This window comes from Daucus carota, chromosome 2 (assembly GCF_001625215.2).
Source record: "Daucus carota subsp. sativus chromosome 2, DH1 v3.0, whole genome shotgun sequence".
NCBI lineage: Eukaryota > Viridiplantae > Streptophyta > Magnoliopsida > Apiales > Apiaceae > Daucus > Daucus carota.
The window spans coordinates 37,248,683-37,376,788 of NC_030382.2; the positions used below are offsets into that span (position 1 = coordinate 37,248,683).

Below are 128,106 nucleotides of genomic sequence, written 5' to 3' on the forward strand. Positions count from 1 at the left end.
ATTAAAAAAACGATTCAGCCTTCTACAAAGTGAAAGTGTGCAAGAAGAGGGTGAAGAGATTACCTCATTTAGGGGTCGTTTGGTTCGAGAAGTGGTATCGGGTTGGAATGAGGAATCGGGTTAAGCTGGTATGGGTTTTAGGTATCATATCTGATATCATGTGTTTGGTTGAGTGCTGGAATCAATATATACAATTTTTGTAAAAAAATAAGTGATTAATACTTATTAATTTAAATTATTAATAAAATTATTATTGTCGTATATTTTTGCATCATTGATTTAATTTTGTATCAAACATTAATATTTCATTACTTAAATAGAGAAAAAAAAAACAAAAAATAAATACATCTCATACCTCCATCTCATACCCACCTCCCCACTTGGGTATCAAAAACCCATACCTTGGGGGTTTAAGGTATGGGTATCAGATTTTTTTTTTCCCAACCAAACACTAGGTATGGGTTTGGATTGGACAAACCCCATACCTGATTCCAGAAACCCATGAACCAAACGACCCCTTAAAGGGATGAAAATGAACAAAAGCGGTGATTTGAAAAGAAGTAGACTTAAAAGTGGCATATGGTTTCCCCATAATGTTTTTTTACTCAATATCAAAGACTTTGTCTAATTTTGTTAATGTCTTCGTCTAACTTTGATTAATTTTGTAAAAAAATTTATTGATTAAATTTTATTATGTTTTTCAAATACATAATATTGATCCAATCCTATAATAAAAATTATATTATTTATTGGTTAACAATTAAAAAAATATAAATGTGCATAGAATGTATATTAAATTCTTTATATTTCAAAACTAAAAAACCGAAATTCTAATCACAAGCAAAAACTTATCGGCAAAAATACAAGAAAACAGAAGAAAAATAATAGCAAAAAATAAACAAACAATTTATTAACATAGAAATTACTTATCAATTTATTAATTTTTTTTATTTTTGTAAGGACTTATCAATTTATTAATTAACTGAATACAATTATAGATTTATTGTAAAAATTTTGTTTTACAAATATAAAATTTGTTTGTCGTATTGGAGAAAGAATTTAATTGTTCCACCCGCAACGCGGGCAAACATACTAGTTTTGATATATCTCATCATTTTTATACGTTATAAAATTAGTAACTTCAAATAATATAAAATAATTATATCCACTACTTCGACTGTCATTATTTTATAATAATATAAATCACTATCACACTATTTTTATTCACAATCTCAAATTTATTATTGAATAGAAATTTTTTCCACCACTGTATTTTTTTTATTTATCTAACTTTACTTATTTTTTACGCATTTTCATGGTGTTCGTGTCCCAAACCAACGAATACAATTCTTTAGGATAAAGGGAGTACTATTTAATCTTCACCGTAAAAGTTAAATCAAAAGAAATTGAGAAGTTAACATGTAAAAAGTTTATATACTCGATCGTTCCACCAAATTTTACAGTTATCTGGTTTTATTTTTTTATATATGTCGAGGTGAATTGATCGCACAGTTTATAAAATAATTTTTAAATTTCCGTTGTGTATAAAAATTTAATTTTATACATTTATTATAAAAATTAAATTATAAAATTTTGTAAATCATTTTAACAAACACACGAAAGTTAAAGGTGTAATGTCCCTAATTCGGAACATTATGAGGACTAAAATTTTCATTTCCTTATTCTATTTGTGTATAGTGTTACTTAAAATATTAGGAATGCATGTGATCGGATTAAAATTTCATTAAAATTAAGGAAGAAACTCAGAGGGCAACTTAAGCTCATGGTCGATTATACATCAATACGCCTTTCTTGCCATATTGACGGAGATACAATGGCATAAATCTTTTTTGGCAAATGCTTTATAAGAACTTAACGTTTGAGCACGAAATGTCTAAATTTTAAGTACAAACATTCGTAAAGCATAGGTTTTGTCACATACACTCTCCATCTCAGTCAATTCTATACAATTTACTTTTTGATGTGCCATCATTTTTATACATTTCAAAAATAGTAATTTTTAATAATATAAAACACTATTACACCTACTATTTTGTTCCACTATTTTCACTATATAATAATATAAATACTATTACACCCACTGTTATCCTCAACTATCTCATATCTATCATTAGATATAAATAGGTCCCATCACTTTATTCATTTTTCCTTTTAACTTTACTCATTTTTTACATTTTTTTTGTTCTCGGTGTCTAAACCATTTGTATATAAATGATAGGGATGGAAGGAGCATCAATAATGAATCAAATTGGCAGTACAAACGCTTTATCTGAATAATTCATTCACACTAAAGATATAGACAATTCATAGGTAACTAATGGATGATGACATGGGCGTTTTGCTAGCTTACACTTCTGATTTATAATTAATTTGTAATATTTTATTATTATTAAAAAATTATATATATTAGTCTGTTATTATATTACACTTTTAATAAATTATCCAAATAATAATTAAAAATAAATAAATTTTAACATATAAACTTTCTTTAAACCAAATTAAACTGGTGGACCTCGATAACTAGTACTCATAATGTATACTGTATGCTGTTTGAAATATGGGAGTAGTAAACCTTGAAGATGAAATTACTGGGCTTCAATAATTAAGACTCCTAGCTTGTATTGGGCTGGACATATTTTTGCTTTAGCGGCCTGTGTAGATTGTGGAACACTATAAACCCACATGCATGCGCTCACTCTTTTTTAGTGAGTAGCGAGTCTAGTGACCTTGTAGAGTTGTAGGCTTGAAACGAATTTTACATTTTATTTCGATTAATTAGTGCATTGTTTCTTTTACCTGGAATTTTACAATATATTTGGATCAATTAGTGAATTATTTCTTTTTCACTTTTGGACCGGAAGACATATTTCTCTTATTACAAATAATTTCAGTGAATTTTGATGAAATCAGTCTTGATGAGATTCGAATAGGATTTAGAGCAGATTTCTAAACTTCTTCTCAAAAGTCTTGACGAGAGACCGTTATGAATTGAATAGGACCAATTATAAATTTTTGGTGGGTGATGTGGATGAATGATGTTAAAGAAGCGGTTTTTTTGGATTTAATTTGTTTATATTTGGCCATTTCCCTACATATATACGTAATGTTTATAATATCTATATCGCCATTTTATTTTGATTTTTTTTATCAGTCATATTTGGCTAATATACGTTTACGCAGCCTTGAAATATAGTTTACAAACGGGACCAATTAATCAAACTAGTGCAGATAATTGTTTAGTACTACTACAATTAAATTATTTGGTGCAATACATGGATATACATTTAATTCGGGTTAATTATCAAATTGGGCACTCACTTCACATCAATATATCATCTGGAGCACTCTCGAATTTTTGGTTTCATTTGAAACACTGTTTTCAGAAATTGTATCAGTCTTAAAAGTAAAATGTTAAATTCAAAAACAAATCGACAGTTTGAGATGTCTTACTCATGGGAATCTAACACAGTAGGCTATAAAGAATATATAGGTACCATTAATTGAATTTCCGCGTTCAAAAAATGGCTATATATCTTCCACCATCAATTTTACCCATTTTTTGGAAGCAGAAATTCAATTAATTGTACCTACATAATCTCTATAGCCTACCGTGTTAAAACCCCATGAGTAACCCTTCTTAAACTGTCGATTTGTTTTCGAATTTAACATTTTATTTTTAAGCCTGATACAATTTCTGAAAACGGTGTTTCAAATGAGACCTAAAATTCGAGAGTGCCCCGGATGATATATCGGTGTGAAGTGAGTGCCCAATTTGATAATTAACCCCATTTAATTCCCAGGAAACTTTTATTCGAAAAGGCTCGCAATAACAATCAGCAGAGTCTTACAATTATTCAATAACTAGCCCTAAGCCATGGACCAACTAATATCGACCCTCCCCAGCTCCTGGTCGAGCCCCAAAGCATCCCACACAGCCGCCGAGCCATCCACCACATTATTCTCACACGGTGGCTGACCCGCATGCTCCTTATCACACCCATTCACAGAATCACACTCATCCACCACTCTCGCCACCACGCTCCTCCCATTGCTCGTATCAATCCTTATCTCCCGCGAGCATCTCGAACCCCCACTGAACCACCCAGTCGACAACGCCACCACAAGCTCTGAGCTCTCGTGGAACTTCTCGTCGCAGCTCGACTCCGCTCCCCTGTCGCCGCCTTGGCTGAAGTCGTTCAGCGTCAGAACGGCGGCCGTGGAGGCGCTCACTGCCGGCGAGCAAGTGTAGGTGGTGTAGGATTGGTCGCCGCAAGTGAGGGAGCCGGTGGGCCCGCATGTGTCGTCGACTTGGTCTGGGGTTGACGAGGCTAATTCACATATAGGAGGAGTTTCGACGTCGGGATCGTCGGTGCATTGTTGGTTGACGCAGATGAGCGCGCCGGAGCAGTCGTCGCCGTTGTTGCATGGACCGGTGCAGTCGGAGATTGCGTTTACGAGGAGTGGAGAAGTTGTAGTGAAGAGGATAGCGATTAGGTGAAAAACGAGAGTTGCCATATTAAGATGTGAGTATCTGGTTTGTGTGAAGGGAGTGTTCTTTATATAAACCAAGTATAAAGCTTCTCATCTTATAGTAGGAGTATCTTAGAGCATCTCCAATAAGCTCTTTAAACAAGCTCTTAAATGAAAAAATAGAGAGCATTAACAAAATGGAAGCTCCAATAGACTCTTAAAGGCTCTTCAAAACCTTAAGAGTCTATTCTCTCTCCTCTCTTTTAAGAGTCTCTCACTCACTCTTAAGTTATATTTTATTATAAAGTAATACAAGCATCCACTTTCTCTTTCCACTCTAGTATTGTAGTCCTATTCATTTAATAATAAAATATTGTTTAGGAGTGGATGTAAAGAGTGTTGTTGGAGATGAATATACATTAAATTGTTAAGAGTGAATATTTTATATTATATTTGAGGAATGACTTAAGAGACTACTGGAGATGCTCTTAATTCAATAAATCCTACTCGGATGTTTGACTCATTCGCTTATAGTTAAAGTCGTTATTTATGTTTGTCAGGGAGGAAGTAGCTACCCAGTGGGTTGAGATAAATGATATTTTAACTATTTTAAATGTAAGTTTTACCCTCAAGTCTTTCCGTATTTAAATATTTTCCTGTTAAAATCTATTTATTTCATTTAATTAACTAATGTAATAATGTTTGCCATTTCTCCAAACTTATTCTTCAACAGAAGTTGGTGCTAATTTAAGTTCGTAATTATTCGGTTAGGGCTGTAAATGAACCGAGTCGAGTCGAGTTTTTGCGAGTCGAGTTCGAGTTCTTGCTAAATGAGTCGAGCTTGATCGATAAGGTAAACGATCATTTTTTGTTGTTCGAACTCGAGTTTGTTAAGAACCGAGTCGAGTTCGAGCTGGTCGCGAACAATTCGAGTCGAATCGAGTTCGAGTCGAGTCGAGCCGTTCGCAAAATTTTGATTTTTTTAAAGAAATAACTAATAATAAAAAAATTCTTAAAATATGTCTTGAAGATTCAACCACACAAATGTTGAGATATTCTTATTTTAATAATTTTACAAAAATATCACAAAACAAAAAACATATTTGATGTGAAATTTTAATAATCTAACTAGTGAAATAAATAGGACTTTAAATATGTCTGGTCCTGAATTGATTTTATATTTTTTTCTCAAAAAAATTATTGACAATTTAACCATAAGGATGTTAAGATCTATTAATTTTAATGAAAATATCAAAAATGTAAAAAATTACATTTCGTTATCCATATTCTTTTACACATTAAAAAATAAAAAATCATATATATTTTGTTTAACGAGTCGAGTCGAGTTCGAGTTTAACGTGCCGAGTCGATCTCGAGTCGATTACGAGTCGAGTTCGAGTCAAACACTAGTAAAACTCGACTCGAATTTCTTAATCAAATTTTTTTGTTCGAACTCGATAACGAATCGAACCGAGTCGAATCGAGTCGAGTTTTAAACGAGTCGAGTCGAGTTTGTTCACGAACAGCTCGACTCGTTTGCACCTCTAGAACCGGTGGTGTAAGTTGAATTCTTTCATCAAAGGTTTGGAAGTTTTCTCTGATACAAGCAAAACAAGAAACGGAAAACTTATAAAAATATGGGACGGAGCAATGGGATGAATATTTATTTTTTATGATTTATAGAATTATTTTTTTAGTTTTTTATCAGAACGATTACAAGAAATTTAGAGTGTAATCTTATCTCTCTCATGTACGATTAAATATGAGTAATTTTTGAGTTGTGGTCAAAATTTACACCAATTTTCAAAAAGTTGGTCAGAATTTCAAATTCGCAGAAAAGGTTGCTAAACTTTGGTTCCGCTTTTTAAAAGTATGGCTTCCGTTAAATGTCACTTAACGGGAGCCACACTTTTAAAAGTGGAGCCAAAATTTGGCCACCTTTCTTAGTTTTGGAACTCATTTTTGCCCATCTGTTCGTTCGTTACTCCTGTTAGGCACATTTAACGGGAGCCACACTTCTAAAAAGTGGAGCTAAAGTTTGGCCACCTTTCTAATAGTTTAGAACTCTGGCCAATTTTTTGAAAATCGGTGTAAATTTTGGCCACAACTTTTAAGTTTACTCTATTAGTAATATTTAACCATCAATTTTTAGATTCTATATTAATGGGTATAGATTTGAAATTAACTCTATGGTTTTACAAATTAAATTGCAATGGCAACATAATAGAAAGTGTACAGGGCCGTGCCTGAGATTTGAAGTGCCCCTTGCAAAATGTTAAAAATGTGCTCTAATAGTCTAAAAATATACAAGTACATGCAATAATAAATATTGACACAAAACTGTGAAAATCATATTACAACTAAAGTGCATAAAATATTTTTTTTCATATTATAAAAATTAACTGAAAATTGTGAAGAAATAAAACAAGTACATAGATAATATAAAATTATCTGAAATTGTTTTTCTAGCATTTTTTGAAGCAACCCCACTAATAATATTTTTATAGTCTACATTTTATATTTAAACTACTTGTTTCATATTTGATATATATATATATATATATATATATATATGTATGTATGTATAAATTAGAAATGAATATAATTAAAAATAAATTAGTTACTAAAGATTGAATCATTATTTTAATGATATAATTACTGCATATGGTCATCAAGAAAGAAAAAAATAGTATAAGTAGTTAAATTAATTAACTTTAATGAAGTTATTGAAGTTGGTAGTTAAATTAGAATGTTATCTAACTGTGACAATTTTCAATATAATTATTTTTCAATACAAGTATTTATTTTTATTAACATGATTATGATATAATTAATATTTTTTAGAATTTATATAACTTATTCAAGATAAGATTTAGAAGTTATTGAAGTGTATAACACTTTTCAATTTTTTTCATTTACAATTTTTTAATCTTAAAAATATAATTTACTTTTTTTTGCTATCTTTCATTTTAACTATACATACATATATATACACCTACATAAAAATTGTGCCCCTAATATTTGAGGGCTTGTTCCGTTGGCTCTGAAAGTGTAACGCGCATGAAATCATAATATAAGTATCTTACGCAGAAGATACCACCTTGGTGTAAATTCAAGACGAGTTCGTTTGAAACGTATTGATACAACACAATGAAAACTTATAATTAACTTATGTTGTTTTCCAATTTAAATTATCTATTCAGACGTGAGATGAAAAGTGAATTCGAGTCGCAGAATTTTATTCAAATCGAAGCCTCAACATAAGTCAACTGTAACTTTTTATAAGCGGCCATCTTCGTTTACCCAATCAAGTTTTTGTCACAAAAGTAGGTGAAACTTCAAGACTTATATATGGAGGTAATTGCATATCGCACCTCCTAAGTATCGTTCAATAAAGATAGAGTACCTATACTTTAAGAAACTCAACTCGCACCCATTATCTTTACTTCTCAAAACCGAGATGCACCCCCTGCCGTTAACTTCCGTTAACTCAGTGCACTCCGTTAAGTCGCTATACATATAATTGCAATTCGGACTTCCTAACTTACGTTCAAAAACGATATTATACCCGGACTTTTGGAAACCCAAATCGCACCACCTATCTTTACATTTCAAGAACGATACGCACCCCCTCCATTGAATTCCGTTACCTTCCGTTAAAATACTCTTCCGTCTCAATTTACATGTCCCTTTTGCTTTTTGAGAAGTCAGATTGACTAATTTTTGACCAACTATTAAAAAAATATGGGTACAATATCGTTTTTGAACGTAAGTTAGGGGGTCCGAATTGCAATTATATATATAGTAACTTAACGGAGTGCACTGAGTTAACGGAAGTTAACGGCAGGGGGTGCATCTCGGTTTTGAGAAATAAAGATAAGGGGTGCGAGTTGAGTTTGTTAAAGTATAGGTGCTCTATCGTTTTTGAACGATACTTAGGGGGTGCGATATGCAATTACCTCATATATATATATATATATATATATATATATATATATATATATGAGGAAATTATTTTACCTATTTGTCAAGAAAAATCTCACACAATGTCTTCCGAATTCAGTGACCCCCGACCCCACTAGAAGTTCATGGTCAGGCTGACTTGATGCAACATGCAAGTATTATTCCACGGCCCCATTTCACAAAATTTTATTATTCCAAATGCACGGTATTTTACTATTTCTATTTCGTGCACTGAAATTATATTGATCGGAGTATAATACCGCATTCTACAGCCTACAGGTGACCAAGGGCGGACCATAAGAGGGGCTGGGGTTGGCCCCAGCCCGGGTGGAATTTTTCACCGGTCCATTAATATATATATGTGTTAAAGTCTAGCCCAGTGGAAGAAAAAGAAGAGTTTTGTTGTTCAGCCCTTAAATTGCTTTTGCTTTTTAACACGATTGTATACAAAATTAAAAGAAACGATACTGCTCTGACTTGCTTGTCTTGCTTTCATTGGAAAAAAAAAAATAGGTTAGAAAATACATACCTCTTCTAAAATCTAAACTACTATCGTACGGACTTGTGTAATACTTTATACTATTTTTGATATTCAGTATAATTTTATAATATTTTTTTAATTTATTTTTTAATAAAAATTTAAACATCAAAATTTAATTTTAAAAAAATTAAAAATATCGTGGAACTATATTTTAAAGATGTCTTAAAAAACATGCCAAAAAATAATGTTAACAATACAACGGGGTGGTGTAGAACAAAATTACATATGTTTTTATCTTTTTTAGCTATTTAAAATTTTAAAATGTGCTTTGTGTATTTAATTTATGTGCTATATAAACGGGTATTATAATTATAGTGTTTTAAATGGAAAAATAATTTAACATTTTGAATTTGAGTAAAAATTTTGATTTTTGAATTTGGTTCTATTGTAAAATTACTTTGGATAAATGGTTTAACAGCAAAATCTATTAAAATATTATGACTAATTTTCAGTCCTTTTTTGTTGAAAAATGATGAAAATCTATTTTTTAAACTAATTTTCATATATTTTAGCTTGCAAATTTTTTTTTTACTCCAGCCCCGGGAGGAAAAAATTCCTGGATCCGCCCCTGCAGGTGACTCAGGCGTGTCTAATTTTCCCTCCGCATTCATCCTCTTCGGACCTTTCCAGACTTTCAGGGTTGATAGACAGGGGGGAGTGGTTACTGGTTAGAACTTGAAAGCACGCGCATCGCGTGTACGCTTTTGTAGAATGCAGGGAAGACATCAAGGTGGTAAAATTCGCTAGTCATCTCAAAATCGGCGTTACTTTACGTCATACTTGATGGTAGGGGTGCACATGAGCTGGGTTGGGCCGGTTTCGGCCATTCAAGCGACCCAACCCGTTTAGTACGGGTTACAAATTTGACCCATTAATCATAATAAGAATTAGGAACCCAACCCTACTAATTGTATGACGGGTTGGGTTGGTTAGAATAGGGTTGATCGGGTTGAAAAATTTGCAAGATAAGCATAATCTAAAATATGTTTTGCATCATTTTGTTGTGTACAATTAGCAATAACATAGGACACTGCACAAATACAAGATATTTGGTGCTTTTAGAGGTGCAGATATTCTCTACGTACTAAGGTGGACAGCTGAATCTTAATACAGTAATAACTATTAAAAATAATGTTTCCGCCATGTATCTATATATATAATCATAAGAACTAGCAATGTGAGTCGTTGATCTGCACTACAAAACTTTATTTTTAATTATTTTTGCACATTGCACTACACTCACTGCATATTCTATTATCAAATAAAGAAATATAGTTCTTTGAACAATCAAAAATATTCTATCAGAGTGTTACAGATGTATTTTGACCGGGTTGGATTGGTTTAAGGTTCTTAAAAATTATATTTCAAGACAACCTATTATAAATGGCTCAACCAAAAATCAACTCAATTAACCCACGGTTTGGAATGAGTCGGGTTAGTCGGCCCAGTTCAGGGGTTGGGTTGGTTTTAACGGGTTGGACAACCCAGCAGCCCTACTTGATGGTGACAATAGAAAGTGTTCTAGATGAAATATGATCAAAATTTTAAATTAACAGATTGATGAACAGTTTTAAATTTTATGTTCTTTCAAAATATTGTATGTATCCCTCTATCCGTCTTATCTCTTTATATTTTTTTTCATTGCTTGACAAGAATTTTAAGACGTAATATAGTTGCATAATTTTCTTTGAAATTTTTTATTTTCTATAAAAATTTAGATAATAGACTTTTATTCGGAAAGTAAAAAAGTTCAAAATAATTTATCAAACCATATTTTATGAAAACATTAGAATGCGTGCCAAGTGCTTGTCCTGATGTAAACAATTGAGGGGGACGGAGTGAGTATTTTTTTTTAAAAGGATGATCAAATTTTATTTAATTTTTTAAATAGCAGCTGATTTTCACAGATTAATCGGGGGTCGTTTTAAAAATAAAACAAAACAAAATCTGGCAATTAAATTAGGAATTTGAAAATTTAATCATTTTAAAATTTTCTATAAATTAAATACAACTATCACTCTGTAATTTATTAAATCTGACAATGGAACTGAATATTATTCATCTTTATCCATATTTCACTATAACAAACCGTTGGATGATCTAAAATGACAGTCTACTCGCCGATTCTAATCTACTGTAAAAGGAAATGCATACATGCAGTGACGGAGTCGGGAAGAATTTTTAGGGGGACCGGAATGTAAATGCATTTAAATTTAAAAAATATCATATATTAGTATTACTGTATTAGTGATAAAAGTCCATTTATTTTAGATTTTTGTGAAAAAGTTTAATCATTTTATTAAGAAACTTTAATTGTTTAACTATCAAGCCGTCTAGGACAGAGATTTGAAAGAACGAGCTGCAAACAGGGAGACTCATAGACGCGACAAAGAAAGTAAAAAGATATTGTCTAGCATGAGAGTCTATATTACTAAAATTTATAACGAATGATATAATTTTATTTTATAAATTAAATACATATAAATAATATAGTATTATATGTAATGCTACATTTGCAAAAATGATATGATAATTAAAGTGATCATTTTAATTGTTGCCATTTATACATATAAACATTTCTTACCATCAAAACTTAACACATATCACTGATTTTTTTACCTAATTTTGTAAATAAAATATTTTTCTAAAACTATATAAATAAAAAAAAATCAAAAATCTAGGAGGGGCCCGGGCACCCTCCAGCCCGCCGCCGCCGCCGCCGCGTCTCTGCATACATGTACTAGAATTTATGCTTTGAAAGACTTCACTCCAAGTCTTCTCCAACATTGCACAATAGACGTCTAGTTCTATTTAGTAAAAACATTAAAACACTTTATTCGAAAAAGATAACAACGACTTTGACTTCGAAGTGCTTACATCCGAAGTCCACATAATTAGCAAAAGAAACACAATTAAAGTTCCGAAACATAGTACAATTATTAATACTTTAAACCATGGACCAATTAATATTGACCCTGCCCAAGTCCTTGTTGAGCCCTAACGCATTCCACACCGCAGACGAACCATCCACAATGTTATTGTCACACGGTCGTTGATACGAATGCTCTTTGTCGCAACCATGCATAGAATCACACTCATCCACCACCTTCGCCTCCACGCTCCTCCCATTACTCGCCCTAATCCTGATTTTCTTGAAACATCTCGAACTATTATCGAACCATCCGGTCGATAATGCGACAATAAGTTCCCAATTTTCATGGAACTTATTGTCGCAGCTAGACTCTGCTCCCCCGTCACCGCCTTTTCTGAAGTCATTCAGCGTCAGAACAGCTGGCGTGGAGGCGGTGATTGGCGGGGAGCAGCTATAGGTGGTGTAGGTGGTGCGTTTTTTCTTCCCGCAAGTGAGTGTGCCCGCGGGTTTGCATGGGCCTGATGGCTGCGGTGGCTGTGGAGATGTTCCTGATTTACATATATGAGTTCCGACGTCGGGATCATCGTTGCATTTGCCGTTGATGCAGATGAGCTGGCCGGAGCAGTCGTTTAGGTCATTGCATGGACCATTGCAGCCAGAAATTGCGTTTCCGACAAGTGGAGAAATTGTGAAGATTAAAGCGAAGTAAACAAAAGTGAGAGCTGTCATATTTGTTAAGTGTGTTCAGTTTTGTCCAGGCAATCTTGTTTATATAGACTATCCTGACATGTATTTCCTACACTAATTTTTTGTTCGTATGCGACTTGTAAGTCACCCTTTTCAGCTCTTTTTTGGATCAGCAACATTAATTTTCAACTCTTTAACGTATGATTTTCGGCAAGACGACTCCGTCCACTACTTGTAATTGTGAGAATTTAGGACGGTAAGTGGGGAATTGACAGAATAAGTTCAAACTAGTTATGATGGCCGATATGACGAAGTATATAGCGGTGATAAAGTCTCCGGTGGTAAAGGGGTTCGAAACTTTAAAAACTAGATTACGAAAAAAATAGGTATTCAAAAATATATAAATTTTAGTTGATTATATTTGATTGATTGCTCTCATATCAATAATGATAGAATCCTTTATATATATAAACTAGTTGAGAATCCGCGAGTTGCGGCGGCCTATAAAAATTATATTAATGATCCAATATTAATATTTGTAGAATAAAATAATTTTGTGTCTGTCTATAAAAAGTATATTAATGTTTCAAGTTAATATTTGTAGGATAAAATAAATTTATATTATAAAAATCTTGATGTGATACAAATACTAATATATAAAATTGTAAAATTGGACTATAATTCATGGTGAAAAAATGAAAATAAATTTATACACGTAATTATCAATGTAAAGCATGACGAATCTTAATTTTATTTGTTTTTTTTTTTGGAAAAGTAATCATGTTCTTACATTGTCACTTTCCTCCAATTTTTTTAGATTGATTGTGCACAAAAACATTTAACTTAAATATAACTACCCTCTTAAAAGTTGCTTGAACGGAGCAAACAGATAATGTATAAATAATTTTTTCATATATACAAAGTAAATAATATAAAAATAACAACAACAAACATGTCCGATAAACAAAACAAATATTATAAAAGAATAACCAACAAACATACATCATTAATAGTTAATTTATTGACATCAACCATGAATATCATGTCAAGAGTATATTCTTTTACTATGTTTGGATTTGTCGACTCCAATATAACGGTCTATAACTACATTTGCTTGCAACAACCTTTACTGTAACAGGCTAACAGCCTTCACTTATCGTTGCAGAAGAACGACACCTCTGAATTAGAAATCGAGCAAGAGAAAGGTATTTCTAATTTTTGATAATTTTCATCCAAAAATTTCAGAAAATTAAAAAATAAAACGGAGCGATGTGAGAGGCGCCACCTACACGCCCCTCGCTTCACTTTTAAAAATCGAGTAAGAGAACTATCAGGTAGGTTTGTGGTATTGAGAGAGGAGGTTGTGTTTAGATGATCCAAAATCCTACGATCTATACGGGTATTTATAGGTGGAGAGAGACTTGTTTGCTACTCTTTCCCATAATTAAATAATATGAACAAAATCAGATTAAAATTTTCAAGCTACTATATTCCATAAATAATCTGTCTTTTCCATAATTGAATAATTTGAAACAAAATCAGATTAAAACTTTCAAGCTACTATATTCCATAAATAATCTGAAACAAAATCAGATTCTGAAACTTGCTTCTAATATACCCGAAACTAAAAAAGATACTGAAACAAAATCAGAGTAAAACTTTCAAGCTACTATATTCCATAAATAATCTGAAACAAAATCAGATTCTGAAACTTGCTTATAATATACCCGAAACTAAAAAAGGTAGTTCTGATTTTTGATATTTTTCATCTACAAATTCCAGAAAATTAGAAAAATAAAACGGAGCGATGTGAGAGGCGCCACCTACACGCCCCTCGCTTCTCCTTTATATAAGTATATTGATTTTTCATCTACAAATTCCAGAAAATTAGAAAAATAAAACGGAGCGATGTGAGAGGCGCCACCTACACGCCCCTCGCTTCTCCTTTATATAAGTATATTGATTATCCAATTAAAATCAGTAGTTTATGTCACTTCCTCTAGAAAAAAGACAAAATTTATGATATGCAATACTACTCGAAAACAAAAACAAAAAGTAAAGGCAGTACATAGCTATATATATTGAATGGTTTTCCAAGAATCCATTCCATTTATTTTTCATAGTTTCAATTTTATATGTCCTTATCAATTTACGAAAAATAACTCTCTCTCTAATCATCTCATCAAATCAATATACTTACATAAAGTAGAAGCGAGAGGCGTTGAGATGACCAAGATCAGCGCATCCTTGCAATCGAACAAGCAACTAAAACCCTAAATCCTCCTCTTACAAGAAAAACAAGGAATTTTATCCGACAAGAACATAGGTATAAGCTACAAGCTAGACTAGTAACATTGCATTATCAATTTATTGCATCACAGGTATATACTAAAAAGAAAATATACATTATCATAAAATCAACAGCCAAACTTGGGAAAAGTAAACTTCAGTACCTACACATCCATACCTACACATCCATACCTCGCCACACCATATAACAAAAACCTCCATCAGAAAAGACATAACAGTGAATTCCATATAAAATAACAGTAACGACCGGAACACCTTGCAGGAATGTTGATGAAACTAACACGCACTGGTATGAAGTGGCGACAATAGATTGATATCATAGATCTGTACAAAAACAACTCCGATACCAATACTGGAGTACAGTTGTCTCATGCCGCCTTGTCAGCAATATTAGCCTAAGATAGACAACTATGCAAAAGAGAATTTATGGTTAGAGTTAAACTCTACTTGCAGATACCACTTGGACCACATGTATCTATTAACATATTGCCTAATATCTGAACAACTGCCATCTTCCTCTATATACTATCTATACTTTAAGAGTCATGGAAAATGGCATAAATTTGTCACAGTTCTGGACAGAAACGTTAGCTGAGAAACCTACATTCTGAGAAACCTTGAAATTGCGCTCCCTGGGGTATGGATATATACATGACAGCTCCTTAACTCGATGCAGAATGTCGTCTGGTAGATATTGCGTCTCCCAATATTTTCCTTTTCCAACCTGCAAGATAGAAAGAATTTCCTTATATATTCGAGACAAAAAAATGTAGATTGTCAAACAAGGGTTTGGGGATATTTGAATCCAGAGTTGGTACATATTTCAAAAAACTAAATAATTTATCAATTCATCAATGCATGCCTTGTAATTTAATACACTTCAGCCCTCCATTTGATTAGAGGAATGGAATGCGGAAGAAATGGAACGGATAGTTAAAAACAAAATCAGAGATTACAGGAAGGATCAAAGAGGGAAGAGTGTGCATGTATCACGGCACAAATTTTTTTTAGCAAGGCAGATGAGATAACTATGCAGTCATGACATCAGATTTGGAACAAAGGTTTCGATATTTACCAAAATTACAGTAATGATATGATAGTTTAGTAAGATCAATGGCATTGGGATGACATAATAGTTCAAAAGTCTGGGATGTCGTTTAAAAAACACTACTAACAGTTTGGAATTGACTCTTTCAATAATTATATAAATTACCAATACCCGAGTAAGAATGCACACTCTTACAAAACAAAAACCTACCCTTTTCTTCCTCTCAGAAAATCTGCAGCTAGCTCTCACAAGATTTCGCCATTTGTCCTGAATAAAGCAAAACAAGAACATTTTTCAGACCCTGAACTAAGATGGCGGAACAATGAAAAACTAGAATGTGAAATACCTTGAGATCAACCGCTGAGCGGTGTGGAGATAATGGAAAAGACACCTTCTTTATATCAGTCCATTTTCCAACTCCATGTTTAGAAACGCCATTAACCAGCTGTAGCACCTCTTCATGAGACCATGGTATATGGCGCTGTCTCTTACTATTATTACTCTTGTGAGTCTTAGCTGCTGAAAGAAAGCTTCCCTCAGAACTGGTCTCCTGAGATTCTACAGAACACAGTCCTATATTGAAGTCCACATCTGAGCCCGCCGATACGCTATCTGCAGAATCTTCAAACTCATTTCCCTGAAGAGAGGTGAACAGTTATCACCAAGATAATCTAACATAGATTCATTTTGCCAACATAAAATGTCACCCCTCATCCCTATTCCCCACCCCCCACAAAGAAAAGTCTTAACACCAGATCTAGGACTATATTTAACATCCACAAAAACACACCAATCCATGATGTAAGCACGCTGCTCTAGCCCTGATGGTAATAAAATGACTACTGGTTATTTTATTAGGATCGCCTACTTAAATTCATGTATTTATTTTTTCAAATATGTACAGGTATAGAGAATCAGAGTAAGATAGGCAAATTAAGAACATATGCTACATAATGTAATAAATCACACCACAATATAATTTGTTAAGAAACATGCTACACACACACACATATCTGTCCTTGCACGGGTTTTAATATTAGCACCTTTTCCATCGACCTTTGCTCAAGCGGTACACCAGATAGCACCCCAGTCGAAGCAGCTTCAGAATTTTTCTTCCCTGAACCATGTATTAACACTCTTGGCCTTAATCCTTCTCGAGGACATTGTCTAACAGATTTTTTAGGCCGAATCATATCCTTTGAAACTGCAGAATATTCACATGTTCTACTCGAAAATCTTGAACTCTTAGCTATTGATCGACTAGTGTATCTCTGCTGCGCTGGCTTATATTTCCCTCTGACGACATTCACAATCACCTTCTCTTTCATGTCAGGTACACTAGACGAAAAACAGGTATCCTCCACAGAAAATGTTTTCAAATAGTTAGAATTAGTATGCCTGTACCTCCTCATGTGTCGACTCCTTGGCTTAGTTCTGAAATTAAACACTCCAGTTAGAGGATTGGATGCACTTGTCAAAATCATATCCTCTTCTGATGAAACTGATATCCTTTCATCAACTGTCATCTTGTTAGGCGAAAATGAGTTTTCATTAGCTTCGGACACTAACTTGCTTGATGTACACCATCCCTCATACATGACATTACAGTGGCTTAGACTTGAATCTTTACACTGCTGATCTAAATGTAAGTTTTCTGTGGAATGTCCTCTGCTCGGGACAGGGTTCATGTCAGTACCACACTCCAGGTATTCAGCATCTGAAAGACAATCATTGAATGATGTGAAAATTTTGGTGTAAGAGCTAAGATTCAAAGTAATTATAAGAAGCATAAAAAATGTTGTGCCGAATTACCCAAGAGGTAGTCTTCATATGTATCAGGAAGATCATTTGTTGTAGAAGACATGGTGTGGTGACCTTCACTGTTGCCTTCTGACTTCACAATAGAAAGCTGTGTAGTCTTTTGCTTCAGTATGTCAATTATATCCATAAAACACAATTCCAGATAAAAAGGATATGATTACAGAGTAATATCATTAAATGTGAATATTTCGAGAAGCATGGCTGCATGGTACCAACTACCAATAGACAATAATATCAGTTGAAAGATAACCAGCAGAAAGTAAAAAACCAAAAGGAACATACTTTTTGTGTCGCCTTCTCATGCAGCATATTACTGATATTCGGTTTATCTGAAACACAAGCCACAGTATAACCACATAAACACTTAAAAGAAGAATAAGACTAATATAGGCATAGTATAACCACATAAACACTTGAAAGAAGAGAAAGACTAATATAGGTGCAGCCATTGTACAAACCTTTACTTCTCAATTGTAATACCTCCTACTTAAATAGCACAACAAAACAGATCAGTATGAGCATATCAAAGATGTGACAGCAAGAAATGAAAATCAAGTTGCATCACCAAAAATGTAAATAGTGACTGCTACTGCCTACTGCAGCTGTGCACTGTGCTACAGACTAAGCCGGAGAATAAGTTGGTGGCTGTATTCAACCATACCTGCCAGCTAATGTTAACTGGTCAAGTCAGGGTAAAGTTTCATAGTTTAACTACTGAAACAGTGTCACAGGAATTAACAACTAAGAAGCAACCATGCAAGACAAATAATATACCTCAATATTAATACATAAAATGCAAAATATTTCAATTTTCATGCATACTAGGAGCTCAGAAGCCAATATAGAGGAATTTTAATAGAATATATGTCTCATTGATCTTTAAAAGTTGAGCTACTAGCACAAATTAATTGAAAACTTTCTTTCCGCCTATTTTTGAATTACCTCTGATATTAGCAATAATATATTTATTGATATATTCAGGATACGGTCAGCAGTCAAATGTTTTCATTTATGCAGCAAATTACTGTCTACACAAACTCTAAGAGAAGATAGAAATGTATTTGTAGTACAGATGATATTTGTAATATAAGGTCCATTCAAAGATGATATTACTACCTGCAGCAGATTCTGGATGCCTATTGTCAGGTAGTGGTAACGGTCCAGAACCAAAGCAATTATACAGACCAAATGCGTCAAATTGTAGGACATTCCTAACCGCATCAATGTATTCAGGTACCAGTTCGGTTAGTAGATGTTCAACTGCTTCATCTTCCGAGCCTAGATTGTAAAAGCCACCTCCACTTACCTGGACATAAAATGTCATATATAGACAATATCTTTGCATCATCACCTTCCGCTGGATCAAATAATAATGATTTATATTGTTGACAAAAAAAAATAAGAGAACACTTAATCAAGGCAACAACCTCCCTCTTCCAACATTATGAAGTTGCAAAAAAAGAGAAAGTAACCGAAGCAACTTAGCACACTTGTAAAACAATACTGGGTTTGAATATGCAGAGAACTGAGCCTTCTATACGGACGCTAATCTGTACAGGAACTATGCCAGCAGACATGTCGAATTCTATTTAATACCATTCTAAAAATTCAAATTACAGACAAGGAGAGGAAATTACTGCATAATCAAATCCCAGTTTGTTTTTAATAACCATACGAAACAATAAGCAGTATAATTGTACAAGAGGAAGGGGACACCAAATTTAGACGGGAAAAAAATAAAGATACTGAACATAACTACATTTTTATAGATGACATCAGTTAACTACCAGGAAACACACACCCAAATAACTTGTCCTTCTGTTTCATGCATAATTTTCGTTTGTACAAGGGAGGGAGAGTCATGATTCAAACACATGACATTGTCATGGGGAAGAAATTGAAAGGAGCATGAGCCTTGTCGACTAGGCTTATCCCTTATTTCACTTACTTGTCCTGTTCGACGACTGTTTGCAGATTTAGCATACATTCAGCTTTGTTAAAAAGAAACTTAAACTTGTCTGTTTATTTTTCCCAAAACCACATGCAAATCACAGTTCACAATTGTTTATAGCTACTATTATTTTCTTTTAAACAAAGGAACTGCAACAAGATCAAGACAAATGACAAGAAAAAAGAGGTACTTCTTTAGTTTTTAACATACTTGATGAAGCCCTCTGACAATTACTTCGGAGCTCTCCTTCAAAGTTCCCATTCTGTTTGGAGCAGTCACCAGAGTCCCGGAACTGCATTCTTCTTGCCTGTTCTCCAACACTTTCTTAAATGCTAAAAAGACGAAATTACCAACAAACTTATGTAATTAAGACTATATTACAAACATCTATAAAATGCCTTTACTTTCATAAGTTAAGCACGGGAAATGAACAAGAATCATGTAAAAATCTTATTTATAACACCGCAAAATTTATCGGGCATGTATTACAAAACAGGGCAATTACAGGGAGAAAATGTAAAATGGCCCACAACAAATCAATCATCACACCATCCAGTATCAAAAAAATCAGCCAACATTAGTAAAGGTATAGAGCCTCAGCTCACTTGCCTTCCATCCGACCTATGTTACCCGGATTGTAGTATCGGGCTCGACAATAATTTGGAAATTTTACATGTTTTTGGCTTAAAATAAGTGTTGGAGTGTTATGCCCATGTCCAATGTCCGAGAGTCGAGTGTCCATACCATGTTTAACACGGGTACCGGAGACAACGAAGAGTCCGGACAACATAGCATCTAATTATAAATATATAAAATGAGCCGAAATTTTTGCTTTAATTGGAGAGAAACCTCTCTCTGACTCACTAATCTCAACATAAAATCCCCTAATTAGCGTTTCTAGTTGAACCAAATTCAATCAAACAGTGAATCTCTTTGCATGTACTACTAATCCAACAACCACCAACAATAAACAAACATGCACATTCACGCATATACATAAATATTCAACATATAAACACAAAATCAGGAAGTAGTAACAAGAATAAAACACACCATAAAATCCAAGATTAGAGCTGAATAGTCCAAAAAAACACAACAAAAACGAGAAACCCACAATTACAAAACCCAAAACAATAACAAAGATATATACCTGGTCCTGACATTTGACACAGCTGAGAAAAGAGAACAAAGGGGTGTGTATCAAACAGTGGAATGTGAAGAGGTGGAGAAATCACACACTAAAAACACATAGGGAGAGAGAGAGAGTAGTGGAGGGGGGAGACAGAGATACTGTTGTAGTTGTATGTAATGACAGAGAGTGTGCAGGTTGAATTTTATGTTGGTGGTGGTGAAAGTGGGAAGCTTTTTGGATTCTTGTGGGACGGACTTGAAATGTTTTTTATGTTGTGGTGACTGTTGGAGTCCGCATGTCTGACACGTGGATCTTCGGGTGATGAAGTATTTACTCGGGCGTTACTTTTGAGGACTCTTTGTGTGTATCCCTTCGTCTTGTGATTTTTATGTAAGCCGTGTCATTTTGGATTTCTTTGCCATCATTTCTTCAGATTTTCCTTCTTCTTTCCATTAAGGAAGTAGGAGTCATTTTGATTGTTTATTATTCGGGATGGACATTGTGTGTTTAATCTTGATTGTTTTTCTTTTTTGGATAATCTAGAAATTTTTGATGGTTTCAGAATATCTTAATGAGAGAGATTAGAATGTTGAGTTTAAAATAATATTTTCTTCATCCCAATATCTTTCTAAAAGAAATTATTTCAAATTAGTTGGTCCGAAAGATTTTTATTGACGAACTTTTCGAATTATGCCTTTTTTCTGTCCAGTTCAATTAAGATGGTGTTTTTTTCTCATTTCACACGTATTAAAGAGTATTAAATGATTATTCTTTTTCTGTCTCTGCCTATATTTATCGTGTTGACTTTTAATAATATTGTCCCCTCTGTATTTTATTATTTGACGCTTTGACTTTTAACACACATTTTTAAGTGCTTTGAACGGATAGTAAAAAATAAAAAGTGTAGCTAAATAGTACATTGGAAATGATAAATAAGAAATGGTAATAATGGAAGATTGTTGATGAATGTGCATTGAAAAGCGAGAAACTCAATTATTTTGAGAGGAATTTTTTCTCAAAAAGTGTCATCTAATTTTGGAATGGAGGAAGTAGTTTGCAAAATTTCAAAAAAACATTTCGAAGTAGGTAATAATGGTACAAATTTTATTGCATGATTGATTTGTATTTTGTATGCAGTGTTCGGTCAAAATGTGGTTAATGTGACGAAAAAAAGTGAAACAAAATAAAAAATTTGGAAAGAGGGAGTATTAACCACAATAGAAAGTCAATGTAATAGATATGCACTGAGATGAGAAAAATACACCTTTGATGTATGTGAATCACCACATGGATCATCGAAATTGGGATGGATGGAAAAATACACCATATGAAATTAAAAAATGATCATCCTAATTTGAATAAGGAGAGTAAAAAATGCTCATATGTGAAATCTAGATATGAATTTTAATATCCCATGTATATTTCGGCCTAGACACGTTTCAGTGAAAATATCCATATTTTTCATTTATTCGATCATAATTTTAACTCATATATTACGGAGGAATGCTAATTTTATTGCTACATAATGTTTTCTTACGATTTTTATCACAAAAATTTTGAACTCATTCATATCTACATATTATTATCTCATACTTTTTTCTTTCTGCGTAAAACTTAATATAATTTTTTATTTCATTCTCCTATCATTCCATTCAATTCAAGTGAAAACAATCTTGGTATATAAATTTTTCGAATCCTGATATCCCGACAGAATAACAGAAAATAAACCAACTACTGTATCCAATCGTGTTCTTTGTAGACTGAGTTTTAAATATTAGATCAGGGCAGATAATACATTCCGGACCCGAATTGACCTCGCTCGAGATCGAATCCCTTTAAGGCTTTAACGTACTCTCTCCGTCCCACAATACATGTCATTTTGATTTTTTTCACGTAATTTGAGGGCAAATAAAACATATGTCTACATATTATTTTTTAAATTTTCTTTTTCTGAATATAAATATGGATGTTATATTTTTATTCAGAAAAAGAAATTTGAAAAATAATATATAGAAGTATGTTTTATTTATCCATCAAATTACGTGCAAAAAGTCAGTGACATGTATTTTGGGACTGGAGGATCATTTTTATTAAAACATCTCTCGTTGTGTTATTTGGGTTTCCCTCCATTTGCTCACTCGCATCTTCCTCTTCTCGACAGTAAATACCCTATGGCTACTTTCTCTTTATTTCGCCGCTTACCCAAATCAAAAACTCGCTCTTCTTCTCTTTTGAGCTTCACTAGAAGCTTCATCTCACCCTCCTCTCCATCCAAGACTTGCTCCCATCTCTTTCAAGGTAATATGCGAGTGTGTTTATTTTTTGGGTATTTCTTTGTACTATTTTTGGGGCAGGCCTCAAGGGCAAAGCTAGAAGTGGGGTTTTGTGGGTTCTCATTTGTGGGCTAAAATTTGAGGTTTTAATGGGTTTAAGCTCAAATATTATGGGGTTTATCATTTATGGGCTTAAGCTAAAAATGGGGTTTAACTTTAGTCTTTAGTGATGGTGATTTGTACGACTATGTAGTATGTGATGTAAGATAATCTGTTTTCTTGCTTATTCAATCTTAATGTTATGTTGTATTTGCAATTACTTTGTGCTATTGAATTGTTGATGAGGAACTACGGGCTTATAAAGTCTAATTAATACTTCATAGCACTTAAATGGTTGTATGATCTCTAGCATTGTAGTTTAACGGATACCCTTTTCGCTTTTTATCAAGATGCTAACATTTCCAGGCATTAGTTGAGGCATGTGTGTCTGAGTGTAAGGCTAAGAATCTTGTCGAGCTCTGCTTGTATTGAAGAAAAAAGTTGAGTTGTTTTATGCAATGGCAATTGGCAAATGATTTTTTACTTGAGTATTTTCAGTCGTGTTGAGAAAGTAAGGGGTATTCTCGGAAATGGAAATTTCACAAAATCTAACTAGGGACAGGAATGGTAAGCGGTGCAAGTAATGGCTGCATAATCTGAACATAAATGGAAGTGAAGGACACAAATAATAATAGTTAATGATTGCCATCGGCTCTATGGGTTTAATCAAGTGAGTAATGTCTACTTGTCTAGAGCCTGATTTGGGATTTTGTGATAACTAAGTCTTTGCCCCCATATTGTCTAATGTAGCGCAAGAGTTTATATAGAACAGCTAATGAAACCTATAAATATACTGTCTGTGACACCCAGTTTTTTTCTTGTAGTGAGATCGTATGCTAGTCCTTCAGAAGCCAGTTCGCAGTTTAATATAATGGTTGATGGTACCCCAAGAAAGTATTACATGCTGGGAGGAAAGGGTGGGGTAGGTAAAACAAGCTGTGCTGCATCCCTTGCAGTGAAGTTTGCTAGCCATGGCCATCCCACAATTGTAGTTTCTACTGATCCTGCTCACTCACTAAGTGATTCTTTTGATCAGGTAGTAAAATTTGCTTCTGAATTGAGCTACTTTTTACTATTAGTTATCAAAAAATATATTTGGCTGTTAGGAAAATGTTGACTCAAATATCTAATTCATTAGGATTTGGCTGGAGGGAAGCTTGTTGCAGTTCAAGGATTAGATTCTCCACTATATGCACTAGAGGTATATACAGAGTTGTTTTTTTTTACAATTCTGAGCTTGCTAGGTCAATGAAGCAATGTTGGATCTGGTATCATTGTTTTAGATCAATCCCGAAGTCTCTAGAGAAGAATTTCGAAGCGCCACTCAGAATCATGGTGACACTAGCATGAAAAATTTGATGGATAGCATGGGGCTTGGAAAGCTTGGTGAGCAGGTGAGAGCATGCATCAAAGCTATTTTTTGGTTTTCTCTTCTCTTTCTGATAGCATCATAGCACAACTTTTTTTTTTTTTTTTGTTCTTGAAATCTCAACTGTCAGTCTGTCAGGTAATTTTAGTGTCAAGTTTTTCAAAACTAAGTATTCAGATTCCTTCCATTTATGTGCGCAAAGAGCACTTGGCTGCTATATGCTTGATCACCCCATTCCCTTTGTAATATAGTGAATAACGTTGGTCAAGCTTCTAAAAAGCACTCTAAAGAAATACATGGCTATTTGTATGATAACATGTAACTATTTTTGAGGTAAGCCACTTGGTCCTAAGTGATACAAGTCATTTGTAGAGGATAAAGTAAAGTTTTTAATTATCCTGTGCAGATTGACCTTTCACTGGTTTGATCTCTAGCTTCACTTTCGATGCCCTCCCCTCCCCCTCCGGGGAGTGCTAAATCACTGTCTATGCTGCAGGAATGATTAATTTTTACATTTATCCATTATACATGATTACTTTTCTTTTTCGGATTTACTGTGTAGCTGGGGGACCTGAAACTAGGAGAGCTTTTGGATACACCTCCGCCAGGTCTTGATGAGGCTCTTGCAATCTTCAAGGCATGAACTTGATTGGCCTCAATAAACTTATCTGTTAGTCATTATAGATTTATGATGCCTAACCACAAACCTGAATATTTTTGTCATACTTTATTTATTAGAAATGATCTTGGAGCTGATTTGTAGGTTATGCAATTTGTTGATTCACAAGAATATAGCAAGTTCACGCGGATTGTTTTTGATACAGCTCCAACGGTCAGTACATATATCATCAAAGCTAATTGTTCCTTGACCAGTATTCACTTACCTAATTGTAAACGTTTAATAGGGACATACTCTGCGTCTTTTATCCCTGCCTGATTTTCTGGATGCTTCCATTGGGAAGATGATGAAGGTGTGTTCCTTCTTTTTGTTGTTAAATGCACTAAATTTTATTTTAGTGAGTTATATTATGCATGATATATATTTAAAATGTTACAGTTCTTACATGTGCGCACTACAAACTTTATAATTTAAAGCACACATCAAAACCTATTGTTTTTTATATATACTAACTGAAGAGAACAAAATCAAGTTAATCGATATATAATTTTATGATTTGTATATGCTGTAGAATAATGGGCAAAATCATCTTCTTGTTATGTACTTTATTTGTTTTTTCATTTTTTTTAACTTGTAAAAGGTTTTAGATTACATCTCCTTATCTCTCCTATCAAGCTTCTTCTACTTAATCAATTCAACTTTCTGAACCTGGTTTTCTTCTCTTAAACTCCTCCCATATTGCTTATGATTCTCTTGTTCCGGGAAGCTGGCTAGTTCCCCACTTTTGAGCATCTTAACTTTTACATCCAAGTTTTCTTTTCAACTCTTCCCACTTTTCATAGCACTTTGTTATTCTATTTTATCTCAATTGCCTTTTTGGCAAAGGGGCTAATCCCCCTTTTCATTGATATTTCAAGCTGTATATCCACTAGTTTTATAGTGTTATATATTTTAGGACTGAATTCTCTGATTCAACCGCATTACAAATCTTAATATTACCACATAGAGATTCATGCCTTTTTACAGCATGAAGATTGAACTTCCAAAATATCTACCTTCAAAGATCAAAATTTGTCTCTAACTCTACAGTGGTTCGGAGTTGTAATATAGTCTCCTCCGAATCATACCATTCACAGTTCAGTTGTTAAAAGCAAAGAGGTTCAATGGGTAGGTATAAAATTGAATTATATAGTAATACTTTTGATATTGAAAAAGTTTAAACTGCATATTAGTTAGTCAATAAAAATATAGGTTTCTCTGCACAAGTATGATGTGACAGGTATACTGAAGCGATCATGTTCTCGGTGGAAAAATGATAAATGAGAATGTATTATTTTTTGTTTTTTTTATTTAATTTCATAATCTGTCTACAGTCTTGTCTGACTGACTTCTTAAGTGCCATTTGATAAATATATACAGCTAAAGAAGAAAATAAATTCAGCAACTTCAGCCATCAAGTCTTTTCTGGGGAAATCAGAGCCGCAGCAGGATGCTGTAAGCATCAGGCTTTTGTAAATTGTAACATGTCACTTAAACTTTTGAAGTATTTCAATACTAAAGATTAGCATGTTTTCTTGTATAGAGTGACAAATTGGAGCAACTAAGGGAAAGGATGGTAAAAGTTAGAGAGCTTTTCCGTAACACAGAAACCACAGAATTTGTCATAGTGACAATACCAACTGTAAGCCTCTTAATTTTTTCCTTGCCATTAATAGCAAATAATGTTTAATGATTGTTTAGGATTGTCAAGGAACTCAATGAAATTATTGTTTCTAATGAGGGTTCTTCAGGCCTTTTGGCTTGGTGATTTCATTTTCCAGTTTCCACTGCTTTCAACTTCCATGTTGCTGGCATCATTTTCTTTACTCTACATTTTGATGGTTTAGGTTTCTTTTTCCTGCACTAGACTGGGTGGATATATTCTCCTTGAAACTTATACCAGCCCTTGGGATTTATCAGTGACTTCCCTAGATGGTTTATTCTTTACAGTAACTACTAACTAGCATGGATAGTTGTTTCAGTTGATCTAAGGGTCTGTGCGAGTTTGAACCCTTAATGGAGCATTATAACTTTCTTGAGTTTCCATGAGAAGAAAAACTGGGACATGAATCAGATGATTGATGCAGTTTGATGAGTTTTTACTTGCTTCTGAATTATAATACAACAAAAAAAAAGCTTTTGGTCTTTTTTACTAATCTCTGAATAAGGTTTATCGTATACTCTTCCTTATAGTCCCTATGACTCCTTGCATTAGTCCCATTTCCCACAATCTATTAGTTTCTTTTGTTCTATTATAGGGAAACCAAAGGACCTTCCTTGTTGAAAACCCAGGTTTTTGCGGAAAAGAATCATGTCTGTCGACAAAAGTTTACTTTATTTCCTGGAAATGTATGAGCAAGACTAATATATAGAAAGATGTTTCACACTCAATGCATTTAAAACCTTACTTCTTTGTCGCTACCAAAAGTGGTGATTCCCTGCAGTTGAATTATCGACTCTATTGCGCCCGCCCCTTACACTCACTTGGAATAAGGATTATACCTCTACATTTGATCTTAAATACAGATATTCAATTATAAGTAAATATTAATAAACTTATCAGGATTGCTTTTTTGCTCATACTGTACATTATTCCAATGCTCTTTGCTTGTCATTTCTAACTACGTGGTATAAATTTGTGTACAAAGGTTATGGCAGTTAGTGAGTCTTCACGATTACATTCATCTTTGAAGAAGGAAAAAGTTCCAGTTCAAAGGCTTATTGTTAATCAGATATTACCTCCATCAGCCACAGACTGCAAATTTTGTGCAACTAGAAGGAAGGTAATAGTTGATTCTTCTGCTAAAATTTTCCAGTGTGAATTGGTATTTAAATTTTTTTTTTTTTTAAATTTATTTTGTAGTATGTCGTAGTATCCAAACTGAATAAAGCAGAATATGCTATCGATCAGGTTTATTATGGCATATAGGAAATTGATATTATCTTCCTGTTTCATTTATATAAGAATCACGACATTTCATATTGCAGGACCAGATGCGTGCACTTGATATGATCAGAAAAGATCCAGAATTAGCAAGTTTAATGGTGATGCAGGCAGAGCTAACTGATGTAGAGATAAGGGGTGTTCCTGCTCTTAAATTCTTCGGGGACATGATCTGGAGATAATGATACAATCAGTGCTAATTCACACAAATGTTTTGAAGAAATATAGAAGTAGTTTCAAGTTGTAGCTTATAGCTGATTAAGATCTGGGAAATCAAACACAAACACGAAACCCATGGGTTTGAAATTTAGAGGTTTGGAAAGAACAAATACCGGGGCAGGACTGCAGGAGTATTAGGTTTTAGCTGTTATAACTATTATGTACACTGTGGCAATTGATAGTTAATGTGAAACTTAATCCCCTGTTTTTGTCTCATCGGGGACAATTTCTTTTGGTATATAATGAGCTTCCTGGATGCGTGCTAGTTGTAATTTGTTATTGGTAGGTTTGCACTGCTGTTAGTCTGTTGCTAACAAAGAGAACAAATACAAATGATCAATCATAAATCATGTGGGATACTAATGTTATAAGAACAGCAACAAGTGAGAAAACATTGAGAAACTTTTATTATTCTCATGCATCACTGCTACATAATATTTAACTTCTAAATGTAAATTGTAGTAAGTGACCTTCATACATTTCTAGCTTACTGTGTGGAGATATTTACAGTTCTTACTTAATTGTTGGTATAACTATCAGGTGTTATCCTACATCGGCTTTCGCCAACATCTGACGCCTTGATGCATTCTGCAGATATGCATTGTAATGTTGAAGCTGGAAACTACTCAGTTTAAGCTAAGCTGACAGTCCATAGTAATGTACGCCACTATGTCCGAGGTATTGTATATATCTTACGTTTGTACACGATCAAAACCACACACGATGCACTGGATCTATTTCTTCTGGAAGGTTACCAGACAAAAATAAGCAAAGACTCGAGTAAGTACGCCAGTGCAGAGCAGCTTAATTAGGCAAGGATACCAATCATCAAGTTCATAGTTTGAGTTATACAGTGCACCACATCTTGTAATTAGCCACACACCAGAATATCTGAATCACAAGAGGAGAATACAGTTGGATATGAGGTTTCCAGCATCACAAAATCTAAATAAAAAGATGAAGGGACCGTGAGCCAACCTTCGTGCATTTGCCAGAATGAATGCCTCTACTGCCCAATGAGGGTAGCAGAATTTTTTCACCTTGTTGAAAAGTCCCCCGTCTTCTTCTTGAATTGCGATCAGAGTTAAGACAACCGGAAGTAACACGGACCACTGTGCAGAACTATAATAGTCAGTCCCTGAAGCTTCTAAGATCGACACTAATGAAAAATGAAATGCAGCATTTAAGTAGAGAATAAGTACCAGTTGAGCTGAACCAGCTTCAAAGTAGATGGCAAGTGCATAAGCGATGCCGGTGACACAATACACCAGACAAACTAAAACGAAGTAGTTATCATATATAGTAGATCTTGGGTTGTTGAAGAAATAGAACATGCTGAGATAAACACCAGGCTTTACAATTGTAGCAAAATGGTCGATTGTGTCTTTTGCCAGGAAATAAGCCAAACTGCTCATGCCAGAGGCACTTTCTCTCCAGTAGTGCAATTTATCCAGAGAGAATGATCTCAGTGCAGCAATCATACCCAGGAGAGCTGATACACATTTGTTAGTAAACATTGCGCTCCTCATAAGAGACATATGACAGAAATCAGACAAGTTTACAGTTGGTACCGCAGAGAGATTCTAAACTTTTCTTTACACACACACACACACTCTTATATGACGTATGAAGGATATTTATATAGAGCATCTAGTTCAAATGTAGCATGATAGAGAAGAGAGGCAGGGCTGAAACTTACAGACTGCTATGACAGTATAAGTGTATCCAGTTGAGCCCAAGGTTTCATCACTCACTTTGGCAAGGGTTCCCAAACAGATTCCAGCAATCAATAGAAGAAGGTAATCCACTGCTTGTAATCTGGCATCTCGTAGCTGCTGTTTGCCGACTCTGAAACAATGTTGCAGCATCGTATGAGGAAATAACGAAAAACCATAGTGGGAGAAGTTTGTTTAGTGACAAGAGTGGTATACTACCTCCCAAGAAAGTATCTGTACTGGCGATATACGCCAGGAGTGATCCGGTTAGATAGGTCAGAAGATTTCAGATAGTTATGCTTGATATGGTCATTCCTGATTTCAACATTAGTCTTTATATCCTGCCATAGTTCACCAAGAAAAGATTTGCCTTCTGAATGTGCAGCAGCAGGATTTGAGCCATGAGCTGAAGACTCGTCTATTGATGGCGATGCCAGATTAGTAGAACCTAGCATGTCTGGGGGCACAGGATATCCGTTATGAAGCATCCATCGCATTGGAAGCTCTTTGTAGTTAACTGCCGGGGCTCCATTGGCTGACTCGGGCTTGACTATTCCTTCCAAAATGTCTATGAAGTAATCCGGAGGATTAACACGCTCAGGGACATTGATCCCCAGCCCAGAAAAGTATTCCTCTACGTTTTTCACTGGCCCGTGATATGCAGTGAGACCGCCTTTTGCTAAAAGTATCAAGTCGTCGAACATGCTGTACAAGGTGTAGCTGAAGCAGAGGAGATAGCAAACAGTTAAGCAAAACATTCTGTTATGGTAAGCAGATTGAAAGGCAGGCTTTTGTATCAGCATATTTTTACCTCGGCTGGTGAACAACCATGCATATATTTACTCCTTCAAGAGCTTCACGGCGAAGAGCTTTAAGTAGTAGATTAGAAGAAGCACTATCCAGGCCAGAAGTAGGCTCATCCAAGATCAACAGAGAAGGTTCCATCACCATTTCCAGCCCCACGTTCACTCGTTTTCTCTGCCCCCCAGAGATACCGCGCTTCTCCACTGTCCCAACCATGGAGCCTCTCACATTTTGCAGCCCCAAAGATACAATGACTCTTTCAACAACCAAAACCTTTTCGGCTTTTGCCAAACTATTAGGTAATCTGCAAATGCACAAGAGTAAACTACAGTATCATGATTACTGCATATAACAGAATCAGCAGCTGACAGAAACAGAAGCGTTACATACCTGCATCTTGCGCTAAACCAGAGATTTTCCTCCACTGTCAAGTTTCCATGGACTATATCATCTTGAGGAACAAATCCGATGATCCTTTTGTATGAGTTCATTGATACATTTTTTCCATTGATATGAATTGAACCAGTCATTGTGCAACCAGTTGCTTTTCCAGCCAAAGCAGAAAGAAACGTCGTTTTTCCAGCCCCGGATGGACCCATGACCGCAGAGACTCTGCCAGGCGAAAGCTTACCTGTTACGCACCTCATCAGATGCTTGTTCTTCCCTTTGAGGGTGAGAGTCAAGTCATTAAACGAAACTTCAATAGGAGGTCTATTCCTGACATCAATATCAGCAGCCAATGAGATCACACCAGATAAGCTTAAGTTTTCATTCTGCTCCTGCAAGGCCTTCTCCTTCTCTATCTGACCATATGCATACTTGAAAATCTGGCTGCGGGTATGCAATTGCTTACCCTTTGGCTTCTTATGATTTTTATCACCACCAATCTCCACGTTGAAGCCTTCATGCTTATCTGGATCATCGTCCAGATCATGAGCCATTGCTGCTAGGTTGCTGTCTTTTTTCTTGCCTTTTGGCGCGGGTGGTAGGGAACTCTTAGTAGATTTTTGCCGGGAGAATGTCCTTGATAATGAACTCAGTCCGGTTGCAGATTTCTTTGCAACATCTTTTGCAGATTTCCATTTTTCACGCACCTGTGCTGTTTCCCTTGCACTTCTTTCAGCAGCTTCTCTAGACTTGGCTTTATTCTTTGCTCTAGAATGGAGAACTTGATCAGAAAAGTTGTAGATGATGAGAAGCAAGAGTGTCAGCCCAACCTATATTCACCGATAACAGAATCTGTTAATGAAGCTTTCCTCGACTTGACTATCTTCGTTTCGTGTGGAAAAGAGTTTGATGAACTTACAGAAACTAAGATGCCATAAGCTGTAATATTTTGATTTTCAGTTTGTGTATCACAAGTGGCCAGCTTGAAACAATCTGAAAATTCACCCATAGTCAATTCTTTCTCCGATCATAATTAAGTCCAGATTTTAATTAACTGAGGAGGAAGATTCTAAAAACGTTAAGATGTTAAAGGAAGGCTTTAGATACATCATATCTTATTCAACAATTTCCGTATCAGTAGAACAGGGACTAAACTTACTTGCTTGTTTTGTAGAGCCAAGCCTGCAATAATGCCTGCATCATAATGAACACACAAAACCAAATTGTAAAGCAGATAACTTCGAAGAAAGGAAATGATCAAGTTAGGGATTATAGCGACGACTACCCCTTGGTGCAGGTCGCTTCCTTTGTAGGAGTTTGACAGTAAAATCCTGCAGAACAGAATATCTCACGCGTAGACATTACATCTCCCCACATGTCTGCTGCTCCACAACTATGGTTTGCTTGTCCCGAAGGAGTCTGATAAGTATAGCTGGAGTTTTGTTTTGTGAACTTCAGTATTTGTTCAAGCAGAAGCACATGAACTCAGACATGAAAGAAAAATGTCAGAGGGGAAATTTTCAACTTACGGATCACATACACCCGTATTCTTATTGAGGGTTGCAACAGGACAGTGAGCACCTAGAGGGCAAGCTGCGGATAGAACAAATTGAACACGCGAATATGTTAAAACTGTGTACATTATGATGACAGCATATGTAAGTTATGATGGCTTTGAAAATACTTACGCATCATGCAGGTAAGGCCATGAGGGCAAAAAAAACCTTCACAGCAAGGCAGGCAGTCAAGATTTCGATCAGGCATGTCCTTTCTGTTTTTCATGTCGATATCCTTGCCTTTTCCAGCACTACAAGCCCATCCAGGCTCACATCCAGCCACCCATGAAGTTAGATTACAATTTTTGTTAGGTTTCACATAGTTTGTAGCACCTGAGCCACCACTGCCAAATACACTGTGGGCATAGAACTCTATTTCAGCTGCTGTACATAAGCGCTGTTGAAGATCACCTGTTTATCACAACAAAACCAATTAGCTGTAAAACAATTTAAGTTTCTACCAAATTAGGCATCATTATACAGGTTTATGTTCAAATGCAAAATCATCTCGCGCTTAAAAATCCAGGGAACCGTGTGTGAATATGAGGCGAATTTGTTTTATTAAAGATTTACAGAGTTTGCAGTCAGGAAGATGGTTTGTATTTGAACACGTGCCTACATAATGGCACGAGTCTGTACCTTTGGTTTGTTTCATGCATGCACTCAGAAACTGCGTATTCTTAGAAAAATCAAACGCGAGCTTCCATTCAGCATCTCTGCAGATGAATCAAAACAATGATTCAATCAAATGCAAAAAAAAAAAAAAAATCTATATGAAACGTAAAAACACGTACATGTCCTTGATACAGAATTTCAGTCTCTTGGCGACCTCGGGGCCGAACAATGACGTGAAATTACTGAACTTTTTAAATGCAGCTTGTGCTACCACATCCTCTGCCGCAGACGAGGTCTCACCGTCACCACCACCACCACCCAATGCAGACGCATAAGCGGAATCAGAAGCGGAATGTACAGGGGAAATGAGTGTTACGATCACCGCGGTGATCGTAAATGTAAAGAAAATATGAATTTTTTTCATATTTTTTCTGGTAAGGTCATAATGGTTGAAACGTGAGTTTTTGCATTGCAGAAATGGTGTAGTCATTGTGGAGAAATGATTCAAAGATGTGTGTTTTTTTCTCAATGGCGGGGAGGTGAAATAGGGGAGAGTGGGAGACCACTGATTTCTTTTATCATTCCTGTTTCATTCACACGCCGTTTAGTTTTTTTATCAATCAAAAATATATTATAGAATGCAATTTTTCTTAAATTTTCAAGACTTACAAAAAAATAATCAAAATCATAAAATAAGATGAACACACTGCATAACTTAAAATAACAGAAGGAAATGCCTCATCTAATTCACACGAGTTTGTGCTCTCATCTTTCCTAATCCTACCTATCCATTTCATTATCTTCTGATGGCAGCACAACTCAAATGCCGGTAGCATACCCTGTAAACAGAATAGTATTTATAACATAAGGGTGACCGTCCTGACAAGTGATTGTTGTCAACAATCTATACACAATGGTAAGATGTTCGCATGTTAGCGGAAAGACAAAATTATATGAATTTTAACAAATGTTATATGGAAAAGCTCTTTAAACCAGCTCTTAATTGTGAATTCAAAGAAAATGTTCAAAATTAGTACTCAAATGGATTAATGAACGCAAAAATAATAAAGCAGCTGGTAGGTTATTGTAATTTGTGCATAACTTTTTACATTAAGTGTTCTAATTTGGATTCATATGGTTGGATGATGATGCCTATCTTGACATTACACTACTTTTTTCCTTAATATTTATGCAAAATCTTATCTATAAATCCTTGTAAATCTTGTAAAAAATCAGGAAAAAGTGGCAGTCCCTGGGTCTCCTGACTCCAGATTACAGTCTGTGGATTTTTCAGTGTGAGATTTTCATCATTTTATAAATTTTTTTCTCATATTTTCCCTTCATCTAGAATCTATACTGCAGCTTCTAGCTTCATCTAGCATCCATATTTTGATTTTTAATGTTTCGGATCCGGTTTGAAATGAAAAAATTTCATTCTTTTCTCACCTGAGTTCGTGGTCAATCAAGTCGGTTAGAGCAGTGTGAATCTTGAATAAACTAACGTTGTTATATAGTTGACTCACCAAACCAACGACCACCTTTTACTTGTACAACTTACAAGAGCACATAATTAACACCCTAAAACTCAACCCATATGATCACAGAATCTTAAACATAATCAAGCAGACACATTACCATGAATAGGTCAGTAACTACTTTTCTTTCATCCTCTTAATCATCATGTTTATCAAGATTTTACTGACAGCATTTCTTTCACTTGACATTTGTTTAACAGACTGAGCAATGGAATTCTGGACTTTGCAAATATGGCAGTGTGCTCAGGCTTGCTTGTTACTGCTTACGACGCGATCCCCGAGGTTTCGAATCATGCACAGAATGTTTGTTCAGTTAGTTACAAAGATTCGGGTGGTGAAAGTGGGAGTGGTCCGAGAATTATAGCTTTTGTGAGCTGTGATGGCAGAGGAGATGGTGATAGTGATAATGATGATGATAGTTTAGTTGATTCGGGTTATGCGAGGTTTCCGCTGTTTGTGTTGTTGAATACCGAGGTGAATCCTGTGGTTTCGATTAGTAGAGCTGCGGTTGAACTATTTGCGTCTGTTTATGATGAGCTAAGTTCACTCAAAGATCAGGTAATCTTTTTGCTCTGACATTTAAGTTGAGTATTGTGAATTTTAGTGGTTTAAGAATTAGACCTTTTTGCTGTGAGTTGTTTATATAGTATGATTCATCCGTGTCGATCTCTTTGGGGGATTTTGTGCTTTTTCTTGAGTGCTTTGTTTGTACAAGAAGTGTTCGTTGATTAGTCTTGTCTCATCTAATTACAGCATTCAGTTACAAGTACTTAAACTAGGTATTAGTTGAATGCATAGTGTCTGTAAACAACAGAACTGTTACTGATGGTCATTCATACCTTTCGTTGTATTGCAGATTGATATCAACCGTCCACTAATTATCACTGGACGAGCTCTAGGAGGATCTGTAGCCTCTCTTTTCACCTTATGGCTACTTGACACAATTTATTTGAAGACAGCGAGAACTCCCCTCTGTTTGACCTTTGGGTCACCCCTCCTTGGTGACAACGCCCTCCAACAAGCTATATCTGAGCGTCCAACTTGGATTTCATGTTTTCTGCATGTAATTTCTAATCAGGATCCAGTTCCGAGATACTTGGCAAAGGGACACATGCCATTTGGTGCAGCTCTCTTCATCTCTGAGTCTGGATGTGCCTGTTTTGAGGATCCCCAGTCAATACTGGAATTAATCAAGGCAAGAAGCTTAGGAGGGCTCGAGGACTCACAGATCATTGATTACGGAAGTATGCTAAAAAAACTCAAGTATAATGGCATCCGTCATGGAAGAAAAGAAGAGGTGGATACATGTGATATCAGTGATCCAGTACAATGTGGAATCACTTTGCAACTCCTAGCAATTGGAGCTATTAAGGTAATTATAGTCGTGTTAATTCTGATACCATATTAGCTTCACATGTTCAATTACAATAGGAGAAATATGATATGCAAACAGATTATTTCACAGCTAATCTCATCTACATTTCATGATATTTTAGTCTTTAATATAGTATGATCAGTATTTTTTAAAGTTGACGTTTAATAATATGCACAACTCAGTTTTTATAATTGTGGCAGCCTGAGAACAGTGAGACGAGCCCTCTCATCCCAAGAATCAGAAGGAATCTTGAGAGTTTTCAGAGGGGAAAGAAAAATAATTTGGATCAAACAAAGAAGTTAAATGAGGTCAAGATATACATGGCTTACATGGGATGGTACAAGAAAATTTCAAGAAATCAAGGAGGATACTATGACTGTTACAAAACTGCAGAATCCAAAAGTATCAAGGAAGGGAAAACAAAAGAAGAAGTTGTCAGACACCAGAGAATCTTGAACCAATATTGGAAACACATGGTTAAAGAAATAGACCGAATGCCAAAAAGAGAAGGAGCAACAAACATTCGTCCTCGTGTGTTGTATGCTGGGACACACTATAGATGGATGGTTGAACCACTTGACATAGCGGTGTACTGTAGGCAAGGAAAAAATGATTACATAAATAAGGGAAGATCTCAGCACTACAAGTTATTGGAGGAATGGGAGAAAGGTAGTAGCAAACCCGCGGAGAGACACAAGGTTTCTAGGGTAACAGAGGATTCTTGCTTCTGGGCACATGTTGAGGAGGCTCTTATTGCCTGCAGGTACTTAACTGAAGAAATTGACAGTAGTTCAGAGGAGAAGGAATCTCGGTATCAGAGTTTACTAGAGTTTGAGGCTTATGTGATGGATTTAATACGAATGCATACACTATCTCCCGAGACATTTCAGGAAGGAAGCAGCTTCATGCAATGGTGGAGAGATTATAAGAAATTGAAAGGAGTTGGTTATAAATCTGAGCTCACAAACTTCATGAACAATCAGAAGGTAGGAAATGACTTGTTAGTGTTTGATGAGTACAAAGGGTTGTCTTAGTTCAAATTGTAAATTAATAACAAATTATAGAATGCAATTTTTCTTAAATTTTCTTAAATTAATAACAAATTATAGAATGCAAGTTTTCTTAAATTTTCAAAAAGTACAAAAAAAAAAAAGAAGAAGAAGAAGAAATAATATTTGACTTCAGATGATCAAATCAACATATCTGTAAAGACTTTACCTATCAATCCAGGGAGATAAAGTGATTCCATACTCTTAAATGCATTGTCACCTTGCTCAGTTGCTTTAACTGTAATTCAAATACCCTTTGTCCGTCTTCATAGCTACTTCCAAATGCAACATGTGACAAAAGGCACTTGTTAATGTCAGAAGGAAATGCCTAATTCACACGAGTTTGTGCTCTCACCTTTTCTACCTCCATTTCATCAGTGGCGGAACCAGGAATAAAATTCAGGAGGGGCTCGAATTTGGAAGTGAGATTCTAAATGACTGACTGAAATTTGAATATCGAACATCGATATCACATTCATCAAAGAGAGACGGCCATCTCACTAAGGGTCCGGTTTGTCCTTCTTCCCGCAAGAATCCCATTGCCGAAAATATTAAGTCTACTAAAGGCAGGGAGAGTCGGAGAGCGCAGCTGAGCATGTTGTCGCGGATTCGCGGCTAAATGAACACAGTGAGAAGCTGAGTTAGGATAGTGTCAAGTGTGTGCGTATGACTTATGAGTGTATGTGTTTGAATATATTTGTTAATTAAACTATCTTTAGACTAAGAGCAAGTGATCTGAAGCTGAGAGAAAAAGAGAGTATGTATAAGAATTTATTACAATATATAGGATAGAGTAAGGAGAGAGAGGTGCCTTTTAAATAAGACTTCAAAAGGTTGTCCGAATGATACAAGGCATCACTAGAACATTGTTGGATCAACATTTTTTTATTAAATGTCCTAAATTATGATTTAGAACATGTTATAAGGCATCTCTTGAACTCGCTCTAAGTACTCTAAATTATATTGACATGAATAATTCAGCGGGGCTGAAAAAAAATATACATTGGTTTTTAAAGGTTAGGGGGGGGGCTCTAGCATCCCCTAGCCCCCCTCTGGTTCCGCCACTGCATTTCATCATCATCTGATGGTAGCACAACTCAAATGCTGGTAGCATACCCTGTAAACAGAGTAATATATATAACAGAAGGAGGACGGTCTCTCATAAGTGATTGTGGTCAACAATATATATGTGATACTAAGATATTTGCATGCTAACGGAAAGACAAAATTATAAGATTTTAAACATATACTACATGGGACTGACAGTTAATAAAGCCTGATACACTTGAGATTACTGTAAATTGTTGTATTTTAGTAGTTGGTATTTAGTTGTAAGAGCATTCACATTGGAGTCCTCATTCATACCCCCATCCCTATATTTTGGGAAAAAAATGAATTTTAACTAGAAAGTAACACTCCATCCGATTCCCTATTTTGAGGAAATTTTTAGGGACTAGAAAATGAGTCCCCAAATTTGGGGGCTTACTATTCATCCCCTATTTACTATTCTAATAATATTTTTATATGAATCAGGAGTGAGAAATGATAAAATAATATTAGTAGTTATAGTTATGAAAGGAAGTGAGAGAAACAAGTAATAAAATATAGTATAGAGATGGAGATGGGGATTGGGATGTTGGAAATTTTAGAAGATAAATAAATTTCTAAAATAATTTTGCAAAATTACTATTTTTAGTATGATTTTGGGGATGGGAATAGGTAGCCCAATGTGAATGCTCTAAGTACTTGGAACATATCTGATAAACTTTTTAAGCACGCTCTTAATTTTAAATTTTTAAAAATAAAGAAAATGTCCAAAATTAGTATTCTGACGGATTAATGAACACAAAAATAATAAAGCAGCAGGTAGGCTGGCCGTGGCCAAGTCCGCACGGATTTGTTTTCGGACTCCTCCCAAAAGGCCTCATACTAATGGAGTTCTTTTGACTGCTTATATTCAAGATAAATTTTCTTTTATCTTTCTGATGTGGGACTTGGGTTGACACCCGCTCAACAATCTCCCCTCAATCCAAGAAGTCCAAGACCTTCGATCGTAGTCCTGGAGAGCCCACATCACACAACTACAACCCGCAACCCTAGGATCGACTTTTTAACCATCGGCTCTGATACCACTTGTTTGCCGCGCAACACCTGTTAACTCCGCATTAATATGATATTGTCCGCTCTGGTCGTGGCCAAGCCCGCACGGATTTGTTTTCGGGCTCCTCCCAAAAAGCCTTATATTGATGGAGTTATTTTGACTGCTTATATTCAAGATAAATCTTCTTTATGACGTGGGACTTGGGTTTCGGCTACATATGTTTGAATGATGTGCCTACCTTGACATTTACACTACTTTTTTTCTTAACATTTATGCAAAATCTTATCTGTAAATCCTTGTAAATCTTGCTGAGAATCAGGAAAAATTGGTAGTCTTTGAGTCTCCTGACTCCAGATTACAGTCAGTGGATTTTTTGGTGTGAGATTATCATCATTTTATAATTTTTTTCTCATATTTTCCCTTCATCAAGATTTTACACTGCAGCTTTTAGCTATACACACCCAGAACATAACAAAGTTACTGAGAGTTCAGTATCTCCAATAACATCAATAACATTGGCTCTTGTCTTTTAGATTGAAATTTGAAAATGATGGTAATCTTTCTTGCTCCAGGAGGCTTCTCACCCTTGAATTCTCTAAATTATATTCTCTCTCCTCAATAGCTACTAGCCTACTAGTCACTCTTAACTACTCCCTCCGTCCCTATTTATCTGTCCACTTTGGAAGTAAAAATTTGTCCCTATTTATTTGTCCATTTATACTTTCAAAACTAATTTAATGATAATTTTTCAAATATATCTCCATAATTTCAATTTTCAAGGCTTGACTTATTTAAAACTTGGTTGAATTCATGTTTTCAAAACATAAATTAGGGGTATTCCACCATTTTCAAGATATTAATTAGAGGTATTTAATAAAAAAGTTCATACAATCAATTATTCCTTGGTATACGTTCTTTTTTCCAAAATGGACAAATAAAAAGGGACGGAGGGAGTAATATTTTATAATAAATTTGTAAACAAACATTTACTCTCCATCCACATTCTTTTGTACTTTATGCACATGACTTACTTTTAATAATATGAAATAAAACAAGGAGTAAGGGTTGTTTGGTTGGGAGATTTTAGGTATCAGATATATGCTTTGTTCATTCGAAACTCATACCTAGTGTTTAGTGGAGTTTATTCTTCCTCTAAACCCATACGGGCCATACCTCAAACTGCGAAAATATGGGTTTTTGATACCCTAGGGGAGAGGTGAGTATGAGAAGGGGCACGAGCAATGAAATAATATTTTGACTTTTTTTTCTTATTTACACAATTACATGATAATATTTAATTAAAATTATATAAAAGGTAATTATTTAATTTTTCTTAATTATTTATGATATTTATTTCAGAATTATATTACACTTGTTTTACCACTCAACCAAATAGATTGTATCAAGGATAATATCCCAACCTCATACCAGCCTAATCCGATTTCTCATTCCAACATGATACCACTTCATAAACCAAACGGCTCAAAAAAGTGTTGAACCCATGTTAAATTACTAAGAGTCAATATTTTATAAATAATTTATAAAATAATTTATTTTTTACTTGTTTCAACCATGTGTTTGTTTCTTTTTCTCAATTCAATTTGAACCTAAAATCGGAACCATAACAACCAAAACAATGAGATTCGGATTTTCCGACCTTTACTGGTTTGGATTCATCATTCTTTTCTCACGGGTCTTCGCTGTCGATCAAGTTCGGTAGAGCAGTGTGAATCCTAAATAAACTAACATTATATAGTTGACTGACCAAACCAACGACCACTACATCTCTGTATACTGTAATAAGAATCTGTATCCACAGTTGAACTAAACCCAACTCATCACACAATCTTAAACATAATCAAGCAGACACATTACCATGAACAGGTCAGTAAATACTTTCATGTTTACCAAGATCTTACTAACAACATTTCTAATCACTTGACATTTCTTTAACAGATTGAGCAATGGCATTCTGGACTTTGCAAACATGGCAGTGTGCTCAGGTTTGCTTGTTACAGCTTACGACGCGATCCCCGAGGTTTCGAGTCGTACACAGAATGTTAGTTCAGTTAGTTACAAAGATTATGGTGGTGAAAGTGGAAGTGGTCCGAGAATTATAGCTTTTGTGAGTTGTGAGGGCAGAGGAGACAGTGATTGTAATAATGATGATCATGCTTTAGTTGATTCGGGTTATGAGAGGTTTCCGCTGTTTGTGTTGTTGAATACCAAGGTGAATCCTGTGGTTTCGATTAGTAGAGCTGCGGTTCAACTGTTTGCGTCTGTTTTTGATGAGCTGAGTTTACTCAAAGACCAGGTACTCTTTTTGCTCTGTGACATTTGAGTTGAGGATTGTCAATTTTTGTGGTTTAAGAATTAGGCCTTTTTGTTTTGAATTGTTTATATTGTATGTATGATTCATTCTTTAGGGAATTTCGTGCTTTTTCTCTGATGCTTTGTTTGTACATGAAATGTTGGTTGATCTTAGCTTAAAATTCTGATTTTGACTTATTAATAATTTATGAATTATTAAAAATGTAATAATCAAAATAAAAGTGATTTATGTGTAACTCATGACTTATGAGAATTTTTATCAAAAATATTAAGTCACTAAAAAAATTACCTCAATTTAACTTATAGATTAGTTTCTTGCTTAGCTTAACTTATAACTTAAGTCAGTTTCTAGTGTATTACACAAACAAACATTTTTCAGCTTAAATTCAAAAATAGTTTTAAGCCCTTGACTTGCCTAGACAAATAGGCTCGTGGCTTGTCTGATCTGACAGCATTCAGTTACATGAACTTAAACTAGGTATTACTTGAATTGCAACTGCTTAGTCCTGGTCACCAAGCAATTGGAATGAGTATTCAGAATTCAGATAACCGACTTGTTAAAATCCAAAGTTTGTATGTGCAGTGTCGAAAATGATGTTATCAAGTGGTCAATACGCCGTCCGTCTCTTATTTTGTGAACACATTAGAGCAAACAACTTGATGAGCTTAATTGTCAAAAAACAAAAAACAAAGAAGACTAGATAAGCTATTTAAGATCTTGGTCATAGTCACAAAGTAGTATATTATCAGCGATATCTTCATTAGATGATTGAAGACACTAATTCCAGCATCATTACATTAGGCATGATAGCTTGTTGCATCAGGTATTCAGACAACAGGGTAATGAGAACAGGCTAGTTAACAATTTATCTGAAGAGAATACATACATGGCAGTGGTGTAGGGCATAGTATCTGTAATCAACAGAACTGTCATCGATGGTCACTAATACTTCTTGTTGTATTGCAGATTGATATTAACCGTCCACTAATTATCACTGGACGCGCTCTAGGAGGATCTGTAGCCTCTCTTTTCACCTTATGGCTACTTGACACAATTTATTTGAAGACAGCGAAAACTCCCCTTTGTTTAACCTTTGGGTCACCCCTCCTTGGTGACAATGCCCTCCAACAAGCGATATCTGAGCGTCCAACATGGATTTCATGTTTTCTGCATGTAATTTCTAATCAGGATCCAGTTCTGAGATACTTGGCAAAGGGACACATGCCATTTGGTGCAGCTCTCTTCATCTCTGAGTCTGGATGTGCCTGTTTTGAGGATCCCCAGTCAATACTGGAATTAATCAAGGCAACAAGCTTAGGAGAGCTCGAGGACTCACAAATAATTGATTACGGAAGTATGCTAAAAAAACTCAGGTATAATGCCATTTGTCAAGGAAGAAAAGAAGAGGTGGATACATGTGATATCAGTGATCCAGTACAATGTGGAATCACTTTGCAACTCCTAGCAATTGGAGCTATAGAGGTAATTATGGTCGTATTAATTCTGATACCTTAAGATAGCTTCACATGTTTAGTTACAGTAGGAGAACCATGATATGCAAACAGATTGTTTCACAGCTAATCTCATCTACATGTCATGATATATTAGTCTTGATCAGTATTTTTTAAAGTTGACGTTTAATAATATGCACAACTCAGTTTTTATAATTGTGGCAGCCTGAGAACAGTGAGACGAGCCCTCTTATCCCAAGAATCAGAAGAAATCTTGAGATTTTTCAAAGGGGAAAGAAAAATAATTTTGATCAAACAAAGAAGTTAAATGAGGTCAAGATATACATGGCTTACATGGGATGGTACAAGAAACTTTCAAAAAATCAAGGAGGTTACTATGATTGTTACAAAACTGCAGAATCCAAAAGTATCAAGGAAGGGAAAACAAAAGAAGAAATTGTCAGACACCAGAGAATCCTGAACCAATATTGGAAACATATGGTTAAAGAAATAGACCGAATGCCAAAAAGAGAAGGAGCAATAAACATTCGTCCTCGCTTGTTGTATGCTGGGACAAACTACAGACGGATGGTTGAACCACTTGACATAGCGGTGTACTATAGACAAGGAAAAAAAGATTACATAAACAAGGGAAGATCTCAGCACTACAAGTTATTGGAGGAATGGGAGAAAGGTAGTAGCAAACCAGCCGAGAGACACAAGGTTTCTAGTACAACAGAGGATTCTTGCTTCTGGGCACATGTTGAGGAGGCTCTTATTGCCTGCAGGTACTTAACTGAAGAAAATGACAGTAGTTCAGAAGTGAAGGAATCATGGCATCAGAACTTACTAGAGTTTGAGGCTTATGTGATGGATTTAATAAGAATGCATACACTCTCTCCCGAGACATTTCAGGAAGGAAGCAGCTTCTTGCAATGGTGGAAAGATTATAAGAAATTGAAAGGAATTGGTTATGAATCTGAGCTCACAAACTTCATGAACAATCAGAAGGTAGGAAATGACTTGTTAGTGTTTGATGAGTACAAAGAGTTATCTTAGTTCATGGAGTTGTGTCTGCTGATTATGATGCTTTCTTTCCATGGATTATGGATATTAATTATCTTATTCTGTATTAGTAATTGATGATCCTTTCATGTGAGCTCTTTTTTGCTAATCTCTGGAGTTTTATTTGCATCATGTAAGTTAATTGTTTACAGATTCACTACGTTATCAGCTTTAGACTTCAGAGTAGTGAACATATACATTTCTTCTGGACATTTGAGGAAGCATAAAAAATGAAACTAGAGTGGAGCATCATGGCCATATTATGTACAATAATAAGAGCAATACTACAGGTACTCGATTCTATACAAAATTTGATAATTTGTGTAAATCGATACGGACTATCCGGTGTCTCGGCTCATATCCGGCTCAAAAATATGATACATGTGTTATATCCGTTTTAAAAAGATTTAAATCTGGTGGAAAAATTAAGCCCGTATAATATATGATCCCGGATACGAGCACGCCTATACCCGCTTAGATTCGGTCCTCCGAATACCCGAATATGATCCACGGCTCATATTCGATACAAACTCATATACATATTATAATTTAAATCTATCATATTTGCAAGTAAATAGTCATCATTTTATAAAATTTTAATATCTTATTTAAGTTTGTATCTTCATAAAATATGATTTATTTAATGTGATCATACTTATTATCTTCATATATATTTAATAAATGATATATACTAACATATAAATATAAGTTTTAATTTAAAATTATTATATTTTATAATATTGTGTTTACTTAGACTAAATGATAATTATTTGAATAACTGAAATAAAAATGATATTTAATGTTAATGGATCATATCCGGCTCATATTCGATGGATCATAAACTGCCCGGTTAAAAAATAGAAAATACGATACTTGATCATATTCGGTTCAGATCTGAATCTCAAATATCCGGGATTGGTTTATATTTGAATAAAACGATCCCAAACCCAAATCTGGACAAACTATAATATGTTACGGTACTTGAGCAGAGGGTATCCGGATCATCCGAATCATTTTATAGCCCTAATCTCCAGCTTTTCTCCGGTAATAATTATATGCCGGGTTGTATGGTCTATGGATACTAAATGTTTAACATTTAGTTTTTGACCAGTAAACCATATTATAGTTCTTAATTAATTAAGTTGTTTACAAAACCAATTCTGCATCATGAATTGTAGCGAAATTTTACATACAATATCCGAAAAATAAGGGAATTTTTCTCCAAAAAATTATTAATTATTTAACCTAGACATGTAGAGATGCGCTCAAAGGTTCAGACAATAAAATCTTATATATTTATATATTTTTAAGATGATATTATTTCCATACTAGTTATATTTTAGTTTTACACCTAATTGGATATATATTAATTAAATTTATTATTTAATTTTAGAAAGAAAGCCATTCTAAATCGTCTTCAAAGTCTACATGATTTCGAACAACCGGTAACAATAAATCACGTTTTTCTTCGAAAAACACCAATTCTTAATTTATAAAAAATGTAAAAAATTGTAATCCTCTGGGTTTTTCATTTATCCTTGATACAAGATCCTCTGTAGAATAATATATATTAAATATATGATATCTGCAAAACAATTATTTACATTTTTTAAATTTTTTTTACGTTTTTTAAAAATTGCAGATAACTTTTCAAGGACGGTCATTATTGGTTTAGGAAAATCAATAAATTATGGCCCTAGTTTGAAAGTTAGAGTTTTGAGGCAAAATTATAAGTTTGAGGTGTTTTAGAAGTTTGACCAGTAAAATCAATATACTTATATAAAGGAGAAGCGAGGGGCGTGTAGGTGGCGCCTCTCACATCGCTACGTTCTATTTTTCTAATTTTCTGGAATTTTTGAATGAAAAATATCAAAAATTAAAACTACCTTTTTTAGTTTCGGGTATATTAGAAGCAAGTTTCAGAATCTAATTTTGTTTCAGATTATTTATGGAATATAGTAGTTTGAAAGTTCTAATTTGATTTTGTTTCAGATTATTTAATTATGAGAAAGAGTAGCACAAACTACCTTTTTTAGTTTAAAGCAAGTTTCAGAATCTGATTTTGTTTCAGATTATTTATGGAATACAGTAGTTTGAAAGTTTTAATATGATTTTGTTTCAAATTATTTAATTATGGGAAAGAGTACCACACAAGTATCTCTGCACCTATAAATACCCTTATAGATTGTAGGATTTTGGATCATCTAGACACAACCTTCTCTCCGTCAATTCCACAACTCTACCTCTCTCTGGCGATAGTTCTATTGCTTGATTTCTAACTTGGTGGTGCCGTTCTTCTGCAACGATAAGTGAAGGCTATTTATGCAAGAAAAGTTAGTTATAGATCGTTATGTGGGAGTCGACAAATTGAAACAGGGGAAAAGAATATGTATATTTGTTGGTTATTCTTTTATAACATTTGTTTTGTTCATTGTAATTCGTACATGTTTGTTGTTGTTAATTTTTATATGATTTATTTTGTATATAGGAAAATATGGTGGAGAAGCGAGGAGCGTGTAGGTGGCGCCTCTCACATCGCTCCGTTCTATTTTTCTAATTTTCTAGAATTTTTGTATGAAAAATATCAAAAATTAGAATTACCTTTTTAGTTTCTGGTATATTAGAAACATAATTTTTATAGGCCGCCGCAACGCGAGGATTCTCAGCTAGTAAGTTAATATTAGAGCAAGTCCAACAGCTGTCATATCTAGTGTCCTAAGTCATAATATAGGGCATTTGATGAAAAAATTTGATCCAACAATGTCCTAGTGATGCCCTATATCACTAGGACAACCTATTGAAGCCCTATTTTTGAGACTCTCTCTATTTGCCCTATCCCATATTATATAATAAATTTTTACCAACACTTTCTTTCTCTCTATTTTATATAATATTTTTTTATTTTTTATTTTTCAAAACGGGATCAACTTGATCTCGCATTATTATATTCTGCAATAATGTGATCAAATATATAGTGCAAACCTTATCTTGGATTTGTTGGCATACATGTGATTGTTGAATTGCTTCAAAGGAAGAACATCAACTTGAGTGAAGCTTTACAACTTGTGCTATTTTTGAATTCGTTGTGCAGGTGGCTCGTTTAACTGCTAATTTGGATGTCGAGGAATTGTGGTAAACTAGTATGGATGTGGATAAAATCGTGTACATCTCAAAATGATTCGGCACCACCATAACTATAATCTGAATTGCGATGGAATTTATGGTGTAACAAATTAAAAAAAAGGCGGATAAAAAACCTTTGTCCATGAAGAAAAAGAAAAATGATAGGTATTGGAAAAATTATTTCTACAATTTTATTGTGAATTCTCATTAATAGTAATGGATCTTTTTATGCGTATATAAATTGTCCTATAAAATCAATAACTTGTCTGTCATTTGAGAAAAATTGGATTTTTTCATTTCCATCGGTTTGAATTGTTATTTGTGTGTTTGAGTATATCACTTTATGCAATGTGTCTCGTTTTATGCGATATGTTGTTTGGGTTAAAAATGAAATTTAAGATGTGTTTAGAGATTTGGAAATCTCGCATCAACAACATTTTTGGGAATTTTATAGCAGATGTTCAGTTGATATATAGCTGGAGTGCGTTTGGAACGGTAAGTAAAAATCGTATGTTCTTACCTCTCGCAAAAAATATTTGTTCATAATATGAAACCCCTAAAATCAGTTTTTTCAAACTGAGTCCTTTGTACATTGTGCTATACATGAAATTAGTGGCGATGGTCAACTGTGAAACCGCTGTTTTCAGGGGATGTTGTTTTCAAGGGAGATGGAGGCTGAATTGCTTGAGAAATTATTATCTTTATTTTTAATTTTTAAAATATTTGTATTCAGTTAGTTAAGCAATCTAGAAATGAAACAGCTAATTTATTTAGCTCGTTAAATTATTTTTTAATTTGTTAGGGAATTTGTCCGCGTATTAATAAAATCCGTTCTAAATTTGACGGAAAAAAAAGAAGATTATTTCTAAAAAAATATACTACTTCCAAGTTAATTTGTCTTCAGCTTTCTAAAACTCTCCACGGCGCACCAAGAGCAAGTCCAATGGTGGTGCTAAAGTAGATGCTATTGCTATAATATAGCATCCAAGTAAAAAACTCAATTCCAATGGGATGCTAAACTTAAATGTAAAATTGAAAAATGCTATACTTGGTGCTAAATATAGAACCAAGTATAGATGGTGCTATAATTGCCACATAAGTATGCAAGTGCAAAATGCATTAATAAAGTAATAGTGACAAATATAATTATGTACTTTAAGATTATGTAATTAGAATATAGCTTTATTTGGATATGTTTGGTGCTATTTTGCATATACCATTGGACCATAAGTTCTATTTTAACACCAAAAACCATTTTTTAGTTTCAAATTATAGGGCATCACTAGGACAACCTATTGAAGCCCTATTTTTGAGACTCTCTCTATTTGCCCTATCCCATATTATATAATAAATTTTTACCAACACTTTCTTTCTCTCTATTTTATATTATGTTTTAATGATGAAATTGAATTTTTAATAACAAAATATTAAACCTATAGTGAAAATAAGGCACATTGTTGGAGTTAAAGTTAGTAGAATATGTTCTAAACTACTTGGACATAATTTTTTATATTATATTTAAGATTTCAACTAGGACACTGTTGGACTTGCTCTTAGTGTTTGGTAGTTAGCGGATTGAAACAGAGGTTTGGATTCAAAAAGCTAATTTTCAAAAAACTACTTTGAGAAGCTTTTTAGATTAGCGGTTTTAGTTTGTGTCAGAAAAAGCTAATCAATCAGCTATTTACCAAACACTTTTATAAGAAACAGCTAATTGAATCCGCTAATCAAAACATCTAATTCAATCAGCTAGTGAATACAGCTAATTCGATCCGCTAACAGCTCTCAAACATGGCCTATATATTAATCATTTTAGGAGGCATTCCAAGACTGCAAGAAACTAGAAACCTTTTTCGTTTTTACCGCAGAATAAAAATATCAAATCTTCCGCTACGTTTTGTTTATTGACCGGCACTTCATTGTTGACTTGACCTCCATCTCTCATTTGTAAACTACCACCTACCGGTATCGTCCTCGCTTAAAAAAAAGAAAACAAAGAAAAGGATATCATCCTTTATTTTTCTAGTTAAATGAAATTTAATCTCGATTAAAAACACAATTCCTCAAAGGAACAAAGTTTTCATTATTCTACATGTTAATATTTCTAATATTAAATTTATTTTATTATTCAATTTAGCAGTAAACAAAATTATGCAAAATTTTGATGTAATTATTAAATACTTTATAGTTGCGTTGAGAAGCTACTTATTTTAGTCTTTGTGTTTATAAATACAACTCGTCGCAGTAGTGGTTAGATTTGAACTGACCAAGTCTTTGTCTTTAGATTCTCAAAACCCCAATGACACGATCAATACAGTAGCATCCCACGACTTGGAATCTACTCCTCCTCCAATGGATTTGATTTTATTTATCTTTTGGTCAGACAACGACAATTCATATTTCACACGGAAGAACAATGAATTGAGGATAGTTTTTTTTGGAACAATATTATAATTATATAGTAGATCACTATCTAATCTAATTTGTACGAGGATGAAACTAAAAATAAGTGAATAACACAAAAAATGACGAGTAAACGTATCAAAAACAAAATAGCTTGTACAAGAATTTAATATATTAAGTAATCAGAGCCGGGCCTGAGGGTGTGCAGAGTGTTCGACGGAACAGGGCCCTAAAATATCAGGGGCACATTTTTTTTGTGTAGGTTTATATATATGTATAGTCAAAATGAAAAAAAATAGCTAAAAAAGTAAATTTTATTTTTAAGATTAAAAAATTGTAAATGAAAAAAAAATTAAAAAATGTTATACACTTCAATAATTTTTAAATGTTATCTTAAATAAGTTATATAAATTCTAAAAAAATACTAATATCATAATCATGTTAATAGAAATAAATACTTGCATTGAAAATAATGGCATTGAAAATTGTAAAAGTTACCCTGCTCTCGAGGTAAAATTCTAATTTAACTACTAACTTCAATGACTTCATTAAAATTCTACTTATACTATTTTTTTTCTTTCTTAATGACCATATACAATATTATATCATTAATATAATGATTCAATCTTTAGTAACTAATTTATTTTAAATTATATTTATTTTTAATTTATACATGCATATATATATATATATATATATATATATATATATATATTAAATATGAAACAAGTAATTTAAATATAAAATGCATTGAATAATGGGTTTATAAACAAGTATACCTCTAATATAAATTAAAATTGTTAAAGTTGCTGAAATCATACTTGAGCTCAACAATGTCGCAGGAGAGATTGAATGGATTAGCACCGTTATCCATAGAAAATAGTTTGCTAGAGAATGTAGATTATAAAAATATTATTAGTGATTTTGCTTCAAAAAATGCTAGAAGAACAATTTTCAGATAATTTTATATTATCTATGTACTCTTTTTATTTCTCAACAATTTTCAGTTAATTTTTGTAATATGAAAAAAATATTTTATGCACTTTAATTGTGATATGATTTTTACAGTTTTGTGTCAATTTTTATTCTTTCATGTACTTATATTTTTAGACTATTAGAGCAGTATTAGGGCACACTTTTTACATTTTGCACAGGGCACAATAAATCTCAGGCACGGCCCTGTAAGTAATCCACTTAATTACATACGTCATCTTGCCTAACACTGACCTTGGAAGAAAAATCTATAAATATCAAGTATTAGCAAATTTCGTTTTTCAAAATTTAACCAGAATTTCCAACTGTTTAGATAGAAATTATGGTTAAAACCTTACAGAAACAACGTAACTAAGCCCCCACCATTTCCTTAATCCTATGATTAGAGTACCGGGTCGCTAGGTTTACGTTTACCTCTATTAATTGGCTCCCAGCCCCCCAGGTCGCACCCAATTGTGATTCGAGACTGGTAGAATATGTCAATCAATTTTAACCGACTGCTCTTAATAATAATGATATTATGTATGTATAAAATTTTTTACCAAAAAATCTTCGTCTTATTTGAATTATATAGAGCATGGTTGTAAATGAAAACTAACGGGTGAGTTACTATTAGGGATTAATGGAAAAATCGGAAAAAGAAAAATTAGTTTAAAAAATTGGATATCATAATAATATTTGACATTTTTTTAATTTATTGTATAGTTTATTATTTAAGAAAATTTTATAATGATTAATTATATTAAAAAATTGAATGGGAAAGATCTTAATCGATCGGGCTTGTAGAATCATGATACAAAATGGTACCATTAATTTTTTTAATTTTTGTTTATTTCAAATATTTTATTATTAATACTGATTTCTGCATATATATAAAAATAAAATTAAAAATTAATATATAATTCGAGTGAGCAGAAAGTTGAAGGGGGAAGAAGGAAGAAATGGGGCACTCGTATATCCCGATGCAAACATTTTGAGATCACGCTCACAAATCATCACCATTTCTCTCTCTCTCTCTCTCTCTCTCTCTCTCTCTCTCCAACCCTAAAAAGATCAGCTGTCAGCTTTGTTTATCCGTTTCTCCTTCAAGGTACCAACTTCGTCATCCCTCTCTCATTTCTTTCTTAAAATCTGTTTCTTGCTTTATAACTCACTGCATTGCTTTCTTACTTTGTTATCTTTTACAAGCTTTGCCCCTCTCTTCGTGATTCTGTTATGTGATTGTTTCATATTTTCACTTTTTTTCAACTGTTTCGTGTCACAAATGAGCTCTTCTCCTGTTCTTCAATTTACCAGGTTTGGAGCTCTGATACCATGTTAAGTTATCGACTTTAATTGGATCATCTGTGTTGAACAATGTGTTTGCTTGATTTGGTCGGCCTTTTCGAGTTTCCGAAACAAATGAGTGTTTTTTTTATGTTAATGAATTTATAAGGATTCGAACTTGTGAACTCTGTTAACTTGTGTTGATATCATATTAGGTTACCAACTATTGTAACAGTTTAATTGGATTGTGATTATATGTGAAACTTGATTTTTTGTTGTCATTTTGCTATTGACTTTTGTGTGAAAGATGAGTTTTTGTTGAAATTTGAAGGAGTCCAATTTGAGATTACCCAGGTTACCAACTTTTCTTGGGTCAATAAGTCAATTACAAAAAATTTTGAATACTCACGCACACATCTAAATGCAAAAGTTACCAACTTTTGTAACACGTTAATTGGATCATATATGATCCAAATATGACAATGTGGTTTGTTTTTTTTCAGCTTTGTATAGAGAAATGGATAAGGAGGTAATGACCAAGGTGCTGTATGTAGTTGTGGTGGATGATGTCAAGAAGAGCGAGGGAATCGATGAATCTTTTAGGTACACGCGAGCTGTTCTTCAGAGTACTTTACAACTTATGGGTTGTAAAGCTCGACATGCTTTTAAGGTAAGGAATTGATGGGGAAGTTTTTTTTTTTTTTACATTTTGTGAGTCCTGTATTTACAGTTGAGCAAATTACACATTTTTGATCTTTTTGCTGCGAATCAGTGACAAGTAGGGTTGTAATTGCTATTTTCAGTCGGGATCTTAATTTTGAAAAACTATTGTGTTTTTTGCTGCTTTCATAGATTTCTTAAAAATTGTTTAGGAGACCTGAAATTAAAAAGAGAAAGTGTGAATAGTGAGTAAGTTAAATCTTTTGTTCTCCCTGTTTCCTAGTCTTGTGACATTGGTAATTAATACGAAATGTTGAGCTTAGGCGAAGCGTTATTATGAAGAAAATGATATCTAAACCTCAGACTTAACTACATAATCGCTTTGCGTTGTTGCAAATGAAATCATCTCTATTCTAGAATCTCTTGCTACTTATTTACTCGTTTTTGTTTTGCACTGAAATGCTATTTTGGGTTTAAACAGATTAGCCAAAGGGTTTTTGAACTGATGAAAAGTGAATGTGTTGGAGATGCTTCTGTGTCAGCTGGTCTACTGATATCAGAGTCAGATGCTTTAAAGATGTGTCCTCCGAGAGAAAACAGTTGTAGTACCAATCAATTCTCAGACAAAACAAGTAAAGGAAATCATTTGGTGTTAGAGGTTGATAATAAACGCAAGAGCCAACCTTTTGAATCGTACAAAAAGCGCACTACAATAGTTGTGAAAAGAAAAACTTTTCTAGATGTTGTCTGTGAGGCTCTAGCGGAGTACAAGTATTTGGGTCCCAACCAGAGGGCAGATTTGGTTCTAGCTTGCAGGTAGAGTATACATCTCTTAAATCATTAATTATAGATACATTTACCCTCTTTAATCTCTTAGAATGCAGTATATTAATATAAGTTCTTTTATCGGGACTTGAGATTCTCATTACTTGTACCCTCTACAAGTTTTCCATTTAATGATTTTGTTCATGTTGGAACTCTCTAGGTAGTACATTCAAAAATTTAAAACTGTTAATCTATTAGCCCTTATTGCTTTTATAAGTAAATTTTTAGTCACAAGTCATAGAGCTTACTCTATTTTTCTAGTTCCTGTGTTTCTCCCAAGTAATCTGCAATATGCACTAAATCTGCTTCCTTGAGGGAGAAATATTGGTACTCGTACATGTTAGAGACAATTTTTTCTTTATCTGATCTGTTACTTTGTCGGGAATTACATCTACTTATACAGTTCAAATGTGATGTTTCTTTTTCACCTATTGTTTAAATTTACTACTTTACATCCATGCTTGTGCAACTGATATCTAGCTGGCTCAATTATATTTTTTATTTAATGTTATGGTGCCTAATCACTTGCATATATCTGTTTAAAAAAAAAAAAATATTCTGATTCTCTTCCTTTAGTGGATTATATTTTTAGTATCTTGCGAGGTACGTCTGATAATGTAGATTATTATGTAACCTAGTAAACAATTACTTTTCAGAATTCGGGAGAGGAAGGAATCCATAACTGTGTTATTGTGCGGCACTAGTGGCTGTGGCAAATCTACTTTGTCTGCTCTCTTGGTATTATTCATTCTATATCTAAAATATCTTTTTTGTGCTATGAAAGCTTCTAGAAATTATAGTGTTAGTATCATTCGTCTTGTCATAATATTCCCAGACTTGTTGTTTTGCGTGTGTGTATCTGTACATCTAGCCTTTTCTTCAACAATAATTTCTAGTAAGTAAGATGCTCATTTGTGACCTGATGCTGCTGCATGAGGTCTATTTGGCAAAAACCTCGCAAGCTATACTTGATTTTTTGCTTTAAGCTTTTAAAATAATTATATAAGCATGATATCGGAAAACAATCTTTAAATTTTAAGACAGCTGGTCTTGGTTCCGCATCAGCCTTACTATTTACATATAATATTTAGCAGTCCAAGAACACAAAATCAATGCTTTAAACGCATAATCTCTACTTGGCCTTCTCATATAAACACAAAGGGTAGAATAATAACCAAAAATGGCATGGATGTGCCTTATCACAAAACTTGTCGGAAGAGCATCACCATATGGATGCCATATCCACCATTTGGCATCATGGTGGCCAATGGTCTCGTGGTGTCAGGATCACGGAAGCATTTACTTAAGCGCGTAACTCACATGCAGACTTTGAATCCTTTTGCAGGGTAGTAGATTGGGCATTACCACTGTGATATCTACCGACTCAATTCGCCATATGATGAGGAGTTTTGTTGATGAGAAAGAAAATCCCTTGCTCTGGGCCTCTACTTATCATGCTGGAGAGCATCTAGATCAAGTGGCTGTTGCAGAAGCTAAGGCCAAAAAGAAAGAAAAGAAATCAGCTTTACCTCTCTCACATTCAAGTAATGATATTGTATATGGTTCCATGAGTGAAAAAGCACCTCCAAAAGGTCCTAGCACTACTGAATTAATCAGTTCCAAGCAGATGGCTGTCGAAGGATTTAAGGCACAAAGTGAGATGGTCATTGATAGTCTTGATAGATTGATCACTGGTTGGGAAGAGAGGAAAGAATCAGTAGTTGTTGAGGGTGTTCACTTGAGCCTTAACTTTGTGGTAATAGCCTATATGCATATTCCACATTTTGCAAGAATAGTTTCCCTTCTTTGGTGGTAAGTAATTCCAGTTATATTGTTTATGCAGATGGGACTTATGAAAAAACATCCTTCAATCATACCGTTCATGATATATATTACTAATGAGGGAAAACACTTGGAACGGTTCGCAGTCCGTGCAAAGTACATGACACTTGATCCTGAAAAGAATAAGTACGTAAAATATATTCGAAACATCAGAACAATCCAAGAATATCTCTGCAAAAGGGCTGACAAGCATCTAGTACCAAAGATAAATAATACCAATGTTGACAAAAGTGTGGCAGCCATCCATGCAACTGTTTTCAGCTGCTTACGAAGGCGTGAAACAGGCGAGCAGCTTTATGACGCCACCACAAACACTGTCACCGTTATTGATGAAGAGTACAGAAATCAGTGCGTTGCAAATTCTGTTAGTTCCAAGGGAATGTTCCAACTAATTCAAAGGCAAGGTTCCAATCGACATATGATGGCTCTTCTAAACACTGATGGTTCTGTTGCGAAAGCTTGGCCTGTTGAATCAGTAGATGGTAACGGGATGCCAATCACGGGTCATTCAGCTGAGAATGGAGCTGGGAATCCTATGTATGGACCACTGCAGATTGGTAAGGCAGAACCTATAAATCTGCAGTTTGGTCATTTCGGAATCAGTGCCTGGCCAAGTGATATTGGTGGTACAAGTTATGCCAGCAGCATTGATGAGTCAAGGGGTGAGGGAACTGAAAATGGGAGTAAATATTACTCCTCATGCTGTAGCTCACCAAGGTTCTCTGATGGACCTACCAAGGAGGTAACCTTTTATTTACGCTTCTTCTGAGATATAACTTGCATCTGCTTAAGATTTTACTAGGAAATATGAAAGAAACATTAACCAAGATGACTAGAAGTGAAATGCTAGAATACCTGTTAATGCTTTGTTAAATGGAAAGTACTTCATCTGCACTTATAGTGCAATTTCCTTCTCATCAAACCTTTTCGTTTACAGTATACGGTGTATACTAGTTTTCACTTGCATTCTCTTTTTAATCTGCTTTCAGCTGATGGAAGAACAATCGGTGCATGGTAGCGATGAAGAGATTGATGACCCACCTGACGTGGATAGTGATGAGGATCTTACAGACGAGGAACATAAAGAGAATCAGGATGAGGTAAGTCCCCTTGATGTCTGAGAAATATACTGCGGTCATTTCTTTTTGTTTACAATGTTCTTGACTCCAAAATGGATGGAAATAAAAGGACAAGAGAGAGTGAAAGCTTCACTAGCAAAGAAAGATAGGAAGCTTAGAACAAGCAAAATAAATGATTACAATCGCTATTATATCCCCTTCCTGAAGTAAAGGTATTTGCTGTGAGGGTCTTGTATCTGTGGAAGTTCACCGAAAATTATATTAACTACACTGGTGGATCGTTAACTTAGTATAAAGTGGTGCTTAATTAAGAGTTATTAGTGCTCTCCCTGAAAGAGATAATTCTGTGCCATTTCTAGCATCTAATAGAGGGTGTCTGCTTCTTCTTCACTCACAACATTTTGTAGTTGTTGCTGACAAATGAAGCATCTTTTGTTACACAAACCAGTATTTAATTTCCAATTATTTTATCTATGATTGACCGTTTTTTTGACATGAATGGATTTCCCTGTTTGTATCTACAACAGTCTGCTATGAACATGAGACAGTATTACTGTTCACATATTTCGATCAAATGTGATGGTCAATCAGTCTTATCAGTCTCTGATCATTCCTCAACTCCATCATTGTTTTAGACGGTCCTCTATTTTGTTCCTTTTATTCTGACATGTATTAGGAGTTAATTTGTGCATTTAATTTCCTTGTTGACCTAGTTCACTCTTTGATGCCATTTCTCTGTCTCATAGATTGAAGGATCAGTGGATGAGGAATCTACAAAATCGGATGAGGAGTATGACGATCTTGCTTTGCAGGATATCGACGGAAACACCTATTGGTCTGGCAATGATGAATCACATGAAAATACCTCTGCGCTTTCCTTGGCCAACCAGCCAGGCCGTGGGCATAGTAACATCCGTAGAGATAGATACATTAAAAATCTTGATACTTTCTTGAGAACAAAGAGTGATACAATGTCTGTGTCATCACGGAAGAATGTAGCAGCAATTGGAAATGTCAAATCCAAAAGACGAACTCGTAGTATCTCCTCAACCGATAAGGATGGGGGGAGTATTTCAGAATGGTCTGCGTCCTACAGCAATGCCATTTAACAGTAAGCCGAAGCAGCTTTAGTGTTTTGCAATCTGTACGAAATTTAAAATTTTCATCCTTATGCAACTTTTTTCTGACAAACTTCCTAGTTAGTTTTCCTGTTCAGCTGCCATTACCAAATTTCGAAACACTTATAAGTGGTTTTAAACAAATAGTGTTTAGTTTTACTTTTAAAAAGAAAAAACGACCTGCAGATGCAAAATCGATTTACTTAATAGCATTACCTATCTATTAGGTATATCAGAATTAGCTATCCTCCTAATTTTTTTTCATGTTGCAAGGAGTTTACAATTTGTTTTGTGCAAGTTTTTGTGGGTAATTCAGATCAACGGATCAATCTTGTCGTCATGCCAGGAAATATACTTCTTGACTTGTAAGAAATGATTAAATGAAGAATACGCTTGTAAAATATCTTTAGGTCAAATATATATATATATATATATAGGGTCTTACTATGGTACAAACCACCTTAGCGTACAAACTACAAACTAAAATTAAAAAGTCTCTAAATCAAATCGAAATATAGCACATATGGTATGGAAATTGATCGTTGCGAGATGAACAAAAATACAGTGAAGTCGGATTTCAAAAAAAGTTCACCGATTAACGGGAAAATTTAAATTAAAAACGGAGGGGAATCTGCAGATCATGTGTGACAGGATGTATATTAACTGGTGTGTGGTTGCCCCTGCGGGGCCATTGGATTAGATTCATCCAAGGGCTTATATTGAGTTTGTAGTTTTTACACTAACTTAGTTTGTAAAAGCTCTCTGGTATAGACAGCCTAAAGTACAAATTTAGGGCGTCTCGACTAACCTTATCTTCCATATAAGAGTTTATTTCTGAAAAAAATATATGAAATTCTACTTTTTTTCCTGTTCTTTTATGAAATAATGTAATGAAACATGTCTTTAACATTTATATCTATTTTTTTTTATGAAAAGATGCATTTTTAAATAAATAGGAATTTATTTTTATAATAAGTTGGTTGCCAAACATCCCCATATTTTCAGGTAAAATTGGAACATACTTATTTTATTTTTAAAAAAAATTTACTTATTTCTGAAAATAACTTATTCATTTCTGAAAAGTACATAAATGTGTATGATATATGCACAAGTCTTTAATTAAAAAAAGAAAAGCAAGCCAACCGGATTTATTTTAGGCATGAACTGGAAGTCTGGACAAATGATAAATTTCAGAGTCGAAAGTAACCATTCCGAGCCGCATAATTAAGAATCCCAAATCTGTCTAGTTAGACTTCTGAAATCTGAATAAGTATTCTAAGGCTGCTGTTCTTAGAGCAAGTCCAACAATGTCCCAACAAATGCTTTATAAATATAATAAAAAATAATGTCCTAGTAATTTAGGACATCCTTTTGACACATGAACTCCAACAACATGTCTTATAATTATGTTTTATTATTAAACTAATAATTTATTTGAATTAGAAATGGAGGAAAGTGAAAAAGTAAGAGGAGATAGATGCATTGAAGTGGTGTGAAGTTAATATTTTAATGTGAAAATTAATTTAGGACATGTTTAGAAGTGCCTAAAAAATGAGGCATTTGTTGGATGTCCTACTGGTTTAAGGCACCACTAGGATATTGTTGAAACACACATTTCATTCAATTGCCTTAGAGCAAGTCCAATAGGTGTGCTAAATCAAGTCTTAGATCCAAAAATAGGGAATATGGGATAAAATTGCACTCCAACACTATGCTAGTGATGTGCTAAATCACTAGCACAAGCCTCCCCTTCCCTATTTTTAGAATTTGCTAGCCACTTCTAAACTATTTTTGTCATTAAAATATTCATTTCCCTCTCTCTTCCACATCATTTCCCTCTCTTTTTTCCCCTCTCTCCTCCACTATTTAATATTATAATAATAATAGGGAATGGATACAGGGAGTACTATTAGAGCTCATGTGCTAAATCTTGTGCTAAATCACTAAGACATATTATTTTATAATATTTTTAGGGACAACACTTGCTCTTATATTTTAACTTAGGATATCAATTTTGGATATTGTTGGACTTGCTCTTAGGCTTCAATTTTTTCTTCCTACTTTTGAAGTACATTAACTAAAGCATCTTTCCAAATTCATTGAAATTACGAAGAAATTGAAATAAGAAACTCGGTCTCTTTCCTTTTTCTTAGACGCAAAAAATTCTACTTGGTCTCTTCCTTTTTCTTAGCCGTTGTGAGGGGCTTTCATCGATTTTCACTGGTGAAAGCCCCAAATCAAAATAATAATAATATGAATATCAAGAAATTTATGATATCCTAAATTATAATTTAAGGTATTTGATAAGAAAAAGTTTGATCAAACAATGCCTGGTGATCACTTTTGCCTCGTGGAAATTTCGCCCAGGACAGCAGTTGCATACATATTGTGGTCCCTGGTTCATATGTCTCGGTCTCACAACCCTACCAGTGTCATGCATGACTCTATATAATTCGTGATCAGAGCAGATAAAGGGTTAAAACTTAAATGCATCAATGGTTTCTTCTGTGGATGATGATCAGCAGTAACTGTAGTATTCCCTGAGAATCATGGAGTGCCTAAACTCTAGCAAACTTCTATGGCGTTATTAGATGTCTATAATTTATTTTTATTACTAAAATAGACAACTTGGCCGCGAAAAAGAAAAAGACAAACAAGCCATTCTGGAAACTGATAAGCAATGAGGGAGTGTATATGATGATTCTTGGCACACTGTAGGATCAGATTATAATTTTTCAGGATCCGTGACTGTGTGAAAACTGAGAATAGCTGCCCCCTGCATGTGCTGTAATATTGTTCAAAACATACAGAAACAATAAACTAGGAAAAATCTTTTAATCATTTGTCAAATAAGAAAATAGATTTCTTCCCAGACCGACACAAAGGCAGAACCACCGGCCAAATCCAACAGGATTATCTTGTGAATATTGGTCGAAAACTGATAAATTGTGAGAGTCATGCAATACTAACTAGCAAGTAATAGTCAACTACTCCCTCAGTCCCTCTGTCTCTCTCATTTCTTTACGGTGTTTTTCATTGTTTGACACATATTTTAAGGTGCAACAATACTGTATACTAAGAAATTACATAACAATTGTTCTGCCACAGGGCCTTATAACAAGTGGCATCATGACACAGTTGTCCAGCATATCAGAAAAGCTGAAGCTGTCTTACAAAGAAATGGAAAAAATTGAAAACTCCAAGACTCCAGTGATGGAAAAAACATTTTATTTCCGGGCAAAAACTAATGAACAGCTTATAAACCAAATAATCTATAGGTAACTGTAATGAAGTTTTCCGTCGTAAATGGCCTATATTAGTCTAATTCTTAATGAACTACAGCAACAATTAATTCTATTGTTAGCGGAGATACATCAGTGCATAAATCAGTACCATTAATTCGTAAATCAGAGATATAGATAGAGAAGGAGATCTATGGTTGTAAATTACTAGTAGTGATACATGTGAAGAGAGATATGATCATCTGAGGCAGGGCAGTTGCTAATTTGGGGGTGGAAACCTGCATTATTGGATAGGTGAAATCCTGGTTCATGCATCCAACCATCAAAATGTAACCTGTTTACATATACAGAAAGTATCATTCAATTCGTACGCTGTACCCCTCAAGGGGACCAGGAAGTAACAAGTTGTCTAACACTGGAGGACCACAGTATCTGCAGTAAGAGAAAGTGCTGGTAGTATACATCTTTATGTATCAGCTAGCCCTCATTGAACTATATGTGTATAACTTTACGTGTTAAAATACAATGTGATCTTGGTGAACCCTCCTGCTAACATCTTTAGGTTTTATGAGAAATGTTCACTTAACATAATATCAGAGCTCAGACTCGCGGGACACTCAAGTACTTCAACTCCTGTGACCCCCCTAATATTCTCATAATTTAAAATGGACATGAAAGACAAATTCATGTCCCAAAGATGGTCGCCGTGATCTACTCTTGACCAAAAAACGGGCTTTCAAAATTTTAGGAGAACTGATCACTTAACAATACGTGTACTCCTACCTTATGATCATGTCAATGTTCAGGAACAATTTGTTTACTGCTCGTGATTAGGTAAGTCTGTACAGTAGCTCGTTTGGTCACAATATTCAGCCTCGAGTAAAAGTTTTTCTTAAAATTCATATCATGTAATATTTCGATTCATCAAGAAGAGTTTGTAACCAAATCTGTTGTTCTAATTCAAGATTTTGTTGTACTAGTCCACTGATTTGAGAACCAAAGTTTAAAATCATGCTATAATTCAGATCTTTAGAAATGAATCCCACTCGAACCTTTATAGAGGTGGGAAAATGAAAATAGCAGTACCCGTTCCGGGGAAAATAAAATGAACAATTAAAGGAAAATAGCAGTACCATTTCCAGGTAAACGCGTTGAACTCTGCAGAAAGTAGATCTCTAAGAAAGCAGACCACATTATTAGAAATTGTGGGAACTCCAATTGTGAAACTTCCTTCCTCCTTGCCACAAATTTTCAATCATGAATGTACTATTATCAATTTTCAGATCTGTGGCATCTGCATAGTCAGTACTCACCTGCACCAGAACCAAATAAACAACTTTTATCATTGCAGAATCTATTGCAACCGAGATTAAACAAGACGCGTTTAATTTAATCTCCAATATTACATAGGGACTCAGCAATAACACACGCTTAATTAGCATGCCATAAAAAATAAGTTTAGCGGTTGGATTGCCAATGCAGCATCATCAAGATTCTCACTACTTAATTGCATCTTGCATCTTGCATCTTGCATGTGAATCTTGATGATGCTACTCCGGCAAACCACCGCTCTTGTTCAAACTTTCCAAGCAAACTAAAACATATCGACAGAGTCTTTATAGATCAGTGACGCCTAGCGCTCCAACAACATATTGAAGGGTTCGTGAAATACGACTGTTTACTTTTCGGCGCCGAAACCCTAGAACAAAATACGTTTTCCGAGGCAAAAAACATATCAGAATGCAAGATAAAATCGGATTATAACTGTAAAAGATCAGATCGATGTCGGCTGACAAATTATACCATCGTTATTTAACCAGAAAAAAGAGCCATGGAAACAAAAGATAAGGGATTTACAAACAAACGGAGTGAAGGTGGGTTACGCGAAGATAGATAATAATTACATAGAAGGCCTAATTAAGCTGAAACACATATACATGTAAACGATACGGAGTCTGTATATGAATATAAATAGAGCGAAAGGCCGGGTAGATGAAGAAATATAGGTCAGACGAATGTGAAACAGTACAGAGATGTGCGATGCAAGCAGCATGATGATATTGGTCATATTTATATACCAGTTCTTTACATTTTTCTACACGTAATTCAAGAAGAATAAAAGAGTTTTTTTTAAATTTTTTTTAGTTATATAAAGTATTAATTTTTTGGGAGTTTGACGTATGAAAAAAATCTATATGTACGTATGTTTTATTTTTCTTTTAGCATCTCCAATAATGATATTGTTTAAAATTTATTGAACTTGTAAAATATTTTCTTCGATAATACTGATTATATTGATTGATTATATCGTATCAGAGTTGAATTTTTTATATATAATTTCTATAATATTTATTTATAATATTATTAGAAAAATCATAATATATAAGGTACTATTAATTGATTATATTGATTAGAGATTTATTAAAATATTTTATTTCGGTGATACGGGCTATATCGCTTGATATATATTAAAATTAATATGTTATTATTTTAAATTAAATATATTTTTTTAATATGATAATAAATTGATGTTGAATCTTACTACAGGTCTGTACAAATTGGTTAAATATATATAACAAATATCAAGAAGTTAATTATAATTACATATAAAATTTAATATTATTAAAATGATGAAATTTATGTATATTATTTATAAATTTTATTTTTATCATATTAAGTAAATTTCTAATTAAATATTTTGAAGGCCCAGCTAGTTCCGTCCCCACTATTTGCATGTATATTAAAACTCTCTTAAGAATATAGTTTCATAATAACTTTTTGATGAAAGAACGTTTAATTTGTATTCGGAACATTCTTTTGTAAAATATTTTATAAAAATTTTAAAATCATAAAAAAATAACCTAAATAACTGGTTGGGCCGCTGGGGATAGTTTATCCTCACGTTTTTCTTTAGGTGTAAAATGATCAACTAGATCAAGGCCAGCTCAGACGAAAATAAAGGCATATATTTCAAATAACAGCCGACCGATCTAATTTATTATAAAATCAATCAATCATCAATATATCAATATATACTTATATAAAGTAGAAGCGAGGGGCGTGTAGGTGGCGCCTCTCAGACAGCTCTGTTCTATTTTTCTAATTTTTCGGAATTTTTGGATGAAAGATATCAAAAAAAAATTGTTTCTTCATTGATATGGTATATATCTTGGCATAAATTAATCTGATTCTGTTTCAGATTATTTATGGAATATAATAAATTGTAAGTATTAATCTGATTTTATTTCAGATTATTTATAGAATATATACTTATATAAAGTAGAAGCGAGGGGCGTGTAGGTGGCGCCTCTCAGATAACTCTGTTCTATTTTTCTAATTTTCCGGAATTTTTGGATAAAAGATATCAAAAAAAAATTGTTTCTTCATTGATATGGTATATATCTTGGCATAAATTAATCTGATTCTATTTCAGATTATTTATGGAATATAATAAATTGTAAGTATTAATCTGATTTTATTTCAGATTATTTATAGAATATAGTAGCTTGTAAGTTTTTTAATCTGATTCTATTTCAGATTATTTAATTATGGAAAAGAGTAGCGCACAAGTTTTTCGGCACCTATAAATACCCTTATACCCTTATAGGTTGTGGGGTTTTGGATCATCTAAACACAACCTACACTGTCTCTCAATATCACAGTTAAGGGTGTGCATTCGGTTCGGTTAACCGAAAACCGAACCGAATAACCAAAATAATTTCGGTTCGGTTAATCGAAATTTATATTTCGGTTCGGTTTTCGGTAGCCAAATTTTCATTTTTCGGTTATCCGGTTTTTAAACCGCGGTTTCATAGAATTTCAGTTTCAGTTAACCGAAATAAATTTCGGTTTCGATTAACCGAATGCACACCCCTAATTACAATGATATATGTTTGTTGGTGATTCTTTTATAATATTTGTTTTGGTCGTCGGACGTATTTGTTGTTGTTTGCAAGCTTACTGTCTGTTTTATTGATGTCATCAATCACTAGAGTCGTATGCTTTTTATATGCACGTAGTGGTGTATGTGTCTAAGAAGTAGTGTTTGGAAAAGTTAATGACAATGTTAGTCAAGAACATGATTACTTTTCAAAAAGAAAAACATAATTAAAATTAAGATTCGTCGTTTTTTAAATCGTTAATTACATGTAGAAACTTATTATCATTTTTTCACATATGAATTATAATCCAATTTTGCAATTTTAAAAATTAATATTGGTATTGTATCGAGATGTTTGTAATATAAAATTTATTTTATTCTATAAATATTAATTTTGAATCATTAATATAATTTTTATAAGTCGTCGCAAATTGATTTTATTCTATAAATATTAATTTTGAATCATTAATGTAATTTTTATATGCCGCCGCAACGCGCGGATTCTCAACTAGTATAATTTAAAGTTGAGATCTTTCTTTAACATTTATTATTTTAAATATATAATTTATTTAATAATTTATAAATAATAAAATCAGCTTTTTAAATATTTTCATCAGACGGAAATAAAATCACGTGCCTTTCTAGCTGGGAGATGATCAAAATTAATGACCGAGTTAATTTATAAGAAGCTATTTTATATAAAACAACTAACCAAGCTAATTTATAATGAGCTAAAATAATCTTTTCTAATATTTTTTTTTAATACCGAGTGACACGGTTTGAGCAATCTTCCACAACAACGAAGATTCTCAGAAATACTTGCGAGATTACAAAGAACATCTAACACTCTCGTGACATCATTATTGTCAAGAGAGAATGCAATCCACAACCCTCTTGAGTCTTGAGTCTCTTGACCACATGAAGAAGGTTACAACCTTTGGGACAGTCGGGTAATTAAGACTCCGGTTGCATCCTGCACATATCAATTCTTACAGTTTGAATTTATTTGTTTATTTTTAATAGCGGTGTATTCGATTCAGATTTTAAAAGATATTTTTTAAATCTGAGAATATTCAATTCGGATTTTAAAAATTATTAGAATCTTGAGGTAAATAATTAGGATTTCAAATTATGCTACAAAATCTTTTGATATTCAATCGGAATTTTAAATTATACTTAAAAAATCACAGATATTCAATTGAGGGTGTGTATTCAATTGAGATCTTAATGGATTGTTTTTGATGTATGGATTTTAATGGATTGTATCCGATATCAATTTTACACGAATTCTTGATAAAATGTCGCATAGTTGATACAGATTCTCTTGAATTTAAGCACAATGTTTTAAAATTTTATAAATTCTGGTGGTATTTCAAAAAACTTAGAATACACTAAACAATTCCACAAAATCCATCATATACTCCCTCCGTTTCAATTTATATGTCCATTTTGAAAAAAAAAATTATGTTTCAAATTGCTTGTCCACTTCAACTTTCAATTCAAAATCATATTTCTAAAGTCAATTCTACTCCACATATCTCATATTTATATTTCTTAGATCAATCTCACTCCACATGTTATGATCATTTAATACAATTAATTTGTGAACAACCACTTTTCTTAAACTGTGTAATTTTTTGAAAGTGGACATCTATTTCAAAACAGAGGGAGTAATAAAATCCAAAAAAATCAGCAACATTTAAATATCAACGGATTTTAATGGATTTCAGGATCCCAATTATTTATCATAGGATTTTTAAGTAATATTTAAAATTTTGATCGAATTCCACCAGACTTTGTAGCATAATTTAAAATCCCAATTGAATATATCAAGATTCTGATAATTTTTAAAATCTGAGTTGAATATCTTCAGATTTCATAATGTAAAGAATTTTTTAAAATCCTAATTCAATACACCCCCTAAGATTGTTTAATATTTACTAAAATCTGATGGTATATAGATGATGATGGATTTTTGTGAATTTTATAAAATGAAGGAATTTTATTAGATTGTTGAGTTATTTTAATTTTTTTTTTGAGGAAAAGTTATTTTAAATTTTTTAAAATTCTATCAAAATTCATGAGATTTCGAAGTATTGTGCTAAAATCCTAAAGCACTCGTATCAACTTCGCAACTAGCTAATATTAATTTATGTATTTATTAAATTTTGCTACAAGAAAGTAAACCGAAAGCGATACAAATAATTGAACAAAGTAGCCACCAGAAAACAAAATTCTAAGAAATCTAACAGTTTAGAATACAGTTTGATGGCCACGTGAATGTCACCTGGGCTTGTCTGTTATGTTTGTGATTTGTCATGAACAATTTTGTGGACTTTCGATCCGCTGTCAATTGGGCCCACAAGCCCACGTGCTAAACTCCGGTGTGGAGTTTAAGAGGTACTCCCTCCGTCCGAGTCAATAGTATACATTGGGGGACGGGGCGCGGCACGGACTTTAATGCTTCAATATAGTATAGTTCTATAAATTATTTTTAAAATTTTCTTTTTCTGTATAAAAGTATAACATTTATACTTTTATACAAAAAAAGAAAATCTTAAAAATAAGTTGTAGAACTATGTTTTATAAGTGCCTTAAAAAGCGTGTCGAGCAGTGAAAAAGAAACGTATACAATTGACCGGGACAGAGGGAGTAGGAAACAGGAATACTCCCTCCGTCCCGGTCACGGTCAATAGTATACATTGGGGGACGGAGGCGCGGCACAGACTTTAATGCTTCAATATAGTATAGTTCTGTAAATTATTTTTAAGATTTTCTTTTTTTGTATAAAAGTATAACATTTATATTTTTATACAAAAAAAAAATCTTAAAAATAAGTTGTGGAACTATATTTTATAAGAGCCTTAAAAAGCGTGTCGAGCAGTGAAAAAGAAACGTATACAATTGACTGGGACAGAGGGAGTACGTCTTACGGCTAAGAGCATCTCCAACGGCGTTAGCTATAATCGTTGGCTAAATTGGACCTGTAAGACATTATGTAAAATTACCTGTAAGACATTTTGCTTCAATGGTACTGGATATATTGGTTGGCTATAATTTAAAAGTAATATGTTATTAATATTTTAAATTGTTAAAATAGAATATATCAGTTCAATATGGTAATAAATGATGTACAATCTTCCTACAGATTTTCTTACAGACCTGTAGAGGTTCGACAAATTTAGCCATCCATAGGAGGTTGGCTAAATTTATAGACAACAGGTGAGCATGGTTGGAGTTGAGTTTTTGGAGCTGTTGGCTAAATTTTTTTATTTTAAGTATGACAACTCATCTTTTAGCCAAGGGTTTTGGATGGTTGGAGATGCTCTAAAGTCTAAAATAAAATTTATGTGATAACATTAGTATAAAATTAATAATCGTCTAAAATTTATTAAAATTTTAAGATATGTTCTCATGAGAATGACATATTCTAAAGTAGTGAGTTATTATTATTTTTATTTTGCCACAGTGAGTTATTATTATTATTCTAAACTAATTTAAATAAAATATATTATTTTAACATGATAATCGATAAAATTTTGATACATGTTATTAGTGTATACAATATGAAAAGTTGTCTATAATTTTTATACCCGCTGGAATTATGAAATTTTCACACATTTTATCAATTTCTATTTTTAATATTTCGTTTATACTTTTATAGTCGAAAGTTTTTAGGCGATGCTGTAACCAGACTAGAATGTATAATAATTAACCTTACCGATATATTTTGCATGGAATGGAGTTCAATTATTCCGTGATACAGAAGTTTGTTTTAACTATGATTACAGCTTCAAGAAAGCCAGTCTCACAATAATAAAGTCTTCACAGACGAGTCCCTTCAAAACATAATGCATAGCTCGAAAGCTAGTGGAAGGTTGATCAAGTAAGCAATAGAGCTCAAAGAATTTGACATTCGAAACAAGCCACAAGTGACGATCAAAGTTCAAGCTCTGGCTGACTCCTTGTTGAATGCACCATTGACAATCAGGAAGTCGGGGGCAGGCGAACACAGTAGAGGAACCCAAATAAGATGTGAAGTCTATGGAATATTGGTTGTTGTTTTTTGACGGACCTTCAAAAACAAAAAATGTTGGTGCAAGGCTAGTGCTTCAAAACCCTGATATGTTCATGGTCGAATATGCAAGCAAGTTGGATTTTTCAACCACCAACAACGAGACTGAGTATGAAACTTTAATATCACGATTAAGATTGGCCAGAACTCTAAGTGTCAAGAATCTGAAATTCTGTGGACACTCAAGACTTGTGGTTTCTCATGTTAATAGTGAATTTGAAACACGCGAAGAGATCATGCTAAAATACTTGAGGATTATGAAAACTCAGATGACACAGTTCCAAGAATGTGAGGTGGAGCATAAATAAATGCAAGTAAATTTTCTTGATATTACAAATTAATGATAAATAATCAAAGATAATATGTTTAACTTATACATTACTCCCTATGTCCCATTTAATTGTATACGTTTCTTTTCAACTGTTTGATACGCATTTCAATGCTCTTACAAAATATAGTTCTGTAACTTATTTTTGAGATTTTCTTTTTCTGAATAAAAATATAACATCCAAACTTTAATTCAGAAAAAGAAAATTTTAAAAATAAATTACACAACTACACTTTACAGGAGCATTAAAGTCCGTGCCGCGTCCCCGTCCCCCAATATATACAATTCAGGGGGACGGAGGGAGTATATGATATGTTTATTATATAACCAAATAAATTTACATTATTTAAATATTTCTAAATTTTATCATTGAAAATTTATAATTACATGAATAATTAATTTGAATTATTATACAATTTATAAAATAATTTTTTGAAGCCACCACAAACTCAAATATGAATAACTGTGTGTTAGTTAGGATAGCACAACTTTGAATTTATGGAGCAAAGCCCATGGCCTCAATATTGGTCTAATTTTTTGAATCTTGTGTTAGTGTCGGCCCAACAGTGTTAGGCCTAATGAGCAAAACATATTCCTAGTTCATATTCATAAAAGATATTTGAACGAAATCTTTTTGTATTTCATAAAAAATATCAGATACCATCTTTTTGGATAGTTACTTTTTTGTGATTATCAGATACTTAAAAAATGTATACTTTCTAATATTTTGTATTTTTATTCATAAAAGTACTTTTATACTAAAGGAATAATTGACCGGCCGGAACATGTGTTATAAGTAGGATGCGTTGACACCATCTTAATCAACAAGCACAAAAAAAAAATACAGACAACTTGAGAGACAGAGAAAAAAGATGTATTCAGGAATACTCATGACAACTTCAGGCATGTATAAGATTCATCAAGAGCAACAACATCAACAACAACAAATGCGTGACAAGAACACAGTTGTTCCTCCAGGATTTGCACCGATTCTACCGAGATTTGGTGAAAATCCATATGAATATTTTTACGGTCAGCCTCAGAGTTCCATCCACCCGGCATATCTTGAACATGTATCAGTGAACCACACTCTGAACGACATGTATAAGAACTATCAACAACAGCAACCGCGTGACAAGAACACAATTGTTCCACCAGGATTTGCACCGATTCTATTTGGTGAAAATCCGTATGAAAATTTTCATGGCCAGCTTCAGAGTTCCATCCACCCGACATATCTTGAACATGTATCGGTGAACCACACTCTGAATCAAGGTTTTGGTGTTGAGAATCATCAAATGATGAATAATACACCACTTTATCCTCAAGGTTTCCTGTATGAATATTCTATGCAACAACACGCCATGAATAATTCTTCGGCGACTCAACAAACAAATGCTCCACAAGTAGAGAGATCTAGTCATGAGAATGATTTGGAAGTGGAAGTAGAAAGTCCGAATGCTTTGGAAGTGGAGGTAGAAAGTCCGAATTCGCCAAAGAGTAAGCCAAGACTCCGGTGGACGCCGGAGCTACATGAGCGCTTCACTCGTGCTGCAGAGGAGCTTGGTGGCTATTTTGGTAAGTAACATATATTGTTTCATTCGTTAATGCATATTAATTCCTTTTTAAATTTTTGTTTTGTTATTATATCCATATATTACATATACATACACTGTCTTTGTAATTTATTAATTGGTGGAATTGGATTTAAAAATTGTTGTGCCTTAAATTCTTCGATTAGTTTGTTACTTGGACGATATTTTCCGTTGATTTTTAACCAAAAATGATAAATTGAAAATAATGTTTATTGACTATAGAATGACAGCTTCGGGGTTGCCCCCTCACACTATAGTTTAGCTATTGATACGTATCAATGATTGGTTATTTCTTAAAATAACTTTTTTAAATTGAGTCCATGGTATATATGCAAAAGTTTATCGTATGAAGTATGTTCTTTTCCATATTACATATTTCAATATATTTACGCTTTTGTGTGTCTAGGGACCTAGACCCATCAGATAATCATATTATAGAAAGTAAGAAAAAGAGTGTTGATGTTTTTATGTAGTGTTTGGTTGTCATAATATTTTGTCATGTATTTATAATCTATGGACATTAATATATTATATACTTTATGATATCTATGATATGATTATATATATATATATATATTTATTTTATTTTTTTAAGAAGTTACTTTCTACCGATACAATTTTATTATGAAATTTACATGTTTGATTTGGAAAATATTTGCAGAAGCCAGACCGAAGGCCATATTACAAAAGATGAACGTGAGGGGAATAACTAGGGAACAACTAAAGAGTCATCTCCAGGTAAAGTAATCATAGAATGTTAGATGATTTACCAAAATAGATAGTCTTAATAACCTCTAGTTGGCATTTTTTTATGAGTTGATCTAATGTGGTTAGTTTGTGATGCAGAAGGTTCGTAAAAGCATTATTCACACTTCATCGTCTTCCGGTGGAAATTTGAGTGAGTAATTGTCCTAATTTTATTTATGTTTAATAATTTACAGCATTCAAAATAACACAACTATTTGAGCTTCACAATTTTCAGATGGTCAGGCTCGTGGTAGGCTTGATTTTGAATCTGACGTTGGAGGGCATGGAAGATTGCAGATGAGTTGTAAGGTATATTTATAATGAAAATTGTGCCTTTTGATGTTCTATAATAGTATGTGCAGAGTTTATAGTAATTTTTAAACTGTTTTTTTAATGAATTGGTAGTGTCTGAATAACTATTGTGAATACAGGATTGCATCGGTCAATGAGCACCTTGCTAACAATGTGAAGTTCGACTCGAAAGACTTCTGTTCTTGGAAAAGTTCACGGACATCGACTTATCATCAAATCTTTAGGAATGCTACGTACGATAGCGATGCTCATGATATGAAGTTCAAAGATGTTGTTTTTGGTTGGATAATTTATATATTTTGATATGGTTATGGATTTTATATCTCTACAAAAGTTTCTTTTCACATACTTGCAAAACTGTTCTCCTATTATATTTTACGAGGACTTGGTGAGTTTCTCATTCATTTTTACATCCAACTTTCGTTAATTGGTTATATGGCTCACATCCCATTTATAGATGAAGAATTTAGTGTACATGATATCTCAATTAGGCCCACAGTTCATTTTCATCATCAATTCAATTTTATGTTTTTGAGATAACCCTTTGCTTAGAATAATCTCTATAATCATCTCAGTGATTCTTAAAGATATATCAAAATGATTAACTCTTCTCCACCTATTGAAATACCATTATCTATAGTGGGTACCCATTACTAATTACACTTAATATCACAACCATCAATCCCCAGCAAATTGTTCTCCACAATGGATTTTCTTAATTACATACTCTTTAACCTTTTAATCTCATAATTTATTAAGTTCAACGAAAATAGAAAATCAATCAATAAACATTAATTATTACATATGATAAAAATTAGAGTCTATTGATTTTTATAATCAGAAAACTACACACACACACACATGTGTGTGTGTTTTTCTATGTAATCTACATTCTCTTCAATCTTATATTAGTTATTTTTGCCATGTGGTTTGCATCATGTCCACCATTCACTATACAATATAAATTTCTAATATATTCAACCAGCTAAATCAACATGTCCATACATGAGTGAAGTTTGTAATCACGAATTTTAAATTCTTGATCATCATGATCGCAAATTAAATAAAATTTTACCTTCAAAAAATTTATCATGAACCTTATGATCACATGTGGCTGCATCTGTTTCATTCTTCCCACTGATTTATCGAAGTCAAGATATATATCTAAGATGAAACTATCTTTTAAACCCGATGTAGAAGATAACATTGTTATTTAATAAATTCCATCCACTTAATTTTTTACATAAATTTCACCAATTCCGGTGTATCCAACTGGATCCTTGACATACCCAATGTGAAATTTTTTATTATCATGGTAATCTTCCTACATTCACCAAAACGTATCTAATTTTTAGGAATTGGTACCTACTGAGGAACTTGAGAGAAAAGTAAATGTTTATAAATAGAAATTGGAAAAAAATAGTCAGCACACTTTAAGTGTATCAATTTTTTCATCCTCCTTAACTCCTCATGTTTCTTAATAACATAATATAAATTATTCCATATACAATCTTCAACATAGAAGATCTATTGTGCTTGTCAACTGAAATAAATGGATTGTCATTTTTATATTCTTTATCGACATGATTCTTGTCAGCCCAAGACACTCGTTATTCTTTTGCTACGAACAAAACCTGAATAAAAATACATAAGTGCTCCCCAATAAATCAATTAAAATAATTCAATCAATTGCAATATCATAATAACTAAGATCCCCTAACTTTTAGTTTATGGTCTTTTGAACTCACACAACTAGTGATAAAGGATGTCAAATGGACACCACTATTTTGTGTTATACACTTTTCATCACTTTGCTTAGTATGAATTCCTCGCAGTTGGTATAAGAGAAGTGGTAGAAGGTATTGGATAGCTCTCAAAAGATATTGCCCTCATCGGTGGGGCATGAACGAGTGGATGTAAAAGTGCAAGTAGTGGTTTAGCTACATGAGGTGATATGATCTCACAGACTCTATGCGGGATGGTGATTCCCCCATCTCTATGAACCTATGCAATTTCAACACAATGATAGCCTATACATACAAGGTTAGAAATCCCACTCTAGAAAATCTGAAATCCAATATCTATTTTACTAGTCAAGATCACATCCGATAATCTTACATTAACTCTCTGTCAGTTAGAACATTATTCTTCTATCTTAAGCCATTTCATCTGACACCTTTCTAGAACCTGTTACTTATCTTATGAAAGTACCAAACTCACTCCTCGTTTTGATCCTTAAATTAAACAAATAATATTGTATATTTAACACGTACCACTATTAAATAAAATCATTGCATTGATTTCAGATAATATTGTAAATAATGTCATTCTTCACAAAATTATATAATCAATAAAATTCTCAATTATTTGAAAACTCCTTTACTTTGAAAATAAGAAAATGATCAGATATAAAATTTTGTACATTGTAAATAATTCAAAAACATAAAAATATCATCAATTGGATATTTTTATAAGTAAAATCCAAATAAAATAATTGGTACAATCAAATACCAATTAAAAATTGGAACTTAAAATATAATTTTGAATTATCTCAAAATAACAAAATAATGACTTCAATAACGGTCATCAATAATTGCTCAAATGAATTTAAACCAAAACTACACATAAATATATAATATATTTAACAATTAATCACATAATTGTAATAATCTATAAAATTTTCAAATAATACAATTATTCACATAATTGCATAAATTTTGAAATAAACTGCACATGATATTATTATCCACATAATATTTAAAATAATATAATTCCTGATATCCCACTAGACTGGGTATTAATTAAAAATAATAATAGTTATTTGTAAATTCATCAAAATGGAATAAAAAAAAATATTCCTCCTCATTTAGAAAACCATCATTGAACAAAAAAACAATTCAGAAAATTTAGGTCCTTATAATAACAACCTCTTTGCCAAAAGGTCTAACTGATGCTCAAAATATTAAATATGGATATATTTATACCACTTCACATGTAACCTATTAACTATAACTTACATGCTCAAAAAACCCCAGTTCTCTCTTTTTCTCTCTTCTCTCTAACCGCCTCCCTCTTTTCATCCCCGGCGGGGCTTCCATTGGTTTTTGGTGGAAAGCCCCAAATCTTTCCGTTTGATTGCTAGTTCTTTTATTGTTTTTTCTTTTTCATTGATTTTCTTAATAAATCTCCCTCTTCGGGGAAAGTTTTCTTAGATCTATATCATCGAAACTTTCGATTTACATTCTAATTCGCTTCTAGCGGGCCTTTTTGGATTTGTGAGTGGATCGATTATCTCCTACGCGTCGTGGTGCAGTTCTAATTGTTTTAGTTTGTAGTTGGATTTTCTCTAGTTTGTTTTGATTATAGTTTGATTTCTCTCCCTGGTGCGAGTGTGTGATTTTTCTCTCCATCTTTTGTGAGAGGGGGTTTGGATACATCGATAAAAGCCTTCCGGGAATTGCAATTGTGGCTGATAGCTCAAACAGAGTTTTTGAAAAAGATGGTGAACAGAGAGTAAGGATCTACACATGTACCATCGTCAATTTCAACATCGCTTATTTGTCTCATTTTGGGTATGAAGACAGGCATGTTAATTTTTTCAATGTTTGTTCGACTCGATCATTCTTGTAGATGCCGTATGGCTATTATTTATTGAATTATCTTCTTTTCTTAAAAAAAAACTATAACTTTACATGTTGTAATTATACCTATCCAAGTTTGATCATCTATATTTATTGATGGCAAACCATCTTCTAAACATTCCATCTCGCTCAAATTTTCATGTCCCAATATATATGGAATCTTAAAATAATAATAACATACTATTCTTGACATATAGATAACCATTATAACTAATTTTATTAGAGTATTCCAATAGTCTTGACTAAAATAATTAGTTATGATAATATACAATATTGAATATGTAAAATTTGTCGAATCTTTAAGATGTTGTACTCGGATGATACTTGTTATAATGGCCGACTATATTTTGAAAATACTTTGTTATTATTATTTCAAGTTGTTATAATTTAAATTTTTTTATTTTATTATTGTAACAGATAATGTCAAATCTTTTTACAGGTCTCTAGAATTTCGACAAATATAACCAACATTACGAGATTGTCTAAATTTTTAAATAAGGGGGATATGTGGTTGGAGAGAATTTTGTTTTACATTTCCTCCCGAATGTTTATTTATGATATCATTATCCAATTTAATTAGCTAGGGCTTTTTTCATAAGTAACCAAGTTTAAAAGATTTTTTTTCAAAAATACAGTCTAACTTTTAAAATAAATTGCAAAATTGCCATGTTCATGAAAATATTTGCAAAAATACGGTGGTTGCATATACAACAATGTGTGCAACTGCTAGCAATCATATATGCAATCAGAAATGCAACTTTGTAAAACAATCGGTTAAAAATACATTTATTTGCATACTAAATTGCAATTGATTGCAGATGGCTCAAATAAGTAACTCCGCGGGGCCAATACTAATATCAAAAAACAAACACAAAATCAACTAAAAGCAACCACAAAATCAATTAAAATCAAACCAACTTATTTCTACGTTGAGAGTTTTCTCTTCATGCGATACACTTGATTCACTGTTTGAAATGCCTATACCACGATCAAAATCAAACAAAGCAATCCCTCCATACTCATACTCAGCCTCCACTTCTGTTCATACTCCTACTTTCGCCTCGCACTACTACATGAAGTTGCACAAAAGGGGTGAGGAGGAATTGATGGAGGTGATCGGTGGAGGGCCGAACCACCTCGTCAGCGACGATGGTTGGTGGCATACTGACTGGATCGATGAAAGGCGATGGACTGACGAAGTAGAGAAGAGAGGGGAGGAAACACGAGGATTAATGAAAGATATGTGTGTACTACCTTTGTGTGGGGATGCACCGTTTGTGGTTGAAACCCCACCGCTCAGCGGCGACGACGACATTCGGAGGTAGAATACGGAGGAAACAAAGAAAGGAGTTGAGTTGATGAGGAGATCGGTTGAGAGAAAGTGTGAGGAGAGAGAAGAAATGAAAATGCGAAGGTAGTATTTTGACAATTTAATTGATTATATGTTATATTTCCAAGATTAAAGTTAGTATACTTGGTAATGGTGTTTTAGCTAAGGGGTTTAATTATGTAAATAACTGACTACTTGGTTATATATTCAAATTTACAATCCTACCAAAAACAACATATTTTATTTTATTCTTTTGGCTTTTATACTTTGAAAAATATTTGTCTTGTAAGTGATTGCATTCCGCAATATACACTCCAAATTTGTAAGAAAAAAGATGACATTTTTCGAGTTCTTCAAAAATTTCAAAATTGCATTGCAGATCAACTCACGTGACACTCGTCTTATTCATTTGAGTAGTTTTTACCAATAGCTAAGTTTCAAGACAATCGTTAATAAGTATTAAAATCGCCTTTATAGTTTATTAGGTTAGACGTTAATGAATAGTAGTTGATAGCTTCACTTTCACAAGTCATTGATTGATCTTGATAATAATTGATGAACTATTGTTTTTTATCAGTTGTTTGCTTGTAATTAGCCGTTAATCTTCATTTCACATGAATAATTTATATAATTTAAAATATGTATAATTAATCATCCTAATTACACATTCATTTGATAAAATAATGCCTATATCCATTGACCAATTATTTTATAAACTACTAATATGAAAGTGCTAATTTGTTATTGAAGATCAGTTGATAAATTTCCTAATCAACTAATGTTATCAAAATCATGCTATCCGTTGATCAATCACAAACATTTATACAAAATTATGCTAAGTGTTTTAATATTTTTTCTCAAAAAAAGTGAGATAAAAGATTAATATTCAAGAATATGATCATAAATAATCAAAATGTACATTAAAAAACGGAATTTCCTGTATTAGATATCAAAATTGGAATTTGAATGAATAATAAATTTAATAAAGGATTAAAGGCGAGTCTGTTTTTCTCAGTGTTTGGTTTATATTCACTCCTTTAATTTGAATCCGACTGGTTGAGATGAATATACATAATTTTTGTTCTTTATTTTTGTTTTAGTTTTGCCTTTCTTTCTTGCATGCTTTTATTCTTGCATTGATTGATATTAAATTGCAGTCTTTTTATACTTTAAAGTTAATAATTATTAACTAAAATTTTGAATATTGAAAATAAGAAAGAAGAAAAAAAATTAAAAGTAGTAAATTTGAACTCGAGGAGTAACTCAAACTCAAGTTTAAATAATATTAAATATTCAATATATAAAATAACCCAACTCGACTGGATACATAAAACTCAAACTCGATAAATAAAACTCGAGCCATAGTTTGAGTCGAAGGTAGAACTTGAATCTTGTCATGTATATTAAGAGCTGGCCTCGTTCAAATTTTTAGCCGAAATTCAACTATGTTTTATATCTTTTTCTTGAAATAAGCCCGTAGTCCAAACTCAACCCATTTTATCTTTTTTTTTTCTGACTTTTAACTTTTTTTTTTTGTAAGATATACCCACACATAGCACTATTTAACAAAAAAAAACATACAATTCAAAGAAGTTTTGGTGAGGGGAGGACACAAGGTAGACTGTTCTCTGTTTCTCTTTCTAACCTTAAACGTGTGTTTGTGTGCTTCGTTTTCACCTAAAAATTATATCAAGAATTCTATTGTGGGTTCGTTTAGATGATTTTATTTTATTTTATCTTTTTCTTCTCTTAGCAAATTTTATTTACTCAATGGCTTAAGCCCACTTTAATTTCGGTTTCCATTATTTTTGCAGCTGTTCAATAAAAAATCGGTGACAATAATTTTGTTGAAGAGCTAGAGCTGCAGTAAACCAGGTTTGGTTCTTCTGTTACTCATGATGCTGTTGTTTTTTGGTTTATGTTGGTTCATTATATGATCATTTTTTGGAATATACTCTTGCATGTTGAATTTGAAGGTATATATGTCCTGTTAATAATATATTTATCATTTAAGGACATGGAAGTTTATATGAAGTGAGAAGATGAAGTTCTATCCATTAGTATGTCAATTTCTAATGTTTTATTGCAGATGTTTATTGATTCAGTTATGATTTTAGTGTTAATTTTTAGATATAAAATTCCTTCTATGGTAACCTGTTTTTTGCATTTAGCATTATTGTTATGCACAAATGAGAGATCGATTTGACCAAATCTGTATAACTGGTTACTGGATTCATGTAATTGTTTTTTGAGTTCATGTTATTGATACACTAAAGCATAACTTTTGAAACTCCAAGTTAACCAATGCGGTTATGTGGCATTAGCTCTACGTGTAAGCAGTTTGGGAGAACACGTATTTGTTAGTTCTGCATGTTCGCTACGTGTAAGCATTAGCATGAGCTGCTTATTTGTCATTTGACGTTTTTTTCTACCAATGACGTCTCTGAAATTTAATACTCTATAGATGCAAAGAAATCCGTAGAACTTTGGATTTGGTTTTTTATTTGAATGTAACGCTGAGGGGTTGTATTTAGGCAGTTTCGTCACAGGGTAGTTGGTATTTTGGGGTTTCCTTAAATGCATTGATTGTAGTTGATAATTTCTTGTAATTTGTAGATATAGAACTAACCATCTGAAATGACTAAGCATTATCGCATTTTGTCATAAAATGCAGGCTGATAGGATGAAGAATTTGTTATCAATGCCAATAGATAATAAATTGTTTGCGGCATTGATATGAATCAATTTTGGAAAATAAATTTCGAAGCGAAGCAACAGGAATCATCAGAGTTATTATAAAATTTAGTGAAATGTGTAAAAGGTCACCTTCATCGTAAATTAGAACTGACAATGGAACACATTAATATCATAGACATAATTATGAAAAATCATCCTCTTTCAGAAATCCACATGTTTTAACGTGGATAGTGAGGATATATTGATCATTACTAGTTTACTTACAGAAAATAAATAGAAGCTCAGGGTCTTCTTGAAGATTAACTAGACTATAAATGAACAAGATGAGGTAGCCCAGTGGTAAGGGCGTAAGGGATTATCCTTCGTCGTCCCAATTCTGGGTTTGATTCTCGCTCACAGTATCTGACATAGAGAGTCAAGGTTCTGAAAGATATATTCTAGGATTAAGCATGGAATATGAGAGGGACGTCAAGGAGTGACTTCATTTCATAATTGTTCTTCAGAAAATTAAATGACTGCATTCCTATTTAGAGGCACTCATACAATTGTTTTGATCCTCTAACTTTAAAGTACTTCAATTAATTTACATACTTTCAGTGTTATTCTAAGTATTGTTGTTTATGCAAGACACTAGATTATTAATTTTCTAATTCTTATCTTATGGTTGAATTCTGATGCAAAGCAAAATGATACTTATCTTGAGGAAGGATATTTAGTACTCTGAAATCTGATCCTTTCAGAAGTTTTTGCAACATTTCCTATTCTTCTTGACACAAGCCCTGCTTTTCAACCAGCAATAATTTACATGGCAATTTATTTACGTGCCACAATTGGAGGCTGGGATCATTCTACTATATACTCCCAAAGCCTCTGTTGAGACATGTAGCTGTCAAGCGAACTTGTGGAAACCTAAATTTTATTTTCTATTTGAGCTCCCATTTATGTAATTTTCTTGGTCAACGATCTTGCTTGTCCATGCCCCCTGCTGAAATCCTTTTGCCAGTGCCCCCTTCAAATCTATTGTTTTCCACGCCATAAGTCTTAACAACTCCTGGACAACAATGACCAACACCCTCAACTCAGGGACACATCTCCATCTGTGGCAAGTGAATGCAATCTAATTGTATTCAGCATTGTGTTTCAGTTACTGTAGTTTGTGCCAAAATCTTTCCTTATCCTTATGATTGGCCTAATGGTGCCACAGTCTTCATCGTTTAGTGTTGGCCCATACTATGAGTGTGTTCTTGCGTGATGATGCCATAATCTACCATCTGTCATCCCATAGTGAAGCTACTTTGTGCATCTGTCGCAAATGATTAGCTAAAGTCACAGTTAAAGCTAAAATATTTTATTTCAGATGTGGTATAAGGGCATATCGAGTAAATTTTACATTCGAGGCACCAAGCTCAACAGCAGGCTCGACCATACTTACTACCTGTTACATCTATATTTCTTTAGTACTAGAAAAATAAAAAATTTCTTCATACCGGCCCAAAGCCTTTCTGGCTTCCTCTAGTCTTATCAAGTCAATCATCTTAATTCAACGACTCAGGTAAAATCCATGAATATATCTAATATCAGCACTCTTTGACTTCCCCAAGTCATGCAACACTCCTGCATCACAATCAGCAACGAACCCTTCTTCACTTTATAGATGAAAGCTTGAAGTTCCTGCAATTTAGCCTCCTTCTCAAGATATTGGCAATGACATCATGCTTGTGCCTTCTCAATACCATCAATGAGAGCAAATTGTCGAATACCAGCTTATCTAACTTCTTATATGTTTGCATAAATGCAGCCAAAGACGAAATATAGCCTGTGCACAGGGTATTATATGTTCTTACTTGCACAGTTGTAAACAATAAATTTCTGCCACATGCTTTCATGCATAGAAGTAATTAAGAAAAAATTAATAAACTCTTCATTGTGTAAATTAGTTTAATAACTTATGAACTAGAAAGTACATTCAAAAAAGTACATTTAATTGTAAAAGCTCTTGTTACAAACAACAATGCTCGTCACACCAGTCAATAAAATTTTTCTCTCAGTACTGGAATTTGTCTTCTCAATTTTGTTTGTTATGATGTAGTAATAAATTCCTGAGAAGTGGGTGGTATATTAGTACATATTGGGCATTTCTGTTTTTCATGTATGTGTTTATCTGGGATGCGTATATCAATGAGAATGTGAAAAATTAATGACAGACTGACTCCAAAATAATTCCTTTTGTGGTCTATGTAGTTGTTTACTATCATTCATAAACATGCATATATGTTATATCTATGCACCTTCACCATAATTACTAACGACTTTTTCTTTTTCACAGTTTATTTGACTGAAAAATCCCTACTTTCCAGAGTGGATATACCACAAAAGAACATTCTGCATGGTCAAAATCAGGTAAGCTGCATACCCTCACTGATTGGAATTTATGATCAAACTTAAGTAGATGCTAAACTTGAAACTTTTACACAGAATGAGGCAATTGTAGTAGGATTCGAAGCTCCAAAATCTCCTGATGCTAGTTACAATAATGTCTATCCAGAAGACAACTATGCAAAAGGACCTCCTACAGTCCCAAATCACCTGGATGACACATTGCTAAACTCCTCAGCTAGTAGTGACTTTCCTGGATCACTTCCCCTGCCACATAATGCGGTCCTCAACCATGTTTACTGTGAGAACAGAGAAACTGAAGGACCAGTAGTGGCACTTGGACTCACGCATCGCTTTCGTGAAAAGTATGTTACTGTTGTGCTCTACAAACCAGCCCCTCGCTGTGGAAGTACAAATAATTAAACAGTGTATGGTATAAGTTGTTGTGTACTAATGTATCTGCTAGCTTGTTTGTCCCCATAATTATCATTATGAGAGGACTTGTATGTTTGTCTATCGACAATTCACATACTTATCGTGTACTTCGTATTAAGTTATAAAAATAACTTTAAACTATGTACTTGCTAACGATCCGTGCTGTGCAATTCAATAATTTTATCATCTCGGTGTTTTGTAACTGTATTCTGAATTATTCTGGCCGCTGAAAGTTTTTGTCGAATTATGTTTGAGATAGTGGCTTATAAAAGATGCTAAACTCTTTGCTGCATCTCAGATGCCTCACGTCTAAATGTTTTCTTGCATGAAGTAATTAGAAAATATTGTGTACTTTGGGTTTTCTCTTAACGTACATAATTCCGAGTTGTGTTTATCATAGGCTTTAGGAAAATTTTGGAACCGCAAAGGGGCTGCCCCTCTAAAATGGGGGATGGGCGGCAGTGTCAGACTGTCAGGAATCAAAATTGACAAAAGTTTAGGACATATGTCATATGTGCGCGTAAATTTATGATTTTGCAAACTATAATCATTTTTTTGGTGAATAAGAAGAGGGCTATGATATTCATAAATAAAACTCTTCATTTCATGTACATTACCATAAACCAGATCATTGACAATAATCATTTCTTGCAAGTTGCAGACTCAACTAAACTCCCAGACGTTGTGAAAGGTTAAGTTTGACCTGTATCTGTCTTCATCATAGATACAAAAACTTTTTACATATAATATTTGTGACATTTAGCCATTTTATTCTTTTAAGTACTAGTATAAATGCTGCAAAAGTTGACTCTAAACAAATAATTATTTATCCCAGTTGTGTTGGAAATAGGCTCACAGTTGTAATAAGCTAATGAAAAACAACACATACTGTTGATAATGATACGAAGAATGTATATACTGATAATTCTTATCCTTTCAGATGCATGATCAGGCTAATACTTTTCATAATTTGACTTAATGAAATGGATTATTATTATTAGTTATCACTTGGCCTCACGTTTCATTATGCAACCACTGGTTATCTCCAGAGGCTTTCATAAGAGGGTTATCAGATATTTAAAATGTCAACTCTAAAGCCTATATAAGAAACAAGATCAGAGTATATGTTTAAAGCATCTTCATAAACTATTACAAGCCTTATCTTGTAACAAACATTCATATCGAGAAAATGGGTGGTATTGAGGGATCACCAGGAAGCTCGATGCATGGAGTCACTGGCAGGGAGCCTGTTCTGGCTTTCTCAGTGGCTTCACCGATTGTACCAACTGATCCAACAGCGAAATTTGATTTGCCTGTTGATTCAGAACACAAGGCCAAAGTGTTCAAGCTGTTTTCCTTTGCCAATCCTCACATGAGGACTTTTCATCTTTCTTGGATTTCCTTTTTTACCTGTTTTGTTTCCACATTTGCGGCTGCTCCACTAGTCCCAATCATTCGCGACAATCTTAATTTGACAAAAGGGGATGTTGGCAATGCTGGAGTGGCTTCAGTGTCTGGGAGCATATTCTCCAGGCTTGTAATGGGAGCAGTTTGTGATCTGTTGGGGCCGCGATATGGCTGTGCATTTGTCATCATGCTTACAGCCCCAACTGTGTTCTGCATGTCATTTGTGGCAGACGCCAGTGGCTACATAGCGGTCAGGTTTATGATTGGGTTCTCCCTCGCGACATTTGTGACATGTCAGTATTGGATGAGCACCATGTTCAATGGTAAGATTATAGGAACTGTAAATGGCACTGCAGCCGGATGGGGGAACATGGGAGGAGGAGCCACTCAGCTGATCATGCCTCTTCTTTACGACCTAATCCAACGTTTTGGAGCTACTCCATTCACTGCCTGGAGGATTGCCTTTTTTATCCCTGGTTGGCTTCACGTGATCATGGGGATCTTGGTGTTAACACTTGGTCAAGACTTGCCTGATGGCAACCTTGGCGCTTTACAGAAGAAGGGTGATGTATCCAAAGATAAATTCTCCAAGGTTTGTTCAGTAAAACACCTTATATCCTTTGGTAATACTACTTTCAGTTATAGAGTACTTGACATATATACTCATGTTCCTTTGTCCATCCAGGTGTTCTGGTATGCTGTCACCAACTACAGAACATGGATATTTGTTCTTTTGTATGGATACTCTATGGGTGTGGAATTGTCTACTGACAATGTCATCGCTGAATACTTCTTCGACAGGTAGTGTTTTATTTCTTTCCTCGCTTTCTTTCCTAATTTTTTTTTACATAATAAATAGGAAACAACATAACTGCTCAAGCAGAAACAATGCTGAACAACTCTATTTAGTCAATTTATAAGCTAATATATAGTTTGACATGAAGTTACCTTGTGGATGTTGAATATTGTGACAGATTTGATCTGAAGCTCCAAACAGCTGGGATAATCGCGGCTACATTTGGCATGGCTAATCTCCTGGCTCGCCCATTTGGTGGATATGCTTCGGATGTTGCTGCTCGAAGGTTTGGCATGAGGGGTAGGCTTTGGACTCTTTGGATCCTACAAACACTAGGAGGCGTATTCTGCATTCTCCTTGGCCGCTCTAATTCACTTCCAATTGCTGTAACAATGATGATTATCTTTTCTGTGGGAGCACAAGCTGCATGTGGAGCCACTTTTGGCATCATTCCTTTCATTTCACGTCGATCATTAGGTATTATATCCGGCATGACTGGTGCGGGAGGGAACTTTGGTTCTGGATTGACACAGCTTCTGTTCTTTACAAGCTCACAGATATCGACAGCAATGGGCTTAACATACATGGGAATTATGATTGTAGCATGCACCATGCCTGTGACATTGGTTCACTTTCCTCAATGGGGTAGCATGTTTCTACCACCTTCAAGAGACGTTGTTAAAGGTAGTGAAGAACATTACTACGTTTCTGAGTGGACTGAAGATGAGAAGCAGCAGGGTATGCATCAGGGGAGTGTTAAATTTGCAGAGAACAGCAGGTCAGAGCGCGGCCGTCGTGTGGCCTCTGCACCAACACCTCCCTATGCTACCCCCAACCATGCTTGATGGCACATGGGCAAAGCAACAACACGAAATTTTAGTGAGCTGGAAGTAAAAAAATTTGATTTATAGTTCAATTTAGCAATCATGACCCTGTAACAGTAGAGGTCGGACTTGTTGGAAAAAAGGATCTCACTCAAATTCACACAACTCAGATATTCAAATATTCACAGGAGAAGAGGATTTTATATAAAAAGTATTGCTTGAAATTTACTTTATTACAAATGATTTTATGCAAGACCATATAGGACTCAATAAAAAGATGTAAATACTTACTTAAATGCTAGAAACCAAAAGACTCACTCGAACTTTATATGGATAGTTCCATAGATTAGAGGTATCTACACTAATACATTGAACATTAAAAAACAAATACATGTACCAAGAATAATCTAGAATCACCCACAGACTTCTATTATTTTATAGTCAAAATTATATTTTATTTTAACATGATTCTTGGCAATCTTCTATTATTTTATAGTCAAAATTATATTTTATTTTAACATGATTCTTGGCAATCTTTTCCACCTGCTCAAAATGGATACAAGGACTTGTAATTAACTCATGCGCAAGCCAAACCAACCAAAATCATCCCAAACAACTTACTTATAGTGAATAAACATTACATTTCATAGACAAAATTGCATTTTGGTGGCTTGGACTAAAATTATTTTGCACTTTGATGAACAATTTTGTTGCGTATAATACAGATGTGTAAGTATACACATTCGCAAGCAAGTAATATATCAGTGAATACCAGATATTGTTCCTTAAGGACTGTCTGTTTGTATAGATTGCAAATTAATATCAAACAATTCATCTATAGAACACAAGAATTGGGTCTTGGTTTTTCCAATTAAACTAATTAATTAACAAGTAAATTAACTAACTAATAATATAATTAAGTTTAGATACTAAAAGTTAAGTCAGGTTGATTACTTCCCCTAATATGTTCATGCTGGCAACAAAGCAGTGTAATATTATAACAAATAATAGTTTACTAATTAACCTGAAATTTAATGGTCATAGATTTCTCTCGAAATCATTATGGTTTAGATTCTGTAATTAAACTAACACATGTCTATACCAAATTTAACTTTTATAATACAAATTAAGCACCAATTTCACACGGCTATGTAGGGGTGATCAAAAAACCGCCCAAACCGCACCACACCACAAAACGTGGTTTTTAATTTTTGTGGTGCGGTTGCGGTTTGAATATTTCACAAACCGCCACTACACCATAGATGCACATCGACAACCCTAATAAAATGTTGCCGCAAGTCAAAAAAATGATGCTGTAACCCTGAAAATGGAAACCGCAACACTTTTTCGGTGTTGCCTTCAGCACCGCTGCCGTAGTACTCTGTAGCAACACTTTTGCAACACTGCGTTTGAGGTTGCAATATTCACTCAAGGCATCATTTTATTTTACCTATGCCAACATTCAGTAAGTGTTGCAATAAACTCTGAATTCTTGAGAAATATGGCCCCACCAATGGGGCTCACAATTGGGGTTTACAAAACCATTTATTTATATACATTTCTCAGATATAAAAACATATTTTATTTATTTCACTCCGAAATATTCATTCATTAATACACATGGAACATATACATATTTAACCCAACGGAAAAACAAGCACACCGCAAAGTGATGTACTATTTATTACAAAAATAATACATCAAATAGCTCTTGTAGTTCATACTTGCACTATACATGACAGTTGCATCTACTCTGTCTATGGTTTCACTTGACAAAGTTACACCATGAAGATCATCTATCAGCCAAGCAACATCATAAATTCCACCAATTCTTGTATTCTGTTGCCAAACCTAGAAAGATTGAACAGAAAAAGTATGAATACAGAAGTATTAAAAGAATCATAAAAGTGCTTTAATTTCTATAAATAGACAGAGTTCAATCTTAATAAAATGATACTTTGAATTATAACATGGGATCGAGACGAAATTAATAATTTCTTGAATCACTTCTAAAGGCATATCAAAATAAGAGATCACAGGAACACACATTTTTTTTTTTAAAACATGTTCTAGTAATAACTATTCCTTATATGGTCTTTAAAACACTCAGATCTTACAAAAGAAGTTGTATAGTTTGTCTATGCAATGTGTGTGGCACACCATCTGTCAAACTTTAAATACAAAATTATATAATAAAGACTTGAACCAAAACATAAGCTTCTACATAAAACAAGTGAGGCTTTAACACTAAAACTCTTTTAACGTGATATCTTAGAGTGATATCGTTGGGATTGGAAAAAATTATCAATTTAAATAAGTTTTCACACACGATTTTATATATCAATATCGATTATAACATGGGATCGAGACTTTTTTATTTTTATCTGTATAGACAGAGAGGTTAGCATTAAAATAAGTTTTCACACACGATTTTATAAATCAATATCGATTATAACACAGGATTGAGACTATTTTATTTTTATTCGTATAGAAAGAGAGGTTAGCATTAATTTAAAAGGGAAGTAGTGTACAAAAGTATAATTGATATCTAATTAAAACATGTACCTCAAGAACACCATGCCCTATAAACTGTGCAGTCTATCAAATTATTTGAGCCGCTAGGACTAGCTGAAATAAACAAGGGAAAATTGTCAGAATTGCTAGTCTGCTAATAGTACAAACCTCATTTAATTTAAATGATTTATATTTCAAGTACCTTCCATGCCAAAGAGAAGCCCAAAATACTTACAAAAACACAAAAAAACACCCAACAACCAAAACAGATAATAGTTCCATTTTTGAAGAAATGCTATTGTGATGATGCTTAAGGAAAAGATGCACTAGAGATATAAAGTAAAAGTAGTTACCTTGCTAGAATGGCTCCCCTGTTCTTGAACTCATTGCGATCCGCTAGTAGTGGTTAAACTCTGTTATTTCTCTTTCACTCTGTACTCATCTTGTAATAAAAATGATCAGAAATTGACCTCAAGAAATCAACATTAAACATAGACCTTCTTGTAAAGTGTAAATTCTATGTTCAAACCAGAAAAAATTAAAAAAAAACATGGATTGCATACACGCGTACACATTCGACAAATACAAAACCCACACAAATAAAAATTCGACAAATACGAAATATAAGAAATCAACAAATCGAAACATGAGCATGAAACCCGTATAAAATTATATGAAACCCTAATTGCAAAAAAATCAAAATCGAACCCACAAAACTTACAAAAGCATGAAAATCGACCAATCGAAGCCCAAAAATTAAATTCATACCAGAGAAAAGCAGAGTAAAACCCTAATCTGAAAACACCCCAATTCAAACCCCTAATTCTCTGAGACAAAACATCGAATAGGTTGCGTGCGCACCATTTCCGCCTAAAAATTCCTCTTTGAAAACGATCTGCGGCTACACCCATCTCAATCTCTAACTCTAGAAGCTAGAATCTCAGTCGCGGAGGATTCTTTGAAAACAGTACAGTCGATCTTGGAGATGTCGATGTCGTTTTGGTGAGTGCTAAGGGCAGAGGACGAGTAGAGGGAGAGAGAGAAGAGTTCGGATTGGGAGAGGAGGTGGAAGAAGATGGTGGGGATTGATTCAGATGGGGGCACGTCGGTGGTCTACGAATGCAGTAAGCAGGAGAGAGATTGTGTTTTTGGGTGAGAGATTTTGAGACAGAGTGAGAGATAGAGATATGCGCGTCTGTGACAGATATTCATTTAAAAACTGATATTATATTATTCTCTTTTATCTCTTATTGAATTTTTTAATTTTTTTTGTATAAGGTTTATTAGATAAAAACTAAGCCATGTTTTTTAAGTTCAATTCTGTGATAATGTAGTCTTTTTCTTTTTTTAATAAACCTTAATTTTAGTTTTTATTTATATTTTTGTTAATATTATTTGTTCAAAACATACTTTTTACAAAAATGATACGATTTATTATAATGATAAATTTATATATCTAAATAATAAAATTGATTACTTTAATTTTGAGTTTAAATAGTATTTTTAAAATTTTTATTGACTTAATTATTACCTTAATTTTATTAGCATGACATATTTAAAATTTATATAAATAACTAAATTTAATGAAAATAATTTTATTCACCTTAATACCAATTTTATGTTTAAGTTTTTATTCATATATCCTTTTCGACTTTATTTTATTTTAAGATCACTAATTGCTCACTTTAAAATTTTCAACCAAAGTACATTTAGCTAGCATATTAAGGCAACACATTTTCAGTGTTGCAATGTAGAACATTTCCTAGAGCTACAAGAACACCATGTATACATATTCAGCAACATCAAAAGACCAGTGTTGCAGTAGATAAAAATTATTGAACTATTACAACATTTTTCAATGCAACACACAGTTTTGGCGTTGCGTAAGTGCATCTATGGCGTAGTGCGCGCGGTGTGATGGGGGTTGCGGTTTGACATATCATTAGTGCGGTTCAAACCGCACCGCACCACAATATTGTGTGTGTGTGTATATATATATATATATATATATATATATATATATTTGTGATTGTCAAATAAAATTATATTATATACGTATATATTATTTATAATTATTTTATATGCATATATTTGTTAGATCTCTTCAAATAATAGTTAATTATTATTTTATCAATTTCGCATTACTACTATACCAAATTTGTATGAAATGATTATATTATTATAACAGCCAGAAAACCATAACCGAATTAGGTACCAAAATATTTTGGTTCGGTTAACAGAACCGAAATATTTCGGTAATTTCGGTTAACCAAACCGAATGCTCAGTCCTATTTATTATTATATATACACTTTTGTTTGTTTTATTTTAATAGTTGTTGTATCTATAAATTAATAAATATCATTTAAATTCATTACAAGTAAAGGTTTTAATTATTGTATGTTCAAATTTTATTTCTCACTTCAACTAAAAATATTTATTCTTAAGCATACAAACCGCACAAACCGCACCGCACCACACCGCATTTTCGTGGTGTGATTTACATGGTTTTTATGCTAGCGCGGTGCGGTTGCGGTTTGAGTTTTCAACAAAACCGCATACGCGGTTTGGTTTGCGGTTTTAGAAGAAAACTGCACCGCCCGCACCGCGATCACCCATGCGGCTATGCAAGGTAACAATATATGTCTATACTGTCACAAAATTAGTATCAACTAATTGAATCATGCAACATTCAAGTTTTGTGCCGGCTAAATATAACCCTCTCAGTATTATAACTCAACTATCCACTAGAGTTGGCCAAACAAAAGCAAATATTGAACATGAAATCCACTTGAATAGTAAACTCCAAACTGCATATAATACTTCTCATCGAAAAACGAACAATCCCATATTAGGGTTCATAAAAATCCTAACTCATAAAAGTAAGTTCATAACCAAAGTATCAAAACAATCCCAAGATAACCAACACGTATTCATAAGAAGAGATAAATAAAAGATAAGAGAAAACAAAGCCAATTGAATGTCTTCAATGGCTGAATTCTTCTCCATTGATGGCTTCTCCTCCTCCCTTGTGCGGCTTCTTGTCTCTTGCTTTGTATCTCTGTCTCTAAATTAGGTGTGAATAATATCTATAATAGAAGTCTATTTGTAATGAATTATTTCAAGTACAAGGATATTTTCAAATCAGAATAGAATTCTAAATTTGAGAAAATTCGTAGCTGACTTTTGGACTCTTTATTTAGGCTGATTCGGATGGAATATAATTGCAAGACCACTTCTGAATTAAACCCCTTCTCACAATCTTCACGTGGGCTCTTGAATCACCTTATAATGACTTCTAGAACTCTAGATATGCCCTAAACAATGAATGCGGCACAACTAGTTTCAAAATTCAAATTTTATTTGAATTAATCTCCAATCCTTGCTATTTAAACTCTAATCCATATGTGATTAGAACTCCTTGCATCTTACAATAAAATATTTATTAAATAAAAATCCAATAAAATACAAAATAACTAAAATAAAGGGACAATATTAAGATAAAGTGCACGCTTATCAAATGTATCCAACATAACAATATTTTAGAGCGACGTGGGGGCGCTCCGCCCTGAATAGTCTAAAAGCATCTCTTAAGTGAGATGTAGTATTGTCCACTTTCCTATTTTTAAAGAGATATTAATTCGATGGATTGAGTCAATTAAAAATTAGGATTTGAAGGGAAAATGATTGAGGGTGAGAGGGAGATAATTTTCAAAAATGAAGAGAGAAGCGAGTGCATTGATCTTTTATTATAATTTATCTCATCTAGGTGTGAAAGGAAGACATTATTCTCTCATTTATGGGACGCCTTTAACTCCCCCGTTCACACGTTTTAGACGGAAACCCCGCATGACTTTAAATTTTTTGTCCTGTTACTATATGCCGAGTTGGATATATCGGCCATCAAAGTGCATAATAATCTTTGTTTAAACGACCAAAATGTGATTTGATATACAAAATATTGTTAATCGTGCATATCAAAATAATTTCTAAAAGGTTGTGAAAATCAAAATATTATACTTATTATAATATATTTTTATTCATTATTCGGAAAAAATTATGTTCATTCTTCTTTATCCATATATTTTCATTAATCCGTAACACTTTTAGCATTATTATTTCTCTAGAACCTTCTCGCTTTTCACATCTCTTCTTATATAAACTATTCTCACAATTTTCATTTCAGACAATTGTCCCATTCTCACCTATTTCTCTCCGTCTAAAACTTCAAATCCCTCCGACCTCTCCTCCCATATTTAACAAATTAGATCGTTCTAAAGATATTGATTTTGTATATAAATGTAACCCTTTTACTCAGTCTAGATTAAGCGTAGACGCCGCAAGAATTGTATTCAAGAAATCGTGTACATATTTGTGCCCAGTATTTGCATAATTTTTTCAATCATTCTTAAAAAAATTATGTCGATTTTTATCTGATCTTTGTTTGATTCACCTAATTTTCCGTTCTTATGCTTACAAAATTGTCAAACCTTTCGATTTTTCTTTATTCTAATTGGTAAGTTATTGTCAAATTCAATTTATTTTTTTGATAGATTGAAGATTTTATTATTGTTTGGGTTTATGTGCTTTTGTTTCAGATTTTGATATTTACTTGTGCAATGAACATTATTTCGGTATATTTACATAGAGCTTTGGTCTAGAAAATTTTCATCGCTTATTTATACATCTTTTCTAAAATTCAGCATGTAATGTCTTCTAATAGTTGTTGAAATTTTATATTGTAGAAATAACTGATCATATCTGTTTTGTTTTGATTGCAGTTTACACATATTTGGAACAATTTCAGTAAACAATGAAGAAAATGCTCCGAAACTGGTAATTTGTCTTTTATTTATGCGTTCACTTGCGGGAAATATTTATTATTAAATTAGTAATTGGATGCTGCCTGAACACAGAATCATATAATGCGTTGGACCTGCAACCTTCGCCACAGCTGCCTCTCGGATGCTTTGTAGGCTTCCCCTTAAACTTACCTTCGCTGGGTCCAATTCAGGTACTTCAACAGAATTGAATCGGGCACCTGCAACAACTTCCTCCTGGATGGTCTTGAACTATGAAATCGGGTCTGGTTTCGCGCACGGTGTCGGATAACTGAATTCCATCAGCCATTCCATTTTTGCCGTCCATTGCAGCTTCATCTGGGTTAGCATAAAAGTGCCCTCGATTGATTTAAGGATCATATGCAGACAGTGGAAAATTCATTTAAGAATCATGTACAAAGGATATGTGTAGGGTAAATAGTTCTCCAGTGGTGGTGACTGCTGGTTACATTATTGTTTTTGGTAGTGTGGAGGATATATATACTCAGGAACGTAGCCTATATGTAAACTTTTATATGCGGATTTCATTGGTAATTTGATATTTATTATTTGTTATTTTTTCAAAATTGGAGTTTGTCTTTATATTTTGGAAAATATAATAAATATTAAATCATATTTTTATATATTTAGTATCTCTTTTTGACGATTATAGTTACTATTATATTATAAAAACTTTGTATAATTTAAACACACAACAATAGACTTAACGACCTTTTAGCCCCGAAAGTGTGTATGTTTCAACTCGGCCGATCCAACCCTCCAAGTTACACAAATTTACCTTTTAACCTTTATACCGGTATGATTGAAAAAAACAGTATAAATCGGAAGGTAAAGTAGACAAATCCTAATGCGGGTAAAATTTGGACATAAGGGTTAAAATGTACATTTGTGAAACTTTGAGGGGTTAAAGGTCATCAAGTCTTTTTTTGGAGTTTCTTTCCATCCAATCCAAGCGAACGCTGTCTTATTGTATTTTATTAGTTAAAGTTTATCCCGTCCAAATGAACGCAGTTTTAGCGATTTTGATTAGCTAAAGTTTTTATATATAAAGGTGCATGGTTAAGAACTCTGCTTTATAGCTGCAGCCTGTATGTTCATCTAATCTTTTGTTCTTTAAAACACCACCAGCCACCAGGCACCAAGCATTGAACAAATTCTTTGTGCTTTATTCTCCATTAGTCCCATAGCCAAGCCATGTTTCACCACTTTCCCCATCCTCTTTTGGTCTCACTTGCTTCTCTTTTCCCCTTCATTATCACTCTGATCACAACCACCAACCATCCCAGCATTCGTCCAGCAATCCGACGTCTCCTCAGCCTGCACCTTGTATTTCTCTGACGACCTTTTCACAGGCATCAACGATGCCTGTGCTGCACTGCTGCTAGCAAAACCAAACTCAACTCACCTGAGCTGCACCGTAGCCGCTGCTGCCCTGTTCTCGCAGCCTGGCTCTACACGGCCTACTCTAACACTGCCCTGGGAAGGGTTAGTCATGTCCCGAGAAGACATCCGATCTCCCAATGCTCCCTGATGAGTTAGAGACTTGTGTCAAGAATTTCGAGAAAGGGCTGACAAACAAAGGGATGAAACTAGTAAAGCCTAATGAGACTTGTGATCTGATAAGCACATTCATTTCATTAATATAAAGGCTTAATGATCTTTTAGCCCTTGAAGTTTGGGTGGAAGTTCCGATGCGGCCTCGAAGTTTAAAAACGTTCCTTTTGACCCTCAAAGTATCTTTGTTGTACCTTTTAGGCCTTATGGCGTATACCGGTATATAACGGGGTGGACAAAGTTGACATTTCACACGTGAGGGTTAAAAGGGGCATTAAACATTAAGGGTTAAAAGGAACATCTAATGTATTTTAATGTATTCTTTAGGGTTTAAAAAGAATGAGATGTATACTTTAAGGGTTAAAAGGTACGCCCAAATTTTACCCCGAATATGAATTGTCAAGTTTATCCCCCGATTTATAGCGGTATTTTTAAAAAGGGCTAAAAGGTACGACAAAGATATTTTGAGGGTCGAAAGGTACGTTTTTAAACTTCGAGGTTGCATCGGAACTTCCACCCATACTTCAAGAGCTAAAAGGTCATTAAGCCTAATATAAATTTCTTGAAAATTCACCCCCAACTCCTAATATATGCCACCTTTTATAAACCTATTTCTAACTGTATTGCAAAAACAGTTTCAGCGGTCCTCAGAGCAAGGATGGTTCTAATCCTTACAAGTAACTATCTTGTTTCAGTCCCTCAAAATCATTTGCAGTGAAGGGCAGATGAGGAATTTTGTTCTTACTGTTTTCTGGGGACACGTATTAGACTATTAAGGTCCTGATGATGTCATAGTAGTATCTTTATCCTCACCTTCAAAGTCAACTAGGAATTTTGAGAATTGGGTCGTAAAGAAATCACTTATTGCTTCGGTGCTATGAAGTGGAAATTTTATCAAATCTGGGTCGTCACTGCCTCTTTACAAGCGGCTTCAGTCTCATTTATGAAAACAAAAAAGGCTTAATGACATTTTAGCTCTCAAAGTTTCACAAATGTACCTTTTAACCCTTATGCCCAAACTTTACCAACATTAGGATTTGTTTATTATAACTTCCGATTTATACTGTTTTTTTCAATAATACTGGCACAAGGGTTAAAAGGTATATCTATGAAACTTGAAGGGCTGAATTTGCCGAGTTGAAACATCGAGGCCGCATCGGTACGACCCTCCAAACTTTGAGGGCTAAAAAGTCATTAAGCTAACAACAATATATGTATATATAACAAGGGTCCAGGTCCACAGCATATGTATGCTGTGGAGCTGTTAAAAAATATACAGGTTTCTGGCCGTTGGATGCATATCCAACAGTTTGGTTTTTCCGGTCCAGCGCTAAAAAACAGCTGGACATATTAAGATTTTGTTTTAATCCTGACCGCTGGATATGCATTCAACGGCCAGGAAGCTGTATGTTTTTTAACAGCTCCACAACATACATATGACCCATATAACAAATATCACAAATACAGAGCACAGGCTACGTACAGCCTTTGTTTTCTCACACAAGAGCTTCAGCTCTTCTTCTTCTTTCCGCAAACTCTCTGTATTGTTTTCTTTTAACTGGATACCATACAATACGAACACACAAGCCTTAATTATAGGCTTCAACATATACAGCAAAGTCATCTGCTACATATATACTATTACAAGTCCATTTGCCTACCTTTCCTGGAGCTGCTCACCTGTTGTCCTTCCTTTCATACTACATTTAGTTCCATGTCTTCTGGATTTTTTTACACATGCAGCAGACTTCAAAGCCTACCGACTATGACTGCTAACATGCAGTATATTGGTCTTTTTTTTCAGGAATCCTTTAACACCGTCTTTTCCGCATTTGAAAGGACAGCTTCATCCTTGGATTCATGATACCCGCTTTCGACAATATCCTAGTTGTCGTAAAACGCGAGAAGCACCTTCATTTATATGCTCCAATTTTCGTATGTTGCCTTCAATTTCAGGATTTGTTGTTGCGCCATCATATTTGCCAACTTAACTCTAATGCCACTTGTGGGAAACATAAATGGGCTTGACTTAAAATAAATATAAACTTTGTATGAATTAAACACACAACAATATATGTATATGAAAACTACTTTTTTATAATATCACAAATACAAAGCACAGGCTAAAGCCTTTGTTTTCTCAGACAAGAGCTTCAGCTCTTTTTCTTAATTATTCTTCCTACAAACTCTCCCTATTGTTTTCTTGTAACCATATACCATGCATACAATACTAATAGAAAAGCCTTATATATATATAGGCTTCAACAAATACAACGTCATCTACTACATATGTTAGGAGTTGTCCCAGATCGTTTGTGGGGCATAAAGCTAGGATATAAGGAGTCAGAACAACTCCAATAGCACGAGGCCTTTTCGGAGGTGCCAAAAACATGCAATATCATAATATTGTGGAGTTAGATTCGTCTAGATGGCCAAACAAGTGGTATCTGAGTTTCAGATGGTTCGTAACTATATCACATATATGGACTCCAGTCAGTACTCGAGAATGGCCTAGGAAGAGACGGATCCAGTATGGGCCCCTGGCTGGCTCAACAACATATACACTATTTATTATAAGCCCAATATTTACGTTTCCAGCATAGGAAACTCCAGCTTCAACAGGGTGGTGTTTTCCAGTAGTTGATCAGTGTTCAAACTATTAGCATTCACTGGTGCATTGTGTTCTGTTGGCCAGAGTTTAGATCTTTTTCTTATTACAAATAGCAGATTTTCTAGTTTTTCAATAAATCGAAAGGTTAAAGTTTGAAATACGATGACAATGAGTTGTCGTATCTGTGTAATTATGAACCTTGAATATGATAATCTTGTTTTCTTAGATTATCATGAAGAATTAACATTGGTATAGTCTTCTATCAAAGGCAGTGGCGGAACCAGGAATGAGGTTTAGGGGGGGCTCAAATTTGAAAGCAAGTAAGATTATAAAGTACTGATTGAAATTTGAATACCGAACCTTGATACCACATTCATCAAAGAGAGACGGCCATCTCTCTAAGTTGCAGGTATTGATTGGTTCCGCCACTAGCCCCCCCAGCCCACCTCTGGTTCCGCCACTTATCAAAGGAACTTTATTTGTTTAATAATGCACATTGCTGACTGTATATGCATATGTGATGTTCGTACGGAATTGTCCTCTCCATTTCCAAACATTACCAGCCATCACAGCATATAATTGTCATTTGTCAATAATGAAATGATTAAAATTGTAGCTCCCATTGAGCTCCCGGACTCTGTCAAGGGTTGAGTCTGACAATCATATTATTTCTTTTTCAACCTGGCTAGTACTTATATATATAGAAACAACAACATTTTGTGTTTGGGTGAAAAAATTAAATTAACCCTGCACTCACATATTTACCTCTATATTTTTTTGGAATCCTCAATATCTAGTGAATTATAGGACAGTACTTATCTACTAGCCTAAGTTTTGTATTTAATATTTAGAAGAAGCGGAACACATGCAGTTACTTGTGGCGTTGTTTTGAAATAGTTGTATAAAAAATATACAATAGGTTATGCCAAAGAAATGACGTACGTTTGACATTTGTTATGAACAAAACTTGACAGATCATAATTTATATCCTTAACTAATGCTTGTACGGGAACTGTCCTTTACATGTCCATACATTAATACCAGGAGTGAATAATCAAATTGTTGCTTCAATTGCACTTTCAGACACTCTGAAAGGTCAAGGTTGACTTGTAACATAATAATTTTGTCTTCATCAACTTGAATATTATGAAACAACAGCTTATTTGCATAATTGTGCATTTTGGAAGAGCATCAAATTTGAATTGTGTTTTAATACAAGTAAACTACAAGTACGCTAGTGATTACAATCAAAACAAATGAATATATATATATATATGCTGAACATCTTATCCTTTGAGATGCTTGATGAGGCTAGCTACTTATATTCATCATTTGACTTGGCAACCTAAATTATTAGAACTTATCATTCGAACTATATTTCTGCATAATGCAGCCCTTGGCGAGATCCACCGGCTTGTCATATATCCAAAATGTCAACCATGAAAACTATATAAACAACAACATCCCATGATATAGGCCAGAACATCCTTTAATCAATACATTTACTTAAGGGTTGTGCAAGGAAAAAATGGGTGATATTGAAGGTTCCCCGGGGAGCTCAATGCATGGAGTAACTGGAAGAGAGCCAGTTCTTGCTTTCTCAGTGGCATCACCAATAGTACCAACTGATCCAACAGCGAAATTTGATTTGCCAGTTGATTCAGAACACAAGGCCAAAGTTTTCAAGCTGTTTTCCTTTGCCAATCCTCACATGAGGACTTTTCATCTTTCTTGGATTTCCTTTTTTACCTGTTTCGTGTCCACATTTGCTGCCGCTCCACTAGTTCCAATCATTCGTGATAATCTCAACCTGACAAAAGGGGATGTTGGCAATGCTGGAGTCGCTTCAGTGTCCGGAAGTATTTTCTCTAGGCTTGTAATGGGAGCAGTTTGTGATCTTTTGGGACCGCGATATGGCTGTGCATTTGTCATCATGCTTACAGCCCCAACTGTGTTCTGCATGTCATTTGTGGCAGACGCCAGTGGCTACATTGCGGTCAGGTTCATGATTGGCTTCTCCCTCGCGACATTCGTGACTTGTCAGTATTGGATGAGCACCATGTTCAATGGTAAGATTATAGGAACTGTAAATGGCACTGCAGCCGGATGGGGGAACATGGGAGGAGGAGCCACTCAGCTGATCATGCCTCTTCTTTACGACCTAATCCAACGTTTTGGAGCTACTCCATTCACTGCCTGGAGGATTGCCTTTTTTATCCCTGGTTGGCTTCACGTGATCATGGGGATCTTGGTGTTAACACTTGGTCAAGACTTGCCTGATGGCAACCTTGGCGCTTTACAGAAGAAGGGTGATGTTTCAAAAGATAAATTCTCCAAGGTTTGTTCAGTAAAACACATTATATCCTTTGGTAATACTACTTTCAGTTATAGAGTAATTGACATATATACTCATGTTCCTTTGTACATCCAGGTGTTCTGGTATGCTGTCACCAACTACAGAACATGGATATTTGTTCTTTTGTATGGATACTCTATGGGTGTGGAATTGTCTACTGATAATGTCATTGCTGAATACTTCTTCGACAGGTAGTGTTTTATTTCTTTCCTCGCTTTCTTTCCTAATTCTTTTTTACATAATACATAGGAAACAACATAACTGCTCAAACAGAAACAATGCTGAACAACTCTATTTAGTCAATATATAAGCTAATATATAGTTTGACATGAAGTTACCTTGTGGATGTTGAATATTGTGACAGATTTGATCTGAAGCTCCAAACAGCTGGGATAATCGCGGCTACATTTGGCATGGCTAATCTCCTGGCTCGCCCATTTGGTGGATATGCTTCGGATGTTGCTGCTCGAAGGTTTGGCATGAGGGGTAGGCTTTGGACTCTTTGGATCCTACAAACACTAGGAGGCGTATTCTGCATTCTCCTTGGCCGCTCTAATTCACTTCCAATTGCTGTAACAATGATGATTATCTTTTCTGTGGGAGCACAAGCTGCATGTGGAGCCACTTTTGGCATCATTCCTTTCATTTCACGTCGATCATTAGGTATTATATCCGGCATGACTGGTGCGGGAGGGAACTTTGGTTCTGGATTGACACAGCTTCTGTTCTTTACAAGCTCACAGATATCGACAGCAATGGGCTTAACATACATGGGAATTATGATTGTAGCATGCACCATGCCTGTGACATTGGTTCACTTTCCTCAATGGGGTAGCATGTTTCTACCACCTTCAAGAGACGTTGTTAAAGGTAGTGAAGAACATTACTACGTTTCTGAGTGGACTGAAGATGAGAAGCAGCAGGGTATGCATCAGGGGAGTGTTAAATTTGCAGAGAACAGCAGGTCAGAGCGCGGCCGTCGTGTGGCCTCTGCACCAACGCCTCCATATGCTACCCCCAACCATGCTTGATGGCACATGGGCAAGATACAACACGAAGTTTTAGTGACCTGCAATTTCAAAGTACAGAATTTAATTTTATAGTTCAATATACAATTTGATCAAGGATTTTAATGCCTCTCGTATGGATGTAGCCATTGGATTTTAGTGCATATATATCATGTTGGTCGAGAGCTACTAGTTTCATTTTTGAGTATGACACTGGATTAGCACACACATAAGTATCACCTGTATTATCAGAGAATAGAGTTGGAACTTGCATAAAATATTGGCCAAGCTCATGCATCGAATTCTGAATCCACATCAACTCTGTTGCTCCATTGGCTAATGCTTTAGACTCAGCCTCTAGATGATAGGGCGCGCTCTGTCAATGCAGCAAGTTTTAGTGAGCTGGAAATTGTAAGTAAAAAATTTGGTTTTAGTCGGACTCTTGGCAACCTCACCCACCTGCTAAAAATTTATACTAGGACTTATATTTTACTCTCAAATTGCATGTAAGCTCTACCTAGACTCAGTTTTTTTTGGTAATATCTGTATCAATCCATTACCTGTTAACTGTTCAGTTCCTGAAAATTCCAATGATCACGCAAGCAGAAGCCTAACCAAACAAAATCGTCATAACTGGGGATCAGTATCTGAATCTAATTTCACAAACTAAGGAACCTGAATCTGAATATCTCAAACAACTTATAGTACTGAATAAACATTACATTATAAAATAGACTAAATGGACGTAAAATTGAGTGCATTGATCATCTTTATGTTAATTTATCTCATCTGGATGAAAAGATGACATTACCCCTCATTTGTCAGACATCTTTAACTCCGTTCCGCAGATTTGAGGAGGAGACCCCAAATGGCTTTAAAATATTAACTCCCAGTACTTAGTGCCGAGTTGGATATATCGGCCATCAAAGTGCATAATAATTTTATTTAAACCACCAAAATGTAATTTAGTATATAAATATTGTTTAATGTTGGTGTGTATCAAAATAATTATATTATACTTATAAAAATACAATTTTTATTCACTATTTGAGAAAAATTAATCAAGATGCAATATAGGTTCATTGTTCATTCTCTAAATATTTCTATTAATTTGTAAAACTTTTAGCATTGTTATTTCTCTAGAACTTTCTTTCTTTTCACATCATTAAACATATGTTCTTATATAAACTATTGTCACATTTTTCATTTCGCACAATTGTCCCATTCTCACTTCTTTCTCTCCGCCCTTCTCACCTCTTTCTCTCCGTCTAAACTCTAAATTCCTCTAACCTCTCCTCCCACATTTAACAAATCATACCTCTGTTAAAGACATTGATTTTGTCAATGAATGCAACTCTTTTACTCTGTCCAGATTAAGCACATACGCCATAAGAATTGTATACAAGATCTCGTGTACATATTTGTGCCCAATATTTGCATAATTTTCTCATTCATTCATAAGGTAGTTACTGAGCCTCCTATCTATATTTATTTTTACCTGTTTTTTGTTTGATTACCTCATTTTTCCTTGTTAATCTTTCAAAACTTACAAAACTGCTAAACCTTTCAATTTTGCCTAATTTTAGTTGGTAATTGTAATGGTCAAATTCACGTTTTCGTTTTTGTTTGGATAGGTTTAGCTTTCTATTAAAATTTTGGATTTGAGTATTTTCGTACTGATTTATGATATTTACGGTGTGCAGTAAATATTATCTTGGTATTTTACATGAGAGCTTTGGTCAAGGAAATTTTTATGGTTTTGTGACACAAGTCTTTTGTGAATTTCATATATGACAAGTAATATCTTCTAATAATCCTTGAAATTTTATATCGTAGAAATCATTGATCACATTTGTTTGTTTTGATTTCAGTTGACGCATATTTGGAACATTATAGTAAATAATGAAGAAAATGCTCCACCTCGCTCAGGATCCACGAACATATATTCGACCGGTAATTCATTCTTTATTTATGCATTCACTTGCGGAATATATTTATTATACTAATGCAAGTATGCAACTATTAGGGTGGTGGCTTTCCGATCTGCAATTACACCCGTTGATCGTAGACTTCTGCCGAGAGTTAGTAGTTTAAATTCATTATCTTTTAATACTTTGTTATGATAACCTCATACATGCGTATAATTGGAGATAATTTAGTGATAAGACAATCTATGCCAATGTAAATTATCGTATTCTGTGTTTCTTTAGTCTGATGATGAAAGGGAGAGATGCTCAAGGACTATTCTGTACAAATATACAGAGAGAGGTAGTTCAGAAAAATATAATAGTTTCCTCATTTGTTAATCGAAAGCTTATTATTTCTTCATTATTTTGATCAATCTATATGCTTGTTTACTTTAGGTTTTTGCAGAAGAGATCATATACTTTTTTGAATCTTTCTGTGGGAAGGTTTGTGACTTCATGCTGCTGATCTATATAGGTGCTTGTATTCTTAAAATTAGAAGTAGATATTAAAGAATATTTATTCTGCCATAGGTTCTTCGCTTGAGGGTGTTTGAAAACCGTCATTACCCAACTTGTGCTGCATTTGTGGAGTTTTCCACGGTAAGTAGAATGAGTTGTTTAAAACGAGAAAAGAATGAACCAGTATATCAATGGCACAAGATACTAACCAGTTCGACAATCACATGCAACTCCTGCCTGTTAATGGAGTAGTCTGTACTTAATGATCAAACTAATTAGGCTTAATGATCTTTTAGCCCCCAAAGTTTGGAGGGTTGTACCTTTTAACTCTTATGTCCAAAACTTTACTGATATTAGGATTTGTCTACTTTACCCTCCGATTTATACTGTTATTTTCAATCATACCAGTATAAGGGTTAAAAGGTATATTTGTGAAAGTTGGAGGGTTGAATATGCCGAGTTGAAACAGCGAGGCCGCATCAGTACAACCCTCCAAACTTTGAGGGCTAAAAGGTCATTAAGCCTTGATACTAATTAGACGACGGTCGCATAAAAAAGTGTTGCTCGAAATCAAGACAGCTTATTTTCATCCTCGAAAAATCAATATTGTTTAACGTGGGCATTGGACAACGGTAAAAAACCTATTGTCTAGTAAATTCAATAAGACAAGGGCATTTTTAGAATGGTATTGTGTCATAGATCTTTTATCCATTCGATATGTGAGAATCTGTAAACTGAGCATTATCTCTTTTTTTTGGGTTGGCACTCATAGAGTGATTTCTGTGTCACAGCCACCTGCAGATGGCATTTACAGTTCAGCCTCCTCCCCGAGTTACCAGGGTATGGTCTTGACATATGAAACATTATTATTGTGAAAATGAATGGAGATTAAGACATTTCCCTTCTGTTGCAGGTTCCACATATTCACCAGCAGCACCTTATCCTGGCGTTGCAGTCTGTATTCACTACTGTAACTGAAGAAGAACTAGAAATTTTTGTAGGCGAATTAATTGTTCATTTATCTTCTTAGATTTCACTTTATCATTTGAATAGCTTATAATTAATATCTATTGCATATTTATTCATTTGCTTCATTATCTTGTGAAATACTTCCTGTACTCATAAAAAGCATTCTCATAAAACTGAAACAATGATTTCTTGTAACAAAACCGTTGTCCAGTAAAATGACCTACAACAAAATGATGAAACAGAAACAATTATCCGAACAATAACTGAAACAAACCACTACTAAAAACAACTCAACAATTTGGCATTTTCCCTTGCATTAGATTAAGAAACTGTCTAAGCATGTTTGCCCAAAATAACATTTCACTTGCTCTTGAAAGAACCCAAGAACACATTTGTTACAAATTCAGAAACAATTCAAAGGACATAAGCAATCGAAAGCACATTTGCTACAGATCAATATAATATAACCACAAGGACACAAAAAATACAACTCAAAACTTTTCACAAGAGGATTAAAGTTTTAAGCTTTGTTTATTCTTGCAATAACTTAACTGTCTTAAGCTTGGGAATGACTTTCCCTTCTACTGGAATTTCTCTGCTTGCACATCATCTATCTTAGACTTGCCTTCATTTTTAGAAGTTTAGGGGCTACTTCCATCCTCAACATTTCTTTTTCTCAAAAGAGTGACTTGCTTTCTAGCATATCTTTTGATTCTCATGGGTGATTTAATTAGCTTGCAACCTGACTATCTTATGTACTTGCATTTGGTGTAGGTGTGGTAAGTCCCAGTCCGTGCACTTGCATCATTTGTACCTTCAAGACCTGTTGCATTAGCAGCTGTAGTATGTGCATCCACTGGTATATATGCACACGTATCTTAAAATTTCCTCCCTCTGTTTACAATAGAATTTTGTACAAAGATGCAGATAAGTGCCAATATTTCATACTCTGATTCGTATGTCTTAGAATTGTGTCCTTTTAACCACATGTTTTACGCATGTTTGTCACTCTAGCTGCTGTTTCTTTGGATTCTTTCCTTGTTTTGCTGCTCTCTTCATCATATCATTCTTTTTGACCTTTGCGGTTATGTGGCATTAGTTCTACGTGTAAGCAGTTTGGGAGAACACGTATTTGTTAGTTCTGCATGTTCGCTACGTGTAAGCATTAGAATGAGCTGCTTATTTGTCATTTGACGTTTTTTCTACCAATGACGTCTCTGATATTTAATACTCTATAGATGCAAAGAAATCCGTAGAACTTTGGATTTGGTTTCTTATTTGAATGTAACGCTGAGCGGTTATATTTAGGCTGTTTCGTCATAGAGTAGTTGGTATTTTGGGGTTTCCTTAAATGCATTGATTGTTGTTGATAAATTCTTGTAATTTGTAGATATAGAACTAACCATCTGAAATGACTAGGAATTATTGCATTTTGTCATAAAATGCAGCTCTCACAGAATCCTCCTCTAAGAGGTCAATCATAATTGGCATAGTGTAATCATTCACATGTAGGGTGATAGGATGAAGAATTTGTTATCAATGCCAATAGATAATAAATTGTTTGCAGCATAGATATGAATCAATTTAATTTGGAAAATAAATTTCTAAGTGAAGCAACAGGAATCACCAAATTTATATAAAATTTAGTGAAATGTGTAAAGGTCACCTTCATCGTAAATTAGAACTGACAATGGAACACATTAATATCATAGACATTATTATGAAAAATCATCCTCTTTCAGAAATCCGCATGTTTTAACGTGGATAGTGAGGATATATTGATCATCACTATTTCACTTACAGAAAATAAATAGAAGCTCAGGGTCTTCTTGAAGATTAACTAGACTATAAATGAACAAGATGAGGTAGCCCAGTGGTAAGGGATTATCCTTCGTCGTCCCAGTTCTGGGTTTGATTCTCGCTCACAGTATCTGACGTAGAGAGTCAAGGTTCTGAAAAATATATTCTAGGATTAAGCATGGAATATGAGAGTGACGTCAAGGAGTAACTTCATTTCATAATTGTTCTTCGGAAAACTGAATGACTGCATTCCTATTTAGAGGCATTCATACAATTGTTTTGATCCTCTAACTTTAAAGTGCTTCAATCAATTTACATAATTTCAGTGTTATTCTAAGTGGTGTTGTTTATGCAAGACACTAGATTATTAATTTTCTAGTTCTTATCTTATGGTCAAATTCTGATGCAACGCAAAATGATACTTATCTTGAGGAAGGATAATTAGTACTCTGAAATCTGATCCTTTCAGAAGTTTTTGCAACATTTCCTATTCTTCTTGACACAAGCGCTGCTTTTCAACCAGCAATAGTTTACACGGCAATTTATTTACACGTGCTACAATTGGAGGCTGGGATCATTCTACTATATACTCCCTAAGCCTCTGTCGAGACATGTAGCTGTCTAGCGACCTTGTGGAAACCTAAATTCAATTTTTTATTTGATCTCCCATTGCTGTAATTTTCTGGTCAATGATCTTGCTTGTCCATGCCTCCTGCTGAAACCCTTTTGCCAGTGCCCCCTTCAAATCTATTGTTTTCCACGCCATATCATCCACATGGAGTTTCATCAATCATAAGTCTTAACAACTCCTGGACAACAATGGCCAAAACCCTCAACTCAGGGACACATCTCCAACTGTGGCAAGTGAATGCAATCTAATTGTATTCAGCATTGTGTTTCAGTTACTGTAGTTTGTGCCAAAATCTTTACTTATCCTTAATTATGATTGGCCTAATGGTGCCACACGGTCTTCTTCGTTTAGTGTTGGCCCATACTATGAATGTGTTCTTGTGTAATGATGCCATAATCTACCATCTGTCATCCCATAGTGAAGCTACTTTGTGCATCTGTCACAAATGATCAGCTAAAGTCACAGTTAAAGCTTAAATATTTTATTTCAGGGACTTAAATGAAAATGCTTGGCACTTTAGATGTGGTATAAGGGTATTTCGAGTACATTTTACATTCGAGGCACCAAGCTCAACAGCAGTCTGGACCATACTTACTACCTATTACATCTATATTTCTTTAGTACTAGAAAAATAAAAAAATTCTTCACACCGGCACAAACCCTTTCTGCCTTCCCCTAGTCTTATCAAGTAAATCATCTTAATTCAACGACTCAGCTATGAGTATATCTAATATGAACACTCTTTGACTTTCTGTTTGAACCCCCCCCCCCCCCCCCCCCCCCCCCAGAGTCATGCTACACTCCTGCATCACAACCAGCAACAAACTCTTCTTCACTTTATAGATGAAAGCTTGTCGAATACCAGCTTATCTAACTTCTTATATGTTTGCATAAATGCAGCCAAAGATGAAATATAGCCTGTGCACAGGGTATTAGAGCATCTCCAACCCTATACAACTGTTAGCTATAATATCTATGTGTCACTGTCTTATACCTAATGTGTAAAAAAATGACTACTCCAACGCAGGCTCCTGTTAGGTATAATTTTACCTACCGAAAAAAGGGGACGTCACATTTGTTGATCCTGCTGCCATCATCTAAAACAATCCACGTCACCTTCAACTTGCAAAATATAATATAATATCTTAAATCACTTTTTAAATATATAATTTAAAATATTGAATATATATAGCTAAAAGATATATATTTAACTTGTATATTTTTACTTATATTGAACACACACACACACACATATTATTTTATTTAGTCCAAATCTTATTATTTTTTATTTATAATATATAACATACTAACTTGAATCTTTTTTCAATGTTTAATTTAAAATATCTAAATTATAGTTTAAATATATAATAATAATATAATATAAAAATTATTTATATATGTTCATAATTACTATATGTATAGATGTATTATTTAAATTTTTAATTTATAAATACAAATTTTATTTAGTAAAAATGTAAAAATATGATTTTATTGTTAACTACATTTAAAAAATTCTAATAATCAGTATATAACTTAACATATTTCAAGTAAGTTTAAGATGCATAATATTATAATATACAAAATATGTATATGTGTACCATTATATTATATATAGATATACTATTTATATTTTTAATTTATAAAGTTATGATGTTATGTAATATTATTAAGTGTTATAATTATTTTTTTATTTTATAATGTTTATTTTAACATATTGACATAAATATAAAAATGTTATAATTTTGTTATAGTTTTATAAAATGCAACATTGATTTTCATGCATAGCAAATTTATTTAAATGTATTTTAATTATATATTCAAAAAAAGTAAAAAGATAATATTTTAACTATAGCTGATAGTTATAGCTAACCCCATTGGAGCAAAAATCACTACAGGTTCAATAAAATTTTAGCTAAGCATCATTTAGCTAATAGTTTTCAATATTAGCGTTGGAGATGCTCTTATATGTTCTCACTTGCACAGTTGTAAACAATAAATTTCTGCTACATGCTTTCATGCATGGAAGTAATTAAGAAAAAATTAATACTCTTCATCATGTTAATTAGTTCACTAACTTATGAACTAGAAATGTGCATTTGATTGTAGAAGCTACTTCTTGTACTTGTTACAAACAAGTAAACAACAATGCTTGTCAAACCAGTCGATCAAAATTTTCTGTAGTACTGGAATTTGTCTTCTCAATTTTGCTTGTTATGGCGTAGTAATAAATTTGTGAGAAGTGGGTGGTATATTAGTACATATTTGGCATTTTTGTTTTTTTATGCAAGTATGTGTTTATCTGGGGTGCGTATATCAATGAGAATGTGAATGATTATATGACAGACTGACTCCAAAATACTCCCTCCGTTCCAATTTATCTGTCTTGTTTGACTTTTTGTGGTCAAATTGACCAAACTTTGACCGGGAGTTAGTAATTATTCTTACATGATCTTGAAAATTGAAAATATACATTTTAAAGTAGAATAGATGTAGATTCTAGTAATATATTTTTCATAATATTTTATAATTATTTTATATATTTAAATTTCAGTCAAAATTTGGTCAATTTAATCATAAAAATTCAAACAAGACAAATAAATTGGGACGGAAGGAGTAATTCTTTTTGTGGTCTATGTAGTTGTGTACTATCATTATAAACATATATATGTTAAATCTATGCACCTTCACCATAATTACTAACGACTTTCTTTTTTACAGTTTATTATTTGACTGAAAAAATCCCTGCCTTCCAGAATGGATATACCACAAAAGAACATTCTGCATGGTCAAAATCAGGTAAGCTGCATACCCTCACTGATTGGAATTTATAATCAAAATTAAGTAGATGCTAAACTTGAAACTGTTACACAGAATGAAGCAATTGTAGTAGGATTCGAAGCTCCAAAATCTCCTGACGCTAGCTACAATAATCTCTATCCTGAAGACAACTATGCAAAAGGACCTCCTACAGTCCCAAATCACCTGGATGACACATTGCTAAACTCCTCAGCTAGTAGTGACCTTCCTGGATCACTTCCCCTGCCACATAATGCGGTTCTCAACCATGTTTACTGCGAGAACAGAGAAAATGAAGGACCAGTAGTGGCACTTGGACTCACGCATCGCTTTCGTGAAAAGTTTGTTACTGTTGTGCTCTACAAACCAGCCCCTCGCTGTGGAAGTACAAGTAATTAAACAGTTACTAATGTATCTGCTAGCTTGTTTGTCCCCGTAATTATCATTATGAGAGGACTTGTATGTTTGTCTGTCAACGATATCACATACTTATCGTGTACTTCGTATTAAGTTATAAAAATAACTTTAAACTATGTACTAATTGCTAATGATCCGTGCTGTGCAATTCATTATTTCTATCATCCCGGTGTTTTGTAACTGTATTCTGAATTATCTGGCCGCTGAAAGTTTTTGTCGAATTATGTTTGAGATGGCGGCTTAAAAAAGATGCTAAACTCTTTGCTGCATCTCAGATGCCTCACGTCTAAATGTTTTCTTGCATGAAGTAATTAGAAAATGTTGTGTACTTTGGGTTTTCTCTTAACATACATAATTCCGAGTTGTGTTTATCATAGGCTTTAGGAAAATTTTGGAACCGCAAAGGGCTGCCCCTCTAAAACGGGGAATGGGCGGCAGTGTCAGGAATCAAAATTGACAAAAGTTTAGGACATATGTCGTATGTGCGCGTAAATTTATGATTTTGCAAACTATAATCATTTTTTTGATGAATAAGAAGAGGGCTATGATATTCATAAATAAAACTCTTCATTTCATGTAAATTACCATAAACCAGATCCTTGACAATTATCATTTCTTGCAAGTTGCAGACTCAACTAAACTCCCAGACGTTGTGAAAGGTTAAGTTTGACCTGTATCTGTCTTCATCATAGATACAAAAACTTTTTACATATAATATTTGTGACATTTAGCCATTTTATTCTTTTAAGTACTAGTATAAATGCTGCAAAAGTTGACTCTAAACAAATAATTATTTATCCAAGTTGTGTTGGAAAGAGGCTCACAGTTGTAATAAGCTAAGGAAAAACAGACATGGATGACCATAAAACAACATACACTACTGATAATGATGTTTCGAAAAATGAATATACTGAACATTCTTATCCTTTCAGATGCATGATCAGGCTACTACTTTTCACAATTTGACTTGTAGAAAAGGATTATCATTATTAGTTATCACTTGGCCTCACGTTTCATTATGCAACCACTGGTTATCTCCAGAGGCTTTCATAAGAGGGTTATCAGATATTTAAAATGTCAACTCTAAAGCCTATAAAAGAAACAAGAAACAGAGTATATGTTTAAGGCATCTTCATAAACTATTACAAGCCTTATCTTGTAACAAACACTCATATCGAGAAAATGGGTGGTATTGAGGGCTCACCAGGAAGCTCGATGCATGGAGTCACTGGCAGGGAGCCTGTTCTGGCTTTCTCAGTGGCTTCACCGATTGTACCAACTGATCCAACAGCGAAATTTGATTTGCCTGTTGATTCAGAACACAAGGCCAAAGTGTTCAAGCTGTTTTCCTTTGCCAATCCTCACATGAGGACCTTTCATCTTTCTTGGATTTCCTTTTTTACCTGTTTCGTGTCCACATTTGCTGCTGCTCCACTAGTCCCCATCATTCGTGATAATCTCAACCTGACAAAAGGGGATGTTGGCAATGCTGGAGTCGCTTCAGTGTCTGGAAGTATTTTCTCTAGGCTTGTAATGGGAGCAGTTTGTGATCTTTTGGGACCGCGATATGGCTGTGCATTTGTCATCATGCTTACAGCCCCAACTGTGTTCTGCATGTCATTTGTGGCAGACGCCAGTGGCTACATAGCGGTCAGGTTTATGATTGGGTTCTCCCTCGCGACATTTGTGACATGTCAGTATTGGATGAGCACCATGTTCAATGGTAAGATTATAGGAACTGTAAATGGCACTGCAGCCGGATGGGGGAACATGGGAGGAGGAGCCACTCAGCTGATCATGCCTCTTCTTTACGACCTAATCCAACGTTTTGGTGCTACTCCATTCACTGCCTGGAGGATTGCCTTTTTTATCCCTGGTTGGCTTCATGTGATCATGGGGATCTTGGTGTTAACACTTGGTCAAGACTTGCCAGATGGCAACCTTGGCGCTTTACAGAAGAAGGGTGATGTTTCCAAAGATAAATTCTCCAAGGTTTGTTTAGTAAACACCTTATTTCCTTTGGTAATTCTACTTTTGAGTAATAGATTAGTTGACATACTTACTTATGTTCATTTGTGCATCCAGGTGTTCTGGTATGCTGTCACCAACTACAGAACATGGATATTTGTTCTTTTGTATGGATACTCTATGGGTGTGGAATTGTCTACTGATAATGTCATTGCTGAATACTTCTTCGATAGGTAGTGTTTTATTTCTTTCCTCGCTTTCTTTCCTAATTCTTTTTTACATAATAAATAGGAAACAACATAACTGCTCAAGCAGAAACAATGCTGAACAACTCTATTTAGTCAATATATAAGCTAATATATATATAGTTTGACATGAAGTTACCTTGTGGATATTGAATATTGTGACAGATTTGATCTGAAGCTCCAAACTGCTGGGATAATTGCGGCTACATTTGGCATGGCTAATCTCCTGGCTCGCCCATTTGGTGGATATGCTTCGGATGTTGCTGCTCGAAGGTTTGGCATGAGGGGTAGGCTTTGGACTCTTTGGATCCTACAAACACTAGGAGGCGTATTCTGCATTCTCCTTGGCCGCTCTAATTCACTTCCAATTGCTGTAACAATGATGATTATCTTTTCTGTGGGAGCACAAGCTGCATGTGGAGCCACTTTTGGCATCATTCCTTTCATTTCACGTCGATCATTAGGTATTATATCCGGCATGACTGGTGCCGGAGGGAACTTTGGTTCTGGATTGACACAGCTTCTGTTCTTTACAAGCTCACAGATATCGACAGCAATGGGCTTAACATACATGGGAATTATGATTGTAGCATGCACCATGCCTGTGACATTGGTTCACTTTCCTCAATGGGGTAGCATGTTTCTACCACCTTCAAGAGACGTTGTTAAAGGTAGTGAAGAACATTACTACGTTTCTGAGTGGACTGAAGATGAGAAGCAGCAGGGTATGCATCAGGGGAGTGTTAAATTTGCAGAGAACAGCAGGTCAGAGCGCGGCCGTCGTGTGGCCTCTGCACCAACACCTCCCTATGCTACCCCCAACCATGCTTGATGGCACATGGGCAAGCAACAACACGAAATTTTAATGAGCTGGAAGTAAAGAATTTGATTTATAGTTCAATTTAGCAATCATGACCCTGTAACAGTAGAGGTCGGACTTGTTGGAAAAAGGATTTCACTCAAACTCACACAACTTAGATATTCAAATATTTACAGGAGAAGAGGATTTTATATAGAAGTATTGCTTGAAATTTACTTTATCACAAATGATTTTATATAGGACTCAATAAAAGATGTAAATACTTACTTAAATGCTAGAAACCAAAAGACTCACTCGAACTTTATATGGATAGTTCCATATATTAGACGTATCTACACTAATACATTGAACATTAAAAGACAAATACATGTACCAAGAATAATCTGGAATCACCCACAGACTTCTATTATTTTATAGTCAAAATTAAATTTTATTTTAACATGACTCTTGGCAACCTTTTCCACCTGCTCAAAACGGATACAAGGACTTGTAATTAACTCATGCGCAAGCCAAACCAACCAAAATCATCCCAAACAACTTACTTAAAGTGAATAAACATTACATTTCATAGACAAAATTGCACTTTGGTGGCTTGGATTAAAATTATTTTGCACTTTGATGAACAATGTTGTTGCGTATAATACAGATGTGTAAGTATACACAATCGCAAGCAAGTAATATAGTACTCCCTCCGTCCCAGCCATTTGTATACAAATGGTTGGGACACGAAGACCAAGAAATTGTGTAAGAAATGAGTAAAGTTGGATGAAAAGTGAGTATATTTGTGGGACCCATTTATATTTAATAATAGATTTGAGATAGTGGAGGAAAGTAGTGGGTGTAATAGTGTTTATATTATTATAGAATGGAGATAGTGGAAGAAAGTAGTTGGTATAATGATATTTTATATTATAAAAGTTACTACTTTTGGAATGTATACAATTGGTGGGACGTCCCTAAAAGGAAACTGTATACACTTCATTGGGACGGAGCGAGTAGTGAATACCAGATATTGTTCCTTAAGGACTGTCTGTTTGTATAGATTGCAAATTAATATCAAACAATTCAACTATAGAACACAAGAATTGGGTTTTGGTTTTTCCAATTAAACTAATTAATTAACAAGTAAATTAACTAACTAATAATATAATAGCAAAGAGATCTGGATAAGTTTAGATACTAAAAGTTAGGTCAGGATGATTACTTCCCCTAATATGTTCATGCTGGCAACAAAACAGTGTAATATTATACAAATAACAGTTTACTAATTAACCTGACATTTAATGGTCATGGAGTTCTCTCGAAATTATTATGGTTTAGATTCTGTAATTAAACTAACACATGTCTATACCAAATTTAACTTCTATAATACAAATTAAGCACCAATTTCACACGGCTATGTAGGGCTGATCAAAAAACCACCCAAACCGCATAAACCGCCCGCACCGCACCACACCACAAAATGTGGTTTTTAATTTTCGTGGTGCGGTTGCGGTTTGAATTTTTCACAAACCGCGCGGTGCGATGCGGGTTGCGGTTTGACATATCATTAGTGCGGTTCAAACCGCACCGCACCACAATACTGTAATATATATATATATATATATATATATATATATATATATTAGTGATTGTCAAATAAAATTATATTATATACATATATATTATTTATAATTATGTTATATGCATATATTTGTTAAATCTCTTCAAATAATAGTTAATTATTATTTTATCAATTTCGCATTACTACTATACCAAATTTGTATAAAATGATTATAATATTATAACAGCCAAAAAACAATAACCGAATTAGGTACCAAAATATTTCGGTTCGGTTAACCGAACCGAAATATTTCGGTAATTTCGGTTCGGTATTCGGTTAACCGAACCGAATGCTCAGTCCTATTTATTATTATATATACACATTTGTTTGTTTTATTTTAATAGTTGTTGTATCTATAAATTGATAAATATAATATAAATTCATTACAAGTAAAGGTTTTAATTATTGTATGTTCAAATTTTATTTCTCACCTCAACTAAATTTTTTTATTCTCAAGCATACAAACCGCACCGCACCATACCGCATTTTCGTGGTGTGATTTACGTGGTTTTTATGCTAGCGCGGTGCGGTTGCGGTTTGAGTTTTCAACCAAACCGCATACGCGGTTTGGTTTGCGGTTTTATAAGAAAACCGCACCGCCCGCACCGTGATCACCCCTACGGCTATGCAAGGTAACAATATATGTCTATACTGTCACAAAATTAGTATCAACTGATTGAATCATGCACCATTCAAGTTTTGTGTCAGCTAATTATAACCCTCTCAGTATTATAACTCAACTATCCACTAGAGTTGGCCAAACAAAAGCAAATATTGAAAATGAAATTCACTTGAATAGTAAACTGTAAACTGCATATAATACTTCTTATCGAAAAACCAACAATCCGATACTAGAGTTCATAAAAATCCTAACTCATAAAAGTAAGTTCATAACCAAAGTATCAAAACAATCCCAAGATAACCAACACGTATTCATAAGAAGAGATAAATAAAAGATAGGAGAAAACAAAGCCAATTGAATGTCTCTCCATTGATGGCTTCTCCTCCGATCCCTTGTGCGGCTTCTTGTCTCTTACTTTGTATCTCCGTCTCTAAATTAGGTGTGAATAATATCTATAATAGAAGTCTATTTGTAATGAATTATTTCAAGTACAAGGATATTTGCAAATCAGAATAGAATTCTAAATTTGAGGAAATTCGTAGCTGACTTTTGGACTCTGCATTTAGGCTTATTCGGATGGAATATAACTGCAAGACCACTTCTGAATGAAACCCCTTCTCACAATCTTCACGTGGGCTCTTGAATCACCTTATTATGACATCAACTCTACATATGCCTTAAACAATGAATGCGGCACAACTAGTTTCAAAATTCGAATTTTATTTAAATTAATCTCCAATCCTTGCTATTTAAACTCCAATCCATATCTAATTAGAATTCCTTGCATCCTACAATAAAATATTTATTAAATAAAAATCCAATAAAATATAAAATAACTAAAATAAAGGGACAATATTAAGATAAAATGCACGCTTATCATATGTATCCAACATAACAATATTTTAGAGCGACGAGGGGGCGCTCCGCCCTAAATAGTCTAAAAGCATCACTTAAGTGAGATGTAGTATTGTCCACTTTCCTATGTTTAAAGAGATATTAATTCGATGGAATTGAGTCAATTAAAAATTAGGATTTGAAGAGAAAATGATTGACGATGAGAGGGAGATAATTTTCAAAAATGAAGAGAGAATTGAGTGCATTGATCTTTTATTATAATTTATCTCATCTAGGTGTGAAAGGAAGACATTATTCTCTCATTTATGGGACGCCTTTAACTCCCCGTTCACAGATTTTAGATGGAAACCCTGCATGACTTTAAATTTTTTGTCCTGTTACTATATGCCGGGTTGGATACATTGACCATCAAAGTGCATAATAATCTTTGTTTAAACAACCAAAATGTGATTTGATATACAAAATATTGTTAATCGTGCATATCAAAATAATTTCTAAAAGGCTGTGAAAATCAAAATATTATACTTATTAAAATATATTTTTATTCATTATTCGAAAAAAATTATGTTCATTCTTCTTTATCCATATATTTTCATTAATCCGTAACACTTTTAGCATTATTATTTCTCTAGAACCTTCTCGCTTTTCACATAAACTATTCTCACAATTTTCATTTCAGGCAATTGTCCCATTCTCACCTATTTCTCTCCGTCTAAAACTTCAAATCCCTCCGACCTCTCCTCCCATATTTAACAAATTAGATCGTTCTAAAGACATTGATTTTGTATATGAATGTAACCCTTTTACTCAGTCCAGATTAAGCGCAAACGTCGCAAGAATTGTATTCAAGAAATCGTGTACATATTTGTGCCCAGTATTTGCATAATTTTTTCAATCATTCTTAAAAAAATAACTGAGCCTAGCTAGCTTTGTCGATTTTTATCTGATCTTTGTTTGATTCACCTAATTTTTCTTCTTATGCTTACAAAACTGTCAAACCTTTCGATTTTTCCTTATTCTAATTGGTAAGTCATTGTCAAATTCAATTTATTTTTTTGATAGATTGAAGATTTTATTATTGTTTGGGTTTAAGTGCTTTTGTTTCAGATTTTGATATTTACTTGTGCAATGAACATTATTTCGGTATATTTACATAGAGCTTTGGTATAGAAAATTTTCATCGCTTATTTATACATCTTTTCTAAAATTCATATATGGCATGTAATGTCTTCTAATAGTTGTTGAAATTTTAAATTGTAGAAGTAACTGATCATATCTTTTTTGTTTTGATTGCAGTTTACACATATTTGGAACAATTTCAGTAAACAATGAAGAAAATGCTCCGAAACAGGTAATTTGTCTTTATTTTATGCGTTCACTTGCAGGAAATATTTATTACTCCCTCCGTTTCAAATTAGATGTCCACTTTGAAAAAATCACACAGTTTAAGAAAAGTGGTTGTTCACAAATTAATTGCATTAAATGAGCATAATATGTGGTGTGAGATTGATCTAGGAAATATAAATAAGAGATATGTGGAGTAGAATTGACTTTGGAAATATAATTTTGCATTGAAAGTTGAAGTGGACAAGTAATTTGAAACTAAAAATTTTCTTTAAAGTGGACATGTAAATTGAAACGGAGGGAGTATTAAATTAGTAATTGGATGCTGCCTGAACACAGAATCATATAATGCGTTGGACCTGCAACCTTCGCCACAGCTACCTCTCGGATGCTTTGTACGCTTCCCCTTAAACTTACCTTCGCTGGGTCCAATTCAGGTACTTCAACAGAATTGAATCGGGCACCTGCAACAACTTCCTCCTGGATGGTCTTGAACTATGAAATCGGGTCAGGTTTCGCGCACGGTGTCGGATAACTGAATTCCATCAGCCATTCCATTTTTGCCGTCCATTGCAGCTTCATCTGGGTTAGCATAAAAGTGCCCTCGATTGATTTAAGGATCATATGCAGACAGTGGAAAATTCATTTAAGAATCATGTACAAAGGATATGTGTAGGGTAAATAGTTCTCCAGTGGTGGTGACTGTTGGTTACATTATTGTTTTTGGTAGTGTGGACTATGGAGTCTTTGATATACTCAGGAATGTAGCCTATATGTAAACTTTTATATTTGGCTTTCATTGGTAATTTGATATTTATTTGTTGTTTTCTCAAAATTGGAGTTTGTCTTTATATTTTGAAAAATATAAAATGCTAAATCATATTTTTATATTTTAGTATCTTATTTTGACGATTATAGTTATCATACAAACTCTGTATAAGTTAAACACAGAACAATAGGCTTAATGGGCCTTTTTAGCCCTCAAAGTTTGGAAGGTTGTGCTGATGTGTCCTCGATGTTAATTTCAACTCGGCCCACCCAACCCTCCAAGTTTCACAAATTTACTTTTTAACCCTTATACCAGTATGATTGAAAAAACCTATAAAACGGAGGGTAAAATAGACAAATCCTAACGTGGGTAAAGTTTGGGCTTAAGGGTTTAAGCCTTTTTGGAGTTACTTTCCATCCCATCCAAGTGAATGTGGTTTTCGCGTTTTTGATTAACTAAAGTTTATTCCATCCAAGTGAACGCAGTTTTAGCGTTTTTGATTAGCCAAAGTTTTTATGAAGGTGCATGGTTAAGAACTCTGCTTTATAAAGCTGTAGCCTGTATGTTCATCTAATCTTTTGTTCTTTAAAATACCACCAAGCATTGAACAAATTCTTTGTGCTTTATTCTCCATTAGTCCCATAGCCAAGCCATGTTTCACCACTTTCCCATCCTCTTTTGGTCTCACTTGCTTCTCTTTTCCCCTTCAATATCACTCCAATCACAACCACCAACCATCCCAGCATTCGTCGAGCAATCCGACGTCTCCTCAGCCTGCACCTTGTATTTCTCTGACGACCTTTTCACAGGCATCAACAATGCCTGTGCTGCTAGCAAAACCAAACTCAACTCACCTGAGCTGCACCGTAGCCACTGCTGCCCTGTTCTCGCAGCCTGGCTCTACACGGCCTACTCTGACACTGCCCTAGGAAGGGTTAGTCATGTGCCCGAGAAGACATTCGATCTCCCAATGCTCCCTGATGAGTCAGAGACTTGTGTCAAGAATCTTGAAAAAGGTCTGACAAACAAAGGGATGAAACTAGTAAAGGCTAATGAGATTTATGATCTGATAACCACATTCATTTCATTAATATAAATTTCTTGAAAATTCACCCCTAACTCCTAATATATGCCACTTTTTATAAACTTATTTCTAACTCTATTGTAGAAACAGTTTCAGAGGTCCTCAGAGCAATTATGATGAGCAAGGATGGTTCTAGTCCTTACAAGTAACTATCTTGTTTCAGTCCCTCAAAATCATTTGCATTGAAGGGCAGATGAGGAGTTTTTTTCTTACTTTTTTCTGGGGACGCGTATTAGGTCCTGTTGATGTCATGGTAGTAGTATCTTTATCCTCACCTTCAAAGTCAACTTGGAATTTTGAGAACTGGGTTGTAAAGAATTCACTTATTGCTTCCGTGCTATGAAGAGGAAATTCTCTCAAATTAGGGTCGTCACTGCCGGCGGCTTCAGTCTCATTTCTGAAAACAAAAAAGGCTTAATGACCTTTTAGTCCTCAAAGTTTCGTAAGTGTACCTTTTAATCCTTATGCTCAAACTTTACTCACATTAGGATTTGTCTGCTTTTCCCTCCGATTTATACCGTTTTTTCCAATCATACTGGGATAAGGGTTAAAAGGTAGATAAGTAAAACTTGGAGGGTTGAATCTGCCGAGTTGAAACATATCGATCGAGGCCACATCGGTACAACCCTCCAACTTTGAGGGCTAAAGGTCATTAAGCCCACAACAATATATGTATATATAACAATATCATAAATACAAAGCACAGGCTACGTACAGTCTTCGTTGTCTCACACAACAGCTTCAGCTCTTCTTATTCTTTCTGCAAACTCTCTCTATTGTTTTCTTTTAACTGGATACCATACAATACTAACACACAAGCCTTATTTATAGGTTTCAACATATACAGCAAAGTCATCTGCTACATATATACTATTTATTACAAGTCCATTTGCCTACTTTATATCCTGGAGCTGCTCACCTGTTGTCCTTCCTTTCATACTACATTTAGTTCCATCATCCATGTCTTCCGGATTTCCTTACACCTGCAGCAGACTTCAAAGCCTACCAACTATGACTGCTGACATGCAGCCTTTTGGTCTTTTTTTTTCCGGGAATCCCTTAACACCGTCTTTTCCGCATTTGAAAGGACAGGTTCATCCTCGGATTCATTATACCCGCTTTCGTCACTATCCTAGTTGTCGTAAAACGCGAGAAGCACCTTCGTTTATATGCTCCAATTTTCGTAGTTTGTTGCCTTCAATTTCAGGATTTGTTGTTGCGCCATCATATTTGCTAACTTAACTCTGATGCCACTTGTTGGAAACATAAATGGGCTTGACTTAAGATAAATATAAACTTTGTACAAATTAAACACACAACAATACATGTATATATAAAAAGTACTTTTTATAATATCACAAATACAAAGCACATGCTAAAGCCTTTGTTTTCTCAGACAAGAGCTTCAGCTCTTTTTCTTAATTATTCTTTCTACAAACTCTCAATATTGTTTTTTTGTAACCATATACCAAACAATACTAATAGGCTAGCCTTATACATATAGGCTTCTACAAATACAACAGTGTCATCTGCTACACATGTTAGGAGTTGTCCCACATCGGTTGTGGGGCATAAATCTAGGATATAAGGAGCCTGAACAACTCCAATAGCATGAGACCTTTTCGGAGGTGCCAAAAACATGCAATATCATAATATTGTGGAGTTAGACTTGTCTAGATGGCCCAACAAGTGGTATCTGAGTTTCAGACGGTTCATAACAATCTCACATGGACTCCAGAATGGCCTAGGAAGTGACGGATCCAATATGGGCCCCTGGAAGGCTCAACAACATATACACTATTTATTACAAGCCCAATATTTACGTTTCCAGCATAGGAAACTCCAGCTTCAACAGGGTGGTGTTTTCCAGTAGTTGATCAGTGTTCAAACTATTAACATTCACTGGTGCGTTGTGTTCTGTTCGCCAGAGTTTAGATCTTTTTCTTATTACAAATAGCAGATCTTTTAGTTTTTTAATAGATCGAAAGGTTAAAGTTTGAAATACGATGACAATGATTTGTCGTATCTGTGTAATTGTGAACCTTGTATATGATAATCTTGTTTTCTTAGATTATCATGAAGAATTAACTTTTGTATAGTCTTCTATCAAAGAAACTTTATTTGTTTAATAATGCACATTGCACTGAGCCCTTATATCAGCTTATGATAATACGAAAGCTGCCCTTATATCAGCTTATGATAATACGAAAGCTGCTGTCTGCTGACAAGAATAAAATTGAGATTGTATATGCATATGTGATGTTCGTACGGAATTATCCTCTTCACTTCCAAACATTACCAGCCATCACAGCATATCATTGTCATTTGTCAATAATCAAATGATTAAATTTGTAGCTCCCATTGAGCTCCCGGACTCTGTCAAGGGTTGAGTCTTGACTATCATATTATTTCTTTTTCAACCTGGCTAGTACTTACATATATAGAAACAACAACATTTTGTGTTTGGGGGAAAGATTTAATTAACCACGCACATATTTACCTTTATATTTTTGGGAATCCTTAACATCTAGTAAATTGTAGGAGTAGCCTAAGTTTTGTAGATAATATATAGAAGAAGCGGAAATCAGTTACTTCTGGCATTGTTCTGAAATAGTTGTATAAAAATATACAATAGGTTAATTATGCCAAAGAAATGACGTTTGACATTTTTTATGAACAAAACTTGACAGATTATAATTTATATATTTTAATGAATGCTTGTACGGAACTGTCCTCTACATGTCCATACAATATCAGGAATGAATAATCAAATTGTTGCTTCAATTGAACTTTCAGACTCTCTGAAAGGTCAAGGTTGACTTGTAACATAATAATTTTGTCTTCATCAACTTGAATATTATAGAAACAACAGCTTATTTGCATAATTGTTCATTTTGGAAGAGCATCAAATTTGATTTGTTTTTTAATATAAGTAAACTACACGTACACTAGTGATTACAATCAAAACAAATGAATATATATGCTGAACATCTTATCCTTTGAGATGCTTGACGAGGCTACTTATATTCATCATTTGACTTGACAAACCAAATTATTAGAAATTATCATTTCAACTAAATGTTGCATAATGCAGCCCTTGGCGAGATCCACAGGCTTGTCATGATATCAAAAATGTCAACCATGAAAACTATATAAACAACATCCCATGTCGACATAGGCCAGAACATCCTTTAATCAATACATTTACTTAAGGGTTGTGCATTAAACACTTGTACAAGGAAAAAATGGGTGATATTGAAGGTTCCCCAGGGAGCTCAATGCATGGAGTCACTGGAAGAGAACCTGTTCTTGCTTTCTCAGTGGCATCACCAATAGTACTAACTGATCCAACAGCGAAATTTGATTTGCCAGTTGATTCTGAACACAAGGCCAAAGTGTTCAAGCTGTTTTCCTTTGCCAATCCTCACATGAGGACTTTTCATCTTTCTTGGATTTCCTTTTTTACCTGTTTCGTGTCCACATTTGCTGCCGCTCCACTAGTTCCAATCATTCGTGATAATCTCAACCTGACAAAAGGGGATGTTGGCAATGCTGGAGTCGCTTCAGTGTCCGGAAGTATTTTCTCTAGGCTTGTAATGGGAGCAGTTTGTGATCTTTTGGGACCGCGATATGGCTGTGCATTTGTCATCATGCTTACAGCCCCAACTGTGTTCTGCATGTCATTTGTGGCAGACGCCAGTGGCTACATTGCGGTCAGGTTCATGATTGGATTCTCCCTCGCGACATTCGTGACTTGTCAGTATTGGATGAGCACCATGTTCAATGGTAAGATTATAGGAACTGTAAATGGCACTGCAGCCGGATGGGGGAACATGGGAGGAGGAGCCACTCAGCTGATCATGCCTCTTCTTTACGACCTAATCCAACGTTTTGGAGCTACTCCATTCACTGCCTGGAGGATTGCCTTTTTTATCCCTGGTTGGCTTCACGTGATCATGGGGATCTTGGTGTTAACACTTGGTCAAGACTTGCCAGATGGCAACCTTGGCGCTTTACAGAAGAAGGGTGATGTTTCCAAAGATAAATTCTCCAAGGTTTGTTCAGTAAAACACCTTATATGCTTTGGTAATTCTACTTTTGAGTAATAGATTAATTGACATACTTACTTATGTTCGTTTGTGCATCCAGGTGTTCTGGTATGCTGTCACCAACTACAGAACATGGATATTTGTTCTTTTGTATGGATACTCCATGGGTGTGGAATTGTCTACTGATAATGTCATTGCTGAATACTTCTTCGACAGGTAGTGTTTTATTTCTTTCCTCGCTTTCTTTCCTAATTCTTTTTGACTTAATAAATAGGAAACAACATAACTGCTCAAGCAGTAGAAACAATGCTGAACGACTCTATTTAGTCAATATATAAGCTAATATATAGTTTGACATGAAGTTACCTTGTGGATGTTGAATATTGTGACAGATTTGATCTGAAGCTCCAAACTGCTGGGATAATCGCGGCTACATTTGGCATGGCTAATCTCCTGGCTCGCCCATTTGGTGGATATGCTTCGGATGTTGCTGCTCAAAGGTTTGGCATGAGGGGTAGGCTTTGGACTCTTTGGATCCTACAAACACTAGGAGGCGTATTCTGCATTCTCCTTGGCCGCTCTAATTCACTTCCAATTGCTGTAACAATGATGATTATCTTTTCTGTGGGAGCACAAGCTGCATGTGGAGCCACTTTTGGCATCATTCCTTTCATTTCACGTCGATCATTAGGTATTATATCCGGCATGACTGGTGCGGGAGGGAACTTTGGTTCTGGATTGACACAGCTTCTGTTCTTTACAAGCTCACAGATATCGACAGCAATGGGCTTAACATACATGGGAATTATGATTGTAGCATGCACCATGCCTGTGACATTGGTTCACTTTCCTCAATGGGGTAGCATGTTTCTACCACCTTCAAGAGACGTTGTTAAAGGTAGTGAAGAACATTACTACGTTTCTGAGTGGACTGAAGATGAGAAGCAGCAGGGTATGCATCAGGGGAGTGTTAAATTTGCAGAGAACAGCAGGTCAGAGCGCGGCCGTCGTGTGGCCTCTGCACCAACGCCTCCATATGCTACCCCCAACCACGCTTGATGGCACATGGGCAAGCAACAACACGAAGTTTTAGTGAGCTGGAAATTGTAAGTAAAGAATTTGGTTTTAGTCGGATTCTTGGCAACCTCTCCCACCTGCTAAAAATTCATACTAGGACTTATATTTTACTCTCAAATTGCATGTAAGCTCTACCTATACTCAGTTTTGTTTGGTAATATCTGTATCAATCCATTACCTGTTAACTGTTCCGTTCCAGAAAATTCCAATAAATGAGCAACCAATGATCACGCAAGCAGAAGCCTAACCAAACAAAATCATAACTGGGGAAATCAGTATCTGAATCTAATTTCACAAACTAAGGAACCTGAATCTGAATATCTCAAGCAACTTATAGTGAATAAGCATTACATTATAAAATAGCCTAAATGGAGGTAAAATTGAGTGCATTGATCATCTTTATGTTAATTTATCTCACCTGGATGAAAAGATGACATTACCCATCATTTGTAAGACGTCTTTAACTCCGTTCCGCAGATTTTAGGAGGAGACCCCAAATGGCTTTAAATTATTAACTCCCAGTACTTAGTGCCGAGTTGGACATATCGGCCATCAAAGTGCATAATTATAATTTTATTTAAACCACCAAAATATAATTTAGTATATAAAATATTGTTAAATGTTGGTGTGTATCAAAATAATTATATTATACTTATAAAAATACAATTTTTATTCACTATTTGAGAAAAATTAATCAAGATGCAATTTAGGTTAATTATTCATTCTCTAAATATTTCTATTAATTTGTAACAGTTTTAGCATTGTTATTTCTCTAGAACCTTCTTGCTTTTCACATCATTAAACATATGTTCTTATATAAACTATTGTCACATTTTTCATTTCGCACAATTGTCCCATTCTCACCTCTTTCTCTCCGTCCCTCTCACCTCTTTCTCTCCGTCTAAACTCTAAGTTCATCTGACCTCTCCTCCCATATTTAAGAAATCATACCTCTGTTAAAGACATTGATTTTGTCAATGAATGTAATTCTCTTTTACTCAGTCCAGATTAAGCACATACGCCATAAGAATTGTATGCAAGATCTCGTGTACATATTTGTGCCCAATATTTGCATAATTTTCTTATTCATTCATAAGGTAGTTACTGAGCCTCCTATCTATATCTATTTTTACCTGATTTTTGTTTGATTACCTCATTTTCCTTGTTAATCTTACAAAACTACTAAACCTTTTAATTTTGCCTAATTCTAGTTGGTAATTGTAATGGTCAAATTCACGTTTTTGTTTTTGTTTGGATAGGTTTAGTTTTCTATTAAAATTTTGGACTTGAGTATTTTCGTACTGATTTTTGATATTTACGGTGTGCAATAAATATTATCTTGGTATTTTACATGAGAGCTTTGGTCAAGGACATTTTCATGGCTTTGTGACACAAGTCATTTGTGAATTTCATATATGACAAGTAATATCTTCTAATAACCCTTGAAATTTTATATCGTAGAAATCATTGATCACATTTGTTTGTTTTGATTTCAGTTTACGCATATTTGGAACGTTATAGTGAATAATGAAGAAAATGCTCCACCTCGCTCAGGATCCGCAAACATATATTCGACCGGTAATTCATTCTTTATTTATGCATTCACTTGCGGGATATATTTATTATACTAATGCAAGTATGCAACTATTAGGGTGGTGGCTTTCCGATCTGCAATTACACCCGTTGATCGTAGACTTCTGCCGAGAGTTAGTAGTTTAATTCATTATCTTTTAATACTTTGTTATGATAACCTCATACATGCGTACAATTGGAGATAAGTTAGTGATAAGCCAATCTATGCTAATGTAAATTATCGTATTCTGTGTTTCTTTAGTCAATCTATGCTAATGTAAATTATCGTATTATCGTGTACAATTGGAGAGATGCTCAAGGACTATTCTGTACAAATATACAGAGAGAGGTAGTTTAGAAAAATATAATAGTTTCCTCTTTTGTTAATCGAAAGCTTATTATTTCTTCATTATTTTGATCAATCTATATGCTTGTTTACTTTAGGTTTTTGCAGAAGAGATCATATACTTTTTTGAATCTTTCTGTGGGAAGGTTTGTGACTTCATGCTGCTGATCTATAGGTGCTTGTATTCCTAAAATTAGCTAGAAGTAGATATTAAAGAATATTTATTCTGCCATAGGTTCTTCGCTTGAGGGTGTTTGAAAACCGTCATTACCCAACTTGTGCTGCATTTGTGGAGTTTGCCACGGTAAGTAGAATGAACCAGTTTATCAATGGCACAAGATACTAACCAGTTCGACAATCACATGCAACTCCTGCCTGTTAATGGAGTAGTCTGTACTTAATGATCAAACTAATTAGGCTTAATGATCTTTTAGCCCCCAAGGTTTGGAGGGTTGTACCTTTTAACTCTTATGTCCAAACTTTACTAATTAATGTTACGATTTGTCTACTTTACCCTCCGATTTATACCGTTATTTTCAATCATACCGGTATAAGGGTTAAAAGGTATATTTGTGAAAGTTGGAGGGTTGAATCTGCCGAGTTGAAACATCGAGGCCGCATCGGTACAACCCTCCAAACTTTGAGTGCTAAAAGGTCATTAAGCCTTAATACTAATTAGACAACAACGGTCGCATAAAAAAGTGTTGCTCGAAATCAAGACAACTTATTTTCATCCTCGAAAAATCATTGTTTAACGTGGGCATTGGACAACGATTGAAAACCTATTGTCTAGTAAATTCAATAAGACAAGGGCATTTTTAGAATGGTATTAATGTAATAGATCTTTTATCCATTCGATATGTGAGAATCTGTAAACTGAGCATTATTATTATTTTTTTTTTGGGTTGGCACTCACAGAGTGAATTCTGTGTCGTCACAGCCACCTGCAGATGGCATTTACAGTTCAGCGTCCTGCCCGAGTTACCAGGGTATGGTCTTGACATATGAAACATTAGTATTGTGAAAATGAATGGAAATTAAGACATTTCCCTTCTGTTGCAGGTTCCACATATTCACCAGCAGCACCTTATCCTGGCATTGCAGTCTGTATTCACTACTGTAACTGAAGAAGAACTAGAAATTTTTTGTAGACAAATTAATTGTTCATTTATCTTCTTAGATTTCACTTTATCATTTGAATAGCTTATAATTAATATCTATTGCATATTTATTCATTTGCTTCATTATCTTGTGAAATACTTCTTGTACTCGTAAAAAGCATCGTCTCATAAAACTTATACAATGATTTCCTGTAACAAAACTGTTGTCTAGTAAAATGACTTACAACAAAACGATGAAACATAAACAATTATCCTAACAATGACTGAAACAAACCACTACTAAAAACAACTCAACAATTTGGCATTTCCTTGCATTAGATTAAGAGACTGTCTAAGCATGTTTGCCAAAAATAACATTTCACTTGCTCTTGAAAGAACCCAAGAACACATTTGTTACAAATTCAGAAACAATTCAAAGGACATAAGCAATCGAAAGCACATTTGCTACAGATCAATAATATAACCCACTTGGACACAAAAAATACAACTCAAAACTTTTCATCAAGAGGATTAAAGTTTTAAGCTTTGTTTATTCTTGCAATAACTTAAGTGTCATAAGCTTGGGAATGACTTTCCCTTCTACTGGAATTTCTCTGCTTGCACATCATCTATTTTAGACTTGCCTTCATTTTTAGAAGTTTAGGGGCTACTTCCATCCTCAACATTTCTTTTTCTCAAAAGAGTGACTTGCTTTCTAGCATTTCTTTTGATTCTCATGGGTGATTTAATTAGCTTGCACAACCTGACTATCTTATGTACTTGCATTTGGTGTAGGTGTGGTAAGTCACAGTTTGTGGACTTGCATTGTACCTTCAAGACGTGTTGCATTAGCAGCTGTAGTATGTGCATCCACTGGTATATATGAACACGTATCTTAAAATTTCCTCCCTCTGTTCACAATAGAATTTTGTACAAAGATGCAGATAAGTGCCAATATTTCATACTCTGATTCGTATGTCTTAGAATTGTGTCCTTTTAACGACATGTTTTACGCATGTTTGTCACTCTAGCTGCTGTTTCTTTGGATTCTTTCCTTCTCTTCTCTTGCTGCTCTCTTCATCGTATCATTCTTTACAGCATTATAGTTCCCACTTTTAAAATAGCATTGTTACGAGTATAAGCCTTGCATTATATGCACTTCATTATAGTTCCTACTTTTAATAGCATTGTTGGGTCTTTTGTGATGCATATTTCTTTGACCATTTATTCCTTGACGGTCTTGTTACCACTTTGACAAGTCATGGAAGAGGCTTAGGCTCAGGTGCCATGTTGTGAAATTACATGGCATCTCTCCTTGTTCAAAAAACTACTACATATGCCAGTTCTTACACCTGTTTCACATTGTGACTAAAAG

The 128,106-nt window shown here is 34.2% G+C and overlaps 13 protein-coding genes and 1 long non-coding RNA gene across 24 annotated transcripts; 9 read left to right on the forward strand and 5 right to left on the reverse strand.

Annotated features, from left to right (window-relative positions):
* Positions 1-3,316: 3,316 nt before the first annotated feature.
* On the reverse strand, positions 3,317-4,565 carry LOC108208430 (kiwellin-like). The gene has a single exon (XM_017378962.2). The coding sequence runs from the start codon at positions 4,534-4,536 to the stop codon at positions 3,889-3,891; it is 648 nt and encodes a 215-aa protein (XP_017234451.1). The 5' UTR covers positions 4,537-4,565; the 3' UTR covers positions 3,317-3,888.
* Positions 4,566-11,800: 7,235 nt separating this feature from the next.
* On the reverse strand, positions 11,801-12,622 carry LOC108208238 (kiwellin-like). Its single transcript, XM_017378755.2, has one exon. It carries the CDS (start codon positions 12,594-12,596, stop codon positions 11,943-11,945), a length of 654 nt encoding a protein of 217 aa, XP_017234244.1. The 5' UTR covers positions 12,597-12,622; the 3' UTR covers positions 11,801-11,942.
* Positions 12,623-14,826: 2,204 nt separating this feature from the next.
* Positions 14,827-21,178, reverse strand: LOC108206849 (uncharacterized). 6 transcript variants are annotated; one of them, XM_064087356.1, is made up of 10 exons: positions 20,835-21,178; positions 19,895-20,016; positions 18,850-19,090; positions 18,016-18,062; positions 17,725-17,836; positions 17,317-17,629; positions 16,956-17,208; positions 16,259-16,549; positions 16,123-16,179; positions 14,827-15,588 (listed from the first exon to the last, which is right to left on the reverse strand). In XM_064087356.1, the coding sequence occupies exons 1-10, from the start codon at positions 20,845-20,847 to the stop codon at positions 15,394-15,396; spliced, it is 1,644 nt and encodes a 547-aa protein (XP_063943426.1). In that variant the 5' UTR covers positions 20,848-21,178; the 3' UTR covers positions 14,827-15,393. The 6 variants fall into 6 exon arrangements, with proteins under 6 accessions (XP_063943426.1, XP_063943422.1, XP_063943425.1 ...); XM_064087352.1 differs by having other exon boundaries at positions 14,837-15,588; positions 16,956-17,629; positions 20,835-21,175; XM_064087355.1 differs by having other exon boundaries at positions 14,839-15,588; positions 16,956-17,629; positions 19,895-19,991; positions 20,835-21,174.
* A 1,752-nt stretch (positions 21,179-22,930) lies between these two features.
* LOC108206692 (ATPase GET3B) lies at positions 22,931-28,634 on the forward strand. Its single transcript, XM_017377074.2, has 11 exons — positions 22,931-23,114; positions 24,013-24,224; positions 24,327-24,389; positions 24,472-24,582; positions 25,120-25,194; positions 25,321-25,389; positions 25,463-25,528; positions 26,596-26,670; positions 26,759-26,857; positions 27,864-27,998; positions 28,204-28,634. Exons 1-11 carry the CDS (start codon positions 22,988-22,990, stop codon positions 28,339-28,341), a joined length of 1,170 nt encoding a protein of 389 aa, XP_017232563.1. The 5' UTR covers positions 22,931-22,987; the 3' UTR covers positions 28,342-28,634.
* Positions 28,635-28,764: 130 nt separating this feature from the next.
* Positions 28,765-34,019, reverse strand: LOC108208652 (ABC transporter G family member 28). Its single transcript, XM_017379188.2, has 14 exons — positions 33,635-34,019; positions 33,480-33,556; positions 32,973-33,251; positions 32,814-32,877; positions 32,570-32,716; positions 32,444-32,478; positions 32,204-32,277; positions 31,288-32,114; positions 30,905-31,201; positions 30,313-30,813; positions 30,078-30,226; positions 29,581-29,870; positions 29,357-29,490; positions 28,765-29,269 (listed from the first exon to the last, which is right to left on the reverse strand). The coding sequence occupies exons 1-14, from the start codon at positions 33,943-33,945 to the stop codon at positions 29,113-29,115; spliced, it is 3,342 nt and encodes a 1,113-aa protein (XP_017234677.2). The 5' UTR covers positions 33,946-34,019; the 3' UTR covers positions 28,765-29,112.
* Positions 34,020-34,956: 937 nt separating this feature from the next.
* LOC108207489 (senescence-associated carboxylesterase 101) lies at positions 34,957-37,498 on the forward strand. The gene is made up of 4 exons (XM_017377931.2): positions 34,957-35,099; positions 35,191-35,548; positions 35,847-36,362; positions 36,566-37,498. The coding sequence occupies exons 1-4, from the start codon at positions 35,092-35,094 to the stop codon at positions 37,397-37,399; spliced, it is 1,716 nt and encodes a 571-aa protein (XP_017233420.1). The 5' UTR covers positions 34,957-35,091; the 3' UTR covers positions 37,400-37,498.
* A 3,761-nt stretch (positions 37,499-41,259) lies between these two features.
* On the forward strand, positions 41,260-44,472 carry LOC108206538 (senescence-associated carboxylesterase 101). The gene is made up of 4 exons (XM_017376871.2): positions 41,260-41,399; positions 41,472-41,829; positions 42,814-43,329; positions 43,524-44,472. The coding sequence occupies exons 1-4, from the start codon at positions 41,392-41,394 to the stop codon at positions 44,355-44,357; spliced, it is 1,716 nt and encodes a 571-aa protein (XP_017232360.1). The 5' UTR covers positions 41,260-41,391; the 3' UTR covers positions 44,358-44,472.
* Positions 44,473-51,793: 7,321 nt separating this feature from the next.
* LOC108205900 (P-loop NTPase domain-containing protein LPA1 homolog 2) lies at positions 51,794-57,904 on the forward strand. The gene is made up of 8 exons (XM_017376020.2): positions 51,794-51,972; positions 52,652-52,818; positions 53,290-53,624; positions 54,290-54,371; positions 54,979-55,389; positions 55,477-56,217; positions 56,465-56,575; positions 57,301-57,904. Exons 2-8 carry the CDS (start codon positions 52,666-52,668, stop codon positions 57,661-57,663), a joined length of 2,196 nt encoding a protein of 731 aa, XP_017231509.1. The 5' UTR covers positions 51,794-51,972; positions 52,652-52,665; the 3' UTR covers positions 57,664-57,904.
* A 25,538-nt stretch (positions 57,905-83,442) lies between these two features.
* On the forward strand, positions 83,443-85,617 carry LOC108207952 (high affinity nitrate transporter 2.4). Its single transcript, XM_017378407.2, has 3 exons — positions 83,443-84,329; positions 84,423-84,538; positions 84,712-85,617. The coding sequence occupies exons 1-3, from the start codon at positions 83,520-83,522 to the stop codon at positions 85,376-85,378; spliced, it is 1,593 nt and encodes a 530-aa protein (XP_017233896.1). The 5' UTR covers positions 83,443-83,519; the 3' UTR covers positions 85,379-85,617.
* A 1,307-nt stretch (positions 85,618-86,924) lies between these two features.
* Positions 86,925-89,069, reverse strand: LOC108206223 (uncharacterized). The gene is made up of 3 exons (XR_001804075.1): positions 88,225-89,069; positions 87,923-87,985; positions 86,925-87,208 (listed from the first exon to the last, which is right to left on the reverse strand). It is a non-coding gene; the product is annotated as an uncharacterized LOC108206223 (long non-coding RNA).
* Positions 89,070-98,346: 9,277 nt separating this feature from the next.
* On the forward strand, positions 98,347-100,679 carry LOC108208471 (high affinity nitrate transporter 2.4). The gene is made up of 3 exons (XM_017379000.2): positions 98,347-99,213; positions 99,307-99,422; positions 99,596-100,679. Exons 1-3 carry the CDS (start codon positions 98,404-98,406, stop codon positions 100,260-100,262), a joined length of 1,593 nt encoding a protein of 530 aa, XP_017234489.2. The 5' UTR covers positions 98,347-98,403; the 3' UTR covers positions 100,263-100,679.
* An 8,139-nt stretch (positions 100,680-108,818) lies between these two features.
* LOC108207490 (SNF1-related protein kinase regulatory subunit beta-3) lies at positions 108,819-109,259 on the forward strand. The gene is made up of 2 exons (XM_017377932.1): positions 108,819-108,860; positions 108,936-109,259. The coding sequence occupies exons 1-2, from the start codon at positions 108,819-108,821 to the stop codon at positions 109,257-109,259; spliced, it is 366 nt and encodes a 121-aa protein (XP_017233421.1).
* Positions 109,260-110,341: 1,082 nt separating this feature from the next.
* LOC108207907 (high affinity nitrate transporter 2.4) lies at positions 110,342-112,508 on the forward strand. The gene is made up of 3 exons (XM_064087358.1): positions 110,342-111,269; positions 111,363-111,478; positions 111,656-112,508. Exons 1-3 carry the CDS (start codon positions 110,460-110,462, stop codon positions 112,320-112,322), a joined length of 1,593 nt encoding a protein of 530 aa, XP_063943428.1. The 5' UTR covers positions 110,342-110,459; the 3' UTR covers positions 112,323-112,508.
* Positions 112,509-121,759: 9,251 nt separating this feature from the next.
* LOC108208369 (high-affinity nitrate transporter 2.1) lies at positions 121,760-126,620 on the forward strand. Of its 6 annotated transcripts, none has more exons than XR_010288851.1 (8): positions 121,760-122,642; positions 122,737-122,852; positions 123,029-123,742; positions 125,210-125,291; positions 125,365-125,419; positions 125,730-125,777; positions 125,867-125,935; positions 126,550-126,620. XR_010288851.1 is itself a non-coding variant. In XM_064087359.1 (4 exons), exons 1-3 carry the CDS (start codon positions 121,833-121,835, stop codon positions 123,693-123,695), a joined length of 1,593 nt encoding a protein of 530 aa, XP_063943429.1. In that variant the 5' UTR covers positions 121,760-121,832; the 3' UTR covers positions 123,696-123,742; positions 125,210-125,697. The 6 variants fall into 6 exon arrangements, 2 of the variants coding, with proteins under 2 accessions (XP_063943429.1, XP_017234389.2); XR_010288852.1 differs by having other exon boundaries at positions 126,572-126,606; XR_010288853.1 differs by lacking the exon at positions 125,365-125,419.
* Positions 126,621-128,106: the final 1,486 nt, after the last annotated feature.

What these genes read in the sequence shown, in the direction of transcription:
- LOC108208430 (XM_017378962.2), bottom strand. Translation starts at nt 4,536, where the DNA reads ATGGCAACTCTCGTTTTTCACCTAATCGCTATCCTCTTCACTACAACT.
- LOC108208238 (XM_017378755.2), bottom strand. Translation starts at nt 12,596, where the DNA reads ATGACAGCTCTCACTTTTGTTTACTTCGCTTTAATCTTCACAATTTCT.
- LOC108206849 (XM_064087352.1), bottom strand. An exon ending in GCATCCAGAATCTGCTGCAG is followed by an intron (nt 18,063 to 18,849) that starts GTAGTAATATCA and finishes CTTGTGTTTCAG; the next exon opens with ATAAACCGAATATCAGTAAT. An exon ending in GCTCAGCGGTTGATCTCAAG is followed by an intron (nt 16,180 to 16,258) that starts GTATTTCACATT and finishes TGCTTTATTCAG; the next exon opens with GACAAATGGCGAAATCTTGT.
- LOC108206692 (XM_017377074.2), top strand. Translation starts at nt 22,988, where the DNA reads ATGGCTACTTTCTCTTTATTTCGCCGCTTACCCAAATCAAAAACTCGC. An exon ending in TTGGAAAGCTTGGTGAGCAG is followed by an intron (nt 24,583 to 25,119) that starts GTGAGAGCATGC and finishes TTTACTGTGTAG; the next exon opens with CTGGGGGACCTGAAACTAGG. An exon ending in CAGAGCCGCAGCAGGATGCT is followed by an intron (nt 26,671 to 26,758) that starts GTAAGCATCAGG and finishes TTTCTTGTATAG; the next exon opens with AGTGACAAATTGGAGCAACT.
- LOC108208652 (XM_017379188.2), bottom strand. Translation starts at nt 33,945, where the DNA reads ATGACTACACCATTTCTGCAATGCAAAAACTCACGTTTCAACCATTAT. An exon ending in AAATTCTGTATCAAGGACAT is followed by an intron (nt 33,557 to 33,634) that starts GTACGTGTTTTT and finishes ATTCATCTGCAG; the next exon opens with AGATGCTGAATGGAAGCTCG. An exon ending in TGGTTTAGCGCAAGATGCAG is followed by an intron (nt 31,202 to 31,287) that starts GTATGTAACGCT and finishes GTGCATTTGCAG; the next exon opens with ATTACCTAATAGTTTGGCAA.
- LOC108207489 (XM_017377931.2), top strand. An exon ending in TAAGTTCACTCAAAGATCAG is followed by an intron (nt 35,549 to 35,846) that starts GTAATCTTTTTG and finishes GTTGTATTGCAG; the next exon opens with ATTGATATCAACCGTCCACT. An exon ending in TAGCAATTGGAGCTATTAAG is followed by an intron (nt 36,363 to 36,565) that starts GTAATTATAGTC and finishes TAATTGTGGCAG; the next exon opens with CCTGAGAACAGTGAGACGAG.
- LOC108206538 (XM_017376871.2), top strand. An exon ending in TGAGTTTACTCAAAGACCAG is followed by an intron (nt 41,830 to 42,813) that starts GTACTCTTTTTG and finishes GTTGTATTGCAG; the next exon opens with ATTGATATTAACCGTCCACT. An exon ending in TAGCAATTGGAGCTATAGAG is followed by an intron (nt 43,330 to 43,523) that starts GTAATTATGGTC and finishes TAATTGTGGCAG; the next exon opens with CCTGAGAACAGTGAGACGAG.
- LOC108205900 (XM_017376020.2), top strand. Translation starts at nt 52,666, where the DNA reads ATGGATAAGGAGGTAATGACCAAGGTGCTGTATGTAGTTGTGGTGGAT. An exon ending in AAGCTCGACATGCTTTTAAG is followed by an intron (nt 52,819 to 53,289) that starts GTAAGGAATTGA and finishes GGGTTTAAACAG; the next exon opens with ATTAGCCAAAGGGTTTTTGA. An exon ending in ATAAAGAGAATCAGGATGAG is followed by an intron (nt 56,576 to 57,300) that starts GTAAGTCCCCTT and finishes TCTGTCTCATAG; the next exon opens with ATTGAAGGATCAGTGGATGA.
- LOC108207952 (XM_017378407.2), top strand. Translation starts at nt 83,520, where the DNA reads ATGGGTGGTATTGAGGGATCACCAGGAAGCTCGATGCATGGAGTCACT. An exon ending in CCAAAGATAAATTCTCCAAG is followed by an intron (nt 84,330 to 84,422) that starts GTTTGTTCAGTA and finishes TTGTCCATCCAG; the next exon opens with GTGTTCTGGTATGCTGTCAC. An exon ending in GCTGAATACTTCTTCGACAG is followed by an intron (nt 84,539 to 84,711) that starts GTAGTGTTTTAT and finishes ATATTGTGACAG; the next exon opens with ATTTGATCTGAAGCTCCAAA.
- LOC108208471 (XM_017379000.2), top strand. Translation starts at nt 98,404, where the DNA reads ATGGGTGATATTGAAGGTTCCCCGGGGAGCTCAATGCATGGAGTAACT. An exon ending in CAAAAGATAAATTCTCCAAG is followed by an intron (nt 99,214 to 99,306) that starts GTTTGTTCAGTA and finishes TTGTACATCCAG; the next exon opens with GTGTTCTGGTATGCTGTCAC. An exon ending in GCTGAATACTTCTTCGACAG is followed by an intron (nt 99,423 to 99,595) that starts GTAGTGTTTTAT and finishes ATATTGTGACAG; the next exon opens with ATTTGATCTGAAGCTCCAAA.
- LOC108207490 (XM_017377932.1), top strand. Translation starts at nt 108,819, where the DNA reads ATGGATATACCACAAAAGAACATTCTGCATGGTCAAAATCAG. An exon ending in TTCTGCATGGTCAAAATCAG is followed by an intron (nt 108,861 to 108,935) that starts GTAAGCTGCATA and finishes ACTGTTACACAG; the next exon opens with AATGAAGCAATTGTAGTAGG.
- LOC108207907 (XM_064087358.1), top strand. Translation starts at nt 110,460, where the DNA reads ATGGGTGGTATTGAGGGCTCACCAGGAAGCTCGATGCATGGAGTCACT. An exon ending in CCAAAGATAAATTCTCCAAG is followed by an intron (nt 111,270 to 111,362) that starts GTTTGTTTAGTA and finishes TTGTGCATCCAG; the next exon opens with GTGTTCTGGTATGCTGTCAC. An exon ending in GCTGAATACTTCTTCGATAG is followed by an intron (nt 111,479 to 111,655) that starts GTAGTGTTTTAT and finishes ATATTGTGACAG; the next exon opens with ATTTGATCTGAAGCTCCAAA.
- LOC108208369 (XM_064087359.1), top strand. Translation starts at nt 121,833, where the DNA reads ATGGGTGATATTGAAGGTTCCCCAGGGAGCTCAATGCATGGAGTCACT. An exon ending in CCAAAGATAAATTCTCCAAG is followed by an intron (nt 122,643 to 122,736) that starts GTTTGTTCAGTA and finishes TTGTGCATCCAG; the next exon opens with GTGTTCTGGTATGCTGTCAC. An exon ending in GCTGAATACTTCTTCGACAG is followed by an intron (nt 122,853 to 123,028) that starts GTAGTGTTTTAT and finishes ATATTGTGACAG; the next exon opens with ATTTGATCTGAAGCTCCAAA.